At 38.4% G+C, this 144,179-nt stretch overlaps 1 protein-coding gene across 1 annotated transcript; it reads left to right on the top strand.

Moving 5' to 3' along the window:
* The first annotated feature begins 37,699 nt into the window (after nt 1-37,699).
* On the top strand, nt 37,700-141,788 carry LOC121857503 (sodium bicarbonate cotransporter 3-like). Its single transcript, XM_042353590.1, is given in 27 exon segments — nt 37,700-37,849; nt 46,650-46,721; nt 54,608-54,642; nt 57,611-57,849; nt 59,560-59,601; nt 62,028-62,172; nt 62,801-63,020; nt 67,838-67,973; nt 68,209-68,217; nt 81,157-81,278; nt 81,786-81,936; nt 81,939-81,970; nt 83,556-83,731; nt 87,904-88,344; nt 89,257-89,422; nt 94,972-95,124; nt 95,281-95,430; nt 95,943-96,099; nt 97,612-97,730; nt 104,558-104,736; nt 107,487-107,697; nt 108,704-108,811; nt 110,485-110,643; nt 110,995-111,161; nt 119,966-120,175; nt 124,538-124,643; nt 141,379-141,788. Coding segments are annotated over 25 exon segments (3,669 nt in total). The 5' UTR covers nt 37,700-37,849; nt 46,650-46,721; nt 54,608-54,631; the 3' UTR covers nt 141,439-141,788.
* Nucleotides 141,789-144,179: the final 2,391 nt, after the last annotated feature.

Here is a 144,179-nt window from a genome sequence, read left to right as displayed (position 1 = left end):
GAATCGAGTATGACGATCATCCAACTATGATAAAATGATATGAGTTATTAAGGATGTCACCTTCGTTGGTGAGTTCTGAGGTGACTAGAGTGGCCGATACGGGACCGGCAGTGTCGTCCACAGATGTTGCACGTGTGGAGGACTACATCCAGTGCGGGAGGGGCGGTGGCACCGTCTTTCCGGTTTGCAGTCGGGCTAACTCGAAGGTATTGACACTTCTTGTGTGGTGCTCCTCCAAGCGTTACGGTGTGGAGTAATCGTCTCCCAGGTGAAGGGGTCGATTTTGCACTTAAGACTATCCTTATCCTTTTTCAGTTGACCGCCAGCGTTACGTTTACTATTCGTTAGATGACTGTAAAGTAGCTGATTTGACACACACACACGCACACACACATAACAGTAAGCTAACAGACACAGTAAACTGGTTTGGTTTCTTTACTTTTTCTCTGACAATCATTAGATTCCCAACTCGCTAATCCGGGGTTCACGATTTATCCTAACCTAACCTAGCCTAACTTAATCCTTAACGTACCTTAATGTAACCTATCCCAGCCTAGTCTAACTTAGGCTAAATTAAAGTAAGTCAGAATAGCCTAACCCAGTCTAACCTAACCAAGCCTAGGTACTGGCCTGGTGGATGGGTCATGTGGGGTAGGTTAGGACTGGTTGGTGCCAAGTTGACCAGCCACCACTATAGGACAGGTATTTAATTGGGCGCCGCTAGACCAATGAGACTTTATTGTCCTTAAAATACCAACATAGATGAACAACAAAAATACTTGACCTGGCTGAACGTTTGGAGACATCTACTAAATACTGTGTAGTTATCTGAATGTTTTCTGTAGAGTTTGTAGCGATATTACTAGACGTGTTGAAGGATCTGCAGGAGTGGTGTAGGAGATAATGGAGGACACAAGGAACAAGGAACGGAGTAATAGGAACTACTGAGGGCGGAAGGGAGGGAGGAGAGGGTTGTGTTGATGATGGTGGTCCTTATTTGTGGAGACGGAACAGCAGTAGGACTGTAGGAGGAGATGGTAGATAATATGAGACACAAAGGATTGAATAATAAGAACGCCTGGGGGTGAAAGGGAGAGGAGAGAGGGGGGGGGGATCGCAGTACAAGGTCATGGGGCTACATACTTACTGTTGGTCGCCAATCCATTACACTTATTACCTGACCGCTCGAGCAGTAGGATAAAGACTTATAACAGTCGCCGGCCGCCCCTGTGTGTGTGTGTGTGTGTGTTGCTGCCCGCCCGCCGACCACCACACATCTCAGTCCATTAATGTGCCAGTGGACGCCGCGAGGGACCCACGCCACGCTGCTGCGCCACTCTGTCCTCACAAACTCCCCTGCCTGTCCAGCGCCGCTAATACTAAGGTAATTTATCTCCCCAGTGTTGTTGTGACTTGTGCTCAGGTTCACATCTGTAAAAATGTGTGTTACACAGGCCCAGGAGACAGTGTCGTGTTATACTGTGATTGTCGCTGTGGTCTGAGTGAAGTGCCTCAGGGCTGTGCTAGGGGGCTCGTATTATTCTAGAAATGTTGACTTGTGTCAGAATACTGCCTCACTGTTGTTGTTTTCCCCGCCACAGTTTCGTAACCAGGGTAGTTTTTTTATGCATGTTGGTGATGAAGTCACTAGTTATTATGTTGAGAGACATCACCTGGCGCATCGTGGTAAGATTTCGCTGTTGACTCTCTTTCCTCGTAACTCTGAGTGATTCCCGGATATGTATTGTATATTTAAGAGAAAACTCAACCTAGATGTTGCGTTGGTGAGGCTGCATGACGTCCCCGGCTCCCGGTATGGCCGAGGCGCCTCTGCCCTTCACAGGACTCACACTGTCAACATTGCACCAACTCGGGAAGATAATGAGCGACCTCTTGTGTTTGTAGATAGTTCATGATGACGGGGCAGGGAGACTCGGCTGTACACTTGCATCACACGAGAGGGAAAAGTGTGTACCTTGTGTGGAGGTGAGGGGAGAGTGGGAGGTGTGCCGGAACCTGCGGGAGAGTCACAGTAGTTTACGGGCCTGGCTGAGGGTGATGCAGCTGCAGCGTGTGAGGAGCGGACTCTCCTCCCTCACCTGAATAATACTAAGTTTATGTGAATAGTTTTGTCCTGGAATTCGAAACTCCGTCCTTTTATTTTCTTATCGATTAATATATTTTTTTACCCGTGTCCCATTGGTTGAGAAGAATCCTCAAGAGAAATTGATGGAATATTAGAGAGAATCAGGGAAGATATGCGTATAAAGTGACAGGAAATACAAAGATAACATGTATAAATACGCAAATATACTTGATTTCACTTAAACACCATACAGTTAATGATGATAATAACTGATATAATTAGTCTCGAGAGTTACCCACATACACCGTCACATGTCAAATTGTTATGTATACACACACACACACACACACACACCACAGACGCACACACATACACCACACTTACACACACACACACACACACACACACACACGCACACACATCTTGAACAGACGCACAAGAACCGGTATTCTAGTTCCTCGGTCGGGTCCCATCAAGGTGGACTAATGGTTCCATGACAAAACCCCAACGGGGTTGTCATTTGTCAACACTAACCTAACCTAAGCTTAAAAGTGTTTTATTTTATATTTTATATATGAGACTGGGGTTTGTCCGTTGGAGTTTTATCCGGTCACCGGACCTAATAACATAAAAATGGAGGAAACTGCAGCGGGCCTATTAGCCCATTCTGTGCAGTCCCATTTAACCCCAACCCCTATTGCTCATATATCCATCCACCCAATGTTTGAAGCTATCCAGCGTATTCGAGTTAATGACGATGTTTGGTAACTTGTTCCACTCGCCCACTACTCTATTTCCAAATCAATGTTACTTATCTCGCGCCTAAATCTAACCATTGCTACGAGTTCGCTCCTGGTTGGATAGTTTGAGTACCTTTGTTATATCACCTTTGTTTAGCCCTGACTTCCATTTATACACCTCGATCATGTCGCCCCTCACTCTATGTCTCTCGAGGGCGTGCAAATTAAGATGCTTTAACCTGTCTCTGTACTCAAGGTTTCTAATGCCCGGAATTAGTCTCGTCATTCTCTTTTGAATTCTTAATCCCGCTGATGGCCGCCTCTACTGTTTACGTTATGGTTACATTCCTTGTTCCCACGGGTTACGCCCCCCCCTCCCCCCCACCCAACTACCTGTCGTCCCAGGATCAACAGTCAAAGGTTACAGCTTTGAAATAGGCATCACAGGTCATGTTTGTCACCAGGGTCACAGGTCACTAGGGGAAGGGGCAAGAGTTACAGTGGTTATACTTGGCGTAACTGAACAGAGTGAAGAGATGCAATATTTGAAATTGTGTAGTGTTGTTGATGTACTCCCCCCACCCTCACCCCCTTTGGCCCCAACATAGGGATTTAACATATTTTATTATTCAACCAATTAAAATCTGGTCTTTCTTTTTAGACGACCCTGCTTTAACATGGATCCCACAGAGAGCAAGCGAACTATATAACACACACCGTAACATAGACTCAGATATTATTTTCCTAAATTCGCATGGCAAAAAAGATCAGTGTACAAAAAAAAAAGTCAAGACCCACGACATGATGGAATTGCCATAGGGAACATACAACACAAGATACACGACTCATTTCAAGAAAACATTTTGGCCATTGAAAATAGACAACCCAACGGGATCCAGCATAATCGGCACCTGGTACCTCCCTCCGAGAAGACATGCTCAGGCTGACGAGAAGAAATGTACCAGCATATTTTCTGGGTGACCTAAGTGCACGACACCGCGTCTTGGCAACAACGTCGTAGGGCAGATCTTAAACACATTATTGAACCACGGCAACGCAATACACCTTGGCCCGGAATTCCCCACATGCTTCAGAGCAGGTCACATCAGACATCCAGACATAGTACTAACACCACCTGCTAATGGAACCCGACCCAATAACCACCAGTGACCATCTCCCTGTCGTAGCCACACACTCCACGTCGCCAATACAGATCCCTGCCAGGTTGAGGTACAGCTACAGCCGGTCCAACTGTAGAGGAATTAAAAAAGGAGTTAAAAAAATCATCAAATCACCCAACTACACAACAAACACACCTCCAAATAGACAACACGCTAGAGATATGGTACGAAAACGTGAGCCAAGCAATGGAACACCACATACCCAAGACCACTCACCGAACACTACCACACCCTCAGTACTCACATCAATCCAGAATTCTAGATACAATTCAGTAACTTAATAAAATTAATCATAGAAGAAGGATGGACGCCACAATACAGAAGACAATATAATACCATACACGAACAACAAAGAAATATGTTCAAAGAAACATACGTGAATAACTGGGAGAAACTAATAGCAGACACAGAAACAATTTACCACAACCCGAAACAATTCTGGCGGGAAATTAAACACTTAATGGGAACCTCCAGCGACTAATCAAACTACATTCTAAACAGCAACCAAATTAAATTAACCAAACCCGAAGAACAAGATCATGAATTCAGGAAATATTGGAGCAAAATATTTCAAATAAGTCACGAAGAAAACCTGAACACCGAGCGACAAGTAACCAATCACATGACACACACAACCCACATCTGGCAACCGAGTCCCAATATAGACGTAAACACACTGGACGATCTATCCTCTCTGATCAAACCAATCACCGCAGAGGACATACACAGAATAATAAACAGTTTCAAGAACAAGGCCCCAGGCATCAGTAAAATAAACAAACCCATACTCCAGCATCTACTAAGCAACATTATACACCAACTCAGAAACATTTTTCGTGCACTTAACGCCACTGATTACTTCCTAAGGAAATTCAAAACAGCGAGCATCAGACTTATACCAAAACAAGGTAAATCCCCCTCTTAAGTATCAAACTACAGACTAATTTCTCTTCTAGAAACACCGGGAAAAGTCCTGGGAAAAAAATCATTAACCACCGACTGAGAATACACTTCGAACTTGAAGGGAAATACAATCCCAAGCAGTACGGATTTAGAAAACATAGATGAACCCATACAGCCTTAGCCCTAATTTACGAAAACATAGCAAACGCAATGCACAATAGAGCTAGGGTTCAAATGCAAAATAACCAACCAAGACCTTCCCAACAGCTTCACTTCTTTTCTTTGTAACTTCCTTGATAACAGAGAGGCAAAAATCATCATTGGTAACCGCATTGGCCCAAGCATCAAGTTACAGTATACAGCGGAGTACCGCAGGGAAGTAACCTCTCGCCAACACACGTCGGACATGCCACATCCTACCCACGGAAAATACATAGCTTATGCCGATGACGTCACCCAAATCATCCGACATCCAGGCAAGGCCAAACAGATGATGGCACGAAAAACAGCCCACGCTATCGAGCAAATTAACGAATATGAAAAAAGAAAAGTGGAAAATCCAAACCAATACACAGAAACTGAAGCTCATTCACATTGCCAAAACAAACCCAGCACCAATCACAGTCAACAACGAACCTATACAGTACTCCAACGAAGGCAGAATACTGGGACTCACACTAACAAGAACAGGCTTAGTAAAACACATAACACATCGCAAAACACTTGTCCAATCACAACTCGTAAAACTACGAAGATTAAGTAAAATGGACACCGACATTCAACTACACCTATTCAAAGCACTTGTCCGCCCTCACCTGGAGTACCCACCAATACCACTCAGCACGATCAGCAGAACCAGCCAACTTAAACACCAATCAGTACAAAACAAAGCTCTCCGTAGAGCATCAAAGCAACTCGCCCATACACCACCAAAATACAAGAACTTTACGAACTATACAATATCGAACCACTGAACACACGTACACACAGCCGAGCTCAGAGAGTTTGGAGGAAACTTGAAGAGTTGGAGGACCCAATCTTCTCCCAGTTAAAAGAAGAAGAAACCACAAGAACACACAGCTGGTGGCCCAAGAGCCTCCACACTAACACAGAAGAACCAGACCCACTTTATACATATATGTGAACAAATAACACCACCATTTAACAAACATAAATAACACGCATTACACTAATGAATGTCTAGCTAGCTTAGCTCCCCGAACGGGCGGGCGTCTGGTGCGTATGGCCACCACCTCAACCAATCACCTCGACTCGGCTAGGTGGACAGCCAACCTGCTATCACTCCCTACTACTTTACTTCCCGTTTCTATGCTTTCTCTTTCTCCTCTCCCATTATCATCAATCATAAGTTTGTCAAGTCAATTCGTCCAACCACAGTTTTCGACGGAGTTATGCTCTAAGAACCATCACACACACACCAGTCCAAATGTGCACATGCACATGTGGACTGGTGTGTGTGTGTGTGATGGTTGTATTCGGATCATTTTGTCTGTGTTGTGGTCCTATGTTGTGTAATATACCACGACCTTGTTAAATCCCACCCGAAAAAAGTTAGTGTGTGTGTTTGTCTCTATACACATTTAGGTAACCAATGAACTTGATCTCCTTATGTCGATGATGGGGATACTAGTAATTAACCCACAACTATAACCTGTTTGTTTTTGTTGTGAAGGTGAACCAGGGGCTGGGCTGGACGACACACTGGGAAACAATAATGTGTGTGGACAAAAACCTGTCATTTTGTAATAGTTATAATGGTGATCGGGATGACTATTATTTTGTTTAACCTGTTTGTATCACATGAAGAATATGAACCCCAGCTTATTTCACCTAGAGATTAACCACACACCCTGACACTAACCTAACAACTTATCCTGTCCTAGCTTAACATAACTTATCCTATCCTAACTTATCCTTAACGTTATTATATACAGTACATATGTATATAATAAAACTGTTTGCTTTTTTTTGTCTACGTAACCATTTCTTTCTATCAGTCTCTATTTAGCTATCTTTGTAAAGCTTCTATATCTAGCTGTATCTACCTAATATTGTCTGTATCTACCTGTGTCTCTATACTCTATCTACCTGTGTCTCTATACTCTATCTACCTCCAAGCCTGAAGTAATATTAACCTGAATTAATATTGATTGATTTTCAACCGGTGACAGACAAACAGACGTACAGGCAAACAGCGAGTAAGGTTGACAACTGGAATAATTAATGTTCATTTTAAAGTTTATTATTTTACGTAGATCTTTTCCTGGGGGGGTTTTGTTGTGTGTGTGTGTGTGTGGGGTTACCGATAGAGTGGTCAATCTTTAGAGTGAAATAAGCTGGGGTGGAGCTTCTTTAGGTGATCCTATGATTCATATATATTTCACCAAAAGGCTACGTATTTTGAATTGATCTCTCCACGATGCTTATTTTATGGTCTTATTTATTTTTTATTATTTTTTTTTAATGTGAATGTTTGTATTTTTACTTCAGTTACGTCATCAGGTTGATCTTGTGTCCCCAGGGAAGGTTCTAAAGTCCCCCCCCCCCCCCCCCTGACCTTGTGTCTCCCGGCTCAGGCTGTGCTGTAATTTCGCCTTGTTGTTTGTTTATGAAATCGTCTGTAGGTGAACCTTAAATAACCTGATTGATTAAGGTGATGCTGCCTAGGGCTACTTACCGCCACCTGGAGATATGGTGACCAGCCCCCCAACTTCTTGAAATGGCTGACCCACCTTCCTCCTCCTCACCACCTTAATATAGCCCACCTACCTCCCCACCACCTTAATATAGTGACCCACCCTTCCTCCCCACCACCTTCATATAGTGACCCACCCTTCCTCCCCACCACCTTAATATAGTGACCCTCTTCCTCCCCCACCACCTTAATATAGTGACCCACCCTTCCTCTCCACCACCTTAATATAGTGACATAAGAACATAGAATGGAGGCTACTGGCGGGCCCTGTTGCCCATACTGGGCAGTCCGTTTACACCCAACCCCTATTGCTCATATGAGCATCAACCTATGTTGAAGCAATTCAGCGTATTCGAGTTAATGATGATATTTGGTAACTTGTTCCATTCATCCACTACTCTGTTTCCAAACCAGTGTTTACCTATTTCACGCCTAAATCTAAATTTGTCTAATTTAAAACCATTGTTACGAGTTCGCTCCTGGTTGGATAGTTTGAGTACCTTTGTAATGTCCCCTTTGTTTAGCCCTGCCTTCCACTTATACACCTCTATCAGGTCGCCCCTCGCTCTACGTCTCTCAAGGGAGTGCAAATTAAGATGCTTTAACCTGTCTCATATCAAGGTTCCTAATGCCCGGGATTAGTCTTGTCATTCTCCTCTGAATTCTTTCCAAGGATTCTATATCCATTCTGTAATACGGTGACCAGAACTGAACTGCGTAATCCAGGTGTGGCCTCACAAGAGACCTTAATATACTAATATAGTGACCCATCCTTCCTCCCCACCACCTTAATATAGTGACCCACCTTCCTCCCCACCACCTTAATATAGTGACCCACCCTTCCTCCCCACCACCTTAATATAGTGACCCACCTTCCTCCCCACCACCTTAATATAGTGACCCACCCTTCCTCCCCACCACCTTAATATAGTGACCCACCCTTCCTCCCCACCACCTTAATATAGTGACCCACCCTTCCTCCCCACCACCTTAATATAGTGACCCACCCTTCCTCCCCACCACCTTAATATAGTGACCCACCCTTCCTCTTCACCACCACCGTAAGTTATTGACCTCTCCGGCCACCATGTACACAGGGGAGAGAGTCAGCCTCGTCGAGTTTAATTACAAATCACCTTTTTGAGTCTCGTCTTGGAAGTGTGTTTTCCTTGGCCCCTTCCTCCCTCCCTCGCTGGAGTTTACCTGCTGACTGTGCATGATGTCTCCCGTGTGTTGACTCTCCAGCTCCCCTCCACGTACTGTACACCAGGTCCCCTCCAGGTCCCCTCCACGCCCTCCAGGTCCCCTCCATAGTGTTAACCTATTTAATATATTTCAAAGGTATAGAAGTAAAAGTATGTGTAGTTTCTCTCAGTCTGTTAACTCATTTGTAGTATAGTCACTTTCAAGGCTGGTGTTTTGCATTCGTCGAGCGCTTACCAACTGGCGGCCGTCACTATACTGGACATCCGGGTCCCAGGGCTTGGGTGTGGTGTCGTGACGGATGGTAATATTAACGGATGTGGATGATTTGATGGATAATGGAATCGAGAGGCGTGACGTCTCAGATGCGGTATATTAAGAGGTGCATCACGTGGACCTTGACAGGATACATAGACCCTGGAGGTGGTCAGCAGGACTTAGCTGTACACAACACACAAAATATCAGGGGTTGGGGGGAGACGTAGACCTGTCCCTGCTAAACTCACCGTAATACGTGTTTGACATGACATTGATTTTTACACACACACACACACACACACTCCTCCCGCACTCAAGCAGACCTACTCTATTGACTCGGCTGATAATAGTTATAAAGATAATGCACTTAGATTGCCACAGTACAATACTCGGACACGTGAAGATGTTGACCCAGATGCTGTGTACAGATGTGGGTCAAGTGCTGCAACACAACAGGTACAAGGTAACTGCTGTGAGAGGCTGGAGGGGGTGTGCGTGTGTTTGTCCTGTTATAGTTTGTGCCGTCGGTGGTGTGACAGGATTGCCCGAAGAAGGACCAACAAACTCTTTACGTAGAGGAAAAGAAAATTAGGCAGTGAAAGATTAATTGTAAGTTGTTTTGTTCAAGCATCTGTGTGTGTGTGTCTGATGTGTCTTCCAGTTTGCCTGCTGTGAGACACGTTTAGCATCTTATGTGATAATTATTGTACATTATAATCTGAGATCCAGTGGTAATCTAAGGCAGTGACAGTGATGTATAGTATAGTGACGGTGATGTATAGTATAGTGACGGTGATGTATAGTATAGTGCCGGTGATGTGGTATAGTGTAGTGTGGTGGTGTTGGACAGTGTACGTCACCATCACAGCTCGGAGGGTCAGTGTTGGGTGGCCTTGTGGTGCCGAGATGTCAGGGTTCAGGTGTTGGTTCACTCGTGTGCTGACCGGCCCCGGCTGACAGTTTTTTCCTGGACCAGAGATTCTGGAGTGAGGAAAATTAATAAAAAGTGTCAGACTCGCCACCAAATTTAACTCGAATGACATTGACCAACTTTACAGCTGATCAGGTTTTTGTTCATTGTTTTGGGTTAGGTGCTTCAACTGCCTCGTTTATTTTCACCGGTCAAATTCACTGTTTTTTTTAGGGTGGATAAAGTTTAGTTGAATTAGGTTAGGGAATTAAATAGTGTGGTAACACACTCGCTGAGTAAACGTTAAGAACTGTGAGACATCCTTGGGGTGATCACTGCAACGTAAATGGCGACTTGAGCCACACGTGACAACAATACAATGTGGGCGTCCACTAACGTCCCTTTGTCCTCATAACGCCAGAGGAGGTCACTGGACACCACAAGTGTATAATTTTTTTATCAAAGTTTCTGTCTTAATGTTGGTTTGACTTCCAGCGATGAGAGCTGTTCCCGGCGCCTCTCGTTGGTCTGCCTCCCTGAGCATCTGGTGGTGTGCCCCGGAGTACCGGTATCATTTATTCTATTATTGTGGGGTATAAGCAGTTTAGGGTTACACAATAACTCATCTTCCTCGACTTGTTTCCGGAGAAGGTTGACCTCGGCGTGTGGCGCGGAGACTGGCTGAGGCCAGTTTTTGCTACGCCCAGGGCTGGGGGGAAACTCCCCGGTCGGGTCCAGATTCACTGTGATTCTTTACGTTAATTTCGTCACCTAACTACCACTTAATAATCGGCTCTAGTTAAGGTACACTCTGTAATTCTGATGCCATCATGGACATTATTTAGGAGTTGCAGATTTGCAGATAAACTAGCATCACCACTTACGAGGAAAATTCCACGAGCGAACCTTTGCGATTCCAAGCCCTGACTGGCTGCTGCTTGCCTGCTCTGTGTGTGTGTGTGTGTACCGAACCCTGTGGCGATACACAACTCGTGTTTGTGTGGTGTTGTTTGTGTGGGTGAGTGTTCCCAGACGATCTTGTTGCCCCCACTAGTCCGGGAGGAGGATGAAGAAATGAACGCTTACCGCCCCTGCGTCAGTGAGTTGTCAACACGATAACTGGAGCATAACAGTGGTGGATTCTAACCAAACGTCGTATGTGGATAATTTATTACAACAAGACCTGAGAAGGGTTCAAGAAGCTTTAGTTTGTATTCTTGGATTTTATTATATTGTGGCGGGGAACTTGACAACTCTTAAAATCCTCGTTGTTATGGTAGGGTTGCGTAATGGTGCTTCTTACTCACTAAAACCGGGTTGCCGTCGCTCACTGGTGTTGAAACATCCTACTCTTGCTTGGCCGACACAAAGACGTTTCCTCCAGTACTGTGTATAGCATTAGTGTCTTATTGTGGCTTATATTGCGGTCGAGGTGTGTGTGTGTGTGTGTGTGTGTGTGTGTGTGTGTGTGTGTGTGTGTGAGTGAGCGTATGTAAACGACTATGTTTGTCAGTGTGTGTGTGTGTGAGAGTATGAGAGGGAGGGAGGGTGGGCTGACATGTGATGACCTTGTGGAAGTTGTGTGTGTGTGTAGGGAGGGGGGAGGTGAAGGGACCTTTGCGAGGTGAAGAGAAGGTGAGGCCTCTTCCTGGTGCTGCTTTCACATACTTCACCTGTTAGAGAGATCGATGCAAAGAGCAGGTGGTTACGTGTTACATAACCTCCACGAAATTCTAAAGGTCACTCCTGTAGGATTTCAGAACAATACGGCAATAATAATAATAATAATAATAATAATAATAATAATAATAACAGAGAATTAGGTACCTACTGTAGACCATTGGATCTCAGATTTATAATTTACGATACCGTGCAGTAAGTTTCACAGTTATATGATGGTAGTGCTGTGTTGGTTAAGATGCAGCCGTATTATTGTGGTGATTGTGGCGATTGTGGCGTTGTTGTGTGACGATGGTAGGGTTGTGGTTAGAAATGTTGATTTAAGAGGTACACACACACACACACACACACACACACACACACACACACACACACACACACACACACACACACACACACTGCTACAAATCAGATATATAGCACTTCAGATGCAGAGCACAAGGGCATAAGGTCCTGGGATGGAAAGTGAGGCAGTTGAGGGAGATGTAATGATGCAGACAGGGAGGGGGAGGTGTGGTGAGTTGAGAGAGGGGAGGTGTGGTGAGGTAGAGAGAGGGGGAGGTGTGGTGAGGTAGAGAGAGGGGGAGGTGTGGTGAGGTAGAGAGAGGGGGAGGTGTGGTGAGGTAGAGAGAGGGGGTGTGGTGAGGTAGAGAGAGGGGGAGGTGTGGTGAGGCGGGGAGGGAGGTGATGTGATGTGTTCCAGGAACGAGCGGTCTTTGGCCTCAGATCCATACCGAACTGGATCAGAGTCGAGATTCTCAAGAAGTCCTGCGATGAATTTCCTCGTACGTGGAGATATAAGAATGCACCATATTGATTACCTTAAGCTCAAACACAAATACTTCCGCCCAAAATTGATAAAAACCTTTCACAAACGCAAATTTTAATTTGGTTCTTGGGGCAAAATTATCGTACGGAATCTATGAATCCGGAATCAGTGAGTGACAGTTATAACAAGATGCGTTCTGTTGGCTCGACTAACGGGGAAATATCATGACTTGTGTCTATTGGAAAATCTGGACGGCGGATTGTCGACAAGTGTCAGGAAATTCCTACAGAGGAGCTTCTCGCTGGTGGGAGGAGCCGCCGCGTACCCTGGAAGTGTTCCTCTCCTGGTGTGAACACTGGGGGGAATAACACTATGGGATTTTTGTGTCTATTTGCTTGTCCGTGTCTGTCTGTTTGTCTTAAAATTTCCTTCAACATTTATGACATTAACATTCATTTTTTTTTTCAATTCACCTCTTAGTGGCTTAGAAGGCAAAATATCCTGTAGGTATTTTATTTTGGCTAATGCTAGATGATTTTATTCAGCTGAGCGGAACTCCTGCCCGCTAAAGGGTTAACTTTGTCCAAGTATAGAACTCAATATTGATTAAACCATAAAATGTTTTGAATTAGATTAAAAATAACTGAGTGGCGTTAAGGTGAAATAATAGACACTTGTGTTGTCGGGCAGCGCTGCGAGAAATATTATTTATAAAACAGTTGAAGGCAGCGAGGCGAGGGGTGGCAGTGATAAGACTGTTATGGTTCAGTGTTCAACTGTAGTGTCACTCACCTGTGTGCCAGAGATGATTTACATTGCATTATGTCATCAAAGCCGATTTTTTATATTGCTTTTGTAAATACAGTTCGTGAATGTTGTTTAATTTTGTTTTCTTTTCTTACAGGTATGTGTGAAGGGGACGCTTAGAGGCCGTTATCTTAAACTGACGGTGTAAGTTTTTATCTCACAGTTTGTACATTTTGTGGAGTAATTAATTAGTACATCGTGGCACAAAAGGTAGTAACTTTGTACAGTACTAACAGGTGACGTATACAATCCAGTGAGTGTTACCTATACAACATCATGGATAAGGAAGATAAAGGGTGTGTGATTTTGTTGTGTTGCACGATGTAACTTGTAGATGGAAGGGAGAAGAGGCGAGGAATGGAGGAGGTGAATGATGAAGAATGTCGACTAAAGGGAACGTGTAAGATGAAGAATGTGTGTTGTGACAGGCATTAAATGGAAGGGGTGATGGTGGAGTGAATTTCCTTGGCACTGACCCATGGAAGTAGTGTTGTAATAGAGAAAGTCACGAGACGTTCTATCATGAGAGACAGGGTTGGAGATGGGGAGAAAGTGACGGATTGGTTCTTGATGAGACAGATGAATTAAAATTAACTGTCACATATGGTAATGAGTACTGCGGTGCTCCACTTCACACGTGAAAGCTGTACCTGCCTGTTGTCATGCTGTAGAACTAAGCTGCACCTGCCTGTTGTCATGCACTAGAACTAAGCTGTATCTGCCTGTTGTCATGCTGTGGAACTAAGCTGCACCTGCCTGTTGTCATGCTGTGGAACGAAGCTGTACCTGCCTGTTGTCATGCTGTAGAACTAAGCTGCACCTGCCTGTTGTCATGCTGTGGAACTAAGCTGCACCTGCCTGTTGTCATGCTGTGGAACTAAGCTGTATCTGCCTGTTGTCATGCTGTGGAACTAAGCTGCACCTGCCTGTTGTCATGCTGTGGAACTAAGCTGTACCTGCCTGTTGTCATGCTGTAGAACTAAGCTGCACCTGCCTGTTGTCATGCTGTAGAACTAAGCTGCATCTGCCTGCTGTCATGCTGTAGAACTAAGCTGTATCTGCCTGTTGTCATGCTGTAGAACTAAGCTGTACCTGCCTGTTGTCATGCTGTAGAACTAAGCTGTACCTGCCTGTTGTCATGCACTGGAACTACTGTGAACAACTACAGTATGGTCGAGCTTTATATTGTTTTCGTTGTATAGTTCTTGTAATGTTAAGAGATGTGGCGATCCAGGAGAGGTTGGTAAAGACTTACTTATGTTGACTTTGGCAGCTGGTACAATGTGATTCTGAACAAGTGGAGGCTGATTTTGTGTGCGTGTGCGTGCTTGTGCGCGCGCGCGTGTGTGTGTGTGTGTGTGTGAGCGCACGCGCCCATGGTGTGGGTTGGAGGCGGTGAGCGAGGTGAAGAGTTAATAGGAACTGGTGGGTGGAGGAGTGGTTGGGTGGAGAGATGGAGGAGGGGGCGTGGAGCTGGTGGGTGGAGGAGTGGTTGGGTGGAGAGATGGAGGAGGGGCGTGGAGCTGGTGGTAACAAGCCCCGGGCGGAACATGACGTTATTCGGGTAGGTCCACACCAGGCCGGACGCACGCAACCCTCTGCTCACGTGTTCATCACCGACTTAAGACCTCTCGCGAGTTAAGCAACACTTTCCCTTCCTGTACATACTGTACACATCATGGCTGTACATACACACCCCCTCCCCCCTTGTAAATGTACACCACACCTGTAAATGTGCACCACACTTGTACAAAGGACAAGATTTCCTCACCTTAAATGATCAGCTTGCCAGGGAGGTCTAGGACGGCAATTTTATATCTCCTTATTCAGAAATACTGTTGTAAGAAATAGAATCACAGTATTGCGATATATAACTATACAGTATTGCTTGGCTACGTTGTTAGGCACAGGGCCGGGCATGATGTGTGGACGTAGCAAGGTAAGCCTTAGTGTGGTTCGGACATAAAAGTAACAGCAAATTAACTGATTACGGTTCCAAGATTAGAAAGGGTTATACTGATCGTATTTAAATATCGTTTACAAGTTTTGTAACGCACATCGATAAATCCCCTCCCTCCCCACCACGCACACCTTATTAATATTAAAACACCTGGGGATCCTATGTTACTGGTGCGATTTTTTCCTATTACTGTATAGTATGGCAAGGTTAGTGCTCTCATGCTCTCATTCTTAGTATTCAATGTGTTACTTCACCGCCTTGGCAGGGTGCTGATTCACCCAACGGTTGTCTCAGCCTCGAGAACTGTACCCTCCCAGTAGTGTTCACAGTTTATACTGATAGTACAAAGAGCTCGTCAGCGCACGTCTGTCAGTACTTCCGTCTCACATAAGATTGAGAGCAGGATAAGGCAAACACAGACTTTCCTATGTAGGGCAATATAATTATGTGAGTGTCGGCAAATATATATCCTTAGATGACCCTAGAATTTCAAACGGTTTGACTGATTTAACTTTTTTTTAACATGGTCGTGTTGTGGTCAGTGATAAAGGAGGACATTAAATTACAAACAAAGATATTGTTACTCTTTATTTTAACACCCCCCCCGTGACCCGTTTTAAAATAAGGTATTGTGTTTGGTGCTTGTTTTTCTCTCTCCTTGTGTTGTGTGCAAAACTGTCGTCTCTCTACTCTCTCTCTCTCTCTCTCTCTCTCTCTCTCTCTCTCTCTCTCTCTCTCTCTCTCTCTCTCTCTCTCTCTCTCTCTCTCTCTCTCTCTCGTACAGTCAAGTTAGGTCCTCCCTTGAGTACAGTCTACTTGATGATTGTTACGTTCAGCTGCACTCTTCGTCACCCTTCGTTAGTGTGTCTGTCACTCCATCTAAATAAATCACATTTTTACAACAGTTCCAAAATGGATTTTGGAACGTACTTGTATGTGTGTGTGTGTAAGAATGTAAAGACACACTCTACTACTCCTCCTCCTCCTCTTCCTACTACTACTACTTTCCTGTCACTCGGAATCAAGTATGACGATCATCCAGCTATGATCAAATGATATGAGTTATAAAGGATGTCACCTTCGTTGGTGAGTTCTGAGGTGACTAGAGTGGCTGATATGGGACCGGCAGGGTCGTCCACAGATGTTGCATGTGTGGAGGACTACATCCAGTGCGGGAGGGGCGGCGATAGCGGCTTTCCGGCGTTGGCGCTTGTCTGCCTCGGTATGCAGTCGGGCTAACTCTAAAGTATTGACACTTCTTGTGTGGTGCTCCTCCAAGCGTTACGGGTTGGAGTAATCGTCTCCCAGGTGAGGGGGTCGATTTGGTACCTTTTCAGGTTTGTATCCTAACACCTTCTCAGTTGCCTGCCGGCGTTACGTTTACTATTCGTTAGGTGACTGTAAAGTAGCTGCTTTGGTAGTCTACTGTCTTCCATGCGGTTAACATGGCCAGTTCAATGTAGTTGTTCATGGATAATGGTAGCTTCGATGCTCCTACAGTTGGTGTCAGCGAGAATACTGGCATTTGTTGTCTTGTCTTCCCAGCCAACTCGGAGGATGGAACGTAGATTACGTTGGTGAAAGTTTTCAAGTGCCTGAGGTGCCTCTTGTTTGTGGCCCATGTATGGCTGCCATATAGCAGGGTGGGAGGACACTGCTCGACTTGCGTGCAACTTTGTAGATAATTTCAGCTCCCTACAGCTGAAGACACGGCTACGGAGTCTGCCAAAGGTTTGAAATACACATCTGCTCCGATGGTGAATTTCTTCATCGATGTCCGCGGTGATGGAAAGGTGGGAACCGAGATACTGAAAGTGAGCAACATTAAAGAGGGTAGTACCGTTAAGCTGGATGGATGGATGGGGGTGTGGCTGAACCAGGGGCAGGCTGAAATAAAATCTGAATCTTACGTGCATTCACCTCAAGGCCGAAGTGTGCATAAGCATCTGCGTAGGTGTTTGGGATCTCCTGTAGGTTGCGTTCACTGTGAGCGACAAGGGTGAGGTCGTCTGCATACTGAAGTTCAGTAATGGAAGCTGCCGACACCTTTGTTCCTGCCTGGAGTCGTCTTATGTTGAAAAGACCCTTCATCCGGTATTGGATGTCCACCCCACTGGCTAAATTGGCACTGGCACTAGTAAGAAAGTCAGCCTAGAAAATGGAAAAGAGAGTTGGTGCCAGTACACAACCTTGTTTTAAACCCACTTGAATGGGGAAGAACTCAGACTGGGTGCCATTATGCAGGACACTGCCGTTCATGCCACCGTGGAGTTGCCTCACAATGGCGATGAATTTTGGTGGGAAGCCAAAACGGCCTTGGTTTAAATCGGTGAAGGCCATGTACAGGTCACGACTCTGTTCTCTGCACTTTTCCTGTATCTGGCGAGCAGCAAAGATCATGTCAGTGGTGCCACGTGATGGTCTAAACTCTAAAGCCACATTGAGATTCTGGGAGGAAGTTTTCTGCCTCAGGAAGAAGTCTGTTTAGGAGAACTCGGGCGATAATCTTGCCAGCTATACGGACATCAGCGAGATCCCGGAATAGTTGCCACAGTCTGACTAGTCTCCCTTGTTCTTACACACACACACACACACACACACACACACATGTAAGTTTGTATATTTTCAGCCACCGGCTGCAACTCTATTAATAAACCGTTTTTTATTATTATTATTATTATTATTATTATTATTATTATTATTATTATTATTATTATTATTACACACGTTCCAAAACATTATATTACCACCATTGAACCTCTGCCAGGACCACTAATAAACTAATAAGCCATTTATTTCAACTTAAGGAGACCCATGAAGGTCAGCAGGTCACTAGTGGGAATGAGGTCTGTGTACAGCCGAGCGATTGAGTCTAAATGATGGTCTACATTGTACCCGTGGTAATGGTCTACATTATACCAGTGGTGATGGTCTACATTGTACCAGTGGTGATGGTCTTGTACCAGTGGTGATGGTCTACATTGTACCCGTGGTAATGGTCTGCATTATACCAGTGGTGATGGTCTACATTGTACCAGTGGTGATGGTCTGCATTAACCCCGTGGTAATGGTCTGCATTATACCAGTGGTGATGGTCTACATTGTACCCGTGGTAATGGTCTGCATTATACCAGTGGTGATGGTCTACATTGTACCCGTGGTAATGGTCTGCATTATACCAGTGGTGATGGTCTACATTGTACCAGTGGTGATGGTCTTGTACCAGTGGCGATGGTCTACATTGTACCAGTGGTGATGGTCTTGTACCATTGGTGATGGTCTACATTGTACCAGTGGTGATGGTCTTGTAACAGTGGTGATAGTCTACATTGTACCAGTGGTAATGGTCTACAGTGTATCAGTGGTGATGGTATACATTGTGCCAGTGGTGATGGTCTACATTGTATCAGTGGTGATGGTCTACATTGTACCAGTGGTGATGGTCTACACTGTACCAGTGGTGATGATCTACATTGTACCAGTGGTGATAGTCTACATTGTACCAGTGGTGAAGGTCTACAGTGTACCAGTGGTGATGGTCTACATTGTACCAGTGGTGATAGTCTACATTGTACCAGTGGTGAAGGTCTACAGTGTACCAGTGGTGATGGTCTACATTGTACCAGTGGTGATAGTCTACAGTGGTGGTGTTTGTCCAGTTCAGCCACTGAGTGATTGTGACCTTGGCACTACTGTCATCCTGGTGACACAACAGGGTCATGTATCATGGCAACGGTGACAGGAAGAGTGTGGCAGATGTTATGTTTTGATGCATGACGAAGAGGGAGGCTGGGGGTGTGGGGGTGTAGTGTGTGTGGGGTGTAGGTATACTGTAATGTGAGTGTAGGTGTAGTGAGTATATGTTGGGGTTTAGTGAATAGACCCGTAATGTGTATGTATGTATGTGTGTGTGCGTGCATGTGTGTGTGTACATGTGCATCTAGGGCAGACAGAGGCAGGCACACACTTCCTCATCATAGAGTCGCCTCCCTCCGCCCCTCCCTTCCCTCCCTCACCCATTCGACCCATGACGCAACGTATGGTCCAATAACTTGCTACCTTCTTGTTGGATCAGGCACAGAGGTAGTGGCGGCCACCCTTGTGTTTCTGCCCTTGTGTGGGGAAGGTGGGGGGAGGACTCGTCTTCTTGGGAGATATTGGATGGTGATGTTGGATACATTTTTAAAGGGAACCATCCTGGGAACTTTACACCCAAGTTTCAGCAAAGTTGAGACACAAGTTTATTGAAAATCGTAAGTTTAGGAGTGGAGATGCTGATGATGAAGGCTTGCCGACCAAAGCAATAGTCCAGAAGGCGGATGAGCGTTCGTTTGATGTAGTTTTAACACCAGACGTTGTTGAGTGCTCGTTATGGTGCGGTGTGACTCCATGTTGAGATTTACTATTGTTTATGTCGTGGAGGAGGACCACTACTTACCTACAACACTGGTAAACTCCGGGAATGTGATTAATGGTGTTTCTGGTATGGGGTCCACCCTCAGTATTCTATGAAGCGTTGGAAAACACTGAGGACTAAATAAGGTTTATTCTGCAGTGGCGTTGTTGCTGCAGCTGTAAGGCGGGTGTCCTCACTTGCGACTGTTCTTGACAATTGAAGGAGTACACGAACACTGACGCCACAGTTCACTCTTGATGAAAATATACAACACATTACGTACTGTAGAGTAATACTTGATGTTTATTTGAATTCCTGAAAAAATTACTTCACTCAGGGTTAATACTTTCCCACTGTGGATATTGTTTTGTAGGAATTAATAAAAATATCTTGTGGTTTCTTTCTGCCAACCAGTGAATTGCTCCCGTGTGCACGTTATTGCAGTGAACAGTGACAATGAACGTTCGTGTACCACCACCACCACTAACACCACCACCACCACCACTAACACCACCACCACCACCACCACCACACTAACACCACCAACAGGCGGTAACTGTGGCACACCAGGACCCCCCCCCTCCCACCTCGAGGTACTGCTCACCACCTTAAACATTCAGGATCTAGTCCACGTGAACCACCTCCCTCCTCACACCTCATTCTGCCTCTACCAAGAATGACCTCACAACCATTTCATAACCTGTAAATATAGGGATTGTAGTTATCACCGTGTAGAGTGGTGAAGGATGTAGTAGTAGTAGTATCAGTAATGGGGGGGGGGGGTAGGCCTATAGTGTAAAGTGAATGTCTACTACGTGAAGGTGTAGGCCTATTGTTTTATCTAAATATGTAGTTAAGATTTGTCGGATCACCTTAACATTTTCCCCACCCCCCTTCCAGCTTATCTCACCTAACCTAACCCCCCAAATAGTGTTAGGGTGGTTAATCTTTAGGTGAAATAAGCTGGGAGGCAGAATCTGAAGGTGATCTGAGTTGTCTGTAATAAAAAAAATTGTGAGCTTAACTCATCCAACAACAACAACAACAACAACGAGAGAATTTCACAACACTTGGCGCAGATGGGGTACAGTATTTCCATGTACCAAGACAATTGTACTCAGCTGATTTATGTATAGTCTATTCTTGTCGTAGTATTGTGTTGTAGATGTTGTGTTGTAGATGTTGTGTTGTGTATGTGTTGTTGTGTTGTGTGTTGGTGTATAGACGTGCGTTCTGGGTTAGTGTTATGGCCAAGTGTTATGATCGTGCACTCACAAAGAGTTATGTAGGCTGTGTGTAATGTAGGGTTGTGGAGTGTTATGGTGTCTGGTTGACCTCAGCGCCACACCACCGCATTGTAGCATGGTGGTGGTGGTGGAACAGTCGCCGACCCTCATCACCCACATCCACCCCTCACACGTGACCCTCTTACACCCCCTAAATGCATCCACATGTTTCTGTTCCTGCTCCTTGCCCCCCACCCCTCCTTTGCACCCCTTGCCCTCTATACACCTTTAATAAGCACCCTATGCACCTTTAATAAGCACCCTATACACCTTTAATATACACCCTATACACCTTCAATATACACCCTATACACCTTTAATAAGCACCCTATACACCTTTAATAAGCACCCTATACACCTTTAATATACACCCTATACACCTTCAATATACACCCTATACACCTTTAATAAGCACCCTATACACCTTTAATAAGCACCCTATACACCTTTAATTAACACAAATACCCCGTAACGCCAGGTGTGCAGTTGGAGGTACACTCGGTAGATAAGAGGTGAGGTGTGGCAGGTAGACGAGGGGAGGAAAGGCCCCAGGTAATGTAGAGGCGGCAGGTGTGGCAGGGAAGGTGAGGGAGACACACACGGGCACCTCTCATAGCAGCGCCGCTCCTCCCTCGTGTGGTAGTGGTGGTTGAGAATCTGGGCCAAGTACGGCTTCCCCGTACCTCATCCGCTCCCCTGTGTGTCCCCCGTGTGCAGTGTGTCTCCTGCATAGTGTCCCCTCCTGTATGATGTGGCCCCCCTACATAGTGTCTCCCCTACATAGTTACTCGCTTACGTAGTGTTTCCCCCCTGTATGATGTGGCCCCTACAGTGTTCCCCTTGTATGATGTGGCCCCTACATAGTGTGTCCCCTTCATAGTGTGTTCCCTACATAGTATATCTCCTGCGTAGTGTGCATCCTATTACTCAGTAGTTAGTAGTAGTGCCATCGAGTGACTAACTTGGAGCAAGAAGTAAACAAAGTTGGGGCCACAAAAGACAAGTCACCAGGTGGGTACACGAGCCCTGGCGTGACATCCTTACTCGGGGCGCCCCACGATGTGGTCGGCTACGGGATTGAAATCTGCATTTGTTAGGTTAAGGAGCGAGTTCGACGTGCAGTCGGCAACAAAGTTATCTATTTTACAAAATTATCCTTTCGGGGGACACGTGCAATCAGCCACAAAAAGTCCTGCTGTCCCACGAACCCCAAAATTCAGACTCGTGAACCTGAAGCAGTAGACACTGATGCATTATTCTGTCCATAAATGCTTCGGATTCACGAATCTTAATCTCGGGTGTTTCTGGTTCAGGAGGAGAGATTGCTGTGTGTGACTGTACAGGAGGAAGAGTGACTTACACAGTCTCAGGTTCAGGTTTTGTAAATGGTTTCCTTGACTCAGCTGTTTTGGGCATTAATTTTATTAATTAAAACACTTATTAAGCTTTTGGACATTTTCTCTTTCCCAGAGAAAACTTCACATATTATTGCGAATTGATGATACGATAAATTAGGTATAGCTAATGTGATGTGAAATAACAATAATAATAATAATTATTATTATATTATAATTATTATTGATAGTGTTAGTATTAGTAGTATTGTTGTTGTGAGAAATACAAGCCTAGGCTAGTTAAAGTATTATCATTTTACCATAGAACAAGTTACCTGAGTCCTGGTGACCATAGCGGTTGTCCTTAACTATTATATTCTCGGCTTGTTGATTATTTATAAAAACACTGAAAGTATAATATAATGTTTATAAAGTAACGTTGATTATAAGGAACATGCTGCTTTCCTGGGCCCGTATATACTGTATCTCCTTTTATTTTACTGGCTACCTGGTTCGCGTTAGGTTTGGTTTGGTTTAGTTTGGTTGGTGTTAACCGTCAGAAATGTTGATTTTGTATGCAAGCTGTGACATAATATCCGGATCTGGCAAAGGTAAAGAGCTGGACGACCCAAAGTTTGTAGTTGCTCAGTGTGGTGATATAAACATGTCTAAATAGTGACATGTTGTAGAAGATGTATATGAAACAATCCAGATGTTTAGAATACATAATTTACTTCTCTCTAAGTGGTCTTGTCAGGGGGGGGGGGTGAAAGGTGACATAATACTGTTTTAAGAGAACCTGTGTGTAAATATTTTCTTCTATGTTCATGTTTAGCTGTTCACTGTTGGCATGGCGTTGGTTGCCAGGCCCATACACACACACACACACAGTCAACGTCTTACTCACATACAGAGGTTTTCCATAATCAGTATCACGCCAACTTTGAACCCTTAATATGACCTCTTTAATTGAGTACCGCGTCCATCACCCACACAACATTAGATCTCTTAAATATATATAAAACACTAAACAGTATGGACGACACAAACCCTGACCATTTCTTCAAGTTGGTAAATGGTACAAGTAAGGATTCATGTTTTTAATCCGGCCACGTCATCCAGAAAGGAAACCTTGGTTCACTCATACTCCTGAGGAAGTGTGTCTGCTGGAGCTCTCAGTAATACTCGTAGACTTAACAATTATTCTTGGCCATTGACGATTATATAATGGAAAGAAATGGGTAGGGGTAGGCTTAATAATTAGCTTCTCTCTCTCTCTCTCTCAAAACTTGCCGCTGGTGGACGGGAGACAAACAAGGTATGTTAGGAAATAAGTGAAGTACAGTTGGGGTAGTGAGAACCTGATGACTGTGCTGCCAGACGTACTCGGCTGTGTATAGTTACGTCCGCCCTACTAACACACTCCAAGCACTTCGTTTGTTCTGAGCACATGCACAGGTCGACTGGTGTGCATCTCGCTAATTTGGTGTTACTGCACTAATTGGAGTGATAAAAAGTACGTATCAATAATTCGGTGTTTACTGAGCCACTACAATGGAAATCATAACTTTCTGCTTGTGTTATGGAGGAAGGCGCCAGGCTGTTTAAATCGTAATTTATTTTTCTGAAGTCACCGGTGACAAAACAAGCTGGTTGGTGGTTTTACTACCAGGGCTCTCTATTTTTATTAACCGATGTCTGTACAAAGATACGTAGGTTTTAGTTTACCTGCCTGTGATTCGCCTGCAGTGGTGTGTGATGCTGACGGACAGGTTAAGTCTTGCTAAATGTGTGTATGGGAAGGTTAGATGGTGTATGTGGGTGCGCGGTCACTGGATTGGGGGTTGAAGGGCAGCGCTGGTTTAAAGTATGGCGGGCTTGGAGTATACTGCTGTACAGAGCCTTTCTTAACCTCCTCGTCATTCTGTCAACATACTAGGAACTAGGGTTAGGACGGCTGTCACCGTGGGCTGGTCCTGGGCGTGTACAAGCTCTCCAACATACCTTGCATATTTGACAAAGATGGTCAAGCTTCTTATACGAGCTCACACTTGGTGTCACAAAGTTCATCGGCAGATTATCCAAGAGTTTACAACTTACTGTAAAATAAAATAGTAGTTTATTCAGCGTAGAATCATTCAGAAATATGATTACAAGCCCAGGTGCAGTAAGAAAGACCCATGTGATAACAGCTGGGTTGCTTTACGCAGCTACAGTGTACAATTACATATTTATGTATACAGTACAGGTACAGTAATACTGTAAATAGAATATGGTGTTATAAAGTTAATATTTTAGATATACAGAGATGTTTCACTAAAAATCCTCATTTACACAGAATCTTTCCTTGTTTTACAGAACTTACCGTTAAAGTTGTTCCCAATAGTTTTATCTGAGTTGGTGATGATATATTGCCTGATGGTGTGTCTGTGTTATTGATTTATCGTATAACATGGTAAAACCCGGTGATGGAGAAGTCTCCATTAGCGTCGTGTGTCTGTCCTGTGAGCGGCGCAACTCCTTCTTTCCCAGGGGCGGATCCAGAAATATCAAAAGGGGAGGGGGGGCGGTCCGAGAAGTTGTGGGTGGGGGAACATGGCGAGCACAGCGAGCGCACGCAGTTGGGGGGGCAGGGCGCTGTAAGGTCTCCCGGAAAATATTTGAATTCTGACCAATATCATGGGCATTTTGAGGCCATGTACACTTGATATTAGTAGATATTCGGAGGTCAATAGTAATTAATTTTTACTATACCAAAACACCTGAGTACAATACTGCATTAAAGAAAAAGTATTGGAATTTTTCGATGAAAAGGGTGGATTCCGGACCCATGGGGCCACCCTCCCCTGGACCCGCCCTTGTTTCCATCTAGATTTTTTTTTTTTTTGTACGTAGATCCTTTATTACAAGGTTTAAAGTTACGGTACGGTATTGGATATCAGCGGTTATGAGCCTTTTTTACAACACGGGCGGGTTAATCTTCTCAAGAGGAGCAATGTTGAATTTTGCAAATTTTCTTCTTGTCTAAAGTATTGTTGTGATTATAACCTGCAGACTCACAGGTATTGGAGTTGACTTATAAAAGACAGGATTTCACTATTTGTTACAACACTTGAACACTGGTACCTATAGGGTGTTAAGGCTTGTATGACGACTTTACTGAACATCTATCTCGTCTTGGCAGCGTAACGAGAACCTGGAAATGCCGGTCGTTGGTGCGTCTGAGCTGTGTACGCCATATCTGGAGAACAAACAAACCTCGAGTCTGGGTCCGTGGTACAGTGATGCCTTATTTGAGCTTCTTGATAAGTTCGATAAACCTATATGGAGTTACAGCCACTTTTGTGACATGGTGCGGATACGTCCAGCCGTGAAACCTTGGCATGCAGTCTATAAAGGATAAATACACTTAAATCTGAAAACTGTAAATATCCTCGACGTAATCAGTTGACAGTAAAGTCATCTCGTGCACAAAATACACACAGACAGTCCCTAGTTTAGTCACGGGAGTGACCATCGCCCAGATACTTGCCTGGAGTTGGTGCATGATCATCTGTGTGATTTCACTCTTGAGAATCATTAACTGGTGCGCTGGAAGACAACCTCGTGTGTGAATCATCCGGTGTTGAAGTCTCGGAGTAGGGGAGATGGGAGGGAGCGTTAGCTTGTGGCTGGGCTATGTGTAGAGGGGGTCGACTGAGAGGAGGTCTGATGCCCTCAGCAGGCGGGGTAAGGGTGGAACCATGAGGGCAGAAGGGCGCTACACCACCATAAACAGTTTATCTCCCTCTCTCCCTCCCCAACACCACCTGACCCTAGCGTCTCTCCTGTTGGCCAGCCTTCAGGCCTCCTTGTGTCTTTATACCAACATACCTGTATTATATTTTCATTTACTGGGCTAACAAGCAATGCACCTCTGTCGCTCTTGCCTCACCTTTAAAAACAGCATTCATTATTATTATTATTGATCTTGTTTTTGTTATTGTATTACCTTATAATTACTTACCATTGTCATTATTATTAGTGCTTTATTTTGTTATTAATTGGAAGTTCGTTCTGTGGATTCTTGGAATTAACTGATATGGTTTCTGAACGGATACTGTCGTCGTCTTAAGGGTACATCCTGTGTCTTGTTTCACCGTAGATGTGATTTGTTAATATGGTAGTACTGGTGTGTCCAGATGTGGCAACGCCGTGATGCTCTCTCTCTCTCTCTGTGTACTTATATATCATCATCAGGTCTGTGTTAGTGGGTGTTGTTCACTCAGGCAGCAGGGCACCACCACTGCTCAAGCGGTACGACACAAAATATATAATTATGTCGACTCAACCAAACCTAATTTATCTCAACTAACTTTACTAGGTCCTGAAAGCTTACGAGGCAAAATTACATTCGACAACAGAGAAAGTGAGCCATCCTAACTTGATATTAATCAAAATTTATCAGCCTAGCTAAGCCTAGTTGCCTACCCTTCTCTTAAGTCATTTTAGCCTAGACAGCTTAAGATATAGCTTAACGATTTAACCTAACCTTACCAAACCTAACGTTGCATAAATTACCAAGCCACCAAATTAAAAAGTAATATAAGTTTGGTAGGTGAGATAAGGTTAACATTTTGTTGGTTTTTATCTGTCAATTGTTTTAACACAGTCTCCCGGACCGTGTCAAACAACACAGCTCCCGCCCATAGCAATACAAATTGGTATGTTCAAAACCTGGATGGAATGGAGAGGAAAGTGAAAGTGGGTCGCATTAGACCCGACAGCCCATTAGCGGCAGTACGGACACAACTATTGAGCCACGGTGCACTGTGAGGTGTTGTGGTCAACACTGCACTTGACCGCCTACCCTTTCTTCAGCTGTAAAGTAAGATACCCAATTGCAGCTGAGTGGACTGTGAACCAGTGACCCTAAGGATAGGAATTGAACACTGTATCTGCTGGGCCACCAAAATAAAGAGGTCATAATAATGGGCTGTTTAGAGAACTGTACCTGATATGGGTAGGATCTGCCCTGCCAGTAACCACGCCAGTATTTCAACGTTAAATATCACTGTAACTCGCCGCTTCTCAGTGCTCTGGTGGCGTCCAGTGATCACCGTGACCACCAAGGGCGACCTACACTCAACATTGTTCGTGACACTTGCCTCAGTGTGTCATTGTTCACTTGGCCATTGTGTTGAGGTTTACACGGTTACCAAGATCCAGACTTGGGCCACTGCCTCTCTAACTTGACCTACTTGTTGGCTTATTTGCATTTTCTTGCCTTTGGTAAGGAAAAACATATCGGAGTATCGCAATCAATTTAACGTAATTAATCTATATTTGGTCAACATATTCTCCCTCAAGCTCCACCTGCTTACTCTCTCTTAATACTGCTTAATTTTTTACCGTCGGTTGAAGCTCACTCAGACGTGACGACGCCTTCGCCCTGAATACTCCTAAGTTACGAGGCATAAATGATGATGACTTACCTTTTGACTGTTACTGCCACTTGTTGCTGACGTCATGTGGTGATAGATGGATATTCAGTCAAATCGTCATACAAGTTCGCATTGGTATATAGACAGTGGAAATATGCGAACAGTGACAAAGAGTACTTCGAATCTACCAAACACGGCCCAAGAATGTTTAATTCTTGACTTTGTGATGGATTTGTGGAGATACAGGTGGCGACAGTGCAGCGTGCTATGAACACCTTAAAATTACCCAGGGTGTCTGTTAGTCAAGTGGGCCTGGCGTCATACATACAGTTTAAGCGAGAATATTTGTGTCCTCCAGTGGTCCAAGTATTAGTGAACAAGTTAGAATTTTACAGCAAGCTGGTGGGGATATAGGTGTCTCATGTGTGACCGCCACTCCAGCTGATCCTAGACTCTCACTGACCGCGAAGATTGGGCAAAACTTCTCACCGGCCAGTTACCTAATATACAATCGCACCACGAAAACAATGGTGGACAAAATCCCACCTGTTTAATTTGTCTTATTACGCTAAAACTTTGTCCTTCAATACTGTCAAAGTTAACGTGCCTGCCTCTACCCACACCGTACCCTCCCTCCCTCGACACATCCCTTCTTGATCACTTGATAGTTTAGGAGTCATAATGCTGATCACCAACTCGCTCTAGGCTCGGCTGTGGTGCGCTTGGTGAGGTTTTAGTCAACACCACTGAGGGAGTATCGGGGATAGTGCTGGTGGCTCCTAGCTCTTACTGTTCAGGCTCATTCCTGCCCTGAGGGACTCCAAGACCGCTACACAGTTTTACTTTCATTTTTGCTTACGGTTTGTACACAGATGAAGGTATTATGTACACTGCTCCTGCTGTGACTTAAGCTACAGTGATTAACACCGCTTGCTGTGTGATGACCATGGTTGTGAAGGCTTAATTCAAGAAGACTTAGGTTTATTCTTTTACTGTAATGAAACTTGGAGGAGGGGACTCTTGTTTATATTTAGATCACACTGACATTAGTGGGCGGGTGGTGGTGGTCAGTGAGGAGAGTCAGCAGCGGTGGAAGGTGAGGATTAATTGAAATAGGTAGGATAGGGGTGTGGGAAGGGGCTGGGTTGTGGAGGTCAAGGTTAAATGATTTTTTTTGTTTTTTTGTTTTTTTTAACGTGGCCTCCAGCCTCCCCCAATAGCCACACCTTCGCCACCATTTATTTACCTTAATATTAAATATCCTAATACATAAGAAACTATCCTATCTGTGTTAAATTAGTTGAGCCGCAGATCCATGCGGCATTCAGTGACTGTAGCCTCATAGTCGATATCTGCAGCAGTTGTCGGAGTAGGGGCAGAAGCTCTCGTTCCCCTGAGGCAGAGCAATGCCGACCGAAGGAGAGAGGACAGTCGACATCTCATCCAGGCTGTGACATAACTTCTGGGCTGCTGCTTCTGTTCGGAGATCAGCTCCGCGAGTCTGGCGTAGAAACATCTTGCACTTGGGCCCATCCCACCAGAGGTTGTGAACACTAGAGGAGTGAAGCTGCCTTGATCAACATTTTGAATTCTCTCCCCATATGCCCTTCTCTTGTCGTTCTCGTTCCTCCTATGCGCAGCATCGAGAGCTAGGTTACGGTGACAAACGGCCATGGGATCAAAAATCTTGATGTCGAAGAAAGCTCGCTGTCCCCGCGTCCAGAATCCTCGAGCACTGACAAGGTTAAATGATAACTACTATGAGCCGGGCGGTCCACCACCTTCCCCCAATACTGGACAGGGTGGACCAGCTAGGTGGTCTAGGTATGGTATAAATGTACCCCCAAACTTAATGAACCTGTCTTATAAGTCTTTATAAACAATTATGCATTAGGACGGCGCCAGGAGCCACCTTCTTGCTGTGACCAGTTGAGTCTCGAGCTCCCTGATGTGTGACTTAGTGAAACTGTGCCTCGGTATAGAGTGGATGTTGGTATTGGATACTATGAGGCCACACAGTTGACACAACCTGTTTGGTTAATCAGAGGATCAAGTAATCTGGCTACACGTTAGCATTGAGCACATGAGAGAGAGAGAGCACAAATAACTTGGTCCACATTTGGCATTTACCAAACAAGACAAATGCCACGAATGAGCAGGAAATGTGGTGGGGACACGGGGTTAAGGAGGGGAGAAGGACATGATAAAAAGGGGGAAGACGGACACGGGTTAAAGAAGGGGAGAGGGACAGAGAATGAATGGAGGAGGGAGGTGCACGGGTTGAGGGAGGGATACGTGTAATGAGTGAGGGTTACTTAAAGGAAATGTGGGGGCGTGAGTTATCCTGGCAAACTAGGTCAAGGGCGACGAGGAAGGCCACCACCTCCTCCACCAGGTTGTGGCGGACAGTTTTTGTGACGGCGGCACCAGACTCGTTCCTACACACTCCGCTGCCCGGCACACTACTAACACTCCACCTTCCCCAAGTAATTCATTCTTTACTCCACTTCCACTGTTGTTTTAAAATGGATTAAAGGATACAGAAAGGTCACATAGAGGAAGGAAATACTAATGAGTGTGATAAGACAAGTTTAGAAAGCGGCAGTGAAGTGATAAGATAACGAGTGCAAATATCCACACACACTTGTTCACATCCTCAACTTACACACATTATACAAGTGTAGAAAGTGACAGTAAAGTGATATGACAGTAAGTAGAAATATTCACACATACTTGATCATCCATCAACTTATAGTAGATGGTTTTACTGCCTTAAGTATCACTTAATTCCAGATCTTTTAAAGTTTGGCTCTTGTAGAAACTTCGACCAAGTGAACGTTGCTTAATAACCCTGGCAGTTGAAACACCCAGTTAAAAAAAATACGGTAAATGTTATCTCTGGAGTTAGAGAGTTGTGAAGCCGGGGGGGGGGGGTCTTAATCCTCTCTCGGGGCATTTAAATGTTTTCCTCTTTATCTTTTGCAGTTTTTGATACCCTATGTAGAGGCCTAGGTGAGGTGCCGCGGAGTGAGGGTTTGTTGATGGTAGTAGTAGTAGTTTGTTGATAGTGGCAACCTGTGGTGTGATGGTCAGCATACTCGCCTCGCAAGCGAGCGGACCTGAGTTCGATCCTCTGGCAGGGTGAAACTATGGGCAAGTTTCTTTACGCCATTTGCTTCTGTCTACGTAGCAGTAATTGGGAACCTGGATGTTAATCGATTTGCGGATCGTATTCCGGGGTTATGGTTAGCCAGTGCAGTTGGTGAGCTGTCCGGTCTTCTTGGACTATTCCTTGACACTGGGACATGCAGCTTGTTAACTTAGGGTGTGGTTGTTGTGTTGGCGACAGCTCCTAGACCTTAAACAAATTCACGCCAAGGTGGCCCTTGGTCCGGCCATCCTCGATTCCGAGGGGCTTCCATTATTATTTCGTAGTAGCAGTAGGTGGTGGTGGTAGTGGTACAGTGAGGGGGGGGGGCATTAATCATACTTGGACTAGCAATTGTGTCTTTATATTGTGGCACATGGGTCCCTCACAGCACACACCCCCTACCCACCAGTGTAGTTGGGATGGGATGGTTGACTCCAACTCTCAATTGAAATGGCACGGGAGCCAAATAGGGCCCAGTCCGAGTCCAGATAATAGGTGTTGAACTTAAGGGTGGTAGAGACTGGGTGTAGTGCAGTTGAAGGTGGTAGAGACTGGCTGTAGTGCATTTGGGGTGTAGTGGGGAGGGGTACAGTATCCCAGACCAGTATAGACGAGTGTGTTGAGCAATCACTGCCCATTGCCGCCAACACTATATTAATTAAACATCTCCGGGTTACTGTAAGGGTATTTATTGTGTGCGTTAATTGTTGAAAAGAGCTCTTAGTATTGCGATGACTGTGCGGATGTCTGTTTTAATGAGTTCTGAGTAATGGCGTGACAGTATGCCTTTTCACACCCGGAGCGAGTCACTATAAGAGATGGGCTTTGTTCGTCACCATAAGTAAGACTAGATGATGGTTCAGTACTGTAGTGTGTGTGTGTGGCAGACTGCTTCATAACGTGGATGCTGTGTCTGTCAAGGTCGAGCTCGATAATAATCAATGTTTTCACTCTGTATTTACCAGAGTTATTGGTCCGGTGTGACTTAGACATTTGTACGGGATAAATGTCACCTTCATAGATACTGTCGTCTACCATGTTATATTTTTTGTTAATTAGTTTTTTTTCTCATCTCCCACTGTGTGTTGATTCTGTACCGCCCACCATCAGTTTAACACAGCTCATCTTGGTCAAGGATCCACTCCATGTGTAGTTGTTCCTCGGAAAAAACCTTTGTACTTAAGGTTTTTATTTCCAACACTCAGTCGGGTACTTGGTCGGCGTGTGTGGCTGACTAGTTGTGGGATATCTCATACTAGTTAGGTGGTTAGCCCGTCATCAGTGTGTTGTACTGTTAGTTCGACCAAACATAATTTTTTTTATCCCCTCGTCTCCTGCGCGGCTTCTCACTCTAGTGATGAGATTTCAAACTTAAAACAAGGCTGGGATCGGCACTTTGCACATTTTTCAATGAATTCTGCTATTTCTAGCTAACACGCACCATTAGATGTCAGCCATGTTTATTACAAGTAAAGTTTATAAGGGAAACCTGATGCTATTGTGAAATAACTTGTACGTGTGTGAGCATGGAGGAAGGAGATTACAATAGACTTCGGTGAGGTTAGTTAAGCTTCTCGTGGCGAGGCTGCATCTGTACACATTGTGTGGTATATATTTAGAATTAACAGGAGTAAAATAGTGTTAACAGGAGTCTGATTGAAGGGGCTGGCTTTATCATGGGATTTTAATAAGTGGACAAAATAATTAGAAACGGAACAATTAAAAAAAGTGATATTCGGAGTAGATAGGTTTAGAAAATCCATTCTCAGAAGAACAATTCACACTGGTAAATATCAGATGACTCATTTTTCAACTTGATCAGAAACTTCAAGTAAGAGAAGCCCGAGTGACTGATTACGCTGTAAGATGGTGTGTGTGTGTGTGTGTGTGTGTGTGTGTGTGTGTGTGTGTGTGTGTGTGTGTGTGTGTGTGTGTGTGTGTATTTCACATATGTGTCAATCGTGCTTTTGCTTTTATACACTAGAGCAGTGGCCCCAACCTTTTATAGGCTCTGGGCCACATTTATCATCGTAAATATAGTGGAGGGCGCCAGAACTTTGGATCTACATTCAAGAACAAAAAAATTCATTTATACTGTACAGGTATTTGCAGTTTTACACGTCTTACTGTTACCAGTTACATACTTTTTACATTTACACGTGGACATGACGTGTGTACTTACCCCAGTGGGAAGGCTGGCTCTCTCTCTCTCTCTCTGGGACCGGTCTGGGGTAAATACACGCGTCCTGTACACGGCAGTTGTATCAAGTTATTACATATTTTCACTAATTTCACTCTTAAAAAGGATCCCCACTAATCCACAATTTTCTAATAAACCCTTGTGGTCTCCATAATATGGTTCCGGGGCCGAACTACAATTGGGGACCACTGTACTGTGCTAGATAGTGTGCGGGTGTGCTCGGTCACCGTGACCCTTGGGAAATGTCAAAGGCGAAGGTTGTGTGTGTGGCAGCTGTCTCTTGGTCCCCACCCACCCATACACGACCTTCTCCTCCACGCTGTCAAGATAATACCAGTAAATGGCTGGCAAACAGTACAGTCATTACCTTCTCACGACCAGCTCTGTTAAGGAACTGTGCCATCCTTCTCGTTAGTTTGAACCACGGGGTGAAGGTCTTTGTACACCTGGCCTTCTGGTGAAACGTCACCGACATAGTTGTTCGCAATCAAGAAAAGTAAAAGGAGAGATGTTGCCTTATTAGCGTCGTTTTAATTAATCCGTTCGCTTCGTCTGATATATTGATCATGAGTAGAAAACAGTGGGTGACTTGGATAGTTGAGCGAAGAAGAATGTTGGACGGGTTTCTACAGCGGTGCGCCGTCGCTGGCTATAGTGTGTGTCATTAACATACATTCTTGGGTACAGCGAGCTGGAGGCCGGTCATATGTGGAGGAAGACGACTCATTTCACTTGCAGACTGACGACCACAGCCATAAAGGAACTCAAAACACGTGTGACAATTATAAGCGAATGTTCTCCTGGCAGGCGTTTATAACTCACCTTAGTGAGGTACTCCCAGCAGGACTATCGGTCCGGACACATAGTGAATATAGGCTATTTAATGTTTACTGTTATGAATAATTTAGTTGAGACAATTCTGAATAAGATGAATTGTCTTGAAATGTTGTGAATTAATGTGGATACTGTTCGTGTAAGTTGTGTTATGAACACATTACATGTTGTTTTAAGTTGTTCATGTCACTGTTCACACCTTTACCACCCCTCTGTTATCCATTCCTTATTTGAAGTTTCTGGGCCCCTTGATCCATCCCGCACAATGAAATTAAAAATGCATGCTTGTAGCCTCTCACATAAGCTTCTGTAGTTCTCTGATTAAAAAAAGGCAGTGTTAGCAGTGCTTTATCTATACACATGCCGGTAGTTGTATGTGAATGAATACTCGGAGATCTGAGAATACGTATTACTGATGGCCCTGTGCGTGTGGACTTGCATATACTGTACTGGATGTCGTTTCAGTTTAGTATGACTATTTTTAATCTGCTCTGTGCAAGTGTCGGTAATTCTTGTTTGCCCGGAGTGAAGATGGCACCGAGGGCGTTTAGGACAGCAAGAACTAATTATACCTTAGCGATTTTAGGCTAGGCTAGGTTAGGTTAGTGTTCTGTGCCGTCAATAATGCTTAGGCGTAGCAGCCATTCGTGGGCCTCGGGGAAAGAACATAATCGTTGCATGAAGTTTTACGGTCGTGACGTCACACACACACACACACACACACACACACACACACACACACACACACACACACACACACACACGCGCGCGCGCGACTGAGAGCTCTATGCATTTCAAGACGGGCAAGAACAATGTTAAAATTGACATTCAGACAAAATTGATAGAACAAGTGGCCAGGTCCCCCCCACCACGCCTTAACTCTGTAATAATGACATAAAATACTGATTATTTAATCCTTGTCAAATAGTGTTGTATTAAATACTCAAAAAGGTTGATTATTGAACTCCTGCTTTTTTCTTTCTTTTTATTTGGCGGGGGGGGGTTATATCTAAATAATAAGTTTGGTTAAAATATAATATCTGTGTCTTAGTTGTCACTGTTCCTGGACGCACTGTCTCAATGGGGAGAGAACATGTGTTATCATCATGTCATCAACCCGAGACAGAGACAGAACAAAGTTTGAGCCTCAAGGAGAGATTTTTCCTAGTACAGTACACTGCCATGAGTTCTTTACAGGAAGACCGATCGTGTCATCAGTTTTAAGATGTACAATATACTGTAGGCTCTCCCTGGGCAGTCTGTTTCTCATCTCAGGCTATCTAGTTCTCGCAGTAGGTTGTCCAGCTCTCACCACTAGTGGGTACGTGGCTCTCATCTTAGACTCTCCTCAATACATGCACTGCAGTCAGCGTTAGAACCGGAAACGTAAAGGATTTACAAGTTCGTTTGGAGTCAGGAAAACCGCGAAATGATGGAGCGGCACAGAGATCCTAGCAACTAAGGTGAAAGTTACAACCCACAATGAGCCTAGAATGTATACAAACCTTTCGTTCTCTTTGGGAAACCTGTAGAAGGCCCAATGTGTATGTATCCTTACATACCAGAGGTGTGTTTCAAAGGACAACACTCATCCTCCCATTTCAATGATTTTTTAAATTCAATACTTAAGGACCCTTCGCGGTGCGTTGTGCAGATTGCACCTGGGTTAAACACGCCTCTGTAATGCATACTCTCAACGTTTTCACCCCAGAATGGCGGCAGGCATTTTCCCACTTGTAACAAGTTACGTTTCTCTCCACTGTACTTAATAGTTACAACTGTACATGGTGCGTCTCCTTGTGTCTCGGCAAGGACTCGGCCGTGAAGTGGTGGACAATGATCTTGACGCCGCGGGCTAATAGTGCACACAACGGGACCAGTGCTGAACGACGAGCAGACAACTTTCTCTCCCGAGTTTGCTTAAGTCTGTTTTGGACGATGTCAGCCTTTGCAGCCGTCCTGGCTTACTGGCCCATAGGCAATAAGGTCTTTATGTTTTAGCTTCTTTGATTGAGGATTATTAACCACTGTACATTGTACACCAAGACTTACAGCTGTAAAGTTTTGTGAATTTGGTCTGGACAGTAAGCCAGTGCAAATGTATGTGAGTGAAGTTCCTAAATTATGTTGCAGAGTTCAAGTTACAGACCAAATAACAAACTCACATGTAAGATATAGATAAAGACACAAGGTACAGATACTGAAACAATGATAATATATCACAATGATAACCATCTAAATACAGAGGAAACAGAGGCGAAAGATCTGTTTCACCAGTATGTACGACACGTTTGACCGGATGTGTAGAGTTAACCAAAAAATATAATTTGTATCGCCCACATTTTGTTTTCATCGCGGGTGAGAAAAACGATCCATTGTTTGAGAGGCGTTGAGGTGTGTCTTTGTCCTGTTGATTAAGCTTATCTCACCTAACTTAACCTAACCCAACTTAACCAGAAGCTAAATTGAACTTAGTGTAACCTGACATGGTACTACTATAGCATGCGGTCTACAAGATATTTAGGTTAGGTTAGGTTAGGTTAGGTTAGGTTAGGTTAGGTTAGGTTAGGTTACGTTAGGTTACGTTAGGTTACGTTAGGTTAGACTGAAGAGATCTTTGTAGACCGCACGCTATAGTAGCACCACCTGACATATACCTTAACCCAAGTCTAAAGTTCCTTCACCTAAGTCTAGCCTTGCTTAACCAAACCTAGCCAATGGAATCTGACTTTAGCTAACCCTAATCCATCTCACCTCATGTCTCCTGCCCTAAGTATAACAAGACCGTACCGAGTCCGACTTACTTATCCAAGGCTAACCTGTGCGTCAGCTGCGAGGAGTAAAGTAAAGTCTTAGTGGTGGTGTACCTGGTCTACCGGGGCTGTTTCACGGAGTCGTCAGTGGAAGAGGGATGTAGAGGACACTTGGCGTGATGTGAGCCAATTCAGGGTACTTTAGGTGTGTGCTTGATGTAGTTAGCAATAGCTTAGTGTAACAGGAGTGCTTATACTGTAGAGATGCTTAGAAAGAGGGGAACTTGACGTGGTTGTTGTAGGTTAGTACTGTGCTTGGTGTAGATTTTGAGTAGGTCAGTTTAGGATATTTGTGAATACGAATATACAGTAGCTAAGTGTAATAGGAATTTGAACTCTGGATTACTGATAAAGTCCGGTGTGTAGCTTGCAAAAGAAAAAAACCCATTCGGTTTCACCTTTTGTACAGAGCTGATTCCACACCATATTAACTGAGTTGGTTAGCTTGATTGATTGATACGTTTGTTGAGATACAAAAAACATTAATACATCTCAAAGGGATGAAGTGACATAAGTCATCCCCACCCCAGTCCAGGAATGTCCCTCTCAGGACTCACATAAATCCCAAATATTTCATATAATTAGTTATATACTGTACATACATAGTTATAGTTATATTCTAGATGTCGGTTAGCTTGTGTCTTGTAAAATGTGAATGGAAGTACTATTGTGATATGCGAAGGTTTGCTAGGTGGGTATTTCCAGGTTCTTGAGAGTTCGCCAGGGAAATACCCCGTCCTCTCTCAGTCATGATGGTAATATCGGTGTTGAAGCTCGCCATGGCGAAATCGACGATGAAATGTCAATAAAGAAAGAGTGTTTTACGACGAGAAGATTATTGTGATATGACTTCACCGAGATATCTCTCTCGTAAACATGTCATTCTTTATTCCCTGCACTCGGTTTAATGCCCTATATCACACGTGGATGACTGGGGCAGTAAATCTAGTCACTTTATCCCTCCACCAGCTAGTTTCAGAAAAACACGTACTTGAACGAACTGTTCTGATACAGGACAGTGCACAGAGAAATCCTTTGTAGAATTTGTTAGTCGCGGGTTGCCGACGCTTGGCCGCGCTACGGACGGTGACGGGACTTCAGTCCCCTGTGCGCATGTGCAGGAGTAGGAGGTTAGCACATGTGCTCTCCACATTCTAGAGTGTATTGTGTTGGACTCTGGATATTTTAACAGCAATCTGGTGAGTTGTATCATAGTACAAACTTTATCTCGACTGATAGAAATTTTGTTGCATAAACATTGTTGCAGTGAATTGACTCAAAACTATGTAAACGCGTTAGTTAACGACTTTGTAAACCCTCGGGAGTTCCTGCAAGAAGGAATTCTGTGGATTGAGGTGAATAATGGAGGTGATTGTGATGGTAGCGTGGTCAGCCAGTAATAAGTGTGGGTGTTGTGCAGCGAGGCAGGAGTGTGCGTCATCCTGCCAGGAAGCTGCTGTTGGTTCAAACGTTGCCGGCATAACACCTTGCCAGCTACTCATTTTGGGCCCAGGCTGGTCTTCCTGTCAGCTGATCTATAAAAGTTAGCTTATGGCTGAACCAGAAACAAAGACCTGGGACCAATGCTTAACGCCGCCAGTTAAATGACCTAAAGCTAAAGCTGCAGCAAACCTTAGATTCTGTCATAATAGTGTTTGAATATACTGTACCCGTTTATTGTATTATAGCACACCATACACCTGTACTGTATACTACACTACCAGATGTATTATGCTTATGAAAATTAATAGAAATAGCAGAGTTTTGTCAAGTGTTGTGGAAGAACACTAGAGCAGAGCATCGGGTAGCAGTAATAGTGAACTGAATGAAGGGAGACTTTGTTGCTCTTGATTCCTGCTACTCTACTTCATAGCGGGAAAGATTTAGAAGAGCGAGAGATATCTGCGTGCAACTTCGCGCTCGGTCTAGTCACTTTGCTAAAGCCACTTTGTAAGCATCGGGTGAGTCAGGTAGTGGGGTCACAGCTCGGCCTACAGTGAAGTATTGATCCTTGCGTAATCTGAAAATCAACTGCATGTACCAGACTGAACAAAGAATATATATATATATATATATATATATATATATATATATATATATATATATATATATATATATATATATATATATATATATATATACCACGGGGAAAGGTATAACGTTGATATAAAATACAAATTAAATACACAAGTAAGAATTGTGCCCTCATACAAAACAATCGAGGTTGATTAAGGCTTTTACTCATTGTTCACACCGTTTGTCACGTTTAGTTAGTTTTCGAACTTAGTCCGTTACGGTTATAAGGGTCTCCCACTAAAATTCCCTTCCATCCTCTCTCTAAACTCCCACTGAACTTCCTTCTCCCCTGTCACTAGCCTTTTAGTTCGGTACGCTACAAAAGTACATAAGAACATAAGAAAATAAGGAGTCTGCAATAGGCCGGTTGGCCTGTGCATGGCAGCTCCTGTCGAGAGTTACTACCACTCTATCATCCATGAATCTATCCAGCCTCCTTTTAAAACTTTCCAGAGTTCCCGCACTTACTACAAAGTTGCTAAGCTTGTTCCACTCGTCCACCACCCTATTTGTGAACCAGTACCTTCCTATCTCCCTCCTAAACCTAAACTTATCCAACTTAAATCCGTTGCTACGAGTCCTATCCTGCTCGGATATTATAAGAACTTTTATCTATATCTCCTTTCACCCACTTAAATACTTCTATCACATCTCCCCGCACTCTTCGTCTTTCTAGGGAATGCAAGTTTAGTTTCTTTAACCTATCTTGATATGGAAGGTTTCTAAGTCCCGGAATCATTTTCGTCATTCTTCGCTGCACCGACTCCAGGGAATTGATATCCATTCTATAATAAGGGCACCAGAACTGAACAGCATAATCGAGGTGCGGCCTGACTAGCGCAAGATATAGTTGCAATAAGACCTCTGCACTCTTATTACTTACACCTATAGATATAAAACCTAATACTCTGTTTGCCTTATTTCGAACATTAACGCACTGTTTTCTAGGCCGTAGGTCCGGGCTTACAAGTGCCCCTAAGTCTCTCACAAGTCGACTGCTCTAGGTTGATGTTGTTAAGGCTGTATACATTGACAGTATTTGTTCTTCCAATACGCTGCACTTGCTGGTGTTGAATTTCATTTGCCATTTTTCTGACCACTCCTGCGGTTTATTTAAATCCTCTTGTAGTGCATTTGCATCCTGCCTTGAATTAATCTGCCGCCCTATTTTGGTGTCATCCGCAAATTTGCTTATGTCACTGCTGATCCCAGTATCTAGATCGTTTATGTAGATTATGAACAAGAGTGGGCCTAGTACTGACCCCTGGGGAACCCCACTGGTTACACAGCCCCACTCAGATTTAACACCATCTACACTGCTCCTCTGTGTTCTATCGGTGAGTCATGACTTTATCCAATTCAAAACTTTTCCCTCGATACCATGAGCTTTAACTTTTCTCAGAGGCCTCTGATGCAGTACTCTGACACATTCTCATTCCCGAGTCTGTGGGCTAGGGACAGAAAATTAAGTAAAATGTGTAATTTAGTATCAATATGTTAGAATATTAAGCGTTATTCTGTTAAGAATAAAATACTAAAGTTAATAATATAATTATACTCTTTTGTTGCACCTTAAATTGAGCTACATTTTGTTTGGGGGGTCCGAAATTACGGTACGATAATATATCGTAATAGTGCGGTACGAAGGTATATCTGAGGTACGGTACGGTATTTTTCCTTTGGTACGAATTACGATAGATCAATCGTGCCGTACCGAAGTGCATGTCCTGACTACAGGTGAGGTGGTATGGGGAGACAGGCGAGGGGATTACCACGCGAGTGATTTGCCCAACACGCACGGAGCTGTGTTGCGTTTCCTAGTAAGAACAATGAGCATTCACGGATCTCCCCTTACAACCGAGTTAAATCAGCAAAAGGACTAACAATATTAAATCGAACTGACTACAGTATTGGTGGTGGTCTGACATGCACTCCGTTTTGTAACTGTTCGGTAAACTGACGGTGATATTAATGCGAGTTTTACATAGAATCACATTGGAAATAAGTATTACTAATACTTTGTGTTATCCTCAACAAATGTTTGTTTATGTATGCATATACAGTATTGTACTGTATGAATATTTATTCAATAAATTAAAGTAAAATCAAATCATCAGTGTTTCAGTTATGATGCTTCTGCGTGAAGTGTTTGTATGGTGTCGGGGAAAAGCTCAGCTCCCAACAGCTTTCCTTGCAGATAGTTATTGTTGTAGGGTTTTTATTTTTAATTGTGGTAAGACTCGCCAATCTGAAGTAGTTTCTCCATCCTCACATATGCAGACCTCATGAAGTAAGCTTTAAACGTCACCTGGGCAATCCTTGGCTGACTTGACTCATTGTTTACCTATCTTTATAATAGGTATACCTGTATTGTCTGTAATCATGACGAACCAATGTAAATTTGTTTGCCGATGTAAGTGAAATCAATATTTATCTACCTTATTTACTTTGCACGTTGGCAACACCGGTATTACGTAAATTCAACATGTTAGCCTTGCATCATGTGCGTTTTGCTTAAGACTTTATTAGACTAAGACAACTGGCAAGTGTAGTATTAAAGATGATAAATAGCATAGGTTCTAACTATGTTAGGACATAGTAAAGTAGTGTAGTAACCTGTCTGAAATAATACTATTTTCTACAATCTCGTATGATTTACACTACAGCTACAAAACAGCCATTTTTTTCTTTTCTCATGGTGTCATTACCTGTAAATCACTTGGGTATAATATTTAAGTCCCCCATTGTATTGTGAAACGCTCAGGTCCTAACATTGTTGGAGGCTGACGTCAGTAGATTCCTGGTGACCGTCTTTATCATGTGCGTTTGGCTTAGTCTGAGCTGATAATTATATGTAATAAAACGATAAATACCTGACACTTTGGTGAAGCGATGCGTCACTACATTGTATTAGTTGGTTCTTATAAATGCTACTCATTGTTCGTTGCTTGCACCGTTGTCTTGCTTGTTCATCCTCAGAGCTGAACTTTAGCATTTGAAAAGTTGCCTAAATGGAAGAGGTTGTTTCTGTTCCGCGTAGAATTTGATCCACATATTACATCACCGTGGTGTTCCTATGTGTACTCTGACGCTCTCGTGACATTTAACTCTTACAGTATTTTCTGGGAAGTTTACTAAGACCTCTTTTTCGTGAGGGATATGCGTGCTGTAAAGATGCATGTGTTCAGACGAGGTTTTTACACGTCGATCTCTCTCTCTCTCTCTCTCTCACTCAAAAGTGGTTTTCAGTGCAAAAAAGCCACAATGAAAAATAAATAACTAAATTTGAATGCTTCGGAACACAAACTAAAAATGTATCTTAAGTTATAGAACTAACTAAAGTCACTGGCAGGCGCACTAGTGTAGTAATACACTTACTCGTGTGTATCATATACATTACTGTCATATACATTACAGTAGGTCGAACCCTCGACCTAATGGCTGGTGAGGTCGTTGATTATATGTTCAAATCCGCGTGTTATATGGACTAAAATGAAGTTATATATATATATATATATATATATATATATATATATATATATATATATATATATATATATATATATATATATATATATATATATATATTGGTACACACAAACGTGAATGATGTCACAACCTGGATTAGGATAATTATATTATTCACAGAGCTGGCTAAAGCACCAATTAATGAATGTTTTTGTCTTAAAGAAAAATGACAACAACAGGCAGACGCCCACAAACGCGGTGTTTTTCTCGTGTTTTTCAAGGACAGGAGAAAGTGATGCTATTCCGTAATGTTCAACACTCTTATTAGGGAGACTACTCAGTGTGTGACGCTGTAAGCAAGGCTCGCCTACTGACACTTTATTTAGCCAGAGACAATATTGACAAACGGTGCACTGTAATAATGGCCCAGTCTAAAGAAATGGTCTCCGGAAATGAGTAATTTGGTACAAGAGTATGTCACCAGTTCACTGTTTGTAGGGAAATCGAGGCGGAACTGCATTATTGCATACATTATTGCTTAACATTTTCCACGGTTAAGCTACGGCAGACATAATTTCTCAAACGATCTTTCTTTGAATCATCATCGGCTCTTACCTGTTCCCTCCTATGGTAACCGAACACGTAGTGTCAAACCTAAACTAACCGTTAAGATTGTGATTCAGTCCTAATGGGTCCCTGACTTAAGGGCTAGGTAAGTATGGATTCAAAACCATCGACACATCACATCCCTTATAGAACAAGTGTTGATGGGGAGGGGGTGCAGAGGTCACTGACACGAAGCATATTACCATGAAGGTTACTGGTTATTTTCACTGGCATCCTCGGGTGTTCTGTGGTTAGTGATTTTGTAGTATGACTGTGAGGGAGAATAAGTTAACGCTGAGAGAGAAGGGGAAGCAGGCTAGTACAGTAACTCCATGTGTTCAGATTTGTATATAACATTAATTCGTACTACAGTGAGCGGACTGGTCTTTGCTACTTCAGGAAAACGGCTGAGTAATGGAGAATTTATAGAAAAACGTAGTGGTAGGGACTTGAGAAGGGGTTACATGTAATATTGGTCGCGGCAAGGGTGTGGGAGGTGTGAGAATTAGGTCATGTAGGCTACTGTGGTGGGAAAGCTAGGTTGTTTTAGGTCAAGATATGCGAGAGTTGGGTCATGTCGATATGGTGGTTTTGTTAGGTTGTGCACTTCGTAATTTTAGGTTGTGTTGGCTATAGTGTTAGGTTGTGGTGGGTGTGGTGTTAAGCTGTAGTGATAGGTTGTGGTTATTGTAGTAGTGGGTGTGGTGTTAAGCTGTAGTGATAGGTTGTGGTTATTGTAGTAGTGGGTGTGGTGTTAAGCTGTAGTGATAGGTTGTGGTTATTGTAGTAGTGGGTGTGGTGTTAAGCTGTAGTGATAGGTTGTGGTTATTGTAATGTTAGATTGTGGTTATTATAGTGTTAGGTTGTGTTATTACGTTGTAGTGTTAGGTTGTGGTAGTTGTAGTGTGAAGGTGTGTTAAGGGATAGGTGAAGCAAGGTGAATGTATCTTGCCAGATTTCACGTTATATTACACATGTATTATCAGTAGGTAGTAGTAGTGTACCACCGGCCCGGGCGAGGGAGACACTAGCCCTTTGGTCTGTGTAATCATACGGTGTTACAGGTAATATCTAGAAATTGTCGGTTTAATAAATTTGTAATATATATACCATACAGAAAGCTGCATATATATTAATGATTGAGGTACACCATGATTAATCCACAGTGAAAATAGATTAACAGCAAAGAATCAAAGTTTACGACCTTGGCTGCAGGCGTGTGCTCGTGTTTATTTGTTCTAGCAATACTTCAGATACATTCACCACCATGCATCCAGGATCACCGCATGACTTAGGGTTATTAAATCACACCATCTTGTCAGAAAACATCCAAATGTTAACAGCATCTGATCAGTGTTGCAGGAAACAGAAGACCGTTCATAACTTCCTGTGGTAAAGTGTCTTTCTAGGTCTCGCCCTAAGCAATGGTTTGTTTTATTTTAATTTACTTTGGTAGCGGAGAGTCTGCTATGGCCTTAAACTTTGATGAATTTACAAATACCATCAGAGAACTAGTGGTACGGCGGCCGAGTGGTACAGTGCTCGCCTCCAGTCTTGAGTCACTGGCTTGATCCGGAGAACCTCCAGTCCACCCAGTTGTCTATGAGTACCTAACTTTACAGTTGGGAAGTGAAGGCATCAAGTTCTGTGCTGGCCACTGTATCCTTTAATACCGATTGCATAGTCTAATACTACTTTCATTAATGAACTATGTCTGAATTTATCAGGATGGAACTTCTGAGCACTTTAAACTAATGTTTTGGGTCCTCGCTCGTTGGTGCTAAAAACAGATTTAGTTCAATAATGATTGAGTGTTGACGTCGTGTCAAGATGAACATCGTCCTGTCTTTAATGACTTGTTCTCTGTGTGTGTGTGTGTGTGTGTGTGTGTGTGTGTGTGTGTGTGTGTGTGTGTGTAATCAGCCTTCGTAACGAACATTTTACGATAACGTTGTGTTGTTATTCCTGGATGGATTACCAGTTGTTGATAACTGATAAGATACGTTGCATTCTTCTTGTAATTTATGACACATTCACAGCGATTTGTTTGACCATTTTAAAATCCATATAAGTCAAGGTAGAACCCAAACCAAACGGGAATATTGTGAGCATTACGGATACCATGGCTATCAGTAGGTATCAAGTTGGGAAAATATTTTCATTCGTGGTATGTCCACAGGACTTCTTACCCGGACCGGGAGTCTACCTTCACGTAACCACCATCTATCCAACATGGTGTAACTAACCCCTAACCAATCCAGCTCCTAACCCAACTTAGGTAAACTTAACTGGGCCTGAACAACTATCAAACTTAACCTAACCGACTCATAATCCAGCCTATTATAGCATATAGCCTTCGTCTAACATGACCTCATCAACCCGATTGTATTATTTTTATGTCAGATGATTAGTTTGGCCCCGTGGGAGCCGGATGTTCACAGGAGTTACCGTGTTTTCATCGTAATTTGTATCTAGTAATGGACAAATAATGTTATAAAGGAACTCTGTGCCGGTTTGTTGATGTGCTTTGAATCTACGCGTATGCCCAGAGTTGGAGACTTGAGTCTGCGACTCCAACTCGAGTTCACATTTTGTTGACCTGAAACTTGACTTGGACTTGGGTGTAATATGACGTGACTTGACTCAAGACTTGCCTCTTCTTGACTTGCGACTTTAGATGAGACTCGTAATAATCTGACTTGTAACTTGGCTGAAAAACTCGTCTTTTTCCTCTGTCAACTCTCGTGTAAATGTGCAAGTAAACTAGTTTAATGATTTATTTTATATTTTAATAATATAAAGATAAAGATAAAGAGAGCAGCATCAAGATTCAAAGGTGCTTTCTAAAAGTGCTGATAAACTTGAACCGTGACTGGCACACCCGAAAATTTCGATCGAAAAAAAAATCGTTTCAACTTTGATTCAATGTCATTTCGATTGTGCCTGTTTATCCTGGTATAGTACAGTTGTCTTACAAAGTAATTGAAGGGCAGGATGGATATTATACAAATCAACATAGTAATATATACTATTAATGCTCCTCCCAGAACACCTGTCGGTTTTCAACACTTTAGCAGTGTTGTTTTACTTCCTGTTGACTGCAGAGTAAAATATTTTAAACTTGGTCTTATAAATGGTAGTGCTCCAGAACACCTCAAATATATCAGTGCCTTAGTCACACCATCCATGCCTCGGTTGACTACCGTGGACCTGTCTAATATGGACGGGGTAGGGGAGCCCGTCAGGACCGTGCACCGCTTATCCCCCGTTAAAAATTACCTGTAGACAAGTCTGTGTATCCACAGTGTATCCTAACCATTATTATTGTGCCCAGTTTCAATGGACTACTATCCTTTATGATTAGGTTAGGGCCCTACAAGTACAGGGGCCCATTTTAATTGCCGGCGGTATTCATGTCCGGGCCGTTATGTGTGGGGGGGATATGTTCTGTGATGTGAAGACCTTGACACTGAGTTCACCAGTCAAAGGATCTTACTATGACGTAACACAGTAGGTACCCAAGTAATATGGGAGGTTCATGTTTTATTTAGCCACAAGTGACGTGTCCAACATTAGCTATTAATGGCAGAACTTAACTAATGACCCTGTAGGTAACAAATTTACATATTCTTATAATTTTATTTTTCATAATTTTAATGGAAGAGATTCGAGAGAGTTCGGGGGGTTTCTGTGTGGTTACTAAGTGTTGTTATTTGAGACTGTCGGGCCAATCTATTCTTACATGTTTACGTGTATTGTAATAAAGGCACCTGGCGGAAAATACACAACTGCCCCAAAAAACTATTGACTTAATCTTGTATGTTCTAACTTGTACTGTTTCTTTTGCAGATGAGCACAGTCGCCTAAAGCAACGTCACTACAAACTAACTCTCTTGAGTTACCCTCGGTTTCACCTACTAGGTAAGTTGGTACTTTATGTTGTGTTGTTGATGCCAGTGCACGCCTGCCTCCTCACCCTACCCACGGCCGCTCTTCTATCCACCGCTCTACCCAAGTATGTATGTATGTTTTCTTTCTTAGTTCAGGCCACATATTCTCAGATTTGTACAACAAAAGTTTAGTCTCTACTGGGAATAAGAGGGGGGGGGGTATCGTGTCACGATTGAGTTTTAGTTTTACCTGAAGTGGGTTTAATTAAATGCCTTCATAGATGACCACTTGGGAAAAATAATTTAGAGTCGTTTGAGAATCTGAGACCAGGGCATAGGTTCTCAGAAGCGTCGTACGTCATATTTTCCCCCAAACTTGACGTATCCAACTGGTTCAAGTAAGGTGCAACACCAAGATGACAGCCAAATTGACATCGCGATTACAATGCAGATTCAGTGACCTGGCAGAATGATGTTCCCTCTTTTCCAAGTGCGAAGATTAAACTTGCGAATCTCATTTCAGAATCCGGGGTCCTAGTTCACAAAGATTTTGTAAGGTAATTTTGTCTCTAACTGGTCTTCAGGAAAATTAATGTACGTACCGAGTGTGATTGTAAGTTTGCTGTTATCTTGAACGCTATTTATATTTTCAAACTTTAATGAGCCGCTTAGATGCGTTCTTACGTCTCCAGTCAAGGAAATTTTAACCAGAGCTTACGAGAATTCTGGATGGATGATAATGTTTTTGTAAATCGAACGATCTTGTTTAACAAGTTGGCCTACTTAGTGTTCAGGTTATTTGTATGCAAATGGACATGGAAGTTGTATATCTGTCTATTTATATCTATTTCTCCGTTATATTTATTCCCGCCCATTCTTGTGTGTGGTATATGAAGGAGTACTTAGCAGAACTTAGAGAACTAGCGGATATGATGTGATAGTTGTGCAAGACAAGTGTAGAAAGTGACTTAAAATAATAACGTAGGTATCCACACTTCACCCTTTGAAAAGAGGCGCGAACTTGTTGGACCATCGTGATAATGTATTTTCAGTACGGTTGTTACACCCCAGAGTATACTTTCCTCGTATCTGTAGCGGGGGATGAAGTGTTATGGGCTGGCTGGCGGTTCCCCCTCTGTCCATGTGGCAAAAAGGAGCCAAAACGGTCGCGGTAGCTTGAACTTTTGGATTTTAGCCAGAATTGGTACCTATGTAAATAGTGTATACATCACATGATCAGGGGTGTATCAAATACCCAGCGTTCTCTGTCATCACGGTCTAATGTTATGGCTCTTCCAAATGTATATTACAGTTGCCCAGTGGATTTTATTGTATGTAGGAAATATTTGGGTCGTATAAGTGAGAACGAGCCTGTGTTCAAGGTAAATATAGTCAGTGAAGGCAAACATGGTATACAAGTCATCGTAATTGTACTCCAGAACACTTTCGCGGGATATTTAATATCAAGCTTCGGATGTGTCCATCTATCCTACAATGAACGCGGTAATTTTTTAGAGCGGATATTTTTTTCGACACTGTAATAGCTCAGCAGAATTTGGTACTGGGTATGATCCCATTTTTAGAATCGTGAAATTATGGTCTTTAGTGGATCTATTGCTCGTTTCATTTGTGAACGATTTCACTTGGAGTACAGTTCCAGTAACAGTCCTCGAGTATGAGACATAGCGCGTGCCCACACTACATGGGCACATGGGATTCAGGACCTCTTTGTTTGCTTGGGTAAATTTCCAAGCAGTGTTGACCATTTTATGTCTACATGTTACTGTTATCATTGAGAAACGTTGCGGGAGATGGTCATCAACTTGCTTTTATCGACCTTTTGCGATGAACAACTCCCAATGTGGTATTTTTTTTTTAAACGGGTATTCAAATTGTCCGACTTTTACATTGCTAAACATGGTTGTGAGAAAGAAGCTTATGCTCGAGAAAGAAAAAGCGTAAAGACATTAGAATGGAGAAAAACGTGATATCAGTAACTAAGTATGAGTAACTTGCCACTGTCCTCTTTCCAGGTAGTTATGTGGCGGCGTGGAAATATTTATCACCAATAGTGGTGTTTTTTGCCGACGACATAAACAAGCGGGCATACCATAATTTAAAGATCTTAGTATTGAAACGCACGTTACCATGGTTCGGTCATTTGCCAATTTTAGTGCTGTGACTTTCTAGTTACGGGAATGAACGCCACTACCGCTAAATGAGGCAACAATAACTTGAGTGTTTAAATACGAACACTCACCTATCCTTTGAACAGTGTTAAACAGATTTATAATCATTCGGTTTCCTTGGTGTAGACTTTTAAACTGCACTGGCTAGTTTTAACCCACCGCAGTGTGTTTAGCAGTTTAGCTGATCTTGGATGAAGGAAGACTAATGAAATCCAAGACTTATTGTTGACACAAGCTAGCTATAGAAAACGTGGATCATCAGTATCATGGCAATTTTTTAAATTAGAGCGCAGTTAAATTATTTAGCAATATAGTGATATTTTTATATACCTTGTAATTTTTTGATAAAAGTTTATGGAAAAATAGGCACTAAAATAAATAGGCCAAAGCGGAAATAAAATTACAATTGGTTAATTTTGTCACTGAACTGAAAAAAAATGTTGACTGTCAGTCAATAATTAATTGACCCCCAAAGTATTGTGTTAGAATTACGGAAAACTGGTGAATGGCAATGTATTAATATGGCATGAACATTATACCAACTATATATAAAAAAAGGCCCATGTCTGTGATTTGTTGTATCCATATATTTTTGTTCAGTGAAAAATCAGGTCAAATTAACATGTCTGTCTTTGGTCGTGTATCTCATATTCTTCACTGTTCCACGACCTGCCGTACATGCGCGAAAACCTGGCGGAAGACCACGTTTATGACTATTTTACGAGTATACAATGTCTCACTGTTCACAGAACTGCTGACTACTTTTTAACACCTTTTGGTTCACGGCCCTGACTCGTAATGTGCGGTGTTGTGTTTTTGTTGTATATGGTGTACACTTATCCTTTTATGTGTTGGAATTATCTTCCTGTGGTGAGACAAAACAAATTGCCACTAGTCTGCAATTTACCTGTAAGGCCGTCGCCAAATGTAAATAATGTCTCCAGAAAAATGTCTGGACAGGCACAAGGCACATCAAGATATATCGACTATTCACATTGCTAGAGCACATGCTAGTGCTGTATAACAAAATTGGGTAAAGGTGGAGGAGACGGTATGCATTGTATTATTTAGTTATTTTTCCAGGGTTAATTTATAATAGAGTACATAATTCTATATTTTTTTATTAATAAGGACAAGTTTAGACAAAAACAAGACTATTTTCATCCATGACACTAGGCGGTCTTTACTCACAACCGAGATACAGTTTTGGGAGTTGAAAATCCAAAAACTACGAGAAGCTATTATTGCATTTGTGTTCACCAACCAAATCTCGTGATTTTTCTTTGCAAACGGTAGTTTAGACAATTCTAAGATAATTTTCTTCTTTGAAGTTTCCCTCGCAAACGACCTAGAACCGAGATAGAGTATTTAATGTCCCTCTCCTCCAGTTAGGAAGTTTGGTAAGGTTAGGTAGGTTTGGTTAGTGCTATCAACCACGTATTACTAATTAAGTTATCCTGACTAACGAAACCTACCTAACCTTACCAAACTTCTAGTTGTGGGGGGAGGGGGAATGGCATTAAATGTCTGTTTTAGGTCGTTTGCGAGGGAAACAAAAGAGAAGTGTCTGAAAATTGTCTAAACGAATTACAAGATTTTAAGTTTTGGAATCAGTAGTTTAGACAATTCTAAGAATCTTTTCCTTTATAGTGTGTCCGTAAGAAATTTATATTTTTCGAGTATTTTAACCAATAAAATTACCAATTACAATGCTGTATATTACTTGTTCAAAGTAGGCAGGGCTTTGAAGTAGAGGGAAAAGGTGGGGTAAAATACTAAAAAACACAAAACAAACCTTTGAAAACCTTACCAAACTTTTCCTAACTTGTAAAAATGTTAAGAATCACTTGCGAGTTTGTTTCCCTCCTTATCTGAACATCGAAAACAATATACTATAAAGTAAGGTTGACGGAATGTCCGACTCTTCTTCACTGAACACGCTGATTGGTTCAACTGCTCGCGTTGTGATTGGTTGCGAGATCATGACGTAATATAATGTGTGGTGAGGGGTAACGAAGATCCCAGAGTAGTCCTCATACTCAGTGAATTTCATTGTTCCTGTCATTAGTTTTATAAATTTCTGAATAATAAACACTGCATTATACACCATTCAGAGTGTTATATGAGATCACATTAGATTTGTAGTTTATCAATTGTAATTTGTATTACTTTTCGATAATACTGAATAAAAAAATAACCAAAACATTCCAACAATTTTATTTTGACAATACATAAAAAATATAATTCTGCTAAAATATCGCTAGTAAAATGTAGGTAAGGTAATTAAATACATATACATTTTATTTCTTTGTATTCTATATGGTATTTTAGCCACGAAAAAGCACATTTCCTCAAGTCGGTAATTTACCGACAGTCGGAGCAGTGACGTCACGGCTTACCGACTACGTCGTGTTCGATAAACAAGAGTCGGAAATTCCGACACCCCTGAAACAATACCATCACATACTGAACACCGAAAACATGAATATGTTAAATATTTTATAGTTTTAGGATTTTTAAAGGGTGGGAAACGTTAGGTCAGGTTTTCAAAAGTTTGTTTAGTATTTTACCCTACATTTTCCCCCTTTCTTCCAAGCCCTACCCACTTTAAACTAAACAAGTAATATTGTTGGTAATTTTATCGATTAAAATACTTTAAAAATATAAATTTCCGAAGGAAAGAATATAGAAGAAAAGTGGCTTAGAATTGTCTAAACTACTCCTTAAAATTCGCTGGGTGACCAAAACGATAATTTTGCCATCTTAAACTATTGTTTTCAAAGAAAAAAATCACGAGATGCGGTTCATTTTAGTACAGTATTTGTGCAAATGCTTAATTTTTAATTTATTTACCCTCAAACATTGGGTGTCTGCCGTTGACGGCTTGTGTTGTTGCCTTCTCTGTTTTCAACTGTCCTGCTTGGTCCAAGCATACTCACATGTCCACAAAAAAAACGTAAAATTTCAACATGACACTTCAAGAATGTTGCTTTCATTGGTACCAGATATCAAAATTAGTATTTTCTGTTTAATATGGTGGGGGGTACCCAGCTTGGAAGTTCGGTAGGTTTTCTAGAAAAAAAAAGGTTCATTTGTGACTGAAATGAGGGTCAGATTCGTTTGAAACAACATAAAATACACTAACCTATTTTTTTAATTTCCTTTTGGTGTAACTAAAACTAATCTTTGCCACACATGGGACACGACATACCAGTGTTATCCTTTTCGTCTACACAAACACTTATGCAGATGTTAATAACTTTTTTAGATGGAAGATTAATATTGTATTACAGGTACATGGTGTTGTCTTAGGTTAGGTCATGTTTGGTTTTACAGTATTAGGTAGATTCCTATGGAAAGGGAGGAAAATCGGTCAGTTGCTGGTAGACAATGGTTACAGTGTATTAATGGGGCAAACTTTTGCATATTCTTGAGGTAAGAAATAAGTTTTCTTAAATATATTTTTCGTTAGGTAGCTGATTAACCCAGACCCTTGTCTTTTACTATGGTATTACCTTTTTAGCGTTAGGTTTGGGCCAAAAAAGTTCTTGTTACAGCTGTGACCCCAACGAGTTTAAACAAACTACTGCAGATAGATGGAAGAGACCAACTGAGTGATGCTGCAATTGATAATTCTGTGCTGTACTTAAGTTCTGTACGATATAGACTCAGATGGCAATGCTCAAAGATATGCTCCTTCAAAAGTCTGACATACAAGAGTGCAGTGATTAATTAATTTCCTAGAGCTGTGGGGCTGCATTGGGGGGGGGGGTAATTTTTCCCAAATCCTAATGGTATATTTGGTTCAGAGTTATTGGCAAGGAACACTTTCTTTTATCCAGTTTCTATAAAATAAAGTGATCAATCTGGGAAATGTATTTAGCTGTTATGTTGGTAAGTTTGGGTTTTGTTAATTGGTTTGTTTTTCTTGTTTAAAGGAACTGCAAAGTTATAATGCACCATATGTGTTAAGAATTTATAAGTTAAAGAATGAGTAACAGTATTTTATAATTCCAACAGTTATTTGGAAACCACACTACTTAACCAGTACTGTACTTTCTATTAAGAAATGTTCTAAAATTAAAATCCCTGAAACTAGTTTTGTTGTACAAGGAAACATTATTGCTGTGAAGAACATCTTTGGTGTGAGAACGTTGGAAAAGTACCATAGCAGAATAACTGAATTTTTTTTTTAAGCAGACATGAGCCTAAGCTATTTGATGGTCCTGGCTGTGGTACTTTTCTAAAACTTTTGTCTCTTGTAGAAGTTGGTACACCATGCCATTTATCTTTGTGGAGTGGAAACTAAAAGTTCTATGTTGTAACTGACTGAGGACCTGCAGTGTGTAGAGGTAACATTTGTAGATCATCCACAGTGCTCAGAGTGTTTTAGATGTTTTGCCAACTGACTCAGTTTGGTATGGACTGAAAAGTCATTGTAGTGATTGTGCTCTTTTCTCTTTTTCTCAATGTCTTTATAATTGTTTTGTCAGCAATAACTACTGTACTGTATGAGGAATGATGACTTGAGAATGGGTTGTGATACATATTGACTATAATGAGAGACAGTGGAGCACCTATTACTGAACCTTACATGGAGATAAAACAGTTACAGACCTGGATCCAGCTCCCACTTTATTTTGTCTGGAGAACTGGGCAACCACAGCTAGCATATAAAATACACGGCCTTCTTGTGTATGAAGATGACTTGGTCATTGTTCTCAGGAGCATTGAACTACAGCATGTGGCTCTGTAAAATATACTGAACAAACCAAATATAATTAAAAAAATTATGTTTGGTTTAGATAAGTCTGGTATTCGAGCTGTGTCAACACAGTTTAGAACTTAGCAAAAATAAATTGACTGCAGGTGTGACTCAAAAGCAACGACTTTCTGAAACTGCATCACTTAAATATTAAATTTAAAATCAGAAGATCTGAAATTATTATTACTGTACTGTAAAATATTCAATAATTTGTACCTGAACTTGATCTTTGTTTTTGATCATCCTGAGCACATACTGTAATTGATAATGAGCAGATGATAGTTTTGCTGAAACCCAGTATATACTCAACAGTAATTGATGTTCAACTGTCCTTTTGCCCGAGTTGAATTTTTTTATCATTATTTTTGCATTTACTTCTACTTCTGTGATTTTCAAATATCTTATAATTTTGTAATTTTTTTTATTATTCTTGCTGTTTTCAATATTTATCTTAATATTGATCACTAATTGCATTGTGTTACTTATTCATACTCTTGTGAAAATGTTGGCAGGAAGCAGGATATTACTCTTAGCATTCCTTTTTGTAGGTGTCTTGTTGTAGCAACTACCAAGTAGATTCTACATTTATGCATTACCTTTATGGAATAGTTAACATTTTCTCATTTTTTTTGCATTCCTTCATTTTCAAACAGAATGATTAATATCTTCCTCATGTAGCAAGTGAGAGCAGCGTAGCAGTGGCGCTCGTTCGGCATTATTTTCATTGTAATCTTGCTCGCTTGTTTAGCTTTCCTTCCTTCTTGGCCAGCGTGTGAAGTAGAGCCCATTTTCACACCCAGTCTGAGCAGGAGGTGATAATGAGTCAGGTAGTGATACCAGACGAGCGACACCTGTGTACCCTCTGCAGTGTAATGACGTGTATCCCTCTCCATTGTTGCCATGCATTGTTGCTTTGCCATACTATTTTTCTCTCTTCATTTGTTGTTCTTTTCCCCTCCCCAGTAGCTCAGCGTTGACAGTGGAAACATGGGGAAAAAGTAAGTCATTCTATAAGTGTCACCTCCTTTACACTCCCATAAAACACTAGCTGACGAAAATGTTGATTGGGTGTGCGTGTGTGTGTGCTTGTGAGTGTAAAAAGAGGAAATGCATGCAGGTTTGTCTCTTTTTAAGCTTTCTGTTATTTTGTAAACATGATGCTTCTCTATGTTCACCATTTACCATATGTTGTGAGTACATTTGTGTAATACAGGTACAGTACTGAACTCAGTAAAGAGTTCAAGTTAAAAAATAAGCATATTGTTGAGTACAGTATTGTACTATATAAGCATACAGTCTCTCCTCGACTTACGACGGGGTTCCGTCCCGACGACCAGGTCGTAAGTTGAATTGGTCGTAAGTCGAAAAGGCGAAAATAATACAAAATGGGTGTCTCTTTTTCTTCGCAGCACCAAGAAAACTCTCACTTTTACGCTTGCCAGCCATTTTAAAGGCAATTACAAACGAAAATTTTGTAAGTACACAGCTCGATCACTAACGTCGGGACTCGAAAATATGTAATGTGAAAAATATTTTATACAGTGGTCCCTCGGTTAACGAGCGCCTCGGTTAACGAGATTTCGGTTAACGAGTTTCCTTCCATAAGATTCTTAACTTCGGTTAATGAGCAATCCCTCGATTAACTAGTTTCTTACGAGCCAACCTGAACATGATTTCGCTTGCATTTGGCGGTCCACCAGCTGTAGTATTAGTCCGCCAATACAGTAATCGGTTCTAGGGCTTAAATTCCTTACCATTTTAGCAAATATCAAGAAGTTTATACTATTCAATAATTTTAAAAGTTTAATATGAATTTTTTTACTCATTTTAACAATTATTGAACATAATTGAAGGTAATGAAACTAGTTTTATGCGTGCCATCCAGCCTCTCAACACACCATACAGGCGTCAGTCTTTGTATCTTTTCAGTGGAGGTAACATCTTGCTTGAGACTCTCTTCAACTAAATGCTTTTTTTCGGTTTTTGCAAGCAAATTATTGGTCATTTTGAAATTATTTTACATATTGACAATATATAATGCAGTGCAGTGTTGATTTAAAGAAAATAATCTTGAATTGCACCAAGAGAACTAAAATTTTATGGGTGAAATGGCGCCATGGGGTGACTTCTCTTCCACCCCAATGCCTTTTCTTCTCCCTTCTCCACCCCCATTCTAATTCCCATCATCATCATCCGGGAGCTTTCTACATACACACCTCAAAGTAAGTGTACTTTTCTACCTTTTTTGTTGAATTTAGGCAATTTTCGGTGAGCTGGAACCAATTACCCAAAAACCCATTGAAACAATGGTTTCGGTTAACGAGTTTTTCGGTTAACGAGCAACCTTCTAGAACGGATTGTGCTCGTTGACCGAGGGACCACTGTATGCCCATGGCCGTCGTATGTCCGGGTTGTCGTAAGTCGAGGAGAGACTGTAAGTGAATATAATATGTACAGCAGCTAAAACAACTATCTGTGCATACTTTGTGGGAAACAATATGAGACCATGGACGATAAATTTTGGTATATGAGGGCTGTCACTAGTCACACGTAAAATTTCGGAGCATATCGACCCCCACATGCAGAGATTATTTTTTTTAGCTACTGTACAATATATACTGTAACTTGATGTATGCTTATTATTATATACACTTAAGATATGCATTTTACTGGAGTTAGTAAATGTATTTACTGTATAGTATTACATGGCATAATCAAACGGGTTGTTTTAAAACAGCATCCATGTAATTTTACAGTAGGAATGCTGTACAGCAGACATACACAACCAGAAATTATTTTAGAATGGTTCTGTTGTATTTGATAAGCAGAGTGGCATTAAGTCAGCATTAAGTTATGTTGTTCTGTATTAAAATGGCCCCTGCTCGAAGGTGACACATGTCATATACACTTTAAAAAATCATAAAGAATAATTAAAGTTATGGAACTAAACAATACTGAATGTATATGGACTAAACAAACATTTGATTTTTGTTTGTTATTGTTGTTTTGGAAGTATAGTGGAATTGTCTTGTAATGTCAACAAATGTACTTGCTGACACTTGTGGTACATGCCTGGTATACATGCTTACCATGGAGTACATGTACAGAAAGCATAGCCATAGGAACATACAGTATTTGTCACTGGGGAGGCGCCACCACACCTGTTGGTGCATATCCCTCATGGGGAGTCACTGACTGTAAATTATTGTAAACACCTAGTACTGTATCAGGAGGACCATATGTCTGTTCCAATGCCTATGAACAGTGTATCATAACTAAACAATGGAATATAGTGGCCAAAGTTATAACTGCTTTGTAAATGTTTATCAGTATAAATGATGGCTGCAAGAGCTGTAAACTATATAGTATTAGTTGACAAAGAGTGGTGCCATTTTTATTTTCCAAACTGTTCTTGCCAGAGAGCAGCAAGGATACAATTTATAGGTGAAGCAATTTACCATAAATTCTGTCTTTTACTTGTTAAATTGTGGCCTTGTTTCATTGATTGATGAGGTATAATAACCAGGTGTTGGGAAAAGTGCCATGTGGTCACACATAACACATTAGTTTTAATTCAATATGTACTGCGAATAACAGGACTTTACAGACGGGTGAAACACAGCTTTGGAGATGGTCCTAATAATGGTTGCGTGATAAATGTGGTCTTATATATATAAATAAAGATAATGTATAACAGAGTGTACATGCCAAACAAATTGCTTACAGTTTAATGATCTGTTTGTTTAGCAAGATTAAATAAAAAATTACTTGTGCATGGATTTTGATGTCAGTAGATCTTTGAAATACAGTAGATGGATTAGTGTCATGAATATTGAACAGTAACTCCTTTTTAGTATGCTTATATGAATTGTAGTAATGGTATCAATATAATGAAGTGTCTGCACCCCTGGCCTTGCTAATGGGTATAATTTTCTTCTTGTGATCCTCAACAATGGATGGGTTCAGCAGTAAGAAAATGGAGAGCACTGGTAATGCCACTTCCCCAGAGGAGGAGCCCCCAAGGGATCCTGGCGTGACCCAGCACCACTCATTCAATGTCGAGGAACTGGAAGGGCACCATGCCCATTCCATGTATGTTGGCGTCCATGTTCCAGGGGCCTACCGCCGCCGTTCTCGACACCACCGTCACCGCCACCACCACCACCACAAGAATGCAAGCAAGGATGGTACTGAGAACCGTCCAGGTGAGTCATCTCTTGTTGTCTCAGTCTTTTTGGGTGTACAGTACAGTGCTCCCAAGACAAGAAATTTAAAAAAAAAAAAAAAATAATAATAATAATAATAATAATAAAAATGTTTGCTGGGGTAAAAGTATAATCTCTTGTCAACTGTTGGACAATGTTATCGTTTGTAAGGCACATCTCGGTGGTATGATTTTATTTAAAAAGTTTTCAAAATATTAACTAGTACCTGAATATGAAATTATTTACCCGATATGCAGTTCCCCTTTACCGGTAGTTAAAAAAATTACATCTAGAAAGTGATAGATGTTAGATTTAAATTTAATCCAATTTACTACATAGTATTATTTTTGTGACTACTGTGCCTTAGTAGTCCGTTTTTGTTCATTTGCTGATTGTTATTAGAACTGTTAGGGAATGTGAAATATTTTTTGCCTTTAACTTGTTAGTGTCTGACATGACAGCACAAATTGAGTACAGTCATATTGTCACTTCAATGTTAGAAAAGCTTAAAATTTTGACCTATGAATGTCTATACAGCACAGGTACTAGAATAGGAACCTGTAGGTTTGGATTATACAGTACGTACAGTACATTTAGCTGTTTATCTAGGACACAAGCACAAATGTACCTCTATTTCATAAGCATATGTGCATACAGTTCCAAATGTACAAAAAATTATTCAGTTCTGTTTAGCAAAATTATATCTCAAGAGACAAGCTGTTTCATCGAGAGGATGAATATTTGTCTATTGCCATATATCAGGAGGAGGCCTGAAACATGCTTTCCATCTGTACGTTTATCCAAGTTGCGAATACGTGATCACAAGATGTTGAACTCGAGTTCTGATCGTTGGTACTAAGCTGCCATATGTGGGCCTCTCATATAATGTCCTTTACTGAAATCATGTTTTCCTTCCTATTTTGGGAGGAATTATGGTTCACTTTGTCTTCTTGGGTTACCAGTCTTAGGGGCAGGGGAACTGGGTCTTGTTTACCATTGATTTGCTCCAGAGTTTATTTCCCTTTTCTAATCAAGGGTCAAGACTTACACTGGAGATTGATGTTATGTGTCACTATCAGGGTCTGACAAAATCTTCAGCACTGAATGGTTGAAAACTTTCCATGGATCCAGAGTCACACACACACACAGTTAGCTTTGATATAATAGTCGCACCAGACTTGTGTTATCTGGCTTTTCAGTTTTGTTGGATCCTGGTTGTCACAAGAGGCAAAATATTCTTATAATCTTGCAGCGTATCATTAAGTACAGTATTACCATGCTACAGATTAAACTTGAATTATTATAAATTTAAAGTTGAATTTCTCTGAAGCTAAAGATATTTGGATTTACTGTATATGAATTAATTACTACTGTCATTATTCTGCATAAATTCTCCAAAACAGATGGATGTTTAACTGATTTAAAACCTCAGTGAACCTACTTTCCCTCATTAACTTGAGGAGGGATTAAGCTTGAAATAACTTATACGGTAATGCTACACAGTACAGTACAGTACTGTAATGTAATGTTATTAGTTACATTGTTTATAATGATAATAGTAATTTGGTACAGTATTTATTACATTATTCTATGATATGTGGCATAATATGCCACTCCACCCCAAGTGGTTGGGATTGTAGTGAAGTTAATTAGAATAGAATATTAAGGTATTGATGATGTGGCTTGATGGCGACCCTCCACTCCCTGCAGTGATGCCCCCGCTTGACGAGGACTGCCCTGATGGCTTCTCTTGTACGCCACCTCGTTCCAGGCCAGCCATAAGGGACTGCCATGGAAACATGATTCCCCATAAGAGTTGCTCCGTGTATCTCATAGTTACTCGCAAGTCCCAAGTTGAATGAAGGAAAACTGGATGAAATGTTTAATTTAAAACTGCTTCCATAAATATTAATTGTTATACAATAATTTCTCTGAGTAAAGGACCAGGTTCTTATGTATGATATCACATACAGCATATAATGAATTACACGAAGATCTGTATTTCGAATAAATACAGTAAAGCCTCTTTACTACAAAAAAAAAATGATTTGAAAAGTTCTTGCACTTTTTCTGAGATCAGAAATACTGGTAACCCTTTCAGAATGTGACAGCTGTCAGCACCGTACTTGTTGTATATATGGTACAATATCTTAACTAATGGTGTGACACTATCTTCTCTTTTTATGCCTCTTATTGAAACACCTGTCCTGAAAATATCTACCTACAATTTTCTTCAATTTTAATTTTGATGTCAGGATCCGACATTGTTTCTTGAGAATTTGTGAGAGTATTGGACTACTCCAACCTCAGATGTCCTTATCCTTCACCATGAAAAGCTATGATGCAAATAAGATACTGTACTGTACCTAAAATAATTTTTGTTGAAATAGATTTTGGAACCTGTTTACATTACGGTACTACTGCACAGTATATAAATATGAATACTACAGTCTTTATACATCTAACTGAAAAGGCTTCAGGGATGTACCGATGTAGTCATAGTAATATTGTCTTGATTGGTTTCTACATTGTAATGAAAGTTCTCTTGTGAACATTACCACCACTTATTATAAAGATTTTCTTAACACAGTTGATAAAACCTCATTGAATTTGTTCTCTGTTGGGGGATCAGCCATATTGTTGGTGGCTTTACTTTGATTCGTGGGAGGTAACTATAACTAGCTTGATAAACAAATTAGGATTTTACAGCTAAGTGAAATGAGCTTTGTCAGAATGAAGAGGTTTTACTGCAATTCATTTGAATAACTAGATTATGTGCACCTAATTTGAGGATCCTCGAGAAATTAATGTAATGATTATGATGGATACGGCATGGGGGAATCATGGTCTGGGTTGTCCCTCCTGCGTGAGCCTTACCCGTAGTAGTGCATGATGAGTTCTTTTGTAATAACAACCATAGCTTGTGAACATAAGTGAATAGACTCTTGTTCCTTTTGTTATATGAAAGTTATTATGGACCTTGGTCTGGCTCTCAATTTATTTTTGCCTGAGCCAGGTATGCCATATCCTGTGTAAAAATAAACAGATTGCATGCATGAGACTGATTTGGTCATTGTGTGCATGTGAGGAGAGCTATAGTGTTTGAGTTGGAATAAACCAGACTTTATCTAAGATCGTTAGATTAGGTTTGGTTTGTTTGTGTTGGCCGCTATAAATGGTAATTATGTGCACAGGCTGTGGCAAACTCGGCTCTCAAGCAAAAAGAAACAGAAAGCAAGGCCTGGATTAGTACCCACAACCCTGTTAAATCGTGATGAGAGTTTTGCTCTTATGTCTTTTAACTAGTAATACACAGATAAGAGAATGTCTGGTCATTTCGTTTTTGTCTTGGAATGAGACTTAATTCCATTGTGTTCACCCCTGATACTGTGTTTTTTGCCATGGGTAAGCTTGTTGATTTTGTTACTTGTCTGTCTTTTTCTCAATGAATGAAGGTTTACAGATGCAAGGACTATGTAAGTGAGTGGTGGCTTCTGTAGTTATTTAGGAAAGTCTCTTTTGCTTATGCTATAAAATCAAACATAAGTATACTGTACTAACATTGTATGGTTTATGTATTGTAGTTTATAACTTAATAAATTATACGTTTTTTGGGTTTATGCAGTACTGTATAGTGGTACTAGATGATACAGTATATAAAACTAAATTTGCAACAGTAGAATATATTACTCGAGCAGTTGTAAAAATTTATGATAGTGTAGTATAATGTATTGTTCCTTTATTTTTCTTCTGTGTACAGTACTCACAATCTTGTCAGTAGCCATTTTTAAAACTTCTGTTTTTTAATGTGGGATTATCTTCCAACGTTGACATTCATGGTACTGTACTGTGAATCCTGCCAGTTATTACATAACTTAAATTATTTCGTTGTGGCAGTTTTGTGATGAAAATTTTGTACATTTGCAACTTGCCATTCTTAGATAATAATTTCAATTCTAAATTGTGTTATTGCATATGCTATAAAATTTTACTGTTGCAAGATGAGCTGCAATGGGCTCGGAACAACTTTAAACACCAAAATTTTTTGTAATTTTTTCTAATGACTCAGTAGTGTTTGCTATTACAATTGAATGTATGTTGTATGTGTCTGTATATGTCAATAATTTATGCTTTTTCACTTTTTATTACATTACATACACCTTTTCTTTGTTCTACAGTAACTCCTCCAAGCCAACGTGTGCAGTTTATTCTGGGTGAGGATGATGATGACACTGGTGCTCATGACATTCACCCACTCTTCAGTGAGATGGAGACCCTCACAGAGATGGAAGGAGGAGAAATGGAGTGGAAGGAAACTGCCAGGTATGTTAGTGCAGGGTAGTGTTGGTTAGGGTAGGGTAGGATAGTTTTCATTTTAGGGAACAATACAACTGAGTGAGTAAACTAGATTTGTAGAGAATATGTATAAGAGCAAACAAGATGAATAGGACAGAGAAAATAGTTGGGTGATGGAGGATGTTGCCTGAAAATTAACTTGATGTGTAGAAGGTAATGATGGAAACATATCATATGTGATACTGTACTGGGATGAAGTGTGAAGTGATGAGTAAATCACTTAGATATCTTTGGACCACATTGTGGAAGGGAATCACCATAGTAGAAGACATCTTTTAAGGGAACTAGAAAGAAAAGATGTCGAGGGACAGAGTTTTTTGTTGAGTTGGGCCACTGTGTTCTTGCAAGAAAGAACTTCAAGGAAATAATGTAGTTAGAACTTGAGATAATGGTTTAGTAATATTTTCAAGATGCAAGGAATAGGTTATTGATGCCAAATTCTGTGTTGATCTGAAGTTGTCGTGATATGTTTTATATTGCTACCAACAGCTCAGCAGTGTGTTTAGTCTACTAACTCGGATATAAAATGTTACTGATTCCATAACAAATTTATTTGTATGCTGACATGGCATATGAGAAACTTTTGTGTTTCCAGGTGGGTCAAGTTTGAAGAAGACGTGGAAGAAGGTGGTGAACGTTGGTCCAAACCTCACGTAGCAACATTATCTCTACATTCCCTTTTTGAACTTCGTTCTTTCCTTCTTAATGGAACTGTTATTCTTGATATGGATGCTACATCTCTGGAACAGATATCTGATCTTCTGTTGGATAATATGATCAATCAAGGTCAACTTACTTATGAAGGCAGGGAAAAGGTAATTTACTTGCATGAGTTTTTGCTCTTGATAGTTACTGGGATCACCACTATATATGTATGTATGTATGTATGTATGTATGTATGTATGTATGTATGTATGTATGTATGTATGTATGTATGTATGTATGGATGGATGGATGGATGGATGGATGGATATATATATATATAATCTATATATATATATATATATATATATATATATATATATATATATATATATATATATATATATATATATATATATATATATATATATATATATATATATATATATATATATATATATATAATCACCTAAAGAAGTGAATGTGATTTTTTTCTCTGATTACAAGATTTGTTATACTGTACTGGCATTTACGGTGTTATACCATTGGTTGAATTTTGGCACAATACTGTGTGCCTGCCTGCCATTAGTAATAATCCAGGTTCGATTCCCGGCACTCCACTTTTAAGACCCCAATGGCTGAAGAGGTGACCAACACGGGAACCCAACGACTACACCGGCAAATGAAGGCAATGCATGATGGACAGGCTGTTAAGGTGAAATCCAACAAACTGGGCTATCAGCTATCCACTTCAACTCTCCTTCTCCTCAGTCGTTGCAGCTACCTTTACCATTGGATCAGGAAAAGGGAGAGCCAAGATGTGTAGTTGCAACCTGCGCTCCTGCTTCACCACATTAATTGACTCAAGCGTAGCCATCATCCAGCTCTTCATACTTTTAATCATCATCATCACAACCTCTACACTCCCAAAAGTCATATGGCGACAGACAAGTGGCGATGGGGACAGGCAGAGATGACTGCCGGGGGTTTGTAGTCATAACTCTGCACTTGGATGGCATAGGTAAGGTGGCCGTTTATGCACTGAGATCTAGGCAGCAGTGCGATCTGGTCCCGTCTGTGCAGCTGAGTAGCCCTTTCCAGGAGCCACTCTGCTCACCTCACATGGGGAGGGGCTAGAAAAGGTGCCCTAAACATAGCCTGCCTAAAGAACCAACCTGACTGGGCAACTGCACCCAGTAAGGTCATCCTAATGCTGTCAAAAACATAATCACAGATCAAAGTAAAAGAGCTCTCTATGTATAACGAGGGTTGACTCACAGAACGGGGGTCCGGCTATACCTTCTTCTGGAAGGGTAAGTCTGCCGTGGAGAGAAACCGCATTTATGGAGGTGGCTTTACCATTCACCAAACCATCCTACAAAGGCTAACTGAAATGTCTGTTGGGGTCAACGGGCGCCTCATAACGCTCTGAGTCACACTGAATTACTCAAATCATGCCTTCTTCATCACTGCATACCCCCCAACACTGGATGCAGAGGATGACATCAAGGAGGCCTATTGCACCGACCTTGACAGAGTGCTAACCTCTATCCCCAAAGAAGATAAGATTGTGCTCCTAGGTGGCTTCAATGCCAGAGTTGACAGAGATACTAACTTATGGCAGGGAACCATAGGGAGGAATGGAGTGGGCAAGTGTATTCCCAACTGCTTACTCCACAACAAATATGCTGCACACAACCTCATTTATCACCAACACCTTGTTTTGGCAGGCCAACAAGTTCAAGGGTTCGTGGCAGCACCCATGATCCAAACATTAACATCTCATTGACTACGTCATTGTCAAAGAAAGAGATCGCCGAGACCACTGTGACACAGATCATCGGCTTGTCAGGGCCAAACTCTTCCTTCATCATCGCCCCAAAACAGAGAAGGCAACAAGCCTCCAGAAGAGGATTTACCACCAAGCGACCGGAGGGTCAACTGGTGGAACATACTTTCAGAGAGCAGGTCGATGATGGGCTGGTAAACAACCCAACAACAAACAATGTAAAGCCAAGTGCTGAATCCTCAACGCTGTTATCACAAAAACCTGCAGCGGGACCCTCAGCCAGATCGAAAGAAAACACCAGGATTGGTTTGATTGGAATATCCAGGAAATCGACGTACTCATCAATGATAAATGTGCTGCTTTCACTCGCTGGCAAAACAACCCTTGTCTTGGACCAAAGCTGATACCTTCTGCCAGAAGAAAGCGATGGCCCAGCGCAAACTTTGCGGTCTAAAGAAGAAATGGTGGAAAAATAGATCGTGTGAAATGGAACAATGTGTGGATCAACACAAGATGCACAAATTTTACAATTCCACTAAAACAATGTACTGTATGGCCCAATTACTCAGTGTTGGAAAGAGCACTACCATTCGCTTCTCACCGAGTTCTCCTAAACACACTTCTTCCTGAGGCTTTAGACCATCACGTGGCGCCACTGACATGATCTTTGCTTCCCACCAGATACACCCACCTCTCGTTTTACGCGGGGGTTACGTTCTTGATAACCACCGCTTAATTCAAAAATGCATAAATTAAACACAATTTTCCCTTAAGAATGCATGTAAATGGTACAGGTTAGGGGAACCATCATATACCACACAGGGTACGAACAGTGCTCTCACTTAAACCAAGCACGCGGCCAACCTCCGACACACGCACTCCTTTCTGAAGGCGGGTGATCACATTTAATTTCACATCTATTGCGGTTGTTTTTCATGCCTTTTTAGCTTTAGGTGCCCCAGAGGAGGCAGATGGACATTTTCCAGACATGCTCATGGGGAAACAGTGTTTAACACTGAAAAGGTATGTGATAAACGCATAATCAAATGAGAGCACAGAGAAAAAGTAGTGCTGGTGTGAACTGAGAAAGCGATACGCAGGAAGCTTGCTGGACATCGTCACAGTTGTTGTATAGAATACTTCATTATCATCTTTATCTTCATCATTAGTAGTAATAATCTTTATTATTACATTTTTATAATAATTAGTATTATTAATAATACTGTAATATTAAAATTGTTGATGTTGATATGACTGCAACTTTATAGTAATAACTTTCAGGCACCTCACCAGGCATCACACGCGACTCCACTGCCAGGCGACCTGGCGAATACGAGCGATAAATTTAAACTGTCTTGGTATTAATTGAACAATTGCATTATTCCAAAAATGCTTAAATCAAACGTGTGTAAAACACGAGTTACCTGTACAGGAAAAGTGCAGAAAACAGTGTCGTGACCTGTAATGGTCTTCATCGACTTACCAAGGCCTTAGGTTCAGTCAACAGGAAAGCCCTCTGGTGGACCCACAGTCATTTTGGTTGCCCACCAAAATTCATTCCCATTGTGAGGCAACTCCACAATGGCATGAATGGCAGTGTCCTGCACAATGGTACCCAGTCTGAGTTCTTCCCCATCCAAAAGGGGGTAAAACAAGGGTGTGTACTGGCATCAACTCTCTCTTCCATTTTCTTGGCGGCCAATTTAGGCAGTGGGGTGGACATTCAGTACAGTACTGGATGAAGGGACTTTTCAACCTAAGACGACTCCAGGCAGGAAGAAAGGTGTCAGCCGCTTCCATCACTGAATTCAGTCTGCAGATGACCTCACCCTTGTCGCTCACACTGAACGCGACCTACAGGAGATCCCAAACACCTATGCAGATGCATTGGCACACTTTGGCCATGAGGTGAATGTACGTAAGACTCAAATTCTCTTAGAGCCTGCCACTGGCTTAGCCACAATCTCTACCATCCATCCAGCTTATCAGTACTACCCTCTCTAATGTTACCCACTTTCAGTATCTTGGCTCCCACCTGTCCACCACTGCAGATGTCGATGAAGAGATTCAACATTGGATCATATGGGCATCTCGAGCCTTTGGCAACTGTAGGGAGCTGAAATTATCTAGTGAGTGGCACATTTATTGATCAATGGTCCTCCCCACCCTGCTGTATGGCAGTGAGACATGGGTCACATACAGGAGGCACCTCAAGGCACTTGAAAACTTTCACCAACGTACTCTACGTTCCATCCTCCGAATTCATTGGGAAGACAAGAGAACAAATACCAGTATTTTCGCTGTCACCAACTGTAGGAGCATCGAGGCTGCCATTATCCATGAACTACGTTGGACTGGCCATGTTACCTGCAAGGACGACAGTAGACTACCAAAGCAGCTACTCTACACTCGCCTAATGAATGATAAACGTAACGCTGGCGGGCAACTGAAAAGGTATATGGATAGTCTTAGACAAATCTGAAAAAGTGCCAAATCGACCCCCTCACCAGGGTGACGATTACTTCACACCATAACGCTTGGAGGAGCACCACACAAGAAGGTGTCAATACTTTTGAATTTGCCCGACTGCATACTGAGGCAGACAAGTGCCAACACTGGAAAGATGCTACCACTGCCTCTCCCATACTACATGTAGCCCTCCACACATGCAACATCTGTGGACATCCTTGCTGGTCCTGTATCAAAGCTGGATGATCGTCATACTCGATTCCAAGTTACAACAAACTAATGGTAGTAGTGTAAAGAAGACATACATAGTGTGTCTTTGGGCAAAAAATTGATGTCATGCCAGCTTCAAACATGTACAAAATTCAGGTGTTATGGGAATATACTGTACAGTACAATATAGGTTTCCTCAAAACACCTGAAATTTGTATACCTGTACTGTCATTACTTTAATTTTTATGAGTACAAGTACTGTATAGATAATACAAATTTTTCTTTAAATGTATATACACATGGCCAAAATTGTCATGATGATTTATGAGTATAGATAATACAAATTATTCCTTAAGGTGCACTTATATGTGGCCACCAAAATCTATATAATTTTATTTGAACCCTTGATATTGTCACATAAACAGTGGAGAGAGTTTAGATAAGATTTACTACTTAATGAGAAATAGGTTAATTTTACAGTTTTAATGATTACGTACATAAACAAGAATTTGAATCCCACAGTTCCGTGATGCACTTCTACGTAAGCATAAACATCTCTATGAGAAGCAGAAAACTAATAAAGAGAACGGCAACATGTCCCGTCTGCCTTTAATCCGCAGTTTGGCAGAAATTGGACGCAATCATTCATCCTCCAAAAGTGAGTACCGCTTAAATTTGTGTATACTGTGTACATAGGTGTGTTGTCACCAATAATTTTCTTTAGTTTGAGAGAAAGTGGGTGTTGGACAAAATTTATATATCGTAGTAGTATATACAAATACTGTAAGTGTATTATATGCAAGCTATTAAAATTTATAATCTAAAATTAGTGTATGAAATACTGAGAATATTAATTTGTCTGCTATGGCGTATTTCTTTTCCATTAAATCAAGGAGCGGGTGGTAAGACAGGACTAGGGTTATCTTGCACTAGTGCACTAAGTAATTGATGACACCGACAGAAAACCGTGGTCAAATTAGATCCTAAACAACTTGTATAGTTATGACCTTTATTTTATGATTGTTTGTCGTAGCTTGCACAGTCACTGAGCATGGATGCATTTCTAAACGTGTAAATATTTTACAAATTTAAAGAATTTAGCAATGTTATAAATTTTTCTTTTATTTTTTGTTTTATTTTAATACGACATTCATACTAATATATATACAGCCACTCCTCAACTTACGACGGGGTTAGGGACCCAAATCCAGGTCGTAAGTCGAAAATGCGAAGATAATACATAGAAAATCTAAAATGGGTGTCTCTTTTTCTTCTCAGCACCACAAAACTCTCACTTTTAAGCTTGCCAGCCATTTTAAAGGGAATTACAAACAAAAATTTTGTCAGTACACAGTGCAATCACTAACTTCGGGACTCGAAAATACGTAAATTGAAAATAATTTGGTACGACTGGGGCGGTCGTAAGTCGAGAAGTGTGTGTGTTTACATATTATAAATATATATATATATATATATATATATATATATATATATATATATATATATATATATATATATATATATATATATATATATATATATATATATATATATATATATATATATATATATATATATATATATATATATATATATATATATATATATATATATATATATATATATATATATATATATATATATATATATATATATACACAATAAAACCTCGATTAACCGACCACATATGGGGGAAGGGGCCGACGGATAATCCAAAATGATCGGTTAATAGTAAATAAAGTCTACGGAAATAAAACATACATTTTCAAAGTACCTATCCCTAACCTACCTCATTTAAGTCCCTTTATTAATTTTTGTTCATTTGCCATTCATATTTCAATAGAATTTGCTTTAAAACATTAACCACTTTAGTAAATAAATATGAACCAACACAGAAACCGTGATAAAAATTGGATAAGTCAAAGAACATATGGCATCACGAAAATTGTGACCAAGTCCCAGGTTGCTGATCTGACTTTCTGCCTCATTTACACACAATTGCAGGGTCTCAATTGTTTCTCTTACTATTGACAACACAACATACATACAGGTACATTGTTTCTCCTCTAGATTTTTTTATTTTTGCATTTCTTTATGGTTCATTATTACTATTATTATTATCATTATCATTATTATCATTGCATTATAGCCCCGGCCCGATGTGGGTCAGTGACCTGTGCGGGGTAGGCTAATCCCGTAAAATAAAAATGTATACATTTATATAGTATATTTTTTTGAGGGGTCGGGATTGACGGATAGTCCGAAAGTCGATTAATCGAGGTTTTACTGTGTGTTTATATATATATATATATATATATATATATATATATATATATATATATATATATATATATATATATATATATATATATATATATATATATATATATATATATATATATATATATATATATATATATATATATATATATATATATATATATATATATATATATATATATATATATATATATATATATATATATATATATATATATATATATATATATATATATATATATATATATATTATTTTTGCACCTTTTAGCTTATTATTTACAGTTGGGTCTTGATCAATTGAACCACTTGGTACGTAAACCACGTGTAAATGAAATAACAGAACATATGGGATTAATTGAAATAGAGACTGGAGCCCCCAAACTCCACTTTTTCTGACACAATACCTATGTTGTAGTATAAATAACATCTTAATTTTATGATGGGCACACACAATTAATATTTAAGAGAAATACAGTCACGGTTAATGTCCATTCAAATAATGGACCCACCCCTCTTCTCGCTCTGGCTCCTCCCTCTCTGAGAAATGTTTGGGAAAAACACTAGGCCTACATGTTTAGTAATAAATAATACCTCAGACTAAAGTTAGGATAATATAATTGACATTGCTGGATTCCTTGCAGGACCAGGAATATTTTGAATATAAACGTCATATATTTTGCATAAAAGATAAAATTTTGGCTCTTTCTAATGAAAATTGTTACATTAGATCTAAAATGTGTATGTCTAATGCAAATTCCATGATATTTATATTTAGAATAATCACAATCTTATAAGAATTCCAGCAATGTAAATTATATTCTGGCTGGGTAATTTGTTTGAATTTTATGAGCTAAAACAAATATCTTCAGTAAATAAAAAAATTATACTTCACCCGCGTAAATGACCAAATTTGAGCGTAATTAAAGCATTTCATTCTGGCAAGGCACGGTAAATGACCAAACGCGTAAACAAAAACCGTGTAAATCCAGACTCAACTGTATTTTTACACAGTTCAATTTACAAATGATGACCTTTTTGCATCATAAATTTTGTAAAATTATCTAATGTATCTATACACTAATGAAAGATGGTTTGCAGTACTGTACTGTACTTCTTGCTGTCATTTTTTTACCATGTAGTGTTTCTGTGATTTCAACATGTGCAGTCTTCCATTAAATTCATTAGTTTCTAGCTTATTTACTGTGGCATCATTAAAAGGTTTTACTGATACTGATAATCACTTTTTATTACAATTAAAACTTCCATAGTGTTTCAAACTTTTAACAAAACTTTATTTTTTCATATGGTTACAATTTTCAAGGCATTGTGTTCAAGCATTGAATTTTGGTTGTGGATTGCCTTACAGGTGTATGATACAGTTTTTCTTTGATAACTCTCACATGTGCAACATGGATCAGTTTGTTCAACAATGAATTACTTTTATAGTGGACCTGGGACCGAATTCTTGAAAATTTTCACAATAATTATTTCTCCTGAACAGAGATATGAGAACGCATCTAACTAGTTCACTTTAGCAGTATAGTGACCAAAATGGTTTTGAATTTATACTAAAACTACTGTATCCAGATGCGTTGTCTGATCCGTAATTAGGAGAAAGAAAATTGCTTCCGTATCTTTGAGAATCTGGCCCCTTTGTTATAAAGTTAGTGATGGCTGCTTCAAAGCTTTTGCATGTACAGTATACATACCCTGGCATGTGTACCAGCAGCATGATTTATTTTATTTTTATGCATTTATTTATTTTTTTTAAGATAATCGGATAATGTTTTTCATTGGCCCAATTTCTGAATATGGAACTTCATTTTGTTCTATTTCACAATTTTGTTATCTCTGATGTTTTCACAACTGTTCAGCACCTACATTTTTTTTTTATACAATTGGGTATCTTAAGAGAATATTAACAGCCTGATTTGTAGAGATTTGTGAGAGCAGAAATTACCTACAGGTTTTTCAGGAAACTTTGATGTTGAATAAGATACTAATTTTTATTATTATCATTATTATTAAAACAGTATTTAATTCTAAGAGGATAATACTAAAAGACTCATTGACTGTTATAGTTAACAAGACTTCTTTTAGTTTACTACCCAATAGATTACATGTGATCAGTAAATTGGGTTTTATTTATCTGTAAATTTGAAGTTAAGACGTAATATTTAGAATCAAACCTCAACTGAATTGGAGAATTGACTATTGTATTGTTGTCTCACAAGATTAAAAAACACTAAAGCTAATATTTGACTGGGCTCTGCATGCATACAAGGCTTTATGGACCTCTTGTCAAGTGGGATAAGACGGTCCAATACTGGTCCCATGCCCACCGATTCTGTGCCGGAGGTTGCCCGAAATCGATCGAACAGCACGCCATCTCCGGCACACCCACTGCATCCCCCGATGGGTCCAAATTATGGTACTCATCTTCAGGTTCCAAGTGTTGCATCTGATTTATCCGGGAAACTAATGTGGCGCAGGCATTCAACAGGTCTAGGCAAGTTCACAACCACTGAGCAGCGATTGTATAAATTTGAAGTTGGTAAATAGGACGTTGAGAGTTACACGTTGCTGGAATTTTTCTAATCTGTAATATTGTATTGTATTTTATTGGAGAACTTCATTCATGTAATGATGTACAGTATTGTGTTGTTGAATTAGATACAGTAATCAGAAAAGTACATAATGTACATTAGTAGAAATCACTGTCCGTGTAAAAAATGTAACGGTAGCACTTTATATTAGGTTTACACTTTGTGCTCATAGTAGCTGTAGCAGAAATGATACAAGTATTTTATCACAAAAAGCACTTTGTAAATGTAGTTGCCAGATCTCGGTAGTGAGCGTGAGTAGTGCTTTATTTCAGAGTGCACTCAAAAACATATGCTGTGGTGTTCAAGGAGTGGTATTTAGGATTTAATAACAAAAGGCACATAGTACAGGTACTGTAATTGTAGTTTCTGGAGATCATAAAATTTACAACGTTTACTACAAAAAAATTAAATAATAATCAGTAAATGTGTAGTTTCCATGGGTTAAGAGTGATGGCAAATGTAATGATACCTAACTGAAAGTATTAATTACTTGTAGTTTGCTGGAGTTGAGAGTGACATTAAGGGTTTACCAGCACCAACATTTGTTCATTTTGGCTGCACATTTTTTTTCCCCAAGACTACAGACTTTACATTTCTTTATGCCTGTTGTTTTCTATGCGGTTGTTCTTTGCTGCTGTTGCTTGATATCTATGGTTTAAATGCTTAGATCACATCACTGCATACTTGGTTCTCTTATATGCAGATATGTCTATTTTTAAGACCTTTATTGCACTGCATTTTTATTATGGAATAATTAGTGAGACAAACAATGCAGTTTTGCTGTTTTTGTTATTTGTCTCATGACTTAAACATAGTTTGAAAAGTTTCGATGATTTTATGTATTAATGTCAAGTATTTGGTCTGTTTTCTGGCCACCCTTTATTTAGTTGGAAAAGGCTTTGGAAGAGTAAAATAAGTAAAGTACTGTACTAGATGTTGAGTATTAAATATCAGTCAGATTCTGTACTGTATTAAGAAATTTGTAGTTATGTTTCTTGATGGTTACAGTAGTGAATAGTTTTCTGTAGTGAGGTTGTATTAATAAGTGCACTTTTCTAAAATGGTTATTATTAAAGAATATCTAATTATCAGTTATACGCCTTAAATGAAACTTCAACATCAGCTATATTTTTTTAGATTACATTTTTGCACATTTTGTGTTTATCCTGCACTTACTTCGCTTCCAGTACAGGGGTCACCAGTGTTAACACCTCCGACCACATCACTGACAAAGACACACAGGTCACAAGTCAAATACACACAATTCATTTGCCTTTATGAAATATTTTCATTACATGACACAATAAATTATTCTTGATGAGTAGTCATATACATTTTTCAAATTAGTAAATTGGCTCATAGTATTTTTTAGTATGTCATTTATTGTGTTTGAAGAGTTAAATATTGATAAAAGCTACTTCTTCCTTACAGTGGTATGTAGATATACACTATTACTATAAGACCCTACACTGGTTCAGTGATAATCTTTTTTGTCTATTATTTGGAATAATGGCCACTTGAAATATGACTGGAAGAGAATTTGGCCACCTTTGGTGGTACAGTACATGCTTTTTACTTTAGATACACAGCATTAACACAGGGAATCTCTATAGTTTGTGGAATGTAATGCAATATTACACTATATGGAAAAGTTTGTTACTAAGCATATGTTTTGGATGGTGAAAGATTTTCATAGCATTGAGAGTTACAGTATTACAGGATATATGTGTTACTGATGCATGATAACAGGTTATATGAGGTGGCAGGAGTGATAGAAATCTTGAGAAATATTAGTGTAATGAGAACACATTGCAGTAACTGGAGTGAATGAATGACACCCTACAATTAGAAAAAATTTTGCTCACGACTTATCATGCCATTCAAATAAGAGAGGAAGATATTGCAGGAGTTAAAGGTTTATTTTATAAGATTGTCATTAAAATTTGAGTTGAAAATGGTTAAAGCAAAACTAACTTGATCATGTAGAATAGAAGGGAAACATTTGGAAATATAGGTGAGAGAGAGGTGATATGAATACTGTTGGAGCTTAGAGGTGGTGACGGTGTTGTTTTAATATTGGTTAATAATATTGTTCGTTGCATCCATATCAGAAATTACAGTAGTGAAGATATTGTTGAAAGATCTGTTTCCTGGGTTCCCTGTTGTTGAGTTTATTTGGATTAGAATGTATTAAAAATGTAATAAACATGATTTGATATCAGAACCATCACATTCACCTGTATTCAAGTGAGTTGGCATTTCTGGGGGCTGTTGAGTATATTTCTTTTAAGGCATGATATATTTTTAGTACAAAAAAGCCTTCATAATATATTAGATAAATTCAATACTTTTCTCTCTGTTTCTGCTTCATTGGTTCTATTTGTTGCCTCTTGACTCAAAGACTTGGGGAGTACGGCTACACTGTTGTCTGAAAAATCTTTGTGGGTTTCTTCTGGAAATAATATTAATAGAAGTGCTAGATTTGTTCCTTGTGGTTATTAATATGAAAAATAAAGCCTTTCCAATTTAGAGCTGTACCCTTACTGTGATGTAGTTATTCCAGGAGGAAGGGTTCACCTCAGAATCAGGTGAATTTGTTGCGAGCGGAGTTGGTTTTGTTACTTTGGTCAGTTGACTTTTCCATCTATTAGAATGCGTTCTTTTTTGTCACTGTTGTGTGGGGTGGATCAAGGGGTACAACAACATTAAAGAAAGAAGAGAAATAATGTGGAAGAGTGATGCAAGATCATGGTAGAATGCTGTTTTTATATACAATTAGCATGCAAGTCAGGTGTTAGGTGTAGAAAGTACTCTTGGTACTAAAAGTGTTTCTGGTGTCATATGGGGAAAAGATTCCAGATGTTTCTTCGTGGTCTAAATGTATTTGATAATAAAGATAGTAATAGATTTAGGAAAATGATCAATTGCTCTCTTTCTGCCCCTTCCCCCACCCAAAAAAAGATAAAAGAAATCTTGGTATTTGTCTTCTAAGTGGAGGCCATTTCAAAGCAGCCTGGAAGGTGCATGTTGAATTAAACCCAAAGTTTACCGAGAGACAATTTGAGTAATTTCTGTGAAAAGTCATTGGTAAAAACACTAAGATACAATACTAACAATATCTGCCCCAGTAAAACCTCCCTAACAGTGAAACATTAAACAAGTATTGAGAAATACAGTATGTGCAGGTTGGTTAAGGTGTTTTTATAAAAATGTGTGTGTTGCTTAAGGTGTCTTATATTGTACATGTACTGTATACTGTTTATAGGATACAGAAGGTTATGTTTTAGTTACTGTGTCATATACAGTAGGTATATAATGTGGAGGACTTTGTGTGTGTGGGGGGAGGGGAGGGTGCGTGCGTGTGCATGCATGTTGATGAAAGTCACATATGTGAGGTGTTTGTCCACTGCTTACACTGCAAGGGCTTATAATATGAGATACTTTGTGGGATGATACATATTTAACTAATAATTAAAAGAGTGATGTGAATAACTTAAACATACTGGAGAAAATGAAATTAAAAAGCAAGAAAAAGAAAGAGAAACTGCAGTATGTTTTAAGAGTTAGTTAGTTAATGATGTGGATATTGAACAGGTGTGCAGAATAAATGTGAATGGTATACTGTACAGTATTAGGGTAACAACAGGTAGATAGAACAAATGAAGGGTTGGTCCCATGTTTGTTCTTATTCCAGTCAACCTGAGTAATAGTGAGGAAAGGCTTGCAAGAGGAAAAAATAAATGGTGGTTGATGTTTAATATGGATGTGGGTAATCTTAAATGTGGTCAGTTTTATGTAAAACTCCAAAACCATTGCGTGCTTAAATCTAACTTTAACAAAGGCTCAACAGCTATTGCTTACACATACACAGCTACTCTGTACATAATGCTATTATTCCTTGATTTTGCAAATAACACTTTTTTTTTTTACAAAATAAATGTTCTCAATGACCCTAATTAACCCTACACTTTACCTTTGTCTTTAAAAACTTATTTTACCAAAGATACATCAGGAAGGCCACTGTAATATTCATTAGTATCATACAAGCATCACTAGTTTGAAGCCTTTCACTAGGTGGCCTCTGTTCTGATAATATAGAAGCCATTTTTGCAGATATAGAACAGTAGACAACCCTGTCACTGGCAGCTAGGGGTAGATCTTACAGTGTCAATCCCTCCCCATTAAAGCAATTTTCCTAGTCTTGGATTAATAGTATCAGCTCTATTTTCCTAGTTATTGTGAACAGAAGCCACTTGGCAGAGGGGATTTAGTTAGAATTTGACGATTGCTTTTCAAATCCTCTTTTCTAACCAAGCTTATACCAGGCAGCTCACACATCCTCCTTAGTTCCAATAATTTGTTGTTACTTCCTTGAAAACTGGATTATAAATACCAGACAAACTTAGAAATAAGCTGAAGCTGTCACAATGTATGTACTGTCTAGGTAGATAAGGCTGGGTTTATTGACCTCCTGCCTCATGAGGGCCACCTTTCCTTCCAATTGATTTATTTTTGAGAGATGGGGGAGGGATTGAGTGATGATAAGATTAGCCTCCAGCTGTCAATGATGGAGTAGTCTACTGTTCTACATCCCCAAAATTGTTTGTTACATTAACTGAAGCCACCTGGGTTTGGGCTTAGCTAGGAAATAGGGTTTCAGGATTGTATCTCCATTTCTCCACAAAATGATAATATGCTTACAAAGTACTGTACAACTAATCACCAAAATAAACCTCTTACAGAATGCATCTCTGCCATATTTCTACATTACTACTTGGTGTGGACACAATATTTTATCCACTTTCTTCCTGGTTCTATTCTTCTGTGTCATTGCCAACTCAGCACAATATATCTTTTCACTGTGACTCTTTACTCACCTCATAATTTTCTGTTGATTTCTCTATTTTCTCATGATTGTGAATCTTCATTTCTCTGCTGCCTGTCTCCATTTTCTGTTCTGATCATCAATTTTCCCTGACAGTGGAGGAGGCGGGCTTCTACAAGCCTGCACGCACACATACAACAGCTCTTGATGAACCTAAATTTGGACACTTCTTGAACGTGCCGGGGACCGGTGGTGGTCATGGTTGTGGTGGTGGTGGTGGTGTTGTTAGTGGTGGTGGTGGTGGAAGTACTAAGGGTAACAACCCAACCACTTTTCTGAAAATTATCCGGGAGACATTTGTGATGAGACCAGCAATTTTGACCTTATGTTAAAAGTATTGATAAAAGTTGGTTTTACTACACAGAAGAAGAAAATCACTTTTATATGGAAATTGTATTTTAGAATCAAAATTTCTGTGACATATTTCTTGGCCTATTATTCCCATTTGTTGCCAAAAGATTGTTTAATGTATTCAAATTTTATCTTTTTACTGTATTTTTTTATAATTGATTTACATAGTTATTGAGCAATTGGTTTAGTGTATATTTCTACCTGATCTTTAGATTAATGGAAAGTCATCTTAAAAATTGTCACCCATGTAATTATTCTTGTGTCAAAAATTGTGTAGTTGCCTGCACTATCTGCATGGACGACTTTGTTGCGCTCAAGCTTCTTAATTTGATTTGCACAGTTATTTAGGTCAAGGAATACCTTACTGCACCATATCTCCCCAATAATTTTATGAAAAGTACTCAGTGATGGTGATTGTGCTCATTTTAACTTTTTGGCAAAAATATGCTCCAACTTCCTGTTTTCTCTGCAACAGAAAATGGGATTCATTTCTGTTTTACAACAGAAAGTGGGAATGTGCACAAACTAATATCTGAAGGGCTTCTTCCTAAAAGCTTTTAGAGTTTTTACACTGCATGATAACATGTATTTACTATTAATACCTCTCCACATGTCTATAGTGGCTATCGAGTAACAGTTGGTTGTAGTCTCTTCTCTCCTCTCCTTTTTTTCTCATCTCTTTCCTTCTCTTCTCTGTCTCCCTCTCCCTCCTTTCTTCTCTCCTCTCCTCTTTTCTGTCCTCTCCTCTCTTCTCCCTCTCCTCTTCTCTCTTCTCCCTCTCCTCTTCTCTCTTCTCTTTTTTCTCTTCCCCCCCTTCTCTCTCTCTCTCTCTCAGCTTCTCGCTTCCCATATGCATGTATCTGTACAGTATATCCATGTATATGTGGATGTATACATTAGTGTGTTTATACTTTTTGTTTGAGTTTGCATTTTTTCTTCATCAGGGAAGGAGGAGAATTTTATCACAGTTTTCCTCTTTAGGCTTTTTTGTTTGATGAAAAGAAACAGTTTTTGGACGCTTTTAATGTTGGCATGATGTATGATGTAACCATATCTTTTATTTTCTCCAGAAATTATATATATATATATATATATATATATATATATATATATATATATATATATATATATATATATATATATATATATATATATATATATATATATATATATATATATATATATATATATATATATATATATATATATATATATATATATATATATATATATATATATATATTTTTTGCATACATACCGTCTATACTGTGTATAGTTTAGTTTTAAGACCAAATTTTTAGGCAAGAAATTGGGGTTGTCCCATACATGTGTATTAGTTTTGTTAGGTTGAACCCGTATGATGGGAAGGGCGAGGAGCAACTTTTAGCTTCAGACATGAAAATATTTTACTATTTACTGCCAGTAAACAATGGAAACGTAAAAATATAAAATAATTAGTAATGAAAGTTGTGCAGTCCTCTAGTAAATGAAGCTCACCAACTTACAATAGGCTAAATTACCTTACAGCATGCTTTCAGTAGTCTATGTTGAAGTTCTTAGCACAGGCTAACTTATCATATCATATAATGTATCACAGCTCTCATTGATCTACAAAAATACCAGTAATAAAAACCTTTCGATATTTCACACAATATAATACCCGTAATCTACTAAACCTCCTATTGTTAACGACGATGACGTACCACCAGCTGTATCAGCTAGATGGTACACGTGTTTTTCGAATCATTTTCAGTTAAAAAACTGTTACATCACATGTATATTTTACCTTAAATGTGCCTGAATGAATATATTCTCGAAATAAATAGTAGTTTTGCTGAAACGTGATATATTTTAATGTAAAATAAAAATACATGACGAAACAAAAGATTTTACCTAACCTTCCGATGTTCAAGAGAAGTTACTGTTTTTTTAATAGTTGGTTAAAATATTGTTATATTACAATGGTATTCTATTCATACTGTTTGATATAATGCATTCACGGAAATGTAATATTTTTGGAAATGACGTACGATAGTGGAAAGTGGATAAAATCTGACAAAACAATGACTTTCGCTTTCTTTCGTTCAAAAGATGTTACCGTAATCGCCGAATGGTTTTCAGTTAAAAAACTGTTGTATTATTATAATATTCTATCCTAATTGACTTGAATAAATACTACCGATACCATATTTCTGAATATTTTCATTAAAATCCTTCAAAATCATTTTCCTTGTCATTGTCTGCAGCACCAAACAGCTTCTCCCAGTCCTTCCTTGAACAGGGCTAGAGGGTACGTGTTTTTCGAATCGTTTTCAGTTAAAAAACTATTACATCACGATATTTTACCTAAACTGCGCCTGAATGAATATATTCTCGGAACTTAAAGTAGTTTTAGGAAACGTGATGTATTTCAATGTAAAATAGGATAAAATATATGACAAAAACAAAGACTTTTACTCAAGCTTCTGTTCTTGAGATGTTACCGTTTTTTAATAGTTTCGCTAAAATTCTGTTATATTACAATGATATTTATTCATGCTGTGCTTGATATAATACATTCACGGAAATGTAATATTTTTGGGAAATTATGTAATGATAAAGTGAAAGTGGGATAAAATCGATGTAAAACAATGACTTTCGCTTTTTGTTCAAAAGATGTTACCGTAATCGCTTTCGAATGGTTTAGTTAAAAAACTGTTGTACAATAATATTCCCTCCTAATTGACTTGAATAAATACTTGAATGGAAATACAATATTTTTGTTGAAACTACCCGCTTTCAATGTAAAGTGTCGCAATAATAAATGGTAAACAACTTGCCTTCGCACTCGTGTTTCATGCACGCAGAGCCTCAGTTTATAGGACAGAGCGTTTTTAGTGAAGGTTTTGTGTTCCAATATCCTCAAACGGGACGAACTATAAACAGGAATATCGAATTAACGCATTTCTGGTCCAAAATTTGAATGACGATAAACGAGGGGGGTTATAGATCAGTATACGGTGTATGTATATGTATATGTATGTATATGTATATATATATATATGTATATGTATATATATATATATGTATATGTATATATATATATATGTATATGTATATGTATATGTATATATATATATGTATATATATATGTATATATATGTATATGTATATGTATATGTATATGTATAATATATATATATATATATATATATATATATATATATATATATATATATATATATATATATATATATATATATATATATATATATATATATATATATATATATAATTCCTCAACCTTTTTTGGCAAAACTTTTTTTTTCCTAAACCTTTGTTGCCATTTGTAATGTATATACATACAGTATATAACCTGCATTTACCAGTATTCTTACCCTCTTTGGCTATTATTGTCTGAGTGTGGTGACCATACATAAATGGCTGACCTTACTATTAAACTTCTCTTGTGTGACTACTGTGGTCCCTCATAATAAGTAGGCATATATCTATGATCATATATATATATATATACAGTATACTGTATAAAGCAAATTATCTCTTAGAGCTTTTATCTAAACAGGCCATTTGTGTTGCTTAGCACACTAACCCAGAATTTGGTGTTTTTTTGGCTTAATTTGCTAATTGGCTGTTTTTTTTTCTTCTCTTTTTTTCCCTTGTCTGGTGACTTTTATGTCCGGACTCGGGGTCAGGCTTCTTCAAAGCCTTGTCCTTTTCAGGCGGAAACAGTGCGAGTGTTACATCCCACCCTGATGGAGCGATGGAGCAGTCCCCTTCTTCCGGCTCTATTACACGCAACCACAGCGGAAGTAACCTTGATGGAAATGGTCATGAACACAAGGTGCGTGGTCATTTATTTGCAATTACGCGGTACAATCTGTAACTCTATAGGTTCTTAAGTTATAATATGCCATCCAATAAGATGTCTCCACAAAATGTTCCTGGCAGTTTAGGGAATGTCCATTTGTGCTATAAAACTTACACCCCTGTCAACCATACTGCTTATACTGAACATACACTCCTCTCAACCTTACATTCCATAATTCTGTCTGAACCTGTGTAAAAAATTTATAATTAATACTATTATTATTATTATTATAATGTAAGTCAGTTTCATGAGATCATGGATATGGAATTTCAAAATGGAATCAAGTGTTGTGTGTGTGTCAGGTATCATTTCATATTGTTCTTCACACTTGCAAAGTTTAGGATTAGACAAAACACTCCGGTTTATTGTTCATGTACAATAATTTAAAAGCCAAGTTTCACATTATTATTGACCTTAATTCTTTCCAACTTAAATGAGCATTTCTAAATATTTTTATTATTGTATCTGGTCACCATGTAGGGGAACACTCACTTCATGAGGAAGATTCCTGCCGGTGCGGAAGCCTCCAATATCCTCGTAGGAGAAGTGCCCTTCTTGGAAAAGCCCGCCACAGCTTTTGTCCGTTTATCCCAAAGTGCCAATCTTGGGGACTTGACAGAGGTGCCCGCTCCACCCGCTTCCTGTACATCATATTAGGTCCCATGGTAAGCATATATGTTTTGTGTTAGCCAAGTTTTTTTATTTAATAATTATGCATAACTCGGCTCTTAGTTGTAGCTTTGTAATTAAAGTTATAAAAAATTATAAATTAGGTCAATATACAAACTTTATGCAGATAAATGAAGGAAGGAGTGAAAAGAAATAAATACAGGGTGTCCACATTGAATTGAGACCACTTTAAAGCCTTGTTTGAACTAACTGCTGTTCCATCGCTGGTACCTTTGATGCAACTTAGTGAGATGTTAGGTAATCCCAGGGCTTGTCACCTTTGATACAGTTGTAGATTGGTTGGTAATTGGAATTGTCACAGCTGCCCACTGTTGTGCTAGTAGTTATCTTAGCTTGTAAGTTACACAAGACACATTTGTAGTTTTCTGTTCATTAGTTGTTCCTTGGTTTAATATAAACACACGTGGTAATTTTTTAGTTTATATTGGGGAATTAATATCTGTACAATTATTTTATATTGTCAGACTAATGAGCATTGGCTATTAGCTTGTAATTAGCTGAGAGAATAAGAGAGATATAGCCCAGAGAGCTTGTCTCGGGACACGTCTTTAGGGCATCGTGTTGGGCTATGAACTAGTGGTTGGAGGGTAACCTCACTTTAAAACGCTATTAACGAAATGGCTGACTCACACCGAGGGCTGGGTGTGAAAGTTAATGGGCTGTCAAGTCAAAATGGTGTGATATAAACAAATGCTTATTCTAGCTTAAATAAATCATTACTCTGGGTGATAGAATGAATAAAATTAATATCTGCCCATGTTTATATAATACTGTACTGTACTACTGTCAATATGTGACAGAGGCTAATACTGTACAGCCTTATAATTTTTTATTGAATAATAAAGACAGGAATATTCACACAGCTCTTAGTCCAAATGCTTGAGTTTCATTTGATGTGTAGGTACATATCATTCGGGTACAGTAGGGTACATTAGGGTAGACATTCAATGTGCACCATTCGTAGCACGGATTAAGTCACAATGGTAATCAACTTCCCTCCACACATATTTTTAACGTCTTTGGGGTTATGGATGCCACCACCACTTTGATGCGCTCTTTCAGCGGAACAATGTCCCGCACCTTTGTGGAGTACACTTTGGACTTTACACAACCCCAAAGAAAAAATCAAGCGGGGTTAGGTCTGGCAATCTCCGATGTTCTGTGTTTCTCTCCAGTCTCCTCATATTGCTTCAACCGTGCATACAGGTCTGTTCGGGTCGGTGGTTTCTTGCCCAATGGTGTCCGGAATTGTCGTTGCACCAGGGTAGGTGACTTCAGTTCAGCCACTCATAACACTCAAACCTTGATATACTGTATGGTGTGGTAACTGTGCAAGTTTCAGCATTTGCACATTTATACATGAGAATGTTGTTTCATTTCAATGTGGATTCCCTGTATTTTTCTACCATTTTTGATAGTTTTATTATCTAGTGCATTTTGTTCACATTACCCCATTGTAATTTATTACTCCAGAAATTAGCTCTGTGATGCAGAAAAACAATATATTTTTCATTAAAAAAATGAATGACATTTATTTCATAAAAATAAATCTACCCACAGGGTGGTCTCCCAAGATACCACGAAATTGGTCGTGCCATGGCCACCCTTCTCAGTGATGAAGTGTTTCATGATGTAGCGTACAAGGCAAAAAATAGAAGTCATCTCCTAGCTGGTGTGGATGAATTCCTAGATGCAGTGACTGTCCTGCCACCAGGAGAATGGGATCCAGCAATCAGGTGTGTTTTAAAGAACAAGTTTAGGGGCTGGTGGCTCAAACTATTTCTGGAATAAAATCTTCACTCACCTGATGACAGTATACAAAAATTACTTGAGTAGTAAAAATAAAAAAATTCTTTAGTAGAAAAAAAAACTTTAGTAAAAAAAACAGGTCATCGGCCCACAACAGGGCGGGAGGGGGGGTGGGGGGCAGAAAAATAGTAAAAATAGAAAAGAAAAAGATTATATTAATCTGCACCCCAAAAATGCTGGAAAACCAGCTTTTTGAAGTGAGACATTGTAGGGGCATGTAAACACAGAAGAAGGCAGAGCATTCCACAGTTTGGCTGTGTGAGGAAAGAAGGATGATACTATAACAGGTTATTCCAGTGTGACCAACATCATTACTGGCTGTTAGACGGATTAATACAATAATATTTTGTGCATTTAATGTAGGTATTGTTAAATACAGTATATACTGTACTGAATTACAGTAGGTAATCATAAGTTCTGGATATGTACGGTAATAACATTCTTGCATTTTCATGGGTCATTTACTGTGGTGATAGCTACCTGATACATGCTCATGGTTGGTTATCCATTGTAGTAAGTTCCTCTATCTTGGGAATGACTACCATACCCCTAGATTCTTTCTTTATGTTGCTGCATGAAGAACAGAACCTCTTTCACTATATATACCACTTTAAATCTGCAAACACCTGATGCAAATGAAGATTTATAGATAATGTTTTTTTCATTTGCGTCTGGTGGCATTGTTGCCAAGTTAGACTCATCACAATAAAAACATCCCGATGTGAACTATGTTTGGTTATTTTTTAATTCATAATTTCGGGTAGATATGTGTTTTTCATCAGTGTATCAACTGTCTTTATTTTATTTTTATTCATTAAACCTTTAAAACCTTATTTATTGAAACATGCAGGTGCAGGAACAACTCATACAGGTGTTATAAGAGAAAATAAAAATTTTAAGTTAAGCTTAAATTTAATTAAATATAACTTTACAGTCATAGGCAAAGAGGATAAAGTAAATATACAAAAAGGGTGCATGCAAGATGCACCTAATTAAACTGAAATAAGCCTAACTAGGTAAGTTGCCAGACGCATTATTGACAAACCGCCTACTGACTCCACACATACGTCAACCTCCCACACAGGATAAACACAATGCTCTTCATTTTTCTTATATTATAACCTTATACAGTATTATATTTTCTTTATGCATCACAATAGAGTACAGTATTGAAATGATTTTCAAAATTTTTTATAGTTTCATTACAAGTACAGTGGTCCCTCGGTTAACGAGCACAATTTGTTCCAGAAGGTTGCTCGTTAACCGAAAAACTCGTTAACCGAAACCATTGTTTCAATGGGTTTTTTGGGTAATTGGTTCCAGCTCACCAAAAATTGCCTAAATTCAACAAAAAAGGTAGTAAAGTACACTTACTTTGAGGTGTGTATGTGGAAGGGTCCCGGATGATGATGCTGATGTGAATTTGAAGTGGGAGATACAGGAGGAGAAGGGAGAAGAGAAGGAAGTGGAGGTGGAGGAGAAGCATTTTACTGCTTCTTGGAAGGTGAGTCACCTTCCATGAAAATGTCAGGAACCTCTGGACTGACAGATTCTCCACCATGAACATTCTCTCTCCATCTTGAAGTGGAAGGCTGAGGGCTAGCATCTTGTTCCCTCTGCCTTTTACTAAAGAAAGTGTCAATTTTGGTCTGTGGGGCATCTCTCCTCATCATTAACTCATGTTTAAAGATGAAGACCACTGTGTCCTCAACATGACACAAAGTTAGTTCAGATTTTTCCACATCTGGGTGCCTTGAAACCAGTTTCCTGAACTTCTCCCAGTGGTAAATAACATCTTTCAACTCTGAAGTTGACATATGGTCATCACTTTCTTTTCCTCCTCACCATTGTCAGCCTCTAACATCTCATCTAGTTGCTTCAAGTCTTCAGGAGTAAGTTCCTGCTCATGAGACATCACAAGCTCTTCCACATCATCTTCCTCCACTTCAAGACCAAATGACTGACCAATGGACACAATCTCCTGGTGCAACTCTGCTTCTTCCTCAAATCCCTCAAAATCATGGACTACTGATGGCCACAGTGCTTTTCATGAAGAATTGAAGGATCTAGTGGAGACTTCTTGCCATGAGGACACAATCAATTTTACAGCCTCCAGGATGTTAAACTGTGTCATCCAGAACTGTGCCAGTGTTAATTCAGGATCAGTGGAAGTTGCCTGATGACACCTCCTGAACATTTTCTTCATGTACAACTTCTTGAAGTTGCTGATCACATTCTGGTCCATTGGCTGTATGATTGATGTAGTGTTGGGAGGCAAAAACAACGCTTTCACAAAGTCAAATTGAGACTCCAAAGTTCTGGCAAGTTGAGGGTCATGACCAGGTGCATTATCCATGAGGAGAAGAGCCTTTAAAGGGAGTTTATTGGTGGTTAGGTAGCTCTTCACAGAAGGGCAAAACACCTCAACAGCCCATTCATTAAAGAGCTGTCTTGTCACCCATGCCTTACGGTTGGACTTCCAATAAATTTCAAGCTTTCCTCTTACCACTTTCCGTTGCTTGAACACCCTGGGGTTCTCAGAGTGGTAGACAAGCATAGGCTTCAGTCGGAAATCCCCTGAAGCATTGGCACCAAGCAATAGAGTGAGACGGTCTTTCATGGGCTTATGCCCAGGTAAAGAGGCTTCATCTCTGGTGATGAATGTTCTTTTGGGCATCTTTTTCCAAAACAGCCCAGTTTCGTCCACATTGAACACTTGCTGTGGAAGATAATTTTCTTCATCCATCAGTTCTTTAAACTCCACTAAAAACTTTGCTGCCCCTTCCTTATCAGCACTAGCAGCCTCACCATGCCTAACTACACTGAATATGTCACTTCTTTTCTTAAATTTTTCGAACCAGCCTTTGCTGGCCCTAAAATCTTTAAATTCTGTGCCTGAAGAACCAGGTTGATCTGTCTTTAAATGTTCGTAAATCTCCCTGGCTCTTTCACAAATAAATTCAGTAGAAACTGAATCACCTATCATCTGTTTTTCCCTAATCCAGATGAGAAGTAACCTCTCTGTTTCTGCAATTAGGGATCTACTTTTAAACACTCTGGTAGATTTATCTCTCACTTTCACTTCTTTAAATTTTTCTTTCTGTGCAAGAATTGTCGACACAGTTGATGTCGACATGCCATATTCTTTGCATAGCACATTTGTTCTAATGCCTTCTTCTTGTTTTTTTTTATAATTTCCTGCTTAACTTGGATTGAAATCGTTTTTCTTGATCTCTTGGGACCCATGCTGCATTCAAACAATCTCAACACGTGATATTTTAAGTTTAATAGCTGTAAATAAAGAATATTTTCTTTAAATTAACACAGCACTGCATTATATATTGTCAATATGTAAAATAAATTTCAAAATGACCATTAATTTGCTTGGAAACAGCAAAAAGCATTTAGTTGGAGAATCTGAAGCAAGATGTTACCTCCACTGAAAAGACACAGAGACTGACGCCTGTATGGTGTGTTGACAGGGTGTTTAGTGCGCAAAAAACTAGCTTCCTATACTGTACTTCAATTATGTTCAATAATTGTTAAAATGACTAAAAGATTTAATATAAAACTTTAAAAATTATTGAATAGTATAAACTTCTTGATATTTACTAAAATAGTAAGGAATTTAAGCCCTAGAACCGATTACTGTATTGGCGGACTAATACTACAGCTGGTGGGCCGCCAAATGCAAGCGAAAACATGTTGAGGTCGTCTCGTAAAAAAAACTCGTTAATCGAGGGATTGCTCGTTAACCGAAGTCAAGAATCTTATGGAAGGTAACTCGTTAACCGAGGCGCTCGTTAACCGAGGGATCACTGTAATATTGGCAACATGCATAGCATCTCACAGGCCACAACTGGCTGGAAATGTGTGTTATGGTTTGTGTTGTACAATTTATTCTGATTGCCTGTACAGTACAGTGTACCGAAACACTCCCTATACCGAACTGGCTACTCGCCTATTATTTCGGTATAGAGAGTTAATATTGTGTTTGTGTGTGTGTATGCATGTGCGTGTGCATGCATGTGCACGTGTGTCTGTGTAGTTTACTAGGTTTGACCATTTAATATGCAATACCTGTAATTCTCTTTCTTAGGATTGAACCTCCTGCTGCCATTCCGTCTCAACACACTCGTAAACATAAGAAGACTGAACCAATAGTAGTGATAGACGAGGAAGAGGAGGAGCGAAAGATGCGAGAGGATGCTGGTCTCACTCGCACTGGACGATTATTTGGCGGCTTTTTGAATGACATTAAACGAAAAAAACCATGGTACCTGAGTGATTTTAAGGATGGTTTCTCCATACAGTCCATAGCCTCCTTCATTTTCATCTACTTTGCTTGCCTAACTCCCATCATTACCTTTGGAGGTCTTCTTGGGGAGGCCACAGAAAATCGCATCGCTGCTTTGGAGTCCCTTGTTGCTGGCTTGATTTGTGGAGTGGCATATGGATTTTTCTCTGGCCAACCTCTAACTATCTTGGGTTCAACAGGACCTGTTTTGGTATTTGAAACAATTTTATATGACTTCTGCAAGTAAGTAACTTTTATTTTATTTCACTATATTATTGCCACTTATGAGAATATCAACATAGGAAGAACATCATATATAATATGAGGCGACAAGGAGCCAAGCGCCATTCCCCCAAAATTGAGTTATAGTATTATCTGTACTCCCCAACCTTTCCTCTATCTTCAGAAAAACAAACTGCCCCAGTAGCACAATATTTGTAAGGCTGAGAGCCATATTAGTGAAGGTAGGTAAAAGCATCTCTACAGCACATGATCTGTGCCAAGAGGTGGGGTAAGAAGGACAAGTGCCTGCTGTCCCCAATCGTACTCTTTCTCGCTCATAGCAACTCACTATTTTCTGGTTTCTTGGCTAATGGGAGTCCATGTTTCTACAAAAAAGTCATAAGATTGCTATGTAATAAAACTTGAGCTTTTTTTTTTTCAATTGGCAGAAAGGAGGGAGTGAGGGCCATTGATGACCTTTGACCTTCTGGTGTGGTCTAAATACATTAATTATTGCTTCATGTAATGAAAATTATACCTCAACAATGCATATTAATGAAATTGCAAACACTACCCATCAAAAACAATGTAATTTTTACTATAAACAATCCTTTCATTTTATATGACTTTAGTATCTGCAAAACCAGCTTTAAGAGCTCTACACTCTGCCACTAATGAGCTCAATATCTTCTTTGGTTCAAAAGTTACGTCATTTTGAATTTTTCTAAACTTTAAGAGCGTTTTTCTTGATTGTGATTTTTAGCTCTTGACCCCTTGTCGCACTCGGCTCCTCATATAGTATAAGTAATTACAACATGATTAAGTGATTTACCTATTTTTAACTAACTTTTATAGAATTTTTCATTCTTGTCAAGTGTTACAGGCACTGTACTGTGTACAGTATTTGTATTGATCGCAAACTTGTCCTTTCAGAACAATAGAGTGGGATTACCTCTCATTCCGCTTGTGGATTGGTCTATGGGCTGGGCTCATTCTGCTCATCCTAGTGGCTATAGATGCCTCAGCAATGGTGTGCTATATTACTCGTTTCACAGAGGAAAACTTTGCTACCTTGATTGCTTTCATTTTTATATACAAGGTAAGATTCTGTTGTTAATCTTGTTATATTCATCACTAAAGCAATACTAGTGAATTTGTACTAGAATTTAGTCCTCATGTACGTACCCATTTTAATTTATAAAGAGAATGATGGATACATATGTTCCAATCAGATTGTCAGGCATCATAATATTATAAAAAGAGTATTTTATAAGCCAGACGAATCTTCTGTATCCAGCTCAATGCTCTGACAGGACTCTCCAGAAATTTCTTGCATTTGCAAGCAATTTACCCTATGTAGAGATATCAGTAAAGTGACCAGCAATTGAAATGAGCATTGAGGCTGGGAAAAGTATGATTGGTATTGATAACCTGTAATTGTTTGTGCACTGGTGATTGCCCTGTTTACATATACAGTAAGACTCACATCTACCATTTTCCAGTCACTGGGAACCTATTGTGCATACGGTGTACAGTAGGGTCGGGATATATCGCGAGATAGGATCCAACGATGTTCGCTATATACTAAATTGCGATATATAATTAAAGGTACTCCCCGACTTACGACGGGGTTGGGGACCCAAATCCAGGTCGTAAGTCGGAATGGTCGTAAGTCAGACGTAAAAAAAAAATCTACAATGAAATACAGTACAGTAAAAGTAATAAATAATGAGGAATGGATACAGTGTGACTGAGAACTTACCTTTAATGTAATCAGCTGAATGCACACGGGGCCCCCATAATTTTCTATTTACAGGATACATGGAGACTATATTAAATGGATGAAGCAGAGGAGGAGACAGGGCTGGGTGGGTCATCAATGTCACTTTCTTCAGACTGGTTTATTTACAGGGTAAACTTGCTGGTTGAAGGTATTGGATCATCTTTAGGGAGTGAAGAGGCAGCACTGGTGGGGCGTGAGGAGACAGCAATGGGGGACTTCTTAAAATAGATGTCCAATTGCTTTTACTTTTCGTTGTAAATTTCCCTGTAGCAAACAAGTGCATCTTGGACTATTCTGTCAACTTTTGCAAAATGCTCATAATTTTGATCCATTCCATCAAACATTTGCATCCCCTTATTAATTGTAGCAAATGCCTCTGCCATTTGCTTCACTGAAAATTTTTTGGGGGGGTGCAGGTCCTTCTTCTACATTTAGACTCGCTTCTTCCTCTGCATTTTTGTGTGCTTCCAGTTCTATAAGATCTTCATTACTTAGCTCTTCTACTACACTTTCAACCAACTGTTCAACATCTTCATTATCAATTTCTAACTGAAGCTGTTTACTTAACTCCACTATCTTGTTACTACTAATCTCAGAAATAACTTAATTTTCATTAAATCCTCTGAAACTGTTCACATATCTTTTCAGTGTTTTCTTCCATATTCCATTCATGCACTGTTTTGTAACCTGATCCCATGCTGCAATAATGTTCTTTATACATGACAAGACGTTGTACTCCTTCCAAAACTCTCTGAGCGTTTTCTCACCTTCAGTAGCAGCAACAGCCTGAGCGAAGGTCGTACGTAAATAATTTGCTTTAAAGGTAGCAATAGCACCTTGATCCATGGGTTGGATGACAGAGGTAGTGTTAGGTGGAATGTACACTACCTTAACATCAGGGTGCATGTCGTCCAGGTGTGGTGGGTGTCCCGGAGCATTATCTAAAATCAGCAAAATCTTGAATGGAATCCGTTGTTGCAGACAATACTCCTTGGCTCGAGGAATGAAACAATTCAAGAACCAATCCTCAAACAGTACAATAATCATCCAGGCTCTCTTGTTACTGCGATAAAACACTGGCAGTGTGTGCTTGCTGACATGTTTAAAAGCCCTAGGGTTCTCTGAATGATAGATCATGAAGGGCTTTATCTTGAAACCAGCAACATTCCCCCCAACAGAAGTGTAATTCTGTCCTTGAATGCCTTGAATCCTGGCATTGTTTTCGCCTCTTTGTGGATGTATGTCCACTCAGGCATGCGCTTCCACAATAATCCAGTTTCATCCACATTGAATATTTGCTCTGGCAAATAATTTCCTTCCACAATCACACGATCTAGCTCCTCCTTAAAAGCTTCGGCAGCACCAGCATCAGCACTAGCTGCCTCTCCACTCACCTAAACATAATGTAAACTGTAGCGGTTCTTAAATCTGTTAAACCACCCATGACTTGCTGTGAAGGTTTGTTCGCACTCATCTCCTGCCTGCTCCTTCAGGCTTTGGAACAGTCTTCTTGCCTTAGCCTGTAAGGTTAGAAGGCTTAAGGGTACACGCTTCTGTATTTGGTCTTCTATCCATATCACCAATAATTTTTCCATATCGTGAATGGGACCTTGTCTTTTCTTCGTAATTATAGTTCCCTTTATAGGTGTTGATCCTTTCACTACATCATGAATACGTTCCTTGTCCTTCAGAATAGTGGATATGATTGAGTGCGAGAAGCCTAGGTTGCATGAAATTGTTGCTACAGTTTTTCCATTCTCATACTGCATTATTATCTTATTTTCATCTCAAAAGTAATTGACTGTCTCCTTTTCTTCTGAGCACCACCAGCACTCTCACTTGTATGCTTTCCAGTCATTATAAAGTCAATTAAATACGATAACGTAAGTACACAGCGCGATCAGTATAGGATACGACAGCCAAACAACAAATAAGTGCTCTACTGAGTGGGAGCTGTACCCACGCGGTGACCCAAGCCACGGTCTCGTCCAGGACGGAAACGTTTCGGCATAGAAAACGCACGCGTCATTTGAAAAAAATTTGGTCCCGACTGCGCGGTCGTATGTGCGGACGGTCGTTACGGTCAGAGTAGGTCGTAAGTGCGGGTGGACGTAGGTCGAGTAGGTTGTAAGTCGGGAGTACCTGTACATGTAATCAGTGGGGAAAATAGGGTTAGGTTCTGAAGGCCAACAAAAGTGACTAAACTTGACTTAATGAGTTTATTTTCTTACTAACTAAGCACCAATGAACACTAGACTCGGGAACAACAGGCTGTTTCCATCTCAATATCAAGGAACACCAGATTCGGCAGCTGACTCACCATCCCGGGAACACCAGACTCGGCAGCAGACGCCACACTGCCACCCTCACTTGACAATCCCACACCTACAGTACATAAACGAACAAACCAAAAATATTAGTTACAATATTAAATCTTTTCCATTAAGCTTTCCATTCTCTTCACTTCACTTTTCAAGTCACTAGCAACCCATTTACACTCGCTTTAGAAATTGGAATCTGCACCAGACTCAGCAGCTCGGCAGCAGACACCACACTGCCACTCTCACTTGACAATCCCTCACCTATATAAACGAACAAACCAAAAATGTTAGTTACAGTACTGTATTAAATTTTTTCCATTCTCTTCTCTTCACTTTTCACGTCACTAGCATCCCATTTACACTCACCTTAGAAATCTTAGTCTGCAGGAGAGTCGGCTGCTTACTAGTCACTCGCTCAGAAAGACTGAGCGGGCAAGCGTGAATGCGTGGGTGAGCAGCCACGGTGGCGCCTCTGGTGAGCAAATAACACATTTGTTTGTCATGGCGGTACATTTGAAATATTTTCTGCCCGATTTCCCTCGTGAAATAAATAAATTTATCGCTATACAGCTACTCCTCAACTTACGACCTACTCGACTTACGACCACCCGGACAAACGACCGCCCCAGTCTTACCCAAAAAATTTCAAGTTACGTATTTTCGAGTCCCGACATTAGTGATTGCGCTGTGTACTGACAAAAAAAATTTTGTAATTCCCTTTAAAATGGTTGGCAAGCTTAAAAGTGAAAGTTTTGTGGTGCTGAGAAGAAAAAGAGACACCCATTTTAGATTTTCTATGTATTATTTTCGCATTTTCGACTTACGACCTGGATTTGGGTCCCTGACCCCGTCATAAGTCGGGGAGAGACTGTACGTGTATATTGGAAAATGTTGATAATTTTGGTAGTCGCGATTTTAAAAAAATAGTTATAAGAAATTGCTATATATCCCGACCCTATTGTACAGTGGTCCCTCGGTTAACGAACACAATTCGTTCCAGAAGGTCGTTCGTTAACCGAAACCATTGTTTCAATGGGATTTTGGGTACTGTAATTGGTTCCAGCTCACTGAAAGTTACATACAAACTAAAAATAATTGCAGTAAAGTACACTTACTTTGAGGTGTGCATGTAGAAGGCTCCTGGTTGATGATGATAATGGGAATTAGAAGTGGGGGTGGAGGAGAAGGGAGAAGAGAAGGCAGTGGGGTGGAAGTGAAGTCACCCCATGCTTCATGCTGACATATCACCCATAAAATTTTAAGTTCACTTGGTGTAATTCAAGATTATTTTCTTTAAATCAACACTGCACTGCATTATATATTGTCAATATGTAAAATAAATTTCAGAATGACCAATAATTATACTGTAAAAACGTAAAAATAGTTTATGTTCAAGAGAGTCTCAAGCAAGGTGCTTCCTCCACTGAGCAGAGACACAAACTGACGCCATTCTGGGTGAGTCAAGTGGCTGTTTGGCGCACTAAAAACCAGTTCCCTGTACTTCAATTATGTTAAATAATTGTTAAAATGACTAAAAATGTTAATAGAAGACTTGGAAAATTATTGAATAGTGCAACCTTTTTGATATTTACTCAAATGGTAACGAATTTAAGCCCTAAAACCGATTACTTTATTGGCGGACTAATACTACAGCTGGTGAGCAGACGAAAGCAGGCGAAAACATGCTGGGAAAAATTCGTAAGGAATTCGTTAACCGAATTGAATATTCTTATGGAAGGTAATTCGTTAACCGAAATTTCGTTAACCGAGGGATCACTGTATATGCATCTGCAAAAAAAAAAAGGATTTTAAGGGGCTATGCAAAATTGTTGCACAACTTTCTAAACCTTCTGGGATGGACACTATCAAGGCCAGGGCTCTTTAGAACGTTTGAGCTTAGTTTAGGACTATCTCAGTTGAATATGATGACTATTTAACAAATTGAAGCTACATTTTTCATTGAATTGTTGCCGATGTATCTATGTATATTCTGCTTTTATTAATTTTTATGCATACAGTTATTTAGGTTGTGTTGCAAAGTGTCATTTTATTTCATAGTGGCAATAGGAAAGGCATCCAGCCATAAAACTTCCTTCAAATTTACCTGATGGCAGCTGGGACACCATGTCATCAGGTAATAACGGCTAATCCACACAACCATGGAAAATGGCCGTAAAACTGTGGTGGTGATGATATTGAATCCCCCCAAGGAACATCTCCCAATTCATTATGGTAATCAAGGGATAAAAATTATTCTTTTAATCCGCACCTTTCTCTAAGTTTTGTCATGAAACTCCTCTCAAAAGGCATAAATTGTGACAGTTATTAACACAATACTTATGTTAAAGATTTCGGGTTACATTGCAAGACCATCCAAAAATATCACTAGAAAACATATACTTTATAGTAAAACCTTGTAACTCCACCTCTTGGAAGCTCTATTAATTCCCTACTTTAAATATGACACCACAGGATTCCTGCAGAAATAAATATTGATTATGATTATTCCATTCTCATAATTTATCCTTTATTTTTCTTATACAGGCTGTTGAGAAAGTATTGAAGATTGGCCACAAGTATCCCATGGAGACGTTAGTTGATGGTCCGAAATTTTGTGAGTGTGTCCCACTGAATGAAACAGAGGAGATGTCAAACTCAACTGACTGGACTAGCATCTCTGGGGAGGACTGTACACGAGTTAGTAGTTGTGTATTTTTTATCATAAATTTGCTTTGTGAAATTATACAGGAATGGTATAATGTTCTTTTCTGCTCTCTTCACATTTTGATGGACTGATCAATCAAACAGTAGATTTATATAAAGTGTGTGAGGTTTGTGTTTATTTTCTTACAGTTATATAATGGTACAATGGTGGGAGATGGACCAGAATGTGCACACTATTATGCTGATGTGTTCCTGCTCAGTCTGATTCTCTTCTTTGGTACCTTCGTTATCTCCATCTACCTAAAGGACTTCAAAACTGCTACATTCTTCCCATCTAAGGTGAGCTTATTATTACAAAATCAAAGATGACTCTGGCATGACAAATAAATCAGTTTGGAATCTAAGGGTTTTGTTTTTGCAGAAGCTGTTAAGACATCGAAGTTGAATGACTAACAGTGTTTCAGGGAGGGTCTGTTTTGTTTTAATTCTGGCAACAATGTAACATAGTGAGAAGTGGCTTTCATTAGATTAAAAAATATGTTAGTTATAGTGAATTTTAAATGGTAGGTCAGATAATTCTGAAGCTCTTAAACTAGGAAAAACAAGTTTGTGTTGGCATGTGAACAAGTGTTGGGTGCCAGTATACCCACAAACTTTGTCTATTTCAGGTTGTATTGATTTTACTATTAATGTTGCCTTAATCTTTTTTTTTTTTACCATCTTTGTAGACAGATTATAACGAAAACATCAATACACATAGAAATTTTAAGGTATAAAAATTATTGTTTGTATGTACTGAATTCAGAATTTGTTTCAAAGAAAGCGTGTAAAATGTAAAATAATATTTACAGGTTCGTCAGTTCATCAGTGATTTTGCTGTTATTATCGCTATTGTTGCCATGTCTGGAATGGACTTCGCTCTTGGTATTCACACACCAAAACTGGATGTTCCCGGACAATTCAAACCTACATGGGAAGGCCGTGGATGGGTTATCCCGCCCTTCAGTGGTAAGCATTCATTGCAAATTCAGAACAGTAGATTTTTGATCCCACAGCCAGTTTTAGCCAAGAAGTATTTTCACCCAGAATGAATGTGTATGTGTTAACCTAAATTTTATCAGTATATCTAGTACGGGTATACTTTGTTATCCGTTGTTCCATGCTTTCCTGAAAAGTGCAACATTAAGTGAAACAACATTTAGTGAACATAAGTTTACCATACACCTAACGATATTAGTAGGAGTTATGATGAATATTTAGATATAAAATATGACAATAAGATGAAATGTACCTGAGATAGTTGGGGAGACTGCATATAGAGGCTGGTTGGGGTGGGTAGTGGTGGAGTTACTGAGACAAAGCTGCAGAATTGCCTCCCTCTTCATAAAAAAATGGACATTTATAATATTTAGAATCCTTTCCATATTTCCCTTAAGTCCACTTTTACAATGAATTATTTTGTCTCCTTTCTCACCAATTTTTCTCATCTGGGTAGACCAAGCACTTTGGCAACATCCAAATGCCTTAATACTGGATATGTACTGTAGTTCACACTCTAGAGTAATTTTGTATTTACCAGAGGCACAAATATAACTTGCAGTGTTCCCATTCCTTTTTATAGGGTTTTGACAAGATTTTAACTTGCTCTAAAAAAACAAGCTCAATCGAATATGGCAGCAATTGGTAGATTGTTTTTTTAATTTGGGTAGAAATATTTTTTCTCCTATTTCATCAACAACATAGAAATGAATCGACATATAACAAGGTAACGTATAGAGAGGTATACCTGTACAGTAATACAGTTTTGGATGGATCGGTGAGGCACCATCATCAAGGTCATTCATTTGTTTGTCATTGCTGTTTATACAGTTTTCTTAAGAGGATGCATGAAAATCAGTTCTAGCTGTATACTTTTTATGTTAAAATATGCCAGGTACAGTACTGTATTTAAGAAATTTTATTTCAGAAATAAAGAATGAAGGAATGGCTTTATTTACAAAAATATTATATACATTATAAGAGTATATTCTTGAAATTTAAAAAATATACAATGCAAAATAGTGAAAGTAACTGGTGAATGAAATTGAAAACTGGATGATGAAAGCACATTTTGGCTAAGTAATTTGCTAATGCCTAATGGATGTAAAAATGTAGAACAGACTTTTATTGTTGCCACTCACAGAGGTGAATGTACCATTTTGAGGTTACAAAGCCTAAGGTCACTTGCCAAGTATAGAAATTAGGGAACTGATGTTTAATTGGCAATATTTTGTGACGAAGCAAATAATAAAATTTAAGTCAAACTGTTGATAAGTATTTGTGATTGGTATGAAATTATAATTATCATAATAAAAACAAGGCATACTACTGATAAAGATATCACAGAAGACAGTATTAAAAAATAAAATAAAAATAAAAGAGGGCCTCAAAGAGGCTACAGAACATTGAAGACTAAGCCTTTGCTCTGCATTTTAATGCCTTTCATCGAAGAGAAATACTAAATTTATTCCATGTTTCCAGGTAACCCGTGGTGGTCATCTATAGTAGCTCTGGTTCCAGCCCTACTAGCCTGTATTCTTCTGTTCATGGACCAGCAGATCACAGCTGTCATTATCAACAGGAAGGAGCACAAGCTTAAGGTTATTATTACACTGTTTTTTGGTCAAATGCAAGTCTTTTAAAACAATATTTTTATTGCTTACCCTTTAATCAAATACTAATAAGTTTATCTTAAAAGTTGGTGTCCTCAGTAATTAAGGAAAAAAGCGAGTGGCTGCTATATTACGAATATATTTTAAAGTGTAACAAATGTTCAGTATTGATTTAAGCTATTAATTCCTTTAAGTAACTAACTATTAGTACAGTCATGCGCCGGTTAACGTCCAACCGAACAAAGTCCGATCGCATTTAAGTCCGTGCCCCCCCCAAAAATAACTTCCGTGACGCCTGCTGGACCACCACTCCACGACCCCCTGACAGAGACATGGTGATCCTTCCCATACTGGCCAGATATTATGTGTTAAAGGAATATCCTTTCCTTCCTTAGGCTTTAGTAGCCATTTGCCTCCAGGTGTAATGTTAACCTACATCTATTGAGGATAAAATCTTTCACCTACAAATTGACAATAACACATTTGCTGTAATCAGACATATCTAGTTGCCTCAACAATTGCAACCCCAGTTGCAATTGGGGTTGCAATTTCAAATTCTGTGTCATTACTAAGGAATAACGAAATCTCTGGTGCACTCTAATATAGCTAGAAAACGGAGGACTCAGGCGTCCTGAAGCAAGAGAAAACGGACTCCTATGATGGGGGACACAAGCACTCACACATGCCACTCATACTGACAGACTTGACACTAACTTACTTCACAAGTTTTACCAACCATTAGTTGTGTACGTTATCAAGTGAATTTAGTCAATATTGTACAGTACAAGTACACTGCAATACAGTGGTCCCTCGGTTAACAATGGACCTAAGTGCAAACCTGTACTGTACATGTACTAAATGATTACGGTACTAAAATTGTTATGTCTATTGCAAATATAGCTTGTTTATACAGGTATTCAAATAAATCACTTATCTTACAAGAATCCCAGCAATGTAAGTTATATTCACCCAGGTCGTTTGGGTGGCAAATTATGAGAAGAGCTTAGTCACTCTTAAGGAATGATAAATAAACACGCAGGCCTTCAGCGCCAACTGTCAAATCATATTGCCTCACCTCCCGCTCACCTCCCCCCCCCCCTTACGCGAGGGAGTGTGGGGGGTTTTAGGCCTTAAGTTTTTCATATAATATCTCAGACTATAGGAGAATATAATTTGCATTGCTGAAATCCTTGCAAGAAAGAGATTTCATTTGAATATAAACGTCATATATTTTGCTCAAGAGATAAAAATTGTAGTACATTAGTGTACATTTTATAATATAAAGTTTTTCAACTGTATTTTTGGGTAGATTTACATAAATTTCTTCATTTATTTTCATCCATTTACATGCACACACCATATTAAAAGAAACGTAAAAGAAATAAATGACCTTAGTGCAAAGCTGGAGTGCACATGTACTAATTTGATTACAGTCCTAAAATTGTTATGTCTAGTGCAAATTATAGCACGTTTATATTTAAAATAATCACCATCTTACAAGAATCCCAGCAATGTAAATTATATTCACCCAGGTCATTTCACTGGCTTTTTATAAGAGAGAAGCTTAGTCACTTAAGAATTGACAAATAAACATGCATTAGACCTTGGGACGGTGCCAACTATCCAACGTACCACCTCAACTCCTGCTCCCCTCCTCCCCACGCTCGCTCCCTCTCCCCCATCTGCCCAGCATTGCTGGAGTCCTTGTAAGACAGTGAATAATTTTAATATAAACATCATGTATTTTGCACAAGAGATAAAAATTTATCACCTGTATCACATTACAGTAGTGATTTAAGAGTAAGAGTGTATATGTATGTATATAGTATTTCACATACACGTAAGTATAAAGACAAAGTTTGTGATGATCGGACAATGTCCACTTCGGTTAACGTCACGTTTCCAAGAACGTATCTAGGACATTAACCGGCGCATGACTGTACTTGAACACCAGTGACCTTCAACATTTTTTGAAACATCCAGCTTTGAAATTTTTTCCTGCCCAGTAATACTGTACTAACAATAACAAATTCAAGTAGAATTCACCCAATTTAAAAAAAAAAATACAAATATATGATAGAGACAATAATCCGTGCACCTTCATAAGTTACTAGTGGCCTTCATCACTGAACTATTGTATATACTCATCTATAAATCATTCTCATATAGTTTTACCCTGATTATTTGGATGTATTGTTTAGCAAGACACTAGTTTCACACCAGTGCATATTGGTCATGACCTCCACCAAACAGATGACATTATGAACAGTGATACCAACTCTGAAACTGAATTTCTGCCAAGTTACCAACTCCTATTTGTAAATTTTGTTAGATTCACCCCTAAAAGTAGCTGTAACTGTACACTGTAATATCAAAACTTAAAATTGTTGGCATATAAACAGCAATACCGAAAGCATATAAACAGCAATGATGAAAACATAAAGAAATAAAATATAATACCATACAATTTAGTGTACATACAGTACAGTACTGTCAAAGTCTCAGTACCTGTACTGTACTGTACAGTCCTAAGCTGGGACACTGCCTCCCCTCAGTGCTGTGGGATGTGTACAGTATGATAATGCTGGTACAGTATATGCCTTTATAACGATACCCAATTAATGTTAATTTCTAAGGATATTATTATCATATAAATAAACTTTAATAAAGGAACTAAAATTTTAATATTTTTCTTACTGGCACAATTTATCTAATGCTGTGATGATTCACATTATGGTAGTAGGTATTATCAAAATGTTTTAAGAATAAGATATTTAACTGAGGAATAAGAAAATAATATACACTGTACCAGTAAATGTGAAGAATAATTAAAAATACCAATAATAAAGAATACTGCATTGCTTTTGGCTGCTGGACAACAAAGCACAGTATTTGTCAATCGTGTCACTACACATGGGACTCAGGAGACAGCTCAGCTGAGATCCCACACTCCACTGACTCCCCTTCCTGCTTAGCATGCTAACTCTGCGCTTGAAAAAATGTTTTTGACCTCATGATAATTGTTTCTTTTATTTTTTCTTGCAAAATTTGTATGTAAGAGTGTGTGTGCATGTAACCGAATACAGTTCCTCCCCAACTTACGATTAGGTTAGGGACCCAAATCCAGGTCGTAAGTCGAAAATGCTTAAATAATACATAGAAAATCTAAAATGGGTGTCTCTTTTTCTTCTCAGCACCACAAAACTCTCACTTTTAAGCTTGCCAACCATTTTAAAGTGAATTACAAACAAAAATTTTGTCTGTATACTGAAGTTAGAACTCGAAAATACGTAATTTGACAAAATTTTGGTACGACTGAGGCAGGTCGTAAGTGCGGGTGGTCGTAAGTCGAGTAGGCCGTAAGTCAAGTAGGTCGTAAGTCGGGGAGGAACTGTATATATATACAGTATAGTCTGCATTTACGCGGTCAATTGAACCCGTGGAGTACTGCGTAAAACCAGAAACGCGTAAATGAAATAACAACATATGGGATTAATTGAAATAGAAATTGGGCCGACCCCCAAACTCCACTTTTTCCGACACAATACGTACGTTGTAGTAAAAATAGTATCTTAATTTTATGATGGTATGTACACACACATAATATAAAAGAGAAATATCAATAAGAGAATAATATACTGTACCAGGTAAAAGAAAATCAAGGTTTAACACTTACGTTAGTAGAAGAGATGGGTCGGCATACGAGGATGGTGGCTAATTCCGAGGCCGAGGGCAGATTACTGGCCCTCAGGTGAATCACCATCACTATCCACCATAGTTGTCAGGGCCTCCCTGACAAACCCCTCAAAGTCATCATCACTGTCACTATCACTGGCTTGGGCTGGCTGTGGTGGGTTGCGGGCGAAGAAGTCAGTGATGCTACGCTGACGGCTAGTGTTGATGTGGTCGTGATACATCTGTATGTACTGCTCCATACTTTGGTCTAGAAGGTTATTGAAGACTTCATACCAGTGATTGACATGGTCTTTTGAAAGGGTGAGCTTTAGTTTCTCGGCAAACTCGATGGCATCCTTTACATCACCATGAGTTAACTTCTGTTCTCTTGCTGCCGCACCACCTGCCCCCTCAATGATGTCATCGTCTTCCAACATCTCGTCGGCAGTCACCTCAGGATCCCTGATAACCTCCATGATGTCGTCGTTGGTGGTCTCGGTGAAGCCTGCAGCTGTAACACTCTGTGCAGCTTCTCTTGCAAGGTCCACTGCCACTGCAACAGACTGAACCTCATCAGCCACAGGTTGACTCTGCTTCCAACCTGGGATACTCTGCAACACATGCCGCCACGTGTGACGAATCGTTGCCACAGACAGCTGCCCCCATGCCTCCACCAAGAAATCAACAGCTTTCTTTACGTTAAACATTTTCCAAAACTGTTTAACTCGCACTTCATGCTCCGCCAACTCTTGTTCTGCATCCTCGTTGTCATCGCTCTCATTATCTTTGCCACTCAGAAGGTTACGCAACTCATCCTTGGTGTTGGTACAGTCGTTCAGGAGCTTAAATTTCTTTGCAGAGAATGCAGCCTTAACGTTGCATATCAACTCCTGATCCATGGGCTGGATTAACGACGTAGTGTTGGGAGGAAGGAAGACCACTTTTACACTGGGGTGACGATCCAACAGTAGGGGCGAGTGTCCTGGTGCGTTGTCAGGCAGCAACAAAATGTTGAATGGCACATTATTTTGCGCTCAGAATTTCTTCATGTCTGGAACGAAACAGTCATCAAACCAGGAGAGGGACAGACCAGTGAACATCCACACCTTATGGGAGGTTAGCCAGTGGACATTTAGCTTGGTCATGTCCATGTTCTTGTAGGCGTGCGGCTTGTGGGCTGTGTGGATCACCGACAACTTGAGCTTACAGGTACCAGAGGCATTGGTGGTAAACTGGATGGTGATGCGCTCCTGCAATTTCCGGCCCTGACACTTGCTGGCAGACTGGACAACGAAGGTCTTGGAAGGTAATTTTTTCCAAAACAGACCGGATTCATCCATGTTGAACACCTGGTTATTGGTGTACTGTCCTTCCTCCATAACTTCTCGTAAGAATGGAGGAAAATCCATGGCGGCAGCACGGTCAGCACTGGCTCCTTCACCAACAATGTTAATGTTGGTAATCTTGTTCCTTTTCTTAAACCCTTGCAGCCACTCAGAGGAAGCAGTGAAGGGTTTGGGCTCTGCAATTCCCATCTTGCGCGCCACTGATGAGTACAGTTCACGAGCGTAGTCCTGCACTGCCCGCATGTCGACCGCCATGTTCCGTCTTGCCTGACGAATTAAGTAGCTCACCAGTAAGTTCTCAGTCTTGAGCAGCACCTTATTCTGACAGTACTTCACCATTGAAGCACCTGCAGACTTTGTGATGCTCATGTGTTCTTTAATCTTGGCAGCATCCTTCTTGATCGTCCGGATCGTAGATTCGTTCACGCCATGCTGGCGCGCCAAATCAACTTGTCTCGTTCCTTTCTCTAAATCTTGCACGATCTTGTACTTAACTTCATAACTTAGGGCACGTCATATCTTCTTGGGCTTGGGGCGGCTGGATCCAGGTAATGCAAGGTTTTTCTGGGGTGGTGGGGGTCCAGCGGATGCCATTGTTGAACAGATTAGCGAGCACAAGAGAGAACAGTATACGCGGTGACTGAGAACAATGAGACTGACGCTGCTGGGTCAGTAGCTTCCCTCCCGTGCCAGGCCACGTCATATTACATTAGACCACTCACAGCTAGCGGCGGAGGGAGGTAAGGATGCGTGACCCAATCACAGTCCGATATGTCATATAACGTCAGCGATAACGCAACAGCGACATACTGCGCATCCATATCCACTCTGCTTCCCGCGTATGGTCGAGAATTGACCGCGTGAATAAAAAATGCCACTGCGCGTCTGTACCTCCAGCTGCTCTCCGCGTAAATGACCAAACTTACCGTATAATTAAAGCACTTACATTCTGACAAGGCACCGCATAAATGACCAAATGCGTAAACAAAAACCGCGTAAATGCAGACTATACTTTTTTTTTTTTTTTTTTTTTTAAGAAACTTGCATATCTCTACCCAAAATTACTGGTTGAAAATTAACCACAACATAGGTCACAGCTAGGCTGGGTAGGGAGAGAGTGAGGGGGATGTGGCTACAGTGACAAGCCTTAACTTGGCAACAATGCCACCAGCAATGTAAACATGCAAACGAAAGGAAAATTATCTATAAATCTTCATTTGTATCAGCTTTTGTAGATTTAAAGCAGCATGTAAATTGAATGAGGTTCTCTTCATGTAGCAATGTAAAGAATGAACTTATGGGTACAGTAGGTAAGCCCTGGTTAAAGGAACTTATTGGTAAGGTTAGCTTACCATGAGCAGCATGTACCAGGTAGCTATTGTTCACATTTAATGACCCACGGAAATGCATGAATTTTAACCCCTCAAAAATATTGTTTATTTAGTTCGACCCCTTCCTATTTGTGTAAAAATTTGATCATAAAAACTCGAACTGTATTCGAGCATATAAGGTATTTGGTTATACAACCATAATGACACAGGCCAGTAAAACCAACCAAACAGGTATAGTATTTAGAAAAAATTTTCAACCTGCTTTTGAGATACTGTACTGCTTTTCACTCCTACTGCATATTACTAGTATGAAGTGATCCCTGTATTTCTCTTGCACTTTTCTTTCAAAGAACTGAAAAACATGGCCATATTTCATCTTTATAATTCTTCATAACTGCAACCGTACTGTGTAAAATATTCCAACTGACACATAATAATATATTTTTTTTTATTAAATCTGCAGAAGGGCGGTGGCTACCATCTTGACTTGTTCATCCTGTCAGTCCTCATTATAGTTAACTCTGTGATGGGTCTCCCATGGTTTGTGGCTGCTACTGTGCTCTCCATTAACCACGTCAATTCACTGAAGCTAGAGTCGGAGTGTGCCGCCCCTGGTGAGAAACCTCAGTTCCTTGGTGTCAGGTAAGTCAAGTACACATTATTACAGTATTTTAAAATAAATAGAAGGGCCTTAAAACTGTGTAATTTTCTTTCTTCACCTTTCAAACAATGTTGTCCATCATAATTTTGCAAATTTCATAAAATGTTAACATGAAACTGCACCTTGCAGTTCACCAACCTAACATTTGATATTTTAATTCTCTATGAAAAGTTGAATATCAAAAAGTTACAGTAATACTCCAGTTAGCACTACCCTGTAGAGAGCTGTTTGGTTATAGTGGTCTTGCTTGCCTCTTGAAGCTCTAGTTTTACTTGGAAAAAAAAAACAGGATGAAAAGTGATAAATGAAGTAAAAAAATCACAAGTCCGAATACTCACAACACTTAAAGCAACTCTTTTTGTTTATACTCACTTTAGTGAGTACTCATGACTACAGTTGATAATTAAATGTGTTTTATAATTTTATATTAAGGGTAGGTCTTATTGTATGATGTAAAATTTTGTGTGCTTAACTGAAACAAGTGCATGGTGGCGGGTTGAGTGTCAGCTGTTGAGGAGCGCTTGGCAATACCCGGTGGGTGTTACCACTCCACTTCTCTTATCACCCACACCTTTCTCACTCCATATTATAAAATGTTATGTAATGTACAGTAATGTTCAAGGGATATAACGTTGCTCATTTATATTTATACTCAATTTTATGGGTGGATATCAGCTGTTCAAAAGTGTCTGGCAGCACTGTGGTCAGTATTAACAAATAAACTGATAGATGCATCACTTTCTCACCACTTACATGCCACGATCTCCCTCATCACCATCATCACTACTACCTCTTTTCACCACCTAAATCATAACTTCAGTGATGCAGAGAGGGATTAGTTTTAGCCAGAGCAGATCCATACAGTATTCCCTCCCTCCCTCCCTCCCTCCCTCCCTCCCTCCTCCCTCCCTCCCTCCCTCCATCCATCCATCCATCCATCCATCCATCCATCCATCCATCCATCCATCCATCCATCCATCCATCCATCCATCCATCCATCCATCCATCCATCCATCCATCCATCCATCCATCCATCCATCCATCCATCCATCCATCCATCCATCCATCCATCCATCCATCCATCCATCCACCATCCATCCACCGACACATTGCCTCCCTCACTCATTCTTCTATGACTGTCTTTCATGATACTGTACAATATTGTACAGTAAATTGTTTATTTGTTATTAATGAATTAGTAAAGATACATTACTGTTATAATCTGTGTTTATTAATACATGCAGCCCTCACATACAATATTGCATACTGTACTATATATCTCATAGGTAAAAAATAACATCATTAAGAGCATACCTCCATGGTGCAATGGTGTAATGACCCCATAGAGCACTGTTTCAGACACCGCTTCATTTTCCAGCAACGTATCCTGAGTGCTAATCGGGGTGTTACTGTACTATGTAATTCCCGTTTACAAAATAATACAAATAAGTTTTAGAAATCATAGTTATTTATTTTGCCTAAATTGTCATACACAGGTAATGGATTGATTTTTAAGATATAATTATTTGACATAATTTTCACACACAAGAATTGTCTGTGAGTAGAGCAATGAATGAAGAATTTAATCACAAAGCAATGGTGGGAAAGAGCAGTACAGTTGTACCCCACTTAACGCGGTCAATAGAACCCAGAGGGTCCCGTGTTAAGTGAAATCCGCGTTAAGTGAACAACAGAACATATGGGATTAATTCCAATAGAAACCGGCCCGACCCCCAAACTCCACTTTTTGAAGGCACATACCTATGTTGTAGTAAAAATAACATCTTAATTTTATGATGGTACATGCACACAATTAATACTTAAGAGAAATAGAGAAATACAGTCGCCAAGTTAATGTCCATTCAAATAATGGACTCAACTCCCTCCCCCTCTCACACTACACTGCCGGCTCTTCCCTCTCAGAGAAATTTTTGGGGGAAAACCACTAAATTTTAATAAATAATACCTCAAACTAAAGTTAGGATAATACAATTGACATTGCTGGATTCCTTGTAAGACCAGGAATATTTTGAATATAAATGTCATATATTTTGCACAAAAGATAACATAGTTACTCTGAGAAAATTTTTTATCTAAAATTTGTATGTCTAATGCAAAATATATGATGTTTATATTCAAAATGATCACCAAATTATAAGAATTCCAGCAATGTAAATTATATTCTGGCCGGGTAATTTGTATGAATTTTATGAGCTAAAACAGGCAGTCAGGCAGGGTGGCGGGTGGGGCAAATCTAAAAATAGCGTCTCGAGCCGGACACTCACCGCGTATATGTGGAAAAAATCCGTGTTAAGTGAAAGTTCAGCTCTGGCGAGGCACCGCGTATATGATAAAACGCGTTAAGTGAAACCGCGTTAGGCGGGGTAATACTGTAATGGATTGAGAAATGCATGGAAGGAGTGGGGGAGAGGACCATGTCAAAGGAGGCAAGGATGGGGATGTATAGGGGGATCATTGGGCTGATGTTTATTGTATGAATTTAAAGCATATGGACTGTAAATGCAAGAGGAAGAAGCAAATTAAGAGCTACTGAAATAAGATGCTGGAAAATAAGTGTGTGGGGCAAATAGGATGCAAATAAACAACAAAAGAAAATTTCTTGGGGCCTTCTCCCTCAAAATTTAGAGAATATCCTGGTTTAATTAGTTTTCTCCAACTGAATTGCACTATTTCTTAAAACTGTTAATTTTATTTCCATTTTTCCTTGCAGAGAAAATCGTCTGACTCACATTGCCATCTTTATCTTCATTGGGTTGTCAGTAGTGATGACACCAATCCTCCGTAAGATTCCCATGGCTGTATTATTTGGTGTCTTCCTGTACATGGGTATTGCAGCGCTGAAGGGTATTCAGTTCTTTGACCGTATCCTCATCATGTTTATGCCTGTCAAGTATCAGCCTGATTACACTTTCTTGAGACAAGTAAGTATTAATCTGTTCATTTTTTACACCCATTGAAACCTAACACATTGTCATCAGGGTAGGTGACTGAGTATCTATATACATAATTCATTCAGAGCATAATTCTTGACTGGATACAGTATAGGTATTAAAATAAAACTTGATAGAAAATTCCTCATTACTTGGCGGTTTATAACTGCTTCTCGACCTTTTCTGACATCATTCACCCTAAACATTCTTTTATAAAAACGCACAAAACGCACTCGCACCACCACACTTCAAATACAGTGTAAAACGTAATCTTTTTTTAGTTCTTAATGTTCATTATTATGGGTTATATACATTTAGCATACTACAGTACAAGATAAAGAAAGTTGTTAGTGCTTTCAATATCTAGTACAGTATTCAACAATTACATTATTACCATAAAACAGAAAATGTTCATTCTTCTTTCACAGTTACAACTATACAATAAATTAATTTCCTGTTTTTGAATTTGGCCGATGATTACATCATAGTAAGGAGTAAGGGAGGTTTCAAGGGCTCCCCTGATAAGAGGATTGACATCAAGGAGAGCATTCCGCTGAGATAGGGTTTCCACTTGTTCCAAGTTACGCAGTGGCTTCCTCTTAGAGGGATCAGTACTCAGGGGATTCAAATAGAGAAACATTGAAGTTTTTGGAGTACTGTACCAGTAGTGAAAGGTTGTGAAGGAAGCCTTCTGCATGAAATCCATGTGCAGGTCATGAAGTGACTCCATAAGATGTCCCATCTGAGATGTTTTCAGATGATCTGACACAAACTGATTCAGTATTCTCTCTCTCTCTCGTGGAGTTTGTTTTTTCTCACGATAATGTTAATACTCCATTGTAATGGGTCTAGCCTTACAGGACAAAAAAGAAAAATATATGCAGTATATATTTTGAGGATTGGAAGTTTATTATAAGCAGGAAGAAGTGTAGGAAACGTCATATACAGTACTTTATTAAGATAAATTAACTTTGTGTGTGTGTTTTTTTTTTTTCAGGTCCCATTGAAAAAGGTGCATTTGTTTACTGCAATTCAGCTCACTTGTTTGGCTGTGCTGTGGATCATCAAGTCCTTCAAGCAGACTTCAATCCTTTTCCCACTTATGGTAAGTTTAGAAGCATCTTGTTAATATGAGGCTCCCCGCAACGTATGGGTTATTCACACCAAAATTTGAAACTGAGAAAACTGTGTTTAAAGTTTTTCCAACTTCAAACATGTATAACTTTGTTGTTTTTTGAGATACTGCATTCATTGTGGATGCATTTTGAAGCTAAAGGACTGTACTTGCAGATGGTAAGTAGTGCATCATGAAGCAATGTACTGGCTTGTTGCAATGTTGACTTGAATCATCAAAGCTCCCACCCACTTATGGCTTTTTTACTTTAATCGATATCAGAGTGTAGATCCCGCCCACTGGAGGGGCCATGACATAGGTAGCAGATGCTCACTGTCATTGGGGGAGACAGGGGAGGAGGCTGTAGGCTGGCCACTGTCATTGGCTACCCGCTCCTCTCACTCACTCACTCACTGACGGGATGAGAGCACCTTACGACGCGAAAGCCAAACCCATAATTTCCTGTCTGCTAGAAATCAATGTTCCATCCTATTTTCAAAGGGCTTTCAACCTTATTTACAGTGTAGTAAGGAGATATTTTCAACTACCATCGTATAGAGTTAGGCCGAAAATAGTTCTTTCCAACAAAAAACGGGTTTCGCCCGGATTGTCTGAAAGCAGCTTACGATGCGTGACGCTTCATATAGTGGATTCCTGTACAGTGGTCCCTCGGTTAACGAACACAATCCGTTCCAGCAGGTTGTTCGTTAACCGAAACCATTGTTTCAATGGGTTTTTGGGTAATTGGTTCCAGCTCACCGAAAATTGCCTAAATTCAACAAAAATGGTAGAAAAGTTCACTTACTTTGAGGTGTGTATGTAGAAGGCTCCTGGATGATGATGATGATGATGATGATGGGAATTAGAATGGGGGTGGAGGAGAAAGAAGAAGAGAAGGCATTGGGGTGGAAGAGAAGTCACCCCATGGCACCATTTCACCCATAAAATTTTAGTTCTCTTGGTGTATTTCAAGATTATTTTCTTTAAATCAACACTGCACTGCATTATATATTGTCAATATGTAAAATATATTTCAAAATGACTAATAATTTGCTTGGAAACACAGAAAAAAGCGTTTAGTTGAAGAGAGTCTCAAGCAAGATGTTACCCCCAGTGAAAACAGAGAGAGACTTATGCCTGTTTGCTGTGTTAAGAGGCTGGATGCTGCGCATTAAACTAGTCACTTTACCTTCAATTATGTTCAATAATTGTTAAAATGACTAAAAAATTGAATATTAAACTTTTAAAATTATTGAATAGTATAAACTTCTTGATATTTACTAAAATAGGGGGGGGGTACATTTTTACTCTTGTGCAAAGAAATGTATATTTCCTTTATGTGTTTGCCCTTAGGACAATTATTTCTTTTACCTGTATTATATATACTGTATATGTGTGTGTGTGTGTGTGTCTACGTACACACACACACATACAATACAGGTAAAAGAAATTATTGTCTCTAGAACAAATGGCTCCCTGTCCCGGTTGCAAAAGTGCCAGCAACTTTAAAACTACCCTTAGACATTCTTGGGTACAACCAGGGTGTTATCCACGAATTGTCAGGGCATGCTGTACTGTATTATCCACATTTATCAATTATCTGCTCATGCCCAATTGTGTTCATGTAGTACAAGTAGATCTTTTACTGTGTTTTCTATTTTCAGTTAGTGGTAATGGTTGGTGTCCGAAAGTCACTGGATTGGATCTTTACTCAACGTGAACTCAAAATCTTAGATGACACCTTACCTGAGTTTAGCCGCAAGAAGAGGATGGAGATCGAAGTAGATGAAGAGGATGAGGATGAAGAGGGCAAGAAGGAACCTGTAAGATTAAAATAAAATGTTATAGTATTTCAAATTAATTATATTGTACTCATCATCATCAATGTTTTTCAACATATCATACACACAATCAGAAAAGTATTTTTATGAATGGGTCCGATGAATTTCAGAATGAATACTGTGACTTCTGTTGTCTCGGTAGGGTTGTCAAAACCCTTTATCCATTGTGTTATGTAGATTTTGTAAGCAACACTTGACTCAGGGAACTTGGCTTCTAAGTTGACGATAGAAAGATATGTAGTACTGTATATGGAAAGATAGATAACTAGCTTTGCATAAAATATTATGGGTTAAATGCTAGTAGAATGTAATTATAATAATCATTCTCTTCAGCTCCCCACCAGTGAAGGTATAATGACCATCCCACTGGCCAATGGAAATGTGATGAAAGTTCCCTTGAATCCAATCAACATCTCAGAGGAAGTCAACAAGAGTGGTGTGTGGATGGACATCAATAAAGACCAGGAAAAGAAAGCTCCAAACTCCCCAACTAAGAACAAGTAAGTGATGTTACTTTTTTGTGTGTTCTGTTGCTTTCAATCATTTTGGGCAAGAAATTTACTTGTGGGTTTGTGCCAGTTTTTTAATGTGGAATCATATATGCATCTGAAATATCATTTATCTGAAGCTTTATGCATAATTACCAAGTTCATAGACTGCTTTAAGTATCAGGTAAATTTTATTTCATTTCCCTGATTAGAATTGACTCTGGTTAATCTGTTTCAAAAAGAAGTATAGTTTCTTATGATTTTATAGTTTCTTATGATCTAACATTGGTTTTGTAATTTTTTACCATAGTGTTTAAAAGTTATTTACAATAGTTTTTCTTTGTAGTAATAATTAATTGACCTATTGGTATCTTATTTTTACAGTAGAAAATGTTCATCATAATTAACATTGGCAGACAAATTTAATTTAGTTAACCAGAGTACAGTATAATGCATAAATTTGTGAATGATCCTACCAAAACAAAAGTGAAATGGACTTCATATAGTTGAAGGACAGATACTTGTATACATTAAGCTCAATAAAGCTATGACATGGTGATAACTGTATGCTTGTATGAGAAAGTGCTTTTTTACCACTTAGTGTATTAATCAACAAGTGGCCTACAGTGCTATATACTTTTACCTTTGCTTTTCATTAAGGAAGTCTTCTGATAGCAAAATGTGATAAAGTACCTGTTATTTGCCATGTGCTTTATGCCAGAGAATTTTATTTCTATGTACACTGGTGGAACATACAACTCACAAGCTGTAATATGTGTTTTGTGAAGCAAGCAGGGAAAAGGTTCACATTTGTCATTGCTGGTGTAGCTTAATATGACAAATGTCTCTTTTGATCCACGTGAAAGATATACGTATATGCACCAACTTGCTCTGACTTTAACGAAGACATGATTGCAAGTAATTTTATTGCCAGTGGCTGAATGCAGATCAAAAGCACTTTGTCTTTTGTATGACTTTTATGAATTATAGATACAGTTTGGTTGGAAGTTTGGTAACAGACTTATACAGTGAGGAAGCTGAAGTATAAGACAACCTAATAAGTTGATGTTGCTTAATATTCATTACATTATGGCCATGTACAAATAATTTTCCAGGTCTGACGAATTCTATAAACATAATTTAGCTTTGAAGACATTCCTTGAATCATATCAGTAGAATTATTGCCCACATGTGGTGTATACAGTACATAAATATACTACAATAAGTTATTACCCACCATGAGTGATCACCATAAAGTTTAATATTATTCGTAAATTTGTCCCAATTGTTTTCACTACTGTAGGATAATTTACAAACTTTTGTATATGTAGCCATGCTGTCTGAAAATAGCTTTTAGGTGTCTTTTGGTCTGCAGTTGTTTTTGTGTAAAGTTTATCGGAGTCTTCCACTCTTTCAGCTTTTCCTGGAAAATTTTAAATATTTATTTATCTATTTATTTATTTATTTATTTATTTATATATTTATTTATTTATTGCATGAATTGCATTAAGATAATTCATGACCAGTTCAGTTCAGATTCCCCTAAATACATAAATATATTTGCTTATATATATATATATATATATATATATATATATATATATATATATATATATATATATATATATATATATATATATATATATATATATATATATATATATATATATATATATATATATATGTATATATGTATGTATGTATGTATGTATGTATGTATGTATGTATGTATGTATGTATGTATGTACGTATGTACGTACGTACGTACGTACGTATATATATATATATACAGCTAGACCCCGACTTACGACGGGGTTAGGGACCCAAATCCAGGGGGTTAGGGACCCAAATCCAGGTCGTAAGTCCGACATAGATAAAAAAAAAAAAAAAAATTTTAAATAAAAAATCTACAATGAAATACAGTACAGTAAAAGTAATAAATAATGAGGAATGGATACAGTGTGACTGAGCACTTACCTTTAATGTAGTCAGCTGAATGCACATGAGGCCCCATAATTTTCTAATTATACATGGAGACTACATTAACTGGAAACGTTTCGGTATAGAAAATGCGTGTGTCATTTGGAAAAAAAAAAAATGAAAAAAAAATGGTCACAACAGCGGCGGTCGTAAGTCCCGCCGGTCGTAAGTCGAAGCAGTCGTAAGTCGGGGTCTAGCTGTGTATATATATATTGCAAAGCCACTAAACTACTTGCTATAACACTGACTAGGGTTATAAAATCAGATGAAATCTGGATATACAAAATAATTTTCAACATCACACAAAGTTGTCAATAAAGATGTGTGATGCAATGAAGATTTAGCCTCTAGAGATTAGCTACAAGGTGCTGATGTTTTTTTTTTTTTCAAGGATTGTTTCCCAACATAACTTCATTAATGAACATTTCGTGTTCATTCCAGAACTTGTGGAATATCTAGCATTCAACATGATATATCTTGTTTGCTTACAGGGTAACTTTCTACAAATACTCAATCAATCAATCAGAGCACAAGTATATACTGTAGTCATGCAAGTTTTATGAAGAACTTAACCAAAATTCCTGATTTTGATTAGGTCACAAATTAAATAAAATTTACTGATTTTGGTGAACTCGGAGTCGGTTAAATTTTCCCCAGAAGAAAATATTCAATTCTGTGATACAGTACTTGAAAAATTAATAACTGAACTTTAAATAATTAAAATATATCTGTATTCATTTCATCACTTCAAAGTGCTTTTAATTTATAATTTGATGGGGAAAGTAAGTCAGTGGCTTGTTTAATCCCCCACCCCTACCCCCCATTATTCCACATGAGTTTGTCCTTCATTGTCCAGCTTGTCCTATTTATTTAACAATTTGTTACTTTAGCCACAGAACTCGTGATCCCATACATTCCCGTCCGGTTCTTAATTGAGCAAGAATTAATTGTTATGCACCTCATTGTGATGCAGCATTTGTTTAGAGATAATTTATTTACCATGCAGATGATACAGTGAACCCTCACTTTACGCATTCAATTGAACCCACGGCGGCCCGCGTAAAGTGAACAACATATTATATGGGATTAATTGAAATAGAGACCGGGCCGACCCCCAAACCCCACTTTTTCAGACACAATACCTACGTTGTAGTAAAAATAACTTCTTAATTTTATGATGGTATGCACACACAATTAATAATTAAGAGAAATATCAATAATATTAGGTTTTTTAACACTTACATTAATAGAAAAGATGGCTGGGCACACGGGGATGGGGGGTTGGTTCCGAGGCAGAGGGCAGATTATTGGCCCTCACCTGTATCACTTGTATCAATTGTATCACTATCCATCACAGAGGCTTGCAGGGCCTCTTTGTCAAACCCCTCAAAGTCCATATAAGTCCATATCCTCACTATCATTATCACTATCACTGACTTGGGCCGGCTGTGGTGGGTGGCGGGTGAAGAACTCGGTAATGTTTTGATGACTGAGCGACCTTGTGTGCACCCTGCTCGCGCCGCTCTCCCCGTAAAAGGGTACACACACCGCAGAAAGTGAGCATTCCGTGTTCAGCAGGGTACCGCGTAAACGTGGAAATGCGTAAAGTGGGACCGCGTAAAGCGAGGGTTGACTGTTTTTGTATAACTGCAGACCACCACAAATTTTAGTCATATCTAAGGGTTGCCTACCACAGTCCTCTACCCTAAATGTTTTTGTTTTTTTAGCCTTTTTTACCAATGCTTAACCTCTAAATAACAAACAGCATTAAGACATCCTGACAAACTCTTAATGAGACAACCCAAGAGGCCTTCCATATACAGAACTGTAAATGACAAACAAATAGTTAAAGAGGCTTTCCACAAATTCTATTTAACAAGATATACAAATAGGTTCTCTATATTTATTTATTACTTCTCAGTAGATCTTATTTGATATACAGTAATAATATAGGTCTTTCATGAGGTATTTGTAGAATGATATATGATAGAACTATTCAATGAGTGGCATTTTTTACTGTTTGCATTATATCCATGTAGCCAAGAAAATATATGGTTTTTATTGTATGAGAAGCTAATTTAGTTGACAATGGCAAAAATTAACACAAGAGAAGGACTGAGTGTACATATTTGCACATACACACACACAAGAAAATTCACATTTCTAGCCTTGGCACTTAGTGTGGGAAGATCCATAATTTGATTAAAAAAACACTGTATTAGAATTAAGAAGTCAGTAGAAAAGCTTAACAGGACATTGTATGCTACTGATAATCTCTTACAAGTTCTGTGTTTATATTTTTAATGAGAATATAATTAATTAATCATGTACAGGTTGTACCTCTCTAGTCCGGCAACCTCGGGGCCTGACCGGTGCCGGACCATGGAAATTCACCCTTTTCCTGGATAGATAGTGACTTGTGCTTACGCTTGGAAGCACTAGCACCACTTTCTCTGCTTTATGGTCTCTTTGAAGACATATTGAACGGTTAAATGTCGTACAGTAGCTTCTGAAATTTTGCGAGTTTTTAATTCAACATTTTTTATTGGAACACAAAAAAAAAATTAAAAATTTTGACGGCGGAAACTCGAATTTCGACGTGTTTGAACGGCTCGCCAACGTTCAGACGTCATTTCTCTTATGTACAAAGGATTCATTATTGTTTATTACTGAATGTCTTTTTGATTGAATTAATGTTTATGTGTGCAAAATGAGCAATACAATTCATTAATAATACGTAGAATATTAAAACACACGAGGAGACGAGATGGCTTTGTTTTTGTTGTTTACAAAACCAGTGACTGACTGGTTCTACATATAAAACTGAAGAAAATAAGACCCTGGTTGTAGCTGTAGTAAAATTAATATGATTGTTTTAAGTAATGTTATTTAATGTTAATAAATGGAACAATAGAAGTACCTGTAGCTAACGATAATGGTAAAGAAAAAAAGAGAGATCGCATATGTAAGTGCGCACATGTGAAAACATATCGTCATTACTCTACATAAGAATATGAGAGCAACACTTATTTACCGTTCATATATATTGAAGGGTTAAATGTTGTACTCTGTATAGACAAGCAGAGAGAGAGAGAGAGAGAGAGAGCAGCCGAACTGTCGGATGTAAACAAACCTTAATTTCCCGCGGCTTTGTTGTTTTCTTTACGGGGATTAGCCCACCCGGGCATAGGTCACTGACCCACATTGGGGCCTGAGGGGAGTTTCCGGACCACAGAATGCCGGACTAGAGAGGTACAACCTGTATAAAATATTCAAGAAATTTGCAATACTGTACTTGAGCTCTTGAGTTAATAATTCTAACACATACAAAAAATTACACAAACACACTTATTATTAATTGAGTACTTTGACTTTTACTCTTGTAGACTTTTCAGGCCTTAGGAGTGTTGTATGTAGAATAATAAAATTATTTATTTTGAATTTGTAGCATGGAATCAGTTTTACCTCATGAAAACAATGAATCAGGGAAGAATTTAATTTTACAAAAATATCATTCATTCTTTTACATTTATGCAATAGATTGTAACCATTATGAATCAACAAATTGTTAATGGTGCATTATTATGCACTTGAAAACTAAATACTGTACACAGGATAGCAACAGCCATTGGACCAAGGTTACTTAATGGGACCAAGCACCTTCATTTTGGTTGTAATTTTTATTCACAGTGCTTACTTTTTAATTAATGATAACAGTGTTCATTGGGTATTGTGAAGTAAATTTGGAGAATTCAATAAGCTATGCCATATTTTAATGAGCGGCCTTACCCTAACACCCAGCCTTCACTAGATAATTGAATTTTATTTACAGTATATATATATATAAGTGGTACCCCACTTAACGCGGTCAATTGAACCCAGAGGGTCCCGCGTTAAGTGAAAACCGCGTTAAGTGAATAACAGAACATATGGGATTAATTCCAATAGAACCCAGCCCGACCCCCAAACTCCACTTTTTGACGACAAATAACTATGTTGTAGTAAAAATAACATCTTAATTTTATGATGGTACATGCACACAATTAATACTTAAGAGAAATACAGTCGCCAAGTTAATGTCCATTCAAATAATGGACTCAACTCCCTCCCCCTCTCACACTACAGTACACAGCCAGCTAACAGATGGTCGGTCGGTCCCTCCCTCCCCCCCCCACCCCCACCAACCGTCCCAAGGAGATGTGTGGGATAACCTCAAACTAAAGTTAGGAAAATATAATTGACATTGCTGGATTCCTTGTAAGACCAGGAATATTTTGAATATAAATGTCATATATTTTTCACAAAAGATAACATACTTACTCAGATTAAACATTTTATCTAAAAATTGTATGTTTAATGCAAAAAATATGTTGTTTATATTCAAAATGATCACCAAATTATAAGAATTCCAGCAATGTAAATTATATTCTGGCCGGATAATTTGTATGAATTTTATGAGCTAAAACAAATATCTACAGTTAATAAAAAAAAAAATATATTCTTCAACACTATCTGTCAATCAAAGTACCCCACCTTGCCTCCCCCCCTCTTCCAACCGCGGGGTCAGTCCCAACCCTCCCCCCACCCCCCACCAATCCTCCATTCAAGAGTTTTTAACATTTAGTAATAATACCTCAGATTAAAGTTAGGATAATATAATTGACATTGCTGGATTCCTTGTAAGACCAGGAATATTTTGAATATAAATGTCATATATTTTGGACAAAAGATAACATACTTACTCAGATTAAACATTTTATCTAAAAATTGTATGTTTAATGCAAAAAATATGTTGTTTATATTCAAAATGATCACCAAATTATAAGAATTCCAGCAATGGAAATTATATTCTGACCGGGTAATTTGTATGAATTTTATGAGCTAAAACAAATATCTTCAGTTAAAAAAAAATAATTCTTCACCGGGTAACAGATGGTCGGTCGGTTGGTCCCTCCCTCCCCCCAACCCCCCACCAACCGTCCCAAGGAGATGTGTGGGATAACCACTAAATTTTAATAAATAATACCTCAAACTAAAGTTAGGATAATATAATTGACATTGCTGGATTCCTTGTATGACCAGGAATATTTTGAATATAAATGTCATATATTTTGGACAAAAGATAACATACTTACTCAGATTAAACATTTTATCTAAAAATTGTATGTTTAATGCAAAAAATATGTTGTTTATATTCAAAATGATCACCAAATTATAAGAATTCCAGCAATGTAAACTATATTCTGGCTGGGTAATTTGTATGAATTTTATGAGCTAAAACAGGCAGTCAGGCAGGGTGGCGGGTCGGGGGTGGTGCGAATCTAAAAATAGCTCTCGAGCCGGACACTCACCGCGTATATGTGGAAAAATCCGCGTTAAGTGAAAGTTCAGCTTTGGCAAGGCACCGCGTATATGCGAAAACGCGTTAAGTGAAAGCGCGTTAAGCGGGGTAATACTGTATATATATATACTGTATATATATATATATATATATATATATATATATATATATATATATATATATATATATATATATATATATATATATATATATATATATATATATATATACAGTGGGGTATGCTATAACGAATCTAATTGGTTCTAGGACCTTGTTCGTTATAGCATTCGTTCGTTATAGGATTAATCCGTTCCAGGCCCCCAAATACAACCACTTAACACTGAAAAATATAATATAAAATTGTAAAGATTGTAAAAAAGTGCATAAATATGCATCTAAACCCCTGAAATAAAGAATATCATTAATACTTGTAATAAAAAAACAATAAATTAGTAAAAAAAAATAAAAAAAAAATAAAAAAAAAATATTTTTAACTGTTCGTTGTAGGAGTTTCATTCGTTATAGCATTCTCAATTTTATAGGTAAAACCGTTCGTTATAGGAATATTCGTAGTAGGATCCGTTCGTTATAGCATACCCCACTATATATATATATATATATATATATATATATATATATATATATATATATATATATATATATATACTGTATATATATATAATATATATATATATATATATATATATTGTAAATAAATTTCAATTATCTAGTTATATGCTGCTTTCTATTTTGTGTGGGTTGGATCAAGAGGTATAGAAACCTCAAATGAAAGTGATGGAAATAAAAGTAGAGGGTATGACATCCTCACATACCTTGGCATTATCCTTTACTTCAAAATATTGATGGTGTAGCCTTCATGATTGTAATGTTTTACATTCTCAGTACAGTACGTCATTAACATTACATTGTTCGTGAACTGTTTATTCCAGATAAAACTTCTATCAGTGCAGCCTCTGATATTAAGTACAATGAACCTTTATTGCACCAAAATTTCCTTTAAGCATCCTTCCCTGATTCAGATGTTAAGCACGAGGCATTTAGAATAGACCAGTAAGCTTGAGTTAGCTGTACCAGTTAGTGTTTTGTGGCTTATGAAGACAAAGAATCACAAATGGTGCGCATCGTAAGTGCCTTGCCCTTAGAATTCAAGACAGAGGTAAGTAGCAGAAAATTCAACAACTTTCGAAGTTGAATCCATTCGATTCGGAAACCCAGAGGCTTCCATAACAATTCCTATGCCTCTAGAAATAACCTATGTGGTGGTGTTAGGTTTTCAGTTCATATATATTTTATTAAAATCAATCAATATATTATCGTTACTAACAATTATAATAGCTTAAGATTCCAAATTCACAGTAAGTATCTTATAAAGCCTACCATATGATTAATCTTGAGGCAAAGGTGTGGGTACTAACCATGGTGACGGCAATATTGCATTATCGTGCTGCAGCTCACGACCAGCCGTAACTTTCAGTGAGGAAAGGAGCCGTAATAGCTGCAAACGCTGCCGCCGCCGCAAGAAGAGCCGTGCTAATGATGAAGTAAATGGTGTGGCCAATGGAGTGACTCATGGGCATGCAAGTGATGTGGAAATGAATGGCAGCCCTATGTGTATGGGTCACTCAGAAATTGATTCCGACACAAAGGAAAGCACATTGGAAATTGAGAATGAATCGTGTCGTTTGTAAGTACGATTGACCCCAATACATTGGGGGATCTAGAGACTACCTTCTTCATTGATGCAGATTTCAAGGATCTGGACATTTTTATTCAGCCATTGGGATGGGTAAAGAAATAGGCACACATCGGGATTCAAATTTCCGTTAACATCTGCACAGCCTTGTGCCGGCTTCAATATTTGGGACTTACTTCTTCGCCGTTCTCTGGAATCCCACCTTAGATTGAATCAACTAGTACACTTAATCTTCCCTTTCTTTTACATCAGTTTACTATCTTCTCTAATCATCAAAGAAATGAGGAAAGTGCATCAACAGTTGCTCACAAATACAACATTGAAAAACTGCAAGTTTAACATTGTCACTGTCCTTCTGAATATCCTTCTTATGGTCCTTGTTTAATAGTTTGTGCCATGTGTTTCTTTGTCCCAAATGTGACTTTTGCTTATTTTGGATTAACCCCTGTGTATATGTATCTCATGATGGCCTTCTCCAAGCACTGTTCATACGAATCCTTGTGGGAATGCATGTTTTGTCCCTTGTCTATGTTTGTGCATTAATTTTTTTTACAATTTTAATTGCAGATGAATCCTACAATACTGTAATTTTTATTTGTCTCCATTAACAATAGTTTGAAGTTAGTTCATGAATGAAAAAAAAATTGTAGGGTTCATTTGTGTACCTTGTCTTTGCTTTTGTGCTGTCCCATTTTTTTATGTTGTAGTTGCTTGCTTCAGTACATTCATTAGGTCAGCTAAAAGACCGCCCCCTATAATATTTGTTCAGCCTTAATGTGTTTGTTCTGTTGTCCTGCTTTATTTATTTATTTTTTATGATTTTTATTTATTTCTTTTTGTACCCCATATTATTAACCATGTTTCAAAGTCTACCCTATTAGCTCACCAAAATGTCTCTCCGCCTTTACCACATATCCTCAATTTTCCAATTAGGTACTCTTATACATTGAAATTGTTATACAATTCCAGGTATTGGTCCCTTTGAAAATTATCCTTTTTACTGGAAAAACACCTTACATTTCCATTTTTATATGCAATATGACTTCAGGGAAAACCTTCCACTGCTTGTTTCCTCAGATCTCAGCAGAACCCCAGTGTATGGGTTATTAGGGAAGTTTCATCCATGGTCAGTCTAGGATAATGTAGAGTTAAAGATGGGTATGTATGCTTCAAGATGAGGATATGGATCCTTTTTGTATTGTCACATCCAGGTTTCATAACCTCATTTATATTAGTGTTAGTATTTTATGGGAGGAGTTTGACAGGGATATATAATTTTATGATAATAATTGTCTGTCATTAGACAATAATGATAAGATTGAATGATAGAGAATTATAGCATTAAGAAAATTGGCATTGCCAATAGTGATTTCTCTGTGAAAGAATCCTAGCTTTCGTGATCACTTGTACATTTTATAATAGAATGGTGAAGATGAACTAGGCAAAAAACCTACTGGATACCAAAATGTACATTTTGTTGTGTGTAAAAGTGTACAGACCATCAGATAGTGAGAATGCCACAAATAAAAGGTCAGTTACTGTTGGATGAATGCAAAAAATTGCTTCCAGTACAGAGGCATAACTTTGTTTCTTGTGATTCTGTTCGTGTCACATCTGACAATTAAATGTCATTATTTAGGGCAACGTGTAACCAATATATTTATTAAGAATTGTCCTATTGATGTGGAGTTACAATATTAAAGATAATTATATTATTCAAAACTAAAGTTGTTCCTCTAAATGTATTAAACAGTTGTTCCTCTAAATGTATTAAACAGTACAGTAGTTATATTTGGTAAGTGCATATGCAAATTCTGAAAGTCTCTTAGCATAGTTGGAATATTTTTGCAGAAATCCAATATTATACTCAAGTCACCAGGGGAATGGTGGCCAGTCACAAGGGTAGATGGTCACTAACATGTCATAGGTGTAATTATATTTTAAGAAATAGGATTTATGGCAGCTCGCTATGATAATCTCAACTAACTCCAACTGTGTCATGCAGTGGTGTTCAGTCTCAAATGAACGAATTTTAAGTTCCTTTTACATGTACAGTACAGTACAGATGTATGAATCTCATTTAAAGTTTGAGACTGGTCAGTGTTGCTCATTACTGTAAAATAAGATACATAAATTTTCGGTGATAACATTTAAGGTCATCAATAACCAACAAAACTTTTTTTTTTTTTTTTTTTTTTTGGTGAACTTGTCATTTATATATAGAAGGGTTGAAAAATAATTTTATATTTTCTGGGCATTTCTTGTCTGATGGAGCCAGTATATATCGCATATATAGTTTTTATATGTTATATATATATATATATATATATATATATATATATATATATATATATATATATATATATATATATACATATATATATATATATATATATATTAATATATATTATACATATTCTAATAAACATTGAGTTTTTATAGATAATTTAATTTAAGCTGAAGCCCAAAACATGCCTGTAGGTTGAAATTATGGTGTGTAGGATATTGAAATGGAAGAGATAGAGAACTCAACCACATGCTTAATACAGTACTGTACTAATCTGTGGTATGGATCAGTAATTTGAAGACAAAAATTATTCAATATTTTGTTGAAATTACTGAAAGGTATGAAGAACATTGCTAATATTTATCCTCTTAAATGTGTGGAGAAAGCTGCCAAGATCATGAATATTTTTTTTTTTTTTTTTGTAACTTGATATTGTTATAATATAGTTCGAGGAATAAATTACTTATACTTAGTATCTTGAGAGAGTGGAACAGTTTTTCTCATACTAAAGAAGAGGATGAATATTTTACTGGAGTAGTGATGCTGTTTAGAATGTGACCAGTGTTGTAGATCACAGAAGGAAACGGGACATGTCAGCCAACATACAGGTTGTCTACGGCTACAGGTAAGCATAAATTATGATTGTTCAGAAATAGTCTGTAAATTGGTAAATTTTTCATGATATTAAAAGAAATGTGATATAAACATCAAGCTGGAGTCATGATATTTATAACGCATGAACATTGCCAATTTTTCACACTATTCATGAACAGCAAAACACTAACCAACACTTGGGCAACACCAACATACGTACCTCTGCACGTACACTTGGCCTGTGAGCCGTTGCTTGATATTCTGCTCATAAATAGCACAGCATGTGTGTTGCCTGCATTTTGTTTGCTTCTAATGTTGATGCTGCTTAGTTGTGTACAGTACTGTATATTGTTTTGTCTTGCCATTTTAGGATCTTGTACATTCTGTTTTCACTTATGACATTAAATGCTTTTTAAGTGTTCATTAATTAACACCATTAACATAATTAGTACTCTTTATTTGGAAGAGCTGTACAAATTATTCATATGATCTCTCCGATGTATTTATATAATGAGTTGTATTAAGTTCTCATTTTGTTGTTAATGTCTTGAATTTTATAATATGCCAACACTTAGGTGTTATTACGTGAGCAGTTTGAAAACTAAATGCTAAGATTTTGAGTTGAACACCTAGTTTTGTAGACAGGGCCTGAAAATTTCCCTTATCCCAGGAAGGTGATCAGATTTAAATGCTAGAACAGAAAAATAAGAGTTAAAGGAAGGGATGAGAAGAAGGAAAAAGAATAGAGAAAGGAAGGAATAACAAGAGGCTTTTGGCATAGTTATTACAAATATTTTACCTAGAGTTAAACCATTTTGGTTGCCATTTTTTCCTCTCTTTTTTTTCAGGCCCTGGTTTTTAGACAATATCTAGATGCTATAAACAATTACTGTACTTGCAGAGCAATAGGAAAGTAAATACCTATGAATTAAAAATTTAATTTTACATTTTCATGAAAACTGCTACCATTTTAACCCAAGGAATGTTGGAACCTCTTGCTTGCCCATGATTTCTGTTTCCTGTTGTTTTTTCTTTTCCTTTAAAGATATCTTTATTAGTTAATTTTAAATATTTTTCATGAAGTCAATTTGCACGGACATACTTTGTTGAGATTATTTTATATTATTGGTCAAGATTATAAAGTGTTCTTTGTGTATATATTAAACTACTATATTATTTTCTTCTAGGTGGGTAGCCTTCAGTACTTTATCTGTTCAATGTTGATTTTTAGTTAACTCAATAACAATATTTTCTCACATTTTAATTTTTCTAAATTGCTGAAAGATATTCACCCATTAGTTGCTGTTGTACTTTATCTCTAGCACATGATTGTTATACAAATGTAAACTGCAGAATTATTTTTTATTTATTTGCTCTTAATTAAAATTGAAGGTGCAAGAAGTAAATGGTGGATATTTTTAAGCAATATTTCCATTATATAAATTTTTTTTTATACCATTTATCTCCCGCAGCACAAAGAAACGTGGTAACAAAAAAGATGCTCTTAATGAAGAGGAGAAGAAGAGACTGAGTATGATGGCAGAAGAGGATGAAGAGGACGAAGGAATAACAATTAAGGTGATAAAGTCGTAAATTGTGACAGAATCAGCTAACTCTCAGTCTTATTAAGGTGCGATCAGCTATCTGGTGTCCACTGGTGCCTGCGAGTAAGGCATATACAGTTGTGGTTAACATAAAACTTATAATTCTAATGCTGAAATAAAGACACAGCCTTTTAAGGCCACATTGAAGGCTCCTGTTGGCTGATCTAGTCACAAGTGCAGTTGTAAGACACAGCGAAGGAATGGCATGGCTCTCCAAAGAGGTAAATTAAGGTAACCTCTCTTAGACCATCAATCAAATTTTAATGATAATGTTTATTAAGGGTTAATCATTTTTTAAGTATTAATATGTGGTAATATCAAAAGTCATAATTTCCAAAGATTTCCTTGCATTAATAACATTATTAATAACACTTTATTTAAAGAAAAGTAGGTTGCTCAACTGAAAACTAGGAAATTGGCAAAATGGCTTAATTTTTGTATATAACAGAGTAATATATATATATATATATATATATATATATATATATATATATATATATATATATATATATATATATATATATATATATATATATATATATATATATATATATATATATATATATATATAAAAGGATTTTTATACTAAGCTCTTTGTCTAGCCATGCCCTTTCACATCAATAATGTGTATGTTTACTACTTGCACAGACAAGTTTTAATTTATGCTTTTTCAAACTAGGAGTAACTAACAGAACAGTAATTACAAATGACCTTGACATTATCAGTCTTGATTTTGTTGGATCTGGCAAGACGTCATTTATTTTACTATTATTTATTATTATGTAATTACTGTACTAATGTCCATAGTATTAATGTAAATGCATAAACAGAGTAGTAAAAGAAAATTTGCTCCTGGTTTTGAATATAAACAAAGAGGTGCAATACTGAGACTTTGCTCTTATTATACTGTTGTACACTCTCCTCCTTCCTAATTATTTATGTGTTTCAACATTGTACTGCTCATTCACAATTCACTGGGCTTATGGATAACACAAGACATCTCTTACAGTGCTCCACAACCTCATCATTTTTATTGAATGTTTACAGTTTTACATGTATTACATATTTTAGACTTGCATTAAGGAGGTTATGGCAGTAAACATGGGAATACATTGTTCTCCAATGCCCTGTCTGATTTAGACCCTGACTAAGGGAAATGGAGCTTCCTTGCATGTTTTCCAAAATCAGTTGATATAGTAGTAAAAATCTGTGCTTGCTTATTTATTGTAATATCATTTTGACACATTATGATAGCACTTATGATTAAGTTTACCAAAAGACATGTGATACTGAACACAACCTGTTAGACATAATTATATTTGATAATTAGTGTCCATTCTAAAGGCCATGTGCTCAATCTTTTGTAGTTATGGTATTAGTAAAGCTGAAGTTATGCAATATCAATATCAAGGCAAAGTTTGTAAAACATATACTGGTTGTAACAACTGAGAATATATATATATATATATATATATATATATATATATATATATATATATATATATATATATATATATATATATATATATATATATATATATATATATATATATATATATATATATATATAAGTGAAACTTCTAAAACAGTAGACCCTGTCATTGAACTTGCATTATCTTTGTTTTCATGTATTTTGACTGTTAACACTCATAAATGCAATATTCTAAGGTGGTGATGATGGCAGCTATTTCAGATCAGGGCTTGCTTGGACTTAATTTATTTTATTTTATTTTACTTAAGTTTTAATGTAAGAGAAGAACATATTAGATGAAATGTCAGAATAACCTTATGATGTTCGATGTTGGTAAAGTGGATTATCATTCTGAAGTGCATTCCTACATAATTAGGATGTTAATGTTGTAGTTTCCCACTTTGACACTTGTACATATACATGTATATGCGCAGACAGATAGTAGTTCACAGTGTATATTCTTGAGTAAATTTATAATCACAAGAGACCTTACACTATTAGCTGCTTTATGTAAACAGGTTTGTATCTGTCCACTAATATATATTGTATCAACTGCAGCCATTAATACTTTGTTCTGAATAAATTTACTCTTAATAGATACTATAAACTATTAGACTACGACTGTCAAGAGTGCTTTACTTCTGAATATTTAATTATTCTGCAGTGTCATTCTCATTAGCAGAAATATATATTAGGGTCACATTAATTTAACAAACCAATATTGCAATAATCTGAATTTATTTTAAAGCATTCACAGTATCATAATTGTTAAAATGTAAACTCTTTTTGAAGTGTGCTTGTCCTCATCAACTACAGTTAGTGGGCCATATTTTGCACCGTTTCCTGGGACTAAGGGTACTGTATGATGATAAGGTTTGTCTGGTAAAACAGTATCATATATCCTTATGCACTCCAAATTGGCCAAAGTATATCTGGAGTCTCGTGTATATTTTCAACATACTTTTAATTCAAAGGGTTTTACAGCTGTATCATGGCCATAGCACAGCCAAAGTTCAAATCTATCTTGCCATGTTTGAGATTTCCATTATTTCGGTTGAAACCATTTTGATTTTGTAATGCCTAATTTGTTATTAATTAGAAATTATATTGATTCACATTATTTAATGTTTTAAAATATTTGTGACAATTTGCTCAAATTTACTTATTTGCCAGGTATGAAGGATTAATGGGGCCCCACTGTGTATTACTGTACTCAAATTCTTGGGTAAAATTTTCTGTCAATACATATTCAATACTTGGTACATCATTACTGATTCTAGCCATCCTGCATCATAGCAGAAAAATTGGTTTACTTCAAGAAACCAACAATAAAAATGCTACATTTGCATTGAATAAAGCATTTAATGGTAATTATGGCAAACTAATAGACTGACATTTGATCTATTGCAGTTGACTTCAGCTCTCACAGAATTCATAACTTTGTTGAAACTGTCCAGACTGCCATAACTAGTGTAGATCTTTTTGTTTTTACTTTTGCTATAGGTATTGAGTGACTTTACAACTGATCATTTAAAATGTTTTATGGTGCCAATATTTATTAAAGGTCTTGTTTTACTACTATTACAAATAGGACAAGGATTATTACATGAATGATGTCAAAAAAATGGTAGTACAATTGCCCAGTATTCATTAATTGTAGATACTGTTTAAATTGCTTCCATATTCCCAATAGTTTAATGCCTTGTTGGCTGGTAGGATTCTTTACTGTAGTCATGGATGTGCTCATTAACATCAGGTAAAAAAAAAATAATATATTAAGTACTTCACAAAAGTCATACTTGTTGATCTTGTCAAGGGTGAAATTAGTCCCTCTTGAAATGTCATAACCTAAAGGTAGGCCTATTTAATTATTTATATTGACACATCACCACTTCAGAACAGAGCTTTTACATACTTGGAATTGAAGTTTTCTCTGATTAAATGTAGCCATCAATATTCCTAACTACCTAATTGTTCTGAAGTGCACTAGATGTCCTTGATATGTGCTGTGAAATCAAGTTCTTCAAGCAATTTTCATCATTTAATTAAAGAAACGTTTAATATGTTTAAATAGTTATTTGTGTCTAGGTAGTTCACCTATTTGCCTCAGTCACCCGTGGGAACACTACCATGACAGAAATAAGGAATACCCTCATTCAGTTTTTACTTTGTTCTGTTGTGCTTATTTATTTTGTCATTCATTGGGTGGTCTAGCATACTTCTGCCAGCAAATTTTACCAGTCTTATATTTTGTCTTTATATTTTGTTACCTATTACTTTTTCTGTCTTAATATATTGCTTTGACTTAATCGTTTGTGAATGCTTGTTAAGGCAGAGCTCAATTTTATTCTTATTTCTTATTATAACTAAGTGGTGACTGCCTCCTCTGTGTGGTAGAAAGTAGTGACTCTTTCCTCCCTATGGTAAAAAGTATTGACCACTTCTTCTGTATGGTAGAAAGTAGTGACTGATTCCTCTTTATTGTAGAAAGTAATGATTGCTTCCCCCATGTGGAATTAAGTAATGACTGCTTCCCCTGTGTGATAGAAAATAGTGATTGCTTCACTTGTGTGGTAGAAAGTAGTGACTACTTCACCCAAGTGGTAGAAAGTAGTGACTGCTTCACCCATGTGGTAGAAAATAATGACTGCTTCCCTTGTGTGGTAGAAAGCAGTGACTACATTACCCATGTGGTAGAAAGTATACTGCTTCGTCCCTATGGTAGAAAGAAATGATTGTTTCCTCCATGTGGTAGAAAGTAGTGACTGTTTCCTCCTCGTAATAGCTGTGCCAGCATGCAAAAATATATTGATAAATGTTTGGACTTCTGTCCTTGTCTTTCTTGGACAGTTATAGGAGTTGAAATGGTCATCAAACTAGATGTTACAGGAGATTCTGCTAGGCCACCTTGTTTTGACCATGGGATGGGGCATTCATGAAATAAATAATTGTGTAGGTGCGGGGTTTTTTTTTTAGATTGTATATGTATATATTTAATTTGGCAATACACATCATAAACTTATTCTCAATCTTTTTTTTTTATGCAATTTAGTTATTTTTTGTGTTTTTACCGTTCTATTCATTACAAATATCATTCATTCCATTTTACATTTTGTCTGCAGTAGACCTTCAACATTCGTCCTTAATAATGTATACAAAATATGGACAGTGTTAAATAAACCACCAAATTACTTTTTTTATTTTTAGTTTCACCCCAAATCTATATTTTTGTTTATTCTACTGACAACAGATTTAATCTGAAATTATCCTGTTGCTAAATGAGAATGAACCTAGCTTGACAATATTCTAATCTGGTGTTCACAAATTAGATTGAATTGTAAAACTTTAACACTGCATTGCTTCAGGCCTTGTAACCAAGTCGACGAGCATTTCTATTAATTTTAATTAAGGCTTTTCAACGCTAAATATTTGTATAAATATCTTATGCTTGATGTGTTAACAGAAATGCTTGAATACAACCTGCTTAGTGCCAATTTAATATGATTGAATAAGAGTGAATCTCCTTATCAAAGATGAAAGAATAAAATAATGGCCTTATATTTTCACTTTTGGAAGAAAGTTAAAGAGAAAGGGAGAATGTCTCCTGAAAATATAATTTTAATCAAGTATCTTTTATGTTATAGTTTTTTACTTTCTTACATATTTCTGAGTTAACCCTCATGACTTAGTTTCCAATGTCACACAAGTTACCAGCAGGTAACTGGTAACGTGTGGGTATCAGTAACAGCCTCGTCATGATGCCTGAGTACTGCCGACGACCATCTCATACTGGTGGGTAGTTTTTTAATAGCTTTTATTTCTGGCTTGGTGGTGTGTTTACCCCCCTCATTACTTTCAATGATGGTAGTTGTGGTATAGGTTTCCTCAAACAAAAACTTATTAATATTATAATTACTGTACTACCTGTAGTCATAATGACTTGGAAATATCATTTGTTTTGCAACCCTAATTATGCTTCCTGTACTTTTTCATGCTGCTTTTTGGTGTTTTTGTGTTACTCTATGTACTTAAATACTGCAGTTAAACACATTCATTTCTAATTCGGAGATAAAAAGTGCCTTTTGGCCATGAATTCTGAAATTTTAATTTTGCTCAAAATCTCAATATACATGTAGGTACTCCTCAACAGTTGATTACAGATCTAGGGTCAAAAATGTCTAATTTTGACGATTTTTAATTAGTTTTATAACTAATTACTCGCCACCTGTAATTTTTTAATTGATAATTTTTTTTATGTTTTCTCACCAGGTATTCTAGATGTATTAAAGTACAAATGTTCCTCAGTTATGAAAAGATTCCATTCCTGAAAACTATTCATACAAGGTATCCCTCACTCTACGAATGTTCACTATTGTAAAGTGAAATTGCTTCGTATCTCACTAGCTTCCACCTATATTACCAGGTATTAATGTTCGAAGTGGTTATTATTACATTTGGTAATGATATTGTAACTAGTTATGGAATGTCATGTAATCCCATCTGCTAGTCACCTTGTAACTCTTGTAATTACTTTGTAGTTGTTTCACAGTACTTAATGTTCACACAAACACTATATGGTTTTTATATTAATTTACCAAAATATAGCGCACTAAGGTTACCAATAATGAATTAACCGATAGACAGCAACCGTCCTTTTACGAGAGAATATGGGAGGTAATTTACAGAGCTCCTTTAACACGTCAATCGCGTGTGAGATACAGATGTTAAATCCACTGAGGGCTGGACACTGTCTGCAAATCAGAGATGCGCTGAGAACATAAGAATGTCATCCAACACGTGAGAAGGAAGTGATAAGGTTTACTTGGTTGTTGTGTATCTAGTTAATTCAGGTAGTGTAATTTATACAATTGCTACATGTGAATAGCCCACCTTTATATCAGGACTATTGTCAATGTATTGACAGAGGCTATTACATTCCACGCAGTATGGTATCCACGTAGATAATCCCTATGTAGCTATACCTAACCTTTAGCTAAACTGAGAAATTTCCAACTTTTATGTAGCTGGTGGTGGTTGAGATTTGATAAAACTTGCTTGCAGTGCCTTTCACTAGTTATGCATACTGATAACACAATTAGTTTGGTTGGTATCACAAAGGCAAAACTACTTGAAAGCATGAAGATGATAAATTGGCAAACTTTGTACACTGTCAAAAGAGTGTCATTTGCCTCCGATGGGAATGGTTCCATTTGTTAGCAGTTAGCATTGGATTATTGGGGTTGAAAAATCATCTCTTGCCTATCTGCAAAGCTTGAAGAGGATTAATGATAACATGAGTTTTACATTCATGCTTTCTCCTAACTCATGTAAATTCCACACATACCAGTTACATTGCACAAGTCGTTCGCGACGGTGGACAATGGACGTTCTGGTGTTGGGTATTCAAGTATTGGAGCAAGCTGCATTGTCTTTCCCTTGTCAGCGCACAAGATAAACATTTAGCAATGTGTTTCTTGATGTTCTTTTTCATTGTGTTCGGTAGAAAAATGTTTAAACGGAGGAATAAACCATGGAAGATTGTCTTCATTCCATTATTTGAGAGCAAAAATTACTTTATGTTCAACTCTAACCTTCTTAGAGGGAATGTAGTAATGTAATCTTATTATTGCTGCTTGTGACCCTAGGCATCGTGCTTAGCCTTAGTTTACTGTTCACACGAGTTGAGCAAAGGATAAATGCATTTTAAATTTGATGCCCTGCTCGTCGGCAGTTATCAGTAATAGAAAGTTTGAGCAAAAGCTTAGAGATCCTTTCTGGCCCCTTTGACATTACAGCATCACTTAAATAAAGCTTGGTAGGTTTAGCCTGAAAATGTTGCTTTTAGATCATTTCAGTGCATAATGCTGCTAAATGCTGATAAACTTTTACATTTATACACAGGTTCAAAGGTTTCTGCAAGTACATCATAAAGCATAGGCTAAAAGTTAAGCATGGTGTATGGTAGGTATTATTATTAATTCAATGGAAATTGTCGCAAAAAAAGAAATCTTTAACTTCCAAAGCTGTTAAATTAATATATTTATTTAGTGTAAGTTTACACTGATCGTGTGCAAATGCAACATTGTAATATATTTAGTATTACTTGAGTTAAGTAAGAACAGGACTTTATATTTAAGTAGTACGGTGATTGTAAATTCCAAGTAAAAAGTCCAATGGCAATTGTCACTGAACAAATTTGGGGTATCGGTACATTTTCTCAGCCGACCACAGCTCCATGTGATCTTTTCTATTCATTGGACAACAGTCAATATATTATAAACGTTCGAGATACAAAAATTCGCTTATACAAATTTCCTAATTTAGCACCTCTTCTTATTTAACAAAGGCCACCCTTGCTTATACAAATTTTGGTCCAAGCATAAATTCAATTGTGTGCCCCCGGGAGTCAGCTGGGGCGGCCATCTTGGATAGCTGTATAGAAATGTATTCTTGCTCTCGTTATGTTATGGTTATTTTTCAACTCAGAATTTAGGGTATCATATAAACTCGAGTATAATTCAAGTTTTTTTCGCAAGATGTAGGGAGTGAAACTATATACACAGTATTTTTGATGGGTTAAAATTCAACATTATTACCATTATAACAGTAATATATTTGAGGAGGGGTTCGGTTATACAGTAGTCCCTCGCCAACCACGAGGGTTAGGTTCCTGGAAAACCCAGTGGTGGGCAAATCCGCGGTGGCAAAGCTAATGGGAAATAGTGAGTTAGGTTCCACGGCCGTCTATAACACTAGTCCAAGCCTTGTTCCTTCACAAAACAATATTGTACCTGTACTGTACATTTCATTAAATTTGAGTCAAATAGATATAAAATAGCTTAATATAAATTAAATAGGAATATCCATTTAACAGTAAAAGGGGTGTTTACCTCCATTGAGGGCGATGGTGGATGTGGAGGGAGAGGTGGTTGTCACAAGAAAGAGGGGGACATAGGCTCACTCTCTTCCACCACCTCTTCAAGTTTGTCAATGTCTGATGATGGGGTGGGTGATGCAGTAACAACTTGGCTGGTGGAGGGTTGTGGGTTGGTGATCGAGGCCTCTGTATCAGCAGTAGTCATTGTCTTGCTAAAAAAGTTGAGGATGGATGGCTGCTTCATTTTTTTTTATAGAGATCCCTGTATACCTCCTACTATGGTTGAATTAATATAAGAAAAAGACCAGAAGAATGTACTTACAATCAAATTTCATTGTAGCATGGTTGGAGAGTTGTGCGGAGTGTTGATGAGCAGTGTTGAGTGATGAAATAAGTTTTGTTCGAAGTTGTTGCGCATGGCCCGGAAGGAGTGGGAAGTGATGTTGACATGCACTTGCAACACTCACTTTTTACTTACAGGCACCTTTATATCATATTTATATCTTATAGCTACTACAAAACACAAAATATTTCTATTTTCTTCAAAAGAACTATAATACTATTGAACAGTAGGGATATTCAGGCAGCACAAAACTTATCACCATTTTAAAATTTATATATATATATATATATATATATATATATATATATATATATATATATATATATATATATATATATATATATATATATATATATATATATATATATATATATATATATATATATATATATATATATATACTGTACTATACTGAATTTAGAAATTCTATATGGTGTGCAGGTCTCTGAAACACAACATCCACACTGCACCAAGTCTTCACATTTCTTGCATCATGGTTCATGCCTGGTGGCATTCCTCCACCCATGGCACTTCTATTGGCTCTTTGATTTGGCACCCACAGGTGGAAAATCGTCCAGGACGTGGTGAGAAATGAAGTCCTGGGCGAGAAGTCTATCGGGACGCCTTGGTGCAGCACACAGTAGGTCTCCAAGATCCCTTGATCACAGAGATGTCAAGAAGGTGCAAAAACGTCTACATGTACCCACTTGCAATAATTCTGTGCTTGTCCACCAAGCACATGTTGATGTTATAGTTGACCACAGCATCGAGTTTCGTGACTTTTTTCTTTCATTCCCTTTGCCACTGTCAATCATTTTTGCCAGCGAATGGTTAGCAACTTCTCATACTTCTTGAGGACGACATCACTGAGGACAGTATCTTCAGTAAAGTGTGGCTAGTTGACCCTATTTGAGCTCACTGTGCCACAGGAGCTGATGTTATGTTCAAGCAGGAACTTCGAAAGGGCAAGCGAGGTGTTGTACTTGTCTGTGTACAGGATGTAGCTACCCCCCAAGGTAGTGATTTAGCAAGACCCTTACAATCACACCTGAGAAGCCAAGTAGGTCGCTGGGAATATCCACATCTGTAGCTGTGTACACCACCATATCTAACAGATAACCTGTCTCACAATTGCAGAGTACAAAAAACATTATCCCGAACCAATGCATTTTCAATGGAATATACTGCTTGAACAATACATAGAAAAGCACCAGTGATTCGTCAAAAACAAGTTCGTGGGTGGATCCAGGAATATCAAATTGAAGGGGGGGGGGGGGCATGGCGAGACCCCACCCCGATTTTTTTTAAATCTGACGAATATCATGGGCATTTTGAGGCCATTTTGAAGCAATATGTAATTATTAAAGAGATATTCTGAAGTCAATAGTATTTAATTTTTCTATACAAAAATGCCTTAGTACAATAATGCATTAAAAAAAAAAGTATGTACCTATTGGAATTTTATGATGAAAAGGGGTGGGTCTGGACCCCCTGGATCCGCCTCTAAACTTTCTGGAAGGAACGGAAAAACACCACAAACCTTTCTTTGAGCATGGTGAAGACTTTTCTAAGTTTCCACAACCTGTCGTTTGTTGAGTTGTTATTGTCTGCAAAATGCAGGTTACTCAGTATTGACGTAAACCTGTCCTGTGACTTATATTTTCCAAATATTGGACTGGAAATAATATCCTGTGAGACAATCCGGTACTGTACTCCTGCAAAACATGTTTCTTGATGTGTGCCATGAGCATGAGGAGTGCAAAAAACACACAGTTTTGCTACTCCACATATGCATTTTGGGAGGTGGTTTGAGGCCAATGTCACTGTTCACACACTACTGCTGGTTACACTAGTCACTTCATACGTAGTCACAAAAACAGAGTGAAACAATCATAATAAATGTTAATAAAAAAAATGTGTTACCATTTGGCAATCGTTTCATAGGACACAATGTCAATATATGTAATAAGTCATTTATCTCCAATGTATATTTTCAGCCTTTGGGCTGCAGAGCTTTCTCAATAAACTGTTAATTATTATTTTTATTATTAAGACAGAACATCCGAGAGATCTCCCGCTCCTTTACACCCCTCCTCTTCTCACTCCCCCATCCCCTGCTATGAGGGATAACTCCAGTGGACATAAGAAATGTTTATTCTCTATGTTTTTGACCTTATGATATTTTTTTTGTTTACACATAATGTATGAAAGATTGTGCGTGCCTGCAACAGTAAAAAAAGAATTAAAAATTAAAAAAAAATAGTATACAGTACACCAAATTACGAGTTGAAAAATAACAATAACACAGCTCACTCCTTGGCTGTATGAAAGATTGTGTGTGCATGTAACAAGGTAAAAATAAAATGGAAGAAAACTAGATACAGTGTATCTACCTGTAATTACAATATCACAGCTTGGCATGGTAAAGGGAGAGCTAGGGGGATGTAGCTACAGGGACAGTCTAACTTGATGACATACAAAGTCCACACACATACGCACCCATGCCCTTTTTTTTTCTTATTTTATAGCAACATGCCATCTCCACGTATACAGTAAACCCTCGAAGATCCGAACCCGAGAAATCCGGATTTCGGAAGATCCTGACAAAAAATTGGGGGGTTCTGGGCTAAGAAACCTCCTAGAAGTTTCCCAAAGAAACATTCCCAAACCAGAGCAAAAACATTTTAGGCCCGTGGGCGTTGCTTGGACACAGGTGCCCGAGGAAGTGGGAAACATAAACAGAGTTGACAATTGTTGTTTGTGGGAATATTATTTCATTCACTCTAGTAAATGATACAATGTTTCTCACTATGGTATGTTATCATAGGTAAATGCATGGTTTATACTGTATACAGTAATTTGTTTATCACTACATTAGTGTTTCTTATATCATTTATTATTCGCTGGAAAATTCGGACAATTGGCTTCGAGGGTTCACAGTGTTATTTTTTTCTGAATCTAAAATACACCGTACTCACTGGGCCTGTGTGTGTGGAGTGGGGGCACTACCCATGAACTCAACTGCCAGCTGGCCCGCACTAAACATATTTTAATTCCGCTTTCCTCTGAATTTTCCCGTGGAAGCCAGGCGTAACCTGTGTTGGAGATAATCTTGGCCTGTGTTAAGCGATGCCAAGTATTAATAAAAAAGAACGTATTCAAGCGAATCAGAGTTGAACGAACCTGTGTTAAGAGGGTATTGTACAGGTATCCCTTTATTTACAATTTTCCTGAAAAACCCATCGCAGGACGAAATATTGTAAATTGGGATTATTAAACATCGGCTTGCACTCACAGAACACATGTTCACGAAAACAGAGTGACGCACTTTACAAACATCAAAAACACAGAAAATATCACTTCACAGTCACCATAACACAAATCAGTTTAAATGTTAGTGCTGTCCTCTCACTATATAAGAAAAGAAAAAAATATTGATGATAAGTACAATGTATGATGCTGGGCGATAATCATGGAGCCATGCGACGGCGGGTTGGCCATGTGGCAGTGAGTGGCAAATGAAGGTAGAGATGCGACGTGCATAGGGTTATATATTGTTTCCTTATAAAATTTCATCGACAAATGGATATCCATTCGACGAATATCGTTTAAGCGAGTTGTTTTGAACATATATAGCAAGATGGTGCTAATTTATAATCATCGTTAAAGTGGAATATCGCGTCGGGATATTGTATCTTGAGGTTTACCTGTAACTGATTATGATACTAGACTTGTGCTTGGGGGTTAGGGGGTAGAAACACATGGTGAAGTGAGTCAAGTCCAAGGGCGAGATTCATACATCACAAAAGCTGAGAAGAGACTGAGAGGCTCTCATGTGTGAGTGAGTGAAAGATAAATACCTACTTGGCAACATAATCTAGTCAGGCCCACCCTTTTTATTCAAATAGGCCCGTGAATAATCAAAACGTCATATAACCTGACCCAAAGCTCTACAGACGTACGTCATATGTGACCGAAAGCCTAGTGGTTAAGAACAGGTCTGATCATCATTACACGTTCCCTTCGAGGCTAAGGGGACTCTTGAAGGTGGAGTGGAGACGTCACTCTGACTCCCACACAGCTTTACAATGTCAAGCTTCACCTCCAAAGACATGATTTTCCTGGGTGCCTTGGCCTTCCCAGACATTTTCAAGTCACACTGCTCACTTCAGTCACAAAAAACAGAACGAAAGCACTTGTCACAAAAGCAGAGCGAATGAAGATAATGTCAAAACAATGATAGCAGTCATCACTGCTCATATCATGTTCACAACAAAAGAGGCAAAGCAATTTACAGTCACAAAAAAACAGCAAAAATCACTTCACAGTCACCAAAACAGAATTTTAAAATATGATGCGCCAGATTGACTCGCACAAAATATGAAAGATTCGCTCTAAATCAAAACATTGTCCTTAATTGTGGGTGTCACTTTAAATCAATAATCTTAAATTGAATCACTTTAAATATCGATGTTCTACTCTATAAATTTTTTAACAATACATACATTAATATAACTTAATGGATTTCTTGTTATATTGAAGTATCTAGTATACCATACAAGAACTTCTACTACTCCCAATCATATCCCTATTTCTAACTGTCGCTGATTGGCAAGCAGGCACTGGGGATCATATCAAAGCATTTCGTCTAGTATTTCAAATTATAGCGACAGAAAATCTAATGATACTCTTTGGGGGACTGTACAGTACAGTACCTGTATAGTACTGGCAATATAGTATGGTAATTTCACACTGAATGTATAGTACAGTACGTATATGCAAGTAACGGTAATCACTTTTTATGTCTTTAAACTGCTTTAATGGTATTATTGGCTGATTATATGCTGGTACAGTAATATACAGTACAGTACAGTACTGCACAACACAGATCGCATGTGAAAACAGCAGTGCATGAGCAAACAAGCTTGTACAATGGCAGCAAGACAAATAGGAACTCCAAGTCTTAGGCAAACATGCACCCTGGTTACCTGCAGGAAACTAGAACCTCTAGTAAAGAAGACCCCTCACAGTCTGAGGATGTACCTTATGCATCCTAGAACACTAAGCAGTGCTCTGTCATTGGTGGAATACTCTGATATTTTGCTACTTGTATTAAAGCACCACTGATATCCCGCTAGTTGCAATATCACTGATTTTGTTTTTTTCCATGTGTGTTGTGGTGAGTATTGAGATGGTGTGGGAGGTAACTATGGTGGTGGTGTTGGTGTGTAGGACAATTATTGTTGTGATGATAGGGGTGATTATAGTTGTGTATGTAGGTGACTTTTATCATAAAGTACAGTATAGCGATAATAATGTGTTTGTAAATACAGGTATGTAAATGACTGTACATTCACATGCCAAGAATTCGAGGGAATCATTTCACAAAAATGGGTAACTTGAGGTGGCTCTCAGTATGTTTTCTGTAATTTCATTCCATATAAAAAAAAAATGCTTATATAGTATCAATGTTTTATCCCATTAATGTTTAGTCGTAAGTGTTGTAAATATGGTATGCAGTATATTGTGAATATTTAAAAATAATTAAAAGAAGGAAACTACAACAGAAAGCATAATAGAGTTATATAACACAGAACTTAAACAGATAAAATACAGTATACAGTCTCTCCCCGACTTATGACGGGGTTAGGGACCCAATTCCAGGTCGTAAGTCAAATTGGTCCCAAGTCGAAAATGCGAAAATAATACATAGAAAATCTAAAATGGGTGTCTCTTTTTCTTCTCAGCACCACAAAACTCTCACTTTTAAGCATGCCAACTATTTTAAATGGAATTACAAAAAAAAATTTTGTCAGTACGCAGCGTAATCACTAACGTCGGGACTCGAAAATACGTAATTTGAAAAAATTTTGGGACAACTGGGGCGGTCGTATGTCCGGGTGGTCGTAAGTCGGGTAGGTCGTAAGTCGAGGAGTGGCTGTAGTACTTTTGAAAAAAGGTTTATGGCCATATCATTAGGAGCAAGAAGGTTAAAGGGGGAAATAATTATTCTATCTACACTTTATTCGAATTTTGGAAGCTACTGTGCAGGCAGTCCCCTACTTACAAACCTTAAAGTGACGAACTTTCAAACTTATGAATAAATTAGATATTCAACGAATAAAATAGAAATTCATGACTGAATGTTTGGTTGAAATTTCAAACCATGCCCCAGGACTACAATCACACTATGTTGAAGGCTGGAGTATGTTTGCCACCATCTTTTATTGTGTTGTGACTACAACACATGCCTAAATGTGTTTTCTGCTGCTTTAAAGTACTTTTTAGAACACTTTTGACTGCCAATAATGTCTGAAAAGTGAAATTAGACATCATATTACATGCAGAAAGAGGTGAAAGACTAACAGAAATTGGGCATTCTCTGTAGGAAAGATTAACAACAGTAAAATTTTACTTACAAACAAATTGACCAACAATATGGGTCCAGGAACGTAACTCGTTCATAAGTAGGGGACTGTCTACATGGTGTAACACAGCACTTAATCATCAATTGTTCATTGATGACAAAAATGACAACCACTGCTTTATTTTCCCATTCAACTTAGGTAGAAGTTTTGACTAAGCATACAGCACCCTCAGTTATGTTCTAGATTTTCCTGCCATGATATTTACCATACAGTACACTGAAACCTTTACATCATATAGTATTTCTTTTCTTTAATTCTACAGCTTTGTATACTATGCACAGTTAATGTGTGGATATTTCTACTGCAGGTATGGGATCGTTTATCCGGTACCCAAAACACTCCAAAAACTGACTATGTTCTGTAACAAATTATTTCAAATGAACACCACATAATTCCCAAACTGAGTGGGGAAATTTCCAACTGTTTCCCATCTGTGACCTATATGTTTTTATGGTTATTTTTCAACTCATAATTTTGGGTAGATACTGTACACCAAATCTTCATTTTTAATGTTACAGTGTACAGTACAGTTAAAGCTACTTTTAGGGGTAAATCTAGTAATATGAACAAAGTCTTCTCAGCCAGTTACAGAGAAGGTTTACTGTAAATTTTATACATTTTAGGCCTGGTGCTCCAAATTTAAGAAAAAAAACCCTATCAGGTAATCCCCAGGTCCCAAGCTTGCAGGATAAATGGTACCAAACTGTAGTTGTCTTCAGTACTTCACTGTTACTTTCTTGGTTGTCTTGCATCTCTCTCCACTATTATTTCCCCCACTTCCTCTTTGAGGAAGTTTATGGACCCCTTGATCCATCCCATACAGAAGTAAAAGAGGAGAAAAGATAACAAGAATTACATAAACAGATACATACCGGTAGATATATATATTCAGTAAAATCATCATACAAATGTAAATTAACTCAACATGTTTAATGGCAATATATATATATATATATTACCACAAGATGTAGGCAGATAGGCAAACAATTATATTGTACTACTGAATATAAAGGATATGTAAGTATATACTGTATATAATCTTTGATAATTTTGTTATTGAAAGCTTTGAATGCCAGATAATGCTTGTACCTATTGTAACATCCACATGGGCATCTTAAAGTGCTATATATTTTCATATTTCATGAACTTTTGTACTGTTGGATAATGTTTGTATGTATATAATGGATAGTGTCTGTTTGTAAAATTTTTGAGTTATTGCATTTCTTGATAACCGAGGAAATCTTACCACATGCCATCATCTGAATGCTCCTACTTAAACTCTCATTGTTTTTATAATTTCCTAAGGTAAAACAACATTCTATTTATTTTATATTTATGTTTCAATGTCTTCTTAGTGTTGAGACAACAGTGATGTTACTTTACATCAATGCATATTATCAATAAGTAGATCATTTAATCACTCACAGGGGGCAAAATAACCGGTATTGCATCGCATTTTGCAACAGAAGACTCCCTCAAAGTGAAGCAAATGTAAAATTACATAATATTGTTACTGGAGAACACATTTTGTAATTTATTCTTTTAAAACTATTTCACTGTTTGACTCAACAACATACCTTTTCTCCACAGATTGAAGGTCCACGACTCCAAAAGAAAGGATCCATTGTAAGTGCAGAAACATCGGTGTAACAATGTACGCAAGTAACCACCAGGTTACTGGATGACTATGAAGTTATCTTATTGCACAAGAGAAAACAAGTAGAGCTGGAGTAACAGAGCGCTCTCGGCACCAAGTTTCTGAATTAATGAAAGAGTAAGCTTATGAAAATGTATCCATAATGGTGAAGTATATACAGTACTTGTACTCGGTAAGTGTATTTTGCTTTATCAAAATGTATCACTGTTCATGAAGAAAATGAAAGTCAAGCAGAAATAATATGTAATCAGTTGAGCATCTACAGGTTGACAACCCTTTATCCGAAATTCCGAAAACCGAAAAGCTCTGAAAACCGAAAGTTTTTTATTTTTTTTATTTTTTTTAACAGGGATTAGCCCATCGGGGCCTGGGGGCAAAAATGTAATAGTAATAATAATTATAATAATAATTATTCATAGTAAATAAAAAATTTAATACAAAATACACCCAAATAAAATAATAATGATAATAATAATAATAATAAAATATAATAATAAAATTAATAATAATAACAATAATACTGTAATAATAAAATAATAATAATTAAGAAATACAAGAATGAAAAAAAGATAAAAAGTGAGAAACACGACCTAGACCTAAGAATTATTATTATTTTTATTATTATTATTATTATTATTATTATTATTATTATTATTATTATTGTTATTACTATTATTATTATTATTATTATTATTATTATTATTATTATTATTATTATTATTATTATTATTATAATTATTATTATAATTATTATATTTTCGCCCCCCAGGCCCCGATGTGGGTCAGTGACTTGTGCCCTGGTGGGCTAATACAGACATAAAAAAAAAAAACTAACCATTCTGTAAACCTAAAAATTCCGAATTCCGAAATGCCTCTGGCCCCAAGGATTTCGGATAAGGGATTGTCAACCTGTATAAACTTTTGCTCACAAATGATTGTGTTTCCATGAAAATAAAACATTTAGAACAGCTAAACTACACTATGCTGAACATCAACATCAGTAAACATGAAGTATTTGATAATACAGTAGTGGTTAGTGGATAAGGGTCTAAAATGCACTAGTAATATGATTGCTACTATCCCACATGCATATACAGTACTGCCAACAAGGCTCTATATAGGGTTAGTGGCAACTGTTACAGACAGATAGATCAAAACCCATTTCATTGCCAATACATTCTTCCCATTGTATTTGTGTAATGTTTTAACCTCCCCTTCACCACAAACCAAAACTGTGGTACAGTATTAATGCATTATTGGGTGCAGGGTGTGCATGCATCAGGGTTGTGGATTGTGGTAAAGATGGTGAAATCTTTCACTTCATGAGAAAAACCTTTTGGTCTTTCTCAAAGCATCTAAATCTTCCATTTATTTTAACAAACACTCAGTTTGCTTAACATTATTGAAATGGAGAAAGCATATAACTGTACTGTAGTTGATTTAGTAATTATTGTAACACGAACTAACAAAATTAATTTAAATGAACAAAAATATTTCTATGTTAGACATAAATCCTACAGTGAGGAGAATTTCTCTATACACTATAGGTATACAAAGTATGTATTACAGTAGTATGTCTTTAAACATTGTAAAGTAATATACAGTACCCATTAATACTAGTACAGTATTGTGGATAATTAACAAAAAACTCTGCAAAATAGTACAGTATAATTCTTGAAGTAAAAGAGCTCTAATCTGTTTATAAGTACAGTAGTATACAAACAATACCTGTTCATGAATAAAACATTCACCAGCATACACAATAACCAACATACATATAAGGATTATGGCAGAATATTAGAATGGACAGATGATTAATAACAGTAACTGGAAATCAATGTAAGGTGATGAACAGCCAAGTATGTCCGCAGTTAGCATGTGCATGTCCAATGACAGACGAGAACCTTCAGTGGGAGAAAGTGTGTGTGTAAGGAGGAACCTCTTCCTTTTAACACTTAATAACTTCCAAGCTGGGGCTTCCATTGGTGACAGAAGCTAACCTATCTACTATCTGTTCTGAGTTGATGATAAATATTATTTTATATTTCAGTGTCAAAATACTGTATCTGCAGACCAAATTTCTAAACCTTTTAACAATGGTATAAAAAATGTTGATGACATTGCAATTGAAAGTTCAAAACACCTCAAGAATTCCAGTTTGTAACTAAGATGATGATGTACTTATCCTACACACAGGCTAGTAGACTATGTAGATTATAACATTAAGTGTCAGTGTTATTTTCACATAATCGATGATCCAGTAGAAATTACTGTATGCGAAAATGGAGTTCGGATTCATCTCATTGTATTTCATTCACTGGAGAGGCAACATTCACATGCAGTATACTAAGCAAGTAATAGAGAGAATTTATTACATTTTGTATACAGTACTGTATACTGTATCGTGATTAGCTATCAGATAAAGGTTAAATGTGTGTACACGTACATGGCATTTCATGTTAGCTTTGGGCAATACCATTATATATGAATATTGTATCTTTTCATTGCATATCATATAATGATCTGGTTGTACTATACAGTAAACCCTCGCCCAACGCGTGTTGGGTAAAATCGCGTTCGGCAAACTTAACTTCTTGTGGGAAAAATGGGGTGACGAGATCGTGGCCACATATGGACTCTTATCATGTGAAATGCATACCTTTTAAATATTTATATAATGAACAATTATGATAATAATAATAATAACATACCATAAACAATTAAACATATTAAT

Source organism: Homarus americanus, unplaced genomic scaffold (genome assembly GCF_018991925.1).
Source record: "Homarus americanus isolate GMGI-L3 unplaced genomic scaffold, GMGI_Hamer_2.0 scaffold54347, whole genome shotgun sequence".
Lineage (NCBI taxonomy): Eukaryota > Metazoa > Arthropoda > Malacostraca > Decapoda > Nephropidae > Homarus > Homarus americanus.
The sequence above is the reverse complement of the archived record's forward strand: the minus strand, read 5'-3'. Positions and strand labels throughout refer to the sequence as shown.